We start from the raw sequence: 144179 nt of genomic DNA on the forward strand, positions 1-144179 counted from the left end.
GATACCACATGCTAGTCATCACACACACTTCATAGAACCCCTACTGTGCAGAGGCCACTGAGTCTGGACCAACTCTCGGACAGCGATCTTATCTAGGCACTATCCTGGGAACCTCATGTATTTGCCCCACTAATGCCCCTAACCTACACATCCTGGGACACTAAGGGGCAATTCACCTAACCTGCACATCTTTGGACTGTGGGGGGAAACTGGAGCACCTGGAGGAAATCCAAGTAGACACAGGGAAAACGTGCAAGTTCCACACAGTGATCCAAGGCTGAGAATTGAACGCGGTCCCTGGTGCTGTGAGGCAGCAGTGCTAACCACTGCGCCACCTTGCCACCCCAAACATTGTTATTTTTCCTGCTGTTCTTTCAGAGTGTCACTTCTGGCTTTAGCTGGGACTGTGGCAACATCTATAACTCCAATGGTCCATCAAACCCCAGTGGAAGGAAACCCCAACTAGTGTATTTTCCAGCCCTTGTCTTGGGGGGAACAAGCTGCATTCTGGCTCACAGAGAAGACATTTTCACATCAGCTCCTCCCACATTCTTCATCCGCTGCTCGACCAATTTACAATTTACTTAAGGGAGTTCCCCTTCTTCAGTTTAAATAACAGACTGCAGTAACTATTGGACTATCTGTACCGATCTGAATTGAAAATTAATCTGACTACATCGTGCACTGGCGAACTGCATTCGTTCAGTTTGAGACATCGGACCAGTTGTCTGGGCGGATCTTTACGTTGGGTTTAAACTGTGCTGGGAGTTAGGAGCCAGTTGAGTTTTTATTGGTAGCGGGAGAGGAGCTGATGTAGGGATGGGAACGTAACTTTAATCCGGATTCGCTCCGTCTCTCAACCGGGATTTTACAACTCGTCTCACAATTTAACCAGCTGCATTTATTTTGTCTATGAGACTTCATGTAGAAAAGCTACTTTATATTTTTTCGGAGCTTTTTGGGGGGGGGGGGTCATTTAATTTTAATGCTTTTGACCTCCCATATCTTCTATTTAAACTTCGGCCTGAGTTCTGCTTGCAGTTTAAACTCTCCCTCCTCCTCTCCATGGCGGAGCTGATTGAGCTCCGGGATCTGCGGGACGACAGGCGGCCGGACGGGGCTCTGAGCCCCGGCAGCAGTCGCTCGGTGTACCGCTCCTCGGGCTTGGAGAGGACCAACGCCATGAGGATCAGCCCCAGGACCCGGGCATCGAGCGGCCAGTGCAAGGCGGCCAGACACGAGAAGAAGAACCGCCTTTTGCTGCTCTTAGACCAGGAGCCGAGGTTGACTGAGAGACCGGGGGAAGGACATGACTTCCACCCCTGTACCCAGACCCAGCCCAGCTGGTGTGACCTGTGTGGGGATTTCATCTGGGGACTGTACAAGCAGAGTCTGCAGTGCGCAAGTAAGTCAGAAATAAAACACACACACCTTTCTCGATATTTTTTAAACATGCATTTTTACTGTCAGAGCCGAATTAATCTGAAATATTTTTTAAAATGTTTGTGAAATAGCATCATTGATAAGAGGGGACATGTTATCACAATGGTGTATGACTGTCACCAGCGAAGCTAGTTATGTGATCAGTTAGGAAGATATAGAAAATACATGGGAAAGTATGTTAAAGGGATTGTTTACAACATACAAGTATTATATATCAATTATATTAAACAAAATGCATGTGCTATATTATATGTTACTTCATGTATGTACTGTATTATCAAACTCTTGTGCCTGCATATACCATATTATCTTAATGCATCGTGTCAAACTTGATGCATTATAATCAAACACAATCTATTGTTGTATACTGTAACCCGTGTTTGATGTAAGACTATATATGGTCATAGGTTCACGTTGTGACGGTCTCCGTCTCTCAAATGTTCAGAGTAACAAAAAGAATTAGCTCTGAGATCAGGCAGGAAAACAACGGATCCACCCACTCCCCCAATAAGCTTTCCAGGTTAGACTGCAAAATGTGAGTAGGTGCAACACATGGTGAACACTGATGAAGTGTCAGTTTTGAAAACAACATTAAATCATGAGTTACTGTCGTCACGATTAGTCGCTTTGGAACTTTTTCTTTTTAAGAAGAGTTACTGAACTCTCAACGGATGATGCAAGAACACCACAAAAACACTTATGGCATCATAGAATCCCTACAGTGCAGAAGGAAGCCATTTGGCCCATTGATCCTGCACCTACAATAATCTGGCCCAGGCGCTATCCCTGTAACCCCAGTCCCCCTGACACTAAGGGGCAATTTAGCATGGCTAATCAACCTAACCCGTACATCTTTGGACTGTGGGAGGAAACTGGAACACCCAGAGAGAACCCACACAGACACGGGGAGAAGGTGCAAACTCCACACAGACAGTGACCTGAGGTCAGAATTGAACCTGGGTCCCTGGCGCTGTGAGGCAGTGCTAACCACTGTGCCATCATCCTGCCCCATAGTGTTGTAAGCATCTCACCACACCATTCATGTGTGATTACAAAAGGCTAGTATGTAGATACAGCAAGTAATTAGGAAAGCTAATAGAATGCTATCATTTATTAGGAGGGAAATTAAATACAAAAATAGGAAGGTTATGCTTCAGTTGTACAAGGCATGAGTGAGACTACATTTGCAATACTGTGTGTACAATAATGATCACCATATTTAAGGGAAATGTGGTGGAAGCAGTTCAGAGAAGATTTCCCAGTCGAATACCTGGAATGGGCGGTCATCTTATGAGGAAAGGTTGGATCGGCCAGGCTTGTACCCACTGGAATTTAGAAGAGTAAGAGGTAACTGGATTGAAATATATAAGATGCTGAGGAATCTTGACAGGGTGAATGTGGAGAGGATGTTTCTTGTGGGAGAATCTTGAACTAGGGGGTCACTGTTTAAAAATAAGGGGTCACCCATTTAAAATGGAGATGAGATTAATTTTATTCTGAGCGTTGTGTGTCTTTGGAACTCTCTTCCTGAAAAGATGGTGGAAGCCGAGCCTCTGAATATTTTTAAGGTAGAGTTGGATAGATTCTCAGCAAGCAAGGGGTGATAAATTATCGGGAGTAGGCGAATTGCAGATTTGAGATTACTATCAGATCAACCATTATCTTATTAAATGGTGAGCAGGCTCGAGGGGCTGAATCACCTACTCATTTGTATGTTTGTATCCTGGCCTAGCATGTTCTGGGTGGTGTTTACATTCAGTTGTTAATTTACTGATCTGTCCCTTCAGCTCCTGCGTTGTTCAGTTGGTAAACATGGTAGCACCTGTCTTGCCAGTGGGTACCATTGACCAGCCTTGCCCGCCGGATGTGCTCATCAGGGATCAGGACACACAATTCTCCATCCATTTAAAACGAACGGCTGGAAAATTGTGGGACCAGGCATCTGTGATGCCATGCATTGAGGCTGACAGGTGAGGCTATCCTCTGGGAAGCGCATGTTGAAGGAAGAAAGGACATGTATTTGTATCGTGTCTTTCACAACCTCGGGATGTTTCAAAATGCTTTGCAGCCAATGGATTACTTTGGCATATGATTACTGTTGTAATATTTTCAGCAAAGACTTGGCATGTGACCAAGGTACTTGGCTTGATTTTCCGTGTACCCTGTATTAGTTGGACTGAGCTCTGAATAATTAAAAACTTGACCAAAGGATTAATGTTCAAAACTTTATTTAACAGGATATAATGAGGCTTCATCTTCCAACGTGGCTGGGAATGTTTGCCAGCCCCCAATCAGCAGTTGAGAGGCTGCCAGAACTCTTTCAATTGGTGCCAGCAATCACTGACATCAGTAAAATGATAAATTAGCATTTCTCTTGACAATCATAGAATCCTACAGTGCAGAAAGAGGCCATTCGGCCCATCGAGTCTGCACCAACCACAATCCCACCCAGGCCCTATCCACATGTCCCTACATATTTACCCACTAACCCCTCTAACCTATGCATCCTGGGACACTAAGGGGCAATTTAGAATGGCCAATCAACCTAGCCCGCACATCTTTGGACAAGTAGGAGACGTTTCGTTAACACCAATAAATGAATTTGAGGTACAGATTAACCATGTTATGATTAAATCTTATGGAACAGGCTCAAGGGATTGAATGGCATAATCTTATTCTTGCGTTTAAACTAGTGATGTGAGACTTCACCTAAAAATTATTTCAAATGGAAAGTGCGTTCCAAGCAGTATTGTCACCTTAGTGGTTGATTTTATTTGGTTCTCTCGCACTGCTGAGCTGCGTAAATGTTCCCAGCCGCACCCAGTTTTACTGATTACATCTTTACAGATGATGGGCTGCTGTCAGACATCGACAGGCTCAGTACCTTCTGCCAGCAATACCGTACACCACTAACTGTACCTGCCAAACTCTTACTCGCAGCTGAGAATCATAGAATCTCTTTTTTTTAGACAGTACCTCCAAATCAAGGATGTCTTGCTCCAATCTAACCTGGTGGGTTCTGAAATGGCTGATTAAATCAAATGGAAAATCTGCAGACTCTCCACATGGGGGAGAGGTGATGCATAAACAGTTGGGTAAGTGGATTATTTGGAGGTTTGTGTGCACGCTGTGCACATTCGTAACAAAGTCTCGTGATGTGCTTGGTGCTTTGCCGAAAAAGCCTCAACCATTCTGCTCAGTCTTAAGCCAGGGACTTCCAGGAGTCAGCAGGGATGTTTGACCTCTTCAGGGACGCTTTCAGGAATTTACTAAAGTGTTTCTGCTGTCCTCCTGGGATTGAGTTCTGAGTTGAGCAGTTGCATCGGGAGTTCTGGTGCCATGCAAACAAACAACATGACCAGGTCCAACAGGGCTGGGTTGCAGTGGTTAGTGCCTCAGTGTTTGGCAAGTTGGCTTGAAAAAGGATGCTATTGTTGGACCCGCCATTCTTTCCACTGGATTTGGAAGATTTTGCAAAGGCTCTGCTGATGGTGTTTCTCGAGACCATTGAGGTGCCTACTTTAAGTTGACCAAGTCTCCACATCACATAGGAACATGAGGATCACTGCTGCCCAGTAAACCATGACCTTAAGCTCCAGTTTGATATCCTGGTCCTCAAATAATCTTAATTTCCCTTGGTCAAAGGCTGAGCTGGCACATTGAAGGTGGTGATGAATTTTGTTGAGAGGGAATTACATAAAAATCACAGTACAAGTAGAAGGCCATTTGCTCCACTGCACCTCGGCCAATGCTAGCTCGTCAACTGCAATTATCTACTCTCATCCCTTGCCTGTATTCTTATCCTTTTGAAATACTGATCTAATTCCATTTTAAGCAATATTATAGTTTCTGCCTCAATAGCCAAATCTGGTGTTCTGTATTGTAATAAACCTCCACTATTTAGGACCATGGTCCTAACTCCTTACCATTCTTCTGCTTGACATCTATTCCAATGAATGAAGCCTAGTTTTCCAACTCTGGATGTATTCCTGGAGGGTTAATCACATGGCTTCCTGCCTCCAAATTGTCCCACCTTTCACACTCCTATTACTTGTCACCTAACATGTTCAACCTTGTGATGCTAACCTTCCCATGCCACTTGGAAAGCAAACAGACTCTTAATTGCTCAGTTGGATGATTCCTGACTGGCTATTTCCCATGGCCAGCAAGTCTCGAATTATGGGTCATAGTCTCAGGTTAAGGATAAGGTCTCAACCATTCAGGACTGAGAGAGAAATTTCTTCGCTCAAAGGGTTATGAGCCTTTGGAACTCTCTGCCAGAGGCCTCTAGTTGCTCAAACGATAAATATATATGTGAATTAGATTATAGATTTTTGGGCACTAAGGAAATTGAGAGATGGGAAAGTGGAGTTGATGCACAAGTTCACCTATAATCTTACAGAATGGCAGACCAGATTTGAAGGGCCATTCGGCCTACTCCTGAACATACTACTTATGTTTTTATGCCGTCTCCAATGCTTTTTGAATTCATTAGATGAAAGTGTTTGAAGAAATTTTTGTACAAGTCATTTTTTTTAATGTCCCTTTGACTTTTCTCCCAACTTTGTTCTGGAGAATAGATCCTTATTTCCTGGATCCTCCAGGAAAATCCCGGAGGATCCAGTCCTAAATAATGACCAAAAAACAGGAGAAGTGCTGAGTTAAAAATGAGCACCATTCCTTTGTTGTTGAACAGCACAACATGCATAAAGAAAGTACAACAATATAAATTTCATGTGAATGAATGTCAGAGGCCTCGACACGCAAACTTCCTCTGTAGCACCCGGTGTATTTCAACATAAAACTGTTCTCAGAAAAACCTCATTTACTACTAAACTCTGCTATTCGTGGCTGGCATTGACAAGAAAGGTCTTCAAATTTGACCACAGATAAAAATTGATTAGCTGCTGGCCTCGCTACAGTGTGTTATCGGTACTGATCACCTTCCATTTTTATAAAGGGACAACAACATAATTGACAGCCACTGAAATCATTTGCCTCGACCTTTCCTGATGAATTGCTTCCCTACCACAGCGTATCAATGACTTTTCTAGCCGCTCCCCCAACTCCCAAATCCAATCTTACAGCTGCTCTCTACCAATGAAGATAAAGATATAAAAATACTACCCCATTGCTTCCAAAAGAGCCCCAAAATCCTTCTGGCTAATTTGTGAAACTTTATTTACATCGTTCCCTCCTTGAGAAATTCAGGCTGGTGCCTTTAAGGTCAACAAAGTACCCTGACAATTTATCATGATTGCAGCCAATACTCTAACCTCAAGACTGTCCATGTGGCACTTTCTTCATTTTAATTCAGCTGCAGAACAAGTTCAGTTGCTGAGCCCTCAATCCGGGCATAACACATTTCTGGTATGCTCTGTGTCCATTATTCCTGTTCAGGAAAAGGAATTATCCTAAGTCAAACTGCAGAGTTTAGCATTAAAATGTTGTGTTAGAATAACTGTATCTCTATTCTACAGCATTTGCACAGTTTGAGGCTCAGTTACCCCTCTAAGTCAGGATTTTATTTTCACTGACTGTGGCTCTATTGATAGTCTACATTCTATTACCCTACCATTGGCATTCATGCCTTCAACTGCTTAGGCCCAGTACTACGAAATTGCCATTCTAAACCTCTCATTTCACGACCTCTCTGTCAAGTTCCACATCTTTTGCACGCCTGTTAATATCTCTTTCTTTTGGTTGAATTTTTGTCTCAATACCCCTCTTTGGGACTAGTAGGCTTTATTTAGAAGATTGCATTGAGACTGTTTCTTGTTGGTTTAATTTCCTTCGAAAGGAGGCAATGCTTTTCCCCAGTTTATTTATTGGAGGAGGGGAAGGGGGAACAGTATGGAAGCCAGACTCGCAAGGCAAGTGCCATAGGAGTTCTTGGCCTTCCTGCGCACACACACGTGGGGTTTATAGATCCTGGAGTTTATTTGCTCATTTTATGTACAGACCAGTTAGGACGTTTCTGCATTCTGTGGATTGCATTCAGGTATTACTCAGCTGCTATCTAGGACACAGAGCCTAGTCGAGCATTTAAAAGGGAATTAGATTGTTTTTGGAGAGGAACAACGTGTAGAGCTACAGGGAGAAACAGGTGAATGGCATGAGGTGAATTGCTCCTTTGGGGAGCTGGTGCAGACATGATGGGTTGAATGGCCTCTTCTGCAATGTAATAATTCTGGTGCTGCAGAGGTTGTTGTTGAACTCCACAACCACTTGTCAGGTTCAGTGTAGTGCCTTGGTAGGGTCTCGATGCTCTGCAAGCATTTGCTTTTCATGTCAGTACTTCTGCAATCACCATACAAACATATGAATTAGGAGTAGGCCACTTGGCCCTTAGGAACAAAAGAGTTGTCAGGGAGAGTTAGGAACAAAAGAGTCGTCAGGGAGAAAATCGGACCTCTCGGGGACAAAGGAGGGGAATTATGCTTAGAACCCAAGGGAATAGGGGAGATCCTAAATGAATACTTTGCATCGGTATTCACGAAGGAGAGGGGCGTGTTAACCGGGAGTGTCTCGGAGGGAGGTGTTGACCCGTTAGAGAAAATCTCCATTACAAGAGAGGAAGTGTTAGGTTTTTTAGGGAACATTAAAACTGACAAAGCCCCAGGGCCTGATGGCATCTATCCTCGACTGCTCAGGGAGACGAGAGGTGAAATTGCTGGGCCTCTGACGGAAATCTTTGTCGCTTCTTTGGACACGGGTGAGGTCCCTGAGGATTGGAGGATAGCGAATGTAGTCCCGTTGTTTAAGAAGGGTAGCAGGGATAACCCAGGAAATTATAGGCCGGTGAGCTTGACGTCCGTGGTAGGGAAGTTGTTGGAGAGGATTCTTAGAGACAGGATGTATGTGCATTTAGAACGGAACAATCTCATTAGTGACAGACAGCATGGTTTTGTAAGAGGGAGGTCGTGCCTTACAAATTTGGTGGAGTTTTTTGAGGAAGTGACAAAAACGGTTGACGAAGGAAGGGCCGTGGATGTCGTCTATATGGATTTCAGTAAGGCATTTGACAAAGTCCCACATGGCAGGTTGGTTAAGAAGGTTAAGGCTCATGGGATACAAGGAGAAGTGGCTAGATGGGTGGAGAACTGGCTTGGCCATAGGAGACAGAGGGTAGTGGTCGAAGGGTCTTTTTCCGGCTGGAGGTCTGTGACCAGTGGTGTTCCGCAGGGCTCTGTACTGGGACCTCTGCTATTTGTAATATATATAAATGATTTGGAAGAAGGTGTAACTGGTGTAATCAGCAAGTTTGCGGATGACACGAAGATGGCTGGAATTGCGGATAGCGAAGAGCATTGTCGGGCAATACAGCAGGATATAGATAGGCTGGAAAATTGGGCGGAGAGGTGGCAGATGGAGTTTAATCCGGATAAATGCGAAGTGATGCATTTTGGAAGAAATAATGTAGGGAGGAGTTATACAATAAATGGCAGAGTCATCAGGAGTATAGAAACACAGAGGGACCTAGGTGTGCAAGTCCACAAATCCTTGAAGGTGGCAACACAGGTGGAGAAGGTGGTGAAGAAGGCATATGGTATGCTTGCCTTTATAGGACGGGGTATAGAGTATAAAAGCTGGAGTCTGATGATGCAGCTGTATAGAACGCTGGTTAGGCCACATTTGGAGTACTGCGTCCAGTTCTGGTCGCCGCACTACCAGAAGGACGTGGAGGCATTGGAGAGAGTGCAGAGAAGGTTTACCAGGATGTTGCCTGGATGGAGGGTCTTAGCTATGAGGAGAGATTGGGTAGACTGGGGTTGTTCTCCTTGGAAAGACGGAGAATGAGGGGAGATCGAATAGAGGTATACAAGATTATGAAGGGTATAGATAGGGTGAACAGTGGGAAGCTTTTTCCCAGGTCGGAGGTGACGATCACGAGGGGTCACGGGCTCAAGCTGAGAGGGGCGAGGTATAACTCAGACATCAGAGGGACGTTTTTTACACAGAGGGTGGTGGGGGCCTGGAATGCGCTGCCAAGTAGGGTGGTGGAGGCAGGCACGCTGACATCGTTTAAGACTTACCTGGATAGTCACATGAGCAGCCTGGGAATGGAGGGATACAAACGATTGGTCTAGTTGGACCAAGGAGCGGCACAGGCTTGGAGGGCCGAAGGGCCTGTTTCCTGTGCTGTACTGTTCTTTGTTCTTTGTTCAAGCTTGCTCTGCCCTATCAACTACATCATGGCTGATCTGACTGTACCCTTGACTCCACCCTCCTGCCTACCCCTGATAACCTTTCACCCACCTACTTATCAAAAATCTATCTACCTCCATCTATAGTATTAAAATGCTCTGCCTCCACCACTTTTTGAGGAAGAGAATTCCTATAGCGCTCAACGCTCTGAGAGAAAAACTTTCCATCTGAATGTTCATCATTTGGGACCTGACATCTCATGCCTCTGCTCAGGAACATATAGTGCTTAAAGCATCAGGGTATATACTAAGCACTGTTCAGTCAAGTACATCATTGGCACGGCCAGGCAAGGCATTGGCACTGCTATGCTAAGAACACCATTTTGTACTGCTGGGCCAGTTAGGGCACATTAGATAGATTATCCTGGAAAAATCCAGCAAATAAAGTGCCTCTACGAGCAATCTGAGAGATAAATCATAGGGATGCTTTTTTAAAAATTAGATTTTATTTTTTCATTTTTTTCAAACATTGTATCTAATGGGGCAGATATAGCAATGCCTGGTCATTTTTACCATTGGCTGTAGATGCATCATTGGCAGCTCGATAGTAAATCTCCCCCTCCAGGCAACAAATATAGTTTATCTGCTCTTTTGGAAAGACCATGACAAGATTTCTAAAGCTATTAAAAATAAGAGACTTCAGGTGGTGTGGAATAGGTTTAAAAGTTGGAGTAAAATTAGAAAACAGAGACACCCTGCAGTATGAACCCCTGGGAGGCGTGCAATGAGGTATCACAGCTCAGGAATCCCTGTTGTTTCTACATCAGTGAGTTGGGGTAAGGATCCTGTTGAAATATGCAAGAAATGGGTCGAGCAGTACGGAGAGAAGAGGATTGGATAATTTGCCGAGTTGGAAAGTTAAATGGTGATTGAAAATTGGTATGTGGAGAATAGAAATACCACAGGAAGACTATGGAGTGACGGTAGTGATATTTTCAACATTGAGCCACAGAGTTCAGTATTATTGCAGTGGCTGAACCTCTAGAGTGGGACATATGTGTGGGCTTTTCCCACTTACCCACCATCCCTTTGGCAGAACAGCCACAGAAACCTGGAGAAGACAATATATTCACATTGCATTTCTCGAGTTTTCACAGTTCTTCCATTTGAAGTTACAGCGAATGTGGCTCCATGGAAATCTTCCTGCCACCCTGCCAATGTTGAGGCAGATCTCGGTCACTGCACCTCAGGCACAGATGGAAAGAGTTGCACCCAGTGTGAAGTTGACCAGCCCTGAGGAGAAAATATCAAAGTTTAAAATATGCAGGATATCGCATCAAGCTAATTAGACCAGTAGTAACACAAGTGTATATTAGTGAGAAATAAACTTGAAAGCAGATGAAATTATCTACCAGATAAGATGGTAGCATCAGAGATCTTGAGGGGCAGTGTAGATTGGGTGAGTTAGTGTACAGGAGAGGCCAGCTTTAATGCAGCTGAACTTTCCAAGATTTATTGGACCAATAACATAGCCCCAAAAGCACTGTAATTGCACCAATGTAACATTCCCAAACCAGTTAGCCTGGGCGACTGCCACACTGGGGTATATTTGGTACTGTGTGCCTGTGCCCACTAGGTATAGGGACCCTGTGGTATAGGGGCTGCTGTAGGGATTAGCTAATTGCCCACTAGGTCCTAGATTGGCACTGTGGTATAGGGGCTGCTGTAGGGACCAGCTAATACTTCCAAACTGCTGAGTAAAATTCCATTGTCCATCTTGTTGTCCAGTACCATCCTGTCCCACGTTTGTAAGGGTTAACATATTGCAGAACCAACCCATTATACTCCCTGCATCCGCACCTATTGTACAACAGTCAAGATTGCAGTATATGGGCCCAGTGACTGGCCGTACTCAATGCATCATGACAGACCCAGCCAGTCCTATCACAGAAGCAACACTGTGCTTGGCTGTAATAAATAAAACTATTTCTTCTGGTTTAAGTGCCATCTTTCGTTCTGTTAATTGTTCCATTGAGTTGGCAAAGAGTTGTGCTTAAGAAGTTACAGCTGTTTGAATGAGTAATTTTCCCTATAGAATGTGGTCATTGTGGAGGAGAAATGAGTGCCTTTCAAAATGTGTGTTTTCAATAAGAAGGATTCCTTTAAAAACAATTCACCTTCACCCTTTTTCCAGTTGGACCTCAAATGTTAGTGTTTTTTCTGCCTTGTGACCATCTGTCATTTATGGGTTTTTTTAAAACTAATTTCAAAATGTATTTTTCCCTCCACTTTTCCAGTTCTCAACCTTTCCCTCTCCTAATGGTGGTGACTATAACCATGTCTGAAAACTGAGAGGCCAAGGCACTAAAGTAAATTTCACATATGAAGACTTTAGATGAGGCTTGGGAGTGAGTCATTTTCAAAGTTGAGACACGATTTACATTGATCCCTTGGCTGATCAGTAACAGCTGTTGACAAGAGTATTGGAAGACCACTCAACTGTAATGCTGGTCCAATTCTGGAATCCCTCCACACACCTTTCTCACAGGGGTATCCAGATTGAGGTTATCCTGCCATAAGATCACTCAAAAATGCTTCCAGTTACAAAGTTAGAATCATAGAAACTCTACAGTGCAGAAAGAGGCCATCTGGCCCATCAAGTCTGCACCAACCACAATCCCACCCAGGCCCTACCCCCATATCCCTACACATTTACCCACTAATCCTTCTAACCTACGCATCTCAGGACACTAAGGGGCAATTTTTTAGCATGACCAATCAACCTAACCTGCACATCTTTGGACTGTGGGAGGAAACCGGAGCACCCGGAAGAAACCCACGCAGACACGAGGAGAATGTGCAAACTCCACACAGACAGTGACCCAAGCCGGGAATCGAATCCAGGCCGCTGGAGCTGTGAAGCAGCAGTGCTTAACCACTGTGCTACCGTGCCGCCCCAGTTGAAAGGGCACTATGTGAATGAAGGCCACTGGGCAATTCCCGCTTCCAGGGACTCTATAGACATGTTGTCCATTTAAAATAACCAAGTTCTCTAGACATCCAGTGAGATTAGTTTGCATATGGATATAGGTCTTGCCTCATGGTTGGCAAGGGAACATAGTCATATTGCAGATCTGATTCTCTTATGGTTGTGTTCATTTTTTTATTGCTCCCATCAGTAACATACTCTAAAACTTTTCATTTGAGTGGCTAGTTGGATGAAGGTAGAAAATCAACACACGATGTGGCTGATATTTAGTACCTGTGAATAATTTCGTATTCAGATCCCTGCTCCTCAACATAATAGCCAGCTGTTCACTGAAAAAGATTTTTAAAGTTTATTTATTAGTGTCACAAGTAGACTTACATTAACACCGCAATGAAGTTACTGTGAAAATCCCCTAGTTGCTACACTCCGACGCCTGTGCGGGTATACTGAGGGTGAACTTAGCATAGCCAATGCACCTAACCAGCAGGTCTTTCAGACTGAGGAAGGAAACCGGAGCACCAAGGGGAAACCCATGCAGACACAGGGAGAACATGCAGATTCCGCACAGTGACCCAAGCCAGGAATTGAACCAGGGTCCCTGGCACTTTGAGGCAGCAGTGCTAACCACAGTGCCCCTGAGCCGTCCCTGTACATCTATTGCTGAAAGAAAACTGCTCCGTACTGGGGTTGATGTGTACCGTTGTGATATTTCAATAGGGCTGGTTTTATGACAGTTCCTCACAGGATGGTTGAATGATTTTTTTTTTGCCAAAGAGGTAACTTGATTCTAAGTGCAGTTACGGTGGGAAACAAAAGGCAGAGAGCAAACTTCACGTGGTCCTCCTGCTAAAGCAAGTTTTTCAAACTGAAAAGCTGTGAAGAAAGCAATCGAATCCCAGCCGCTGGGTTCCTGGTCCAAGCAGTAAAAACCCACTGGATAAAAAGAATTCTGTAAGAAGTTTAACAACACCAGGTTAAAGTCCAACAGGTTTATTTGGTAGCAAATGCCACTAGGAGCTACCAAATAAACCTGTTGGACTTTAACCTGGTGTTGTTAAACTTCTTACTGTGTTTACCCCAGTCCAACGCCGGCATCTCCACATCATAAAAATAATTCTGTCAGGGACAACAAAGCCAGGAAATAGGACCAGCAACAAGAATAACCCAACACCTTTCCTGGACAAAATGTGAGAGCTACTCACGAAAGAAATCTCTGGAGCGTAATCACCCTGCAAGAAACCTAACTTGCAGGTAACTCCAGAAATCAAACCCAATGCCTGGGTACCAACACATTGCAAGCTGGCATAACAAGCTTGTACCTGGCATCCTGTACCTGTACCTACGTACCTGGCATCACAACTGGAAATTTGAGCAACAGGTGAAACTAGTTGTTTCACGTTGCAACTATGAAGTAGCAACACACAGATATGTTCCACATCAGGATGCTCTGTCAAGCTATGAAAAAGCGTTCTGCCTACCACACAGACAAGTAATGTGGCAAACTCATGTGAATTTGCTGTGCTGGTGCGATGCCAGCTACATAGGCCATATATCCCGGTGGATGGTATCGAGCAGCATGCCCCTTCAACTGTTTGCAATAGGCTGAGTATTGATCGTACTCAACCAGCCTGGCTTTCCAAAACCCAGAACACAATTTCTGACTTTGGGTGTAATTCCGCAATTAGATGACACTTGCTCAACAATCCTGAGTGTGCTAAGAATTGCACCACGTTGCACAAAGATTATCAGTCAGGCTCACAATGTAACTCACCCTTGCTAAAAGCTCCATCATACACACAGACCTGTCCTAGGGAGGCAAAACGAACATTCCATACATTGTGTCTTTTTAATATTTTTCTTTTATTTAATGTTTTTGAAATTCCACCCACTGTTTGCCTGGGAATATATTGTAGCTAGAGATAGGAATCTTAGTTTTCAGAGAGGGTTTGGTTTCCTCTATTGTTTGATGATCTCCTGTTTGTGCTGTTCTGTAAGTAAGCATCCTGTTCCATTTTAACTGTGAGCATGCATCTCACCTGCTGCTCAGTCCCAACTAATGTAGGATTTAAGCACAGTGACAGGAGGAGTCTGTATCTGGGCTTTTTGCTCTGGTAGAAAACAACAAGGGAATTGAAACGCATGTGAGAAAAATCCAGCTAGTTAGGGGGAGGTGTGGACAATTCCTCCTCCTGGGTTTTCTCCTGAGAATCACTGCCTTTTTTTGTCAGTATAACCAAGTCTGGTTCATTTTTTTCTAGGAGCATAGGAACAGGAGCAAGCCATTCAGCCCTTCTGTCTGCTCTGTGTTAATTTACATCATGGATAGCTTGTGCCTCAACCCAATTTACCTGTCTTCAACCCTTCACATAATCTATCTTCTGGGGAATAAATTCAGGATTTTTGTGTGAAAAAGTGCCACTTGATTAAACTATTAAATTACCTTGTTCTAATTTCATTATGCCTGAACTATAAGACTGACTTCTGTACTTGCCTGTTGAACTCCACTAAGGAGTGGCAACTTCCTTAGTACCCTTGACAATAATGAAAACTCAGCGAAAACTACAGGCTGCAGTAAGAGATGGCTTTCACTGCCATGGTGAATATGGAGCTGTGCATCTGGTGGCAATTGTAATGATGCCAGCTGATACTGTTGGATAAGTCAAATCCCAGAATTGAAAATGGCTTGATAGATCCTAACTTTTATTTTTAGACACTTGGATAAACAGAGTCACAGGACGGCTGATGAACTTTTAACAAAATAATAAAACATTTATTAAATAAAAGATAAACTATAATATTTCTATAATGTTCCTTCACCCCAACCATACCTTTACAGATGTATAAGGATTTGGAAGGATAACACAAGTTACAAAATCTACCTAATACTCTGGTCTCAGTATGTATGCCGTCCATGTAAACCAATGGGCAGAATGTGGTCAGACACCCCACACAGATGTCACCAGATATAACTTCTGCAGATTTCTTATCAACTCCTCCCAGACGCTTGTCACTCCAAGAGCCACCTGGTCACACTGGAGCTCTGATTTTAATATGAGGGTTTTCAAACTCTGCTTCCAAAGAACATGCCTTGGACTCTTCTCCCAAACAATGCCTTCACTAAAGATTCACCTCTAGGATTACAACCTCTCCTTCTGGTTTTCCTTTGCTCTGGACCACCATGTTCATTCAAGCTTCGCCTTATAAAGACTCTCTCGGGTACCTGGCCATGCCTACAGAACACCGCTGCTTCACAGGCCAGCAATAATGTGTCACCGACCTTCTGACTAGCTCCAATGTTGGGCCTCTCGCAAGCTTACTTTAAATCAGGTTCCTGAAGCTATCTCTTTAATTCGGAGCTCTTTCTGGGACTTCCTTCTGTTCTTTTGGAAAATCTGCTCTCTGCAGTTCCCTGCCCCGTATCCAGCTTCTTCTGGCACTAGCTTACAACTAACTCTTGATGTCTCAGTGTGACCCCTGGTTTCCAAGCAACAGACTAGTTTTTCTTCTTTAAACCCTATTTGCTTTAATGTTGTAAAAGCCTCATCATAATGCAGACATCTGTTTTAAGTGATTAAACTGAAGTTATTAATCCTTTAACATAAAATTAAGCTTACTTAAATTTAAATCTTACTTCTAATACCCACAAGACAAATATAAATTACTTAAAGCTACTTGTATTTCCTGACACGTTTGCAAATGTTGGGGCAGTGAGGGAGATCCTATACCTAATGTTCCCATTGTCCACTGAAGCTGTATCATCCTGAAATGATAGAGAAGTAGTGTGGAATATGCACGTGTGAATGTGATGACAACAATACATCTGGACCTAATTACCTGTTGCTTTACTGGTTGAGACTAGTTAGCTGGTTAAGGTCCCCATATATTGGTCTTTATTGGCGTAGAGTCTCAACTGCCCACATTGGCTCCATCCTCATGGATTTGGAGGGGAGTCAGGGTCTGGGCATGTCTCCTGCTCAGATTTGATCTGCAACCTCCCCCCGCCCCCCATCTCTCACTGGAAGAAATAAACATAGGCATTGGCTGGGCTTTACTGCCCCATCCTCGGTCAGATAGCTTCCTCGCGATCATGCTCACTTCCACATGAAGAGTCTGCCAGCTGTGTGGGGGTGCTGGAGGGAAGCATACCCCAGTGAGGGCAGGAAAGGCCAAGATAGATTGCAACTAACCAGCCTCCCAATGTTATCTTTCAACATATTGCCTGGAATTTTATAGCCATTCAGGCTGATGAGATTTTCCCATCCCGCTGCAGTGAACGGCGATTTGGCTGGGCGCCAAATTCTCCGACCTCGCTGCAGTGGGAGCCTTGTCTGAGTTTCTGTATCAAGAACAGTGAGCCATTTGGAAATTGATTCTATTTTCGAGCATATGGGAACTTTCAAATTGAGCTTGAGGTCAGATCTGGTGTCTAAATATTTATAGCACATGAGCTTGTTTTGCAGGATTGTCCATCCCATTAGAACTTGCAAGTGGGGTACCTGAAGTAGCTGTGTGCATTTTCTATGGTGTGTCTGTACTGTTTAACAGTATGCTCAGACCAAACAAGAACTTAAAGGGAACACTGGGTCCTGTGATTTCCCCATCATCATCTCCGTGATGAGCAGAAAATTCTCTCTCTCTCTCACACACACACACACACATGCCAAAATGATGAGGAAGCAACATGTCCTTTTTAACTTTTATTTTTTGATGAATGGCTTTAGACAATTTGAAAATGTCACTACTCTGAATCTAAAGCCAAGGAAAGAATTACATTTGCATAGCACCTTCCACACCTCGACACCTTGCAGCCAATGATGCATTTTTGAAGTGTAGTCACTGTTATAATAAAGACAGCAGGCACTTTATCCACATCAAGGACCCACAAACCACAATGAGATAATGACCAAATAATCAGTTTTAGTGATGATGAATAACTGGCCAAGAAACAAGGATTCCCTCATTCTTCATTCAGATAGTGCCTTGGAACAATTTATGTCCATCCGAATGGGCAGATGGGGCCGTAATTTAACATCTCCCATGAAAGATGGCACCAGCCCTTCCAACAGTGCAGCAGTCCCTCAGTACTGCACTGGGGTTTCAGCTAAGATTACATGCTCATGTCACTGGGGTGGGGTTGAAACCCACAATCTCCTCAAGTGCTACCATTGAGCCATGGCTGACAGACTCTCGGGGCCCGATTTTACCACAACTTCACCGGGCGTGAATTCGCAGTAAATTCGGGCGTCGGGCCTTTAACGCGATCTGCACCCGAATCCGAGCAGATCGCAGCTTTACCGACACCCGATTTGGGCGCCCTGATGATTTTAATGCATTAGCATGCATTTAAATCGATTTAATGAACTGCCCGCCCAACTCTACTGCAAAATCCCACTTTACCACCACGCGGCCCAATCCTGATCTGCGCTTTTAGCGACCTGCTAAACAAAAGTCGGAAGCCGGCGCTTCCTCGGTGAGCGTTGGCGAGGAGGCAGATGCATGCCGTCCGAAAGCTCTCCGGTACTTACGGGTGTCTTGTAGTCGCATTCCGCTGTCCTGGGTGGCGGCTCTGCGAGTGTGTGGGGGGGAGGGGGGGCTGTTGCTGTGCTCGATCTCCGATGTCTGTCTGGCAGCACGGACCTCGGGTCCTGCAGTGCAGCTCACTTCAGATTGAAGGATGTGCACAAAGTGCAGATAGCACTGCTGCAGCCTCCCAATGTTACCAGGAGCTGTGACTGTGTGCAGCATGTGGTTGGGGGGCATGGGGGGGCTGTGACTGCGTGGGGCACGTGGCTGGGGGGATTGGGGGGCATGGGGGGCTGCGATTGTCAATGTGCTAGGGGCAAGCAGCGTTGCATGACTCCAACATTCGTTCATCCCCGCCTCCCCCCGCCTTTTGGAGTGACGAGATGGCTTTCGCGATGCAACCAATCGATCTTGCTGTTCTTCTGGTTGCTGCTGGAGCTGAGGAGGAGGAAATGGAGGAAGAACTGCAGGCCCAGGAGGCCCAGGCCGTATCACCTGCAGGACAGGAGGGAGACGACCATCAGAGGCAGGAGGTGGCCGCCATTCACCCAGAGCGGGGGCTTCGGAGAAGGGGGGAGCAGAGACCCCAGCAGTTCCGTGCACGAGTGTCCTTCGAGGAGATGGCGGACACCGTATGCTGCCGACGTCTCCGACTCCGAAAGGATACCGTGTGACACCTGTTGCAGGACCTGGCGCCGAGGGGCGGGCGGGGGGGGCACCCACTCTCAGTGGCTGTCAGATTGTCGGCTGCTCTGAACTTTTACGTGACTGGCTCCTTCCAGAGCCCGAGCGGAGATGTCTGTGGCATCTCCCAGTCTGCAGTCCATACGTGTGTCAAGCAGGTCACCGAGGCCCTGTATGCCCGGGCTGGGCAGTACATCAAATTCAACCTGGACCAGGCCCATCAGGAAGCCTGGGCTGCAGGGTTCGTTGCAATTGCGGGGATGCCGAATGTGCAGGGGGCTGGTCGACTGCACCCATGTCGCCCTCAGGGCCCCCCTACAGAATCCATGATGATTTGTCAATAGGAAGGGGTTCCACTCCCTCAATGTACAAATCATGTGTGACCACAATATGACCATCATGCACGTCTGCGCCAGACATCCAGGCAGCGTGCATGACAGCTTCATTATAAGGAGCTCAGACATCCCGCAAACATTTGAGGAGGAGTCCAGGCTGCAGGGGTGGCTCCTGGGTGATATGGGTTACCCGCTTCAGACATGGCTGATGACACCTGTGACTGAGGTGGAGACCCGCTATAACGAGGCCCATGTAGCGACAGTAGAGAGGTGCATTGGGCTCCTCAAGATGCGGTTCTGGTGCCTGGACCCATCCGGAGGGGCCCTCCAGTACAGCCCCCTGGTTCTCCTCCCACATAGTGGTGGTGTGCTGTGCCCTGCACAATCTGGCTCTGCAGCGAAGCGACCTCTTGGAGGAGGAAGAGGAGGCTGAGGGCGTCGTGGAACACGTGCAGGGTTGGCAGCGTAGCTGAGGCATGCGAGGGCGGCTAGGGAGGCTCTGATAACCAGGCAGTTCAGTCGCTAGGGGATGGTGATTGTGGGTTCCATTCCCCCCAACCCCCCAAAAAGTGCCTTCCAGTTATCCTGCACATTGTCACACCAGAGTGGTGGGCCTGGGTACTCTTTGCTCGCGATATATTTTCCAGGCAGGAGGGTGATGACTACTCGCTGAGCACTATTCGGATGATGCCCTGGTGCAAACCAGTCTGACTCCTGCCTGAGATCCACATGCACGCTAGCACCAGGGCATCATCCGAATAGTGGGTAAGGGATCTGAAACCCCCATACAGGACCCTGGGGCGGGTTGGTTGGGGGACGGGAGGCCATCGCCCGTGGGGTATGAGAGACCAATGGCTTCCTTTTCTCAGTGACACCGCATTGAGGGGCCACCCCAACTGATATCACCATGAGGCATCCATCAGGTGATCGTCAATGGGGCAGGAATCCTATTCGACACAACCTATTCGCAGGTGGTTGTGGAGACAAAACATTTATTTACAATAAAGATAAGCTGGTGAAACACAGAAACTCGTGACAAGAAAACATTAAGGTGCTTACTGTCCTTTCTAACTAGTGCAGCCCGTCACCCGTGCCATCTCAGTGCAACTACAACCTCCTAACCTTACGCTGCCTCGCACTACACCTCAGTGACTCCCCAGAATGTACATTGGAGGTGGAGGGGGTCAGCTGCCAACCTCGCCCCATGGCCTGTGATGTGCGTGGTGGGCATCCTCTGGAGGCCCTGGACCTTGAGGGCCCTGGCCTGCTTCCAGGTGTCTGGGATGTTTCCATGACACCCTCTTCATCCCGCTGCCCCTGAGATGCCCCAGTGTCAGGAAGGGGGGAGTCGGGAGGTGTCGCCATAGCCACAGTCTCCTGGCTGGAAGGCCCCGGCGTGGGCTCGTGCCCTTCCTCCTCTCTTGGCCCCTGGGTCACTCCATGGGACACTGGTGCTTCTGCAGTGAGCTCCAGAAGCTCTGGTGTCACCTGGCACTGCCAGTCCTGGAGGACCACCTGCGTCCTACCCATGGAGGCAGGCCCCCCCTCGGCAGAGCACACCCCCAACCTACCTCGATCACTGGTCTCCCTCCACCATCCTTCTCGACCATCTTCAGTCCTTCGAGAGACTGCAGCACCTTCCTGGCCACAGACTTGGAGCCACGGCTGAAGTGACCGGGCTTCACACCGTTCCGCTGGTGTCTGCCGGAGGAGGGGTGCGGGCTCAGATGGATCTCTGCGGGGAGGAGGGGGGGGGGATGGATCTCTGGCTGGGGGGGGGGGGGGGGGAGAGATGGATCTCTGGTTGGTTGGGGGAGGACGTAAACCATTCCAGGCACTTAAACCATTCATTATCTTTACTGTTAAAGGATAGGAATTGAAACATTTGAATGTTTTAATTCCTATCCTTTAACAGTAAAAAGCATCTCTTTTCAAAATATTGTTACACTTTAGAAAGTTAATAAACTAATTTTTCTGCATAAACTACCATTACATTCATTTGATCTAAAATATTAAACTTCTGACTCTGTTTAAGTATATCCTAGATGTTCCTGGGACTAGAAATTTCTTCTAAAGAACTGTTGCTTCAGGATACGTGCTACAAGTACTGGGTTTGTTATATATTTATTTTACAGTATGTTGATGGGGAGACGTCTCTGTGACAACAGGAATGTAAGAAGTCTCACAACACCAGGTTAAAGTCCAACAGGTTTATTTGGTAGCAAATACCATAAGCTTTCGGAGCACAGCTCCTTCGTCAGATGGAGTGGATATCTGTTCTCCAACAGTGCACCCACATTGTCTGTACCTTTAAGACCTGGCTGGCTGTAGAGATTTGCATTCTAATTAGTATTCTGTAACGTGATTTTTGTGTCTGTGCACTGTTGGAGAACAGGTATCCACTCCATCTGACGAAGGAGCTGTGCTCCGAAAGTTTATGGTATTTGCTACCAAATAAACCTGTTGGACTTTAACCTGGTGTTGTGAGACTTCTTACTGTGCTTACCCCAGTCCAACACCGGCATCTCCACATCATGACAACAGGAATGAACAGACATTCAAAATAATGTGGATGTACTTTGTTCTGTGTGGTCGAAGATTCTCAGAAATGCAAATTTTATTTTTCACTTGAGCCCTGCAAGTAGACACAATCAGCCCAAAATAGCCCAAGCAGCTCACATTCATTACTGAGACAAAAGTAGACAGTTGAAATAGATGCAAGTGTAATCTTTCAAGTTTAATAGCGTTATCAGATTGTTAGAACAATATTTTCTCCAACAAGAGCAGGCATAATTATTGCCAACTTTTCCATGTGTCAGAGAGCCGCTCTCTCTGCTTTATTTTTCTTTCCCGTCCAGGCGCGCTGCTTCGGATTTTTTTTCGAACTGCGCATGTGCAGTTCAGAGCTCCGATCATTCTGGCAGCGCTAAGCCCCGCCCACAGCGCGGATCGGACTGGAGACGGCTGAAAGCGTATGGGCGCACTGGAAAGCGGATTTCGAGGTCGGATCTGTACTACGCCCAGATTCGGCACTTAGAATCAAAATGGTAAAATCGGGCCCTCAGTCTCCAAGCTGCAGCACTTTCTATGTGAGCCAGCAACTTGTGCTGACCAAAGCAAAACAGTGTGCCCCAGATAATAGTTATTGTGCCAGCCACCCTATCTCCTGTGACTCCCTTGTTAAGCAGATCCCACGGTGAAAGTCAGTGATGTGGCCTGAGTCCAATGTGAAGCAGAACAACTAGTGTCTCGAGATGCAGGGTCCTTGCTCAAAATAATCCCATTATTCAAACAATCTTGAATGTTTTGAACTGTGTATCACAGCCTGATGTTTCCTGTTCCTGATGGTCAGATTTGGCATCCTTCATTCAGAACAGATGTTGTGAGAGTGCACATTGGGGAGATGCTGTTGAAAGTGTCAACATTTCTCATCTTTCTTTTGGTTCCTTGATCAATTATTTTAAATCTATCTCCTCTGATTACCATATTTCCTGTTGTAGAAACATTTCTTATTTACTGTTATCAAGATCCCTCTTCATACTGAACACTCCTTTTTCTTGGTGCTTTTCTAGTTTCTGCATTTAACTGAAATTCCTCCTTCCCTGATACCATTCTATTACAGCTTGTGTCCCTTTCTAAGGCTTTGACATTCTTCAAAATGCTGTCCAGAATTGGACACAGTACTTTAGCTGAGGTTTAACCAGTGATATAAAGATCTAGCATAACTTCCTTAAAGGCAGAAACTATGCAAAAGCTTCAACAACTTGCATCTTTAGAGTGTTCTTAATATTGAAGAATGTGTCAAAATACTTCACAGAAGCTTAATCAGACAAATGTATGGTCCGCGTCAAAGGAGGAGTTATTAAAATGGTGATTAAAACCTGAGTAAGAGTTGAGTTTTCAGGTGGATCTTAAAGGAGGGGAGAGAGAGAGATGGCAAGGTATATGGCAGGAATTGAAGCACTTTTACCTGGACATCCACCAATAGTAGGTCAAAGGGATTTTGAGCTCGGAGAAGGTTACACACACTGACAATCAGACCATGAAGAGATTTGAACATGAATGTGAAAATTTTAAATCTGAGACACTGGGGCCTGAGGAGCCACTGAGTCAGATAATTCGGGGATAGATTTTGGGCAATGGTGTTTCAGATGAGCTGGAGAAAGGAAATTGTGGACCAAAAGATCTGGTATATTTAACACAGTGCTGAATTTTTATAGTTCCACTGAAGTGTATCAGGCCATGCTCTTCTAACTTCAGCTACAAAGAACAGTACAGCACAGGAACAGGCCCTTCAGCCCACCAAGTCAGTGCCTCTCTAATCTAATATTTTCTTGTCTCTACGTGGTTCTTTTTTCTCTCCCTCCTATTCATGTATCTACCATGTTATAGAATCTGCTTCCACCGCCTCCTCCAGCAGCGCGTTCCAGACATTCGTACTCGGGTTATAAGATTTATTTTTTTGTGAGTTCCACAGACAATTTTGATTTTGGGCACTTGATTCCAGATGGCAGTTCAATAAATTACTTGCTTACGCTCACTTCTGCTGACTCATGAATGTGGTCACCTTAATTCTGTTGACGTGTTGGAAATGTTTCCAGCTCACTAAGTGTGGCTTAATTAGTAGCTAAGTACTGTCACCTCCTACGTTGGAAGGTTGTGTGTTCAAGTCCCATTCCAGAAGCTTGAGAATAAAAAATCTAGGGCACTGTCCTTGATACCCCAAAATCTCAAGGCACTAATTAGAAGAGCCAATATTTATCCCTTGATTGACATTGTTGTCATATGGGTTCTTTAGATATCTCAATGCTTAGATATTGAGACTTGTAGGTTTAAACATTAACCACTATTGTTAGTCTTAAAGTATTTACAGAATCCAGATTACTGACATGCATGGTGATGCTGCCATGCAGGTAGGCTGCTGCCAGAGTGTTCTGAGTTTATTACCATGTGAATCTATACATAATGTGGACAGTGCTATTCTTCAGTTCCATGTTAACCCTATATTACAATAGCATGGCAGGCACATAACAGACGTTACTTTAAAAAACAACAGAGTATCTTATCAGTATCGCATTGCCGTTTGTGGGAGCTTCTTTGTGCAAAATTGCTGCAGTGGTTCCCATATTACAACAGTGAATATACTTCAAAGTACTTCAATGGCTGGAAAGCACTTTGGGATTACCCATTCTGATGGACACAAATCGAAATCTTCCCAAAGATCCCTGAGATGCTGGAAACAGTGGAGGACATTCATGTGGGGAGATACCTCTCATTAAAAAGTTTGTAGGATCAATTGTATTAAAATATAGCCAAAATGGCTCAGGAGGGAAATCTCATGCAGTGGAGGAGCTTTGAATCCTGGTGATTTCTAACCAAGTAGACACGGGGTCCAAAGTATTAACTGTTAGCTTAGAATGTTGATGATATGTTAATGTTGGGTTATTCAACGTGGAATGTGAGCCTAGAGCCAGAGGACATCAACTCAAGTGAACAGGCAACATGGCAGATTTCAAACCTCTGAACTGGTGATGTTTCTGTTGAGCAAACAGCAAAAAACTTCAGTGTAATTCATCATATGTGAAGCACTTTTCAGATGTTTACGAGAGATGTGGTAGGACCCTATTTAAATGCAAGTCCGTTTTTTTTGTAAAGCATACACTAGGCAAAAATAGCGTAAAGAGAGTCAATTAGCCTATTGAAAGGGGATTGATGGGCTTGGGTATAAACTGAGATACTGTTCAATGCACAGTGGAGTGATTTTAAATTTTAATGTCAGGCAAGTGACAGTGAATTGTACACCTATGTTATGTTGCACATGGTTTTTATTGACTTGGTTTTTATCCTTTGCTATAAGTTAAAATTTCCCCTCTTTGTTCCTGCACTGCTCGTATCCAGGAAGAGTCCTGAATTGTGCAGCTTAGGTGGATTGGCCATGCTAAATTGCCCCTTAATGTCCAAGGATGTGTAGGTTAGATGAATTAGCCATGGTAAATGCGCAGGGTTACGGAGATGGGGTGGGCCTGGGTAAGATGCTCTTTCGGAGAGTTAGTACAGACTCGATGGGCCAAATGGCGGCCTCCTTCACTGTAGGGTTTCTATGGTTCTAAGGCAGAATGTTGTCTGGAGACAGTAGGCTGGGGCGGATGCTGAGAATAGGCATATATTTTGTTTGATTAATTTTGACGGACCAGGGAGTATTGATGCCAAACGTTTTACTTGGAGATAAAATAGATCAATGCAAGATTCCTTTACAGTGAGCTTATGCAGCACTCCCAGGTCAAGCGCACCATTGAAGAAAGGGAGAAATAGTCTAACATCAACAGTAAGCAAAATGCCCAAATTGCTCTTATTAGAGATATGATAACTGGGCATTTAGAAAATCAAAATATAATTAAACTGAATTAACATGGATTTTTGAAAGGAAAATTATTTTTGTTGAGGATGTAACTAGTGGGATGGATAAAGCGGTTGCATTGTTTTGACTTTCAACAAGCTTTCAAATAGGAGCCACACGAGGTTATTTGGAGTAATAAAGTTTTTAAAAGTTTATTTATCAGTCACGAATAAGGCTTACATTAACACTGCAATGAAGTTACAGTGAAATTCCCCCAGTCACCACACTCCAGCACCTATTTGGGTCAATGCACCTAACCAGCAGATCCTTAAGACTGTGGGAGGAAACCGGAGCACCTGGAAGAAACGTACGCAGACACAGGGAGAACGTGCAGACTCCACCCAAGCCAGGATTCGAACCCAGTCCCTGGTGCTGTGAGCAGTAGTGCTAACCACCGTGCCACCGTGTTAATATATTAACATGGTTTGAGGAGTTGTTAATGGTTAGAAAACAGCGAGTAAAAATAAATGGGTTAAAAGCGAAATATTATGAATGCTGGAGATCTGAAATTAAAACAGCAACTGCTGGAAAACCTCAGTAGGTCTGGCAACATCTGTAGAGAGAGAAACCGAGTTAACGTCAAGTCTAATATGACTCTTCAGAACTGAAGGAAGATCGAAACATGATGTGTTTTATGCTGCTGAAACAGGAACAAGGAGGAAGAACAAGGTCTGGGATAGGGTAGAATAAATAGACATTTCTGGGTAGGCAAGTTGAAACTTGTGGCATACCACAAGGATCAGTACAATCTATATTAATAACTTAGATGAAGCGACTGTGTGTAATGTAACCACATTTGCTAATGACACAGTTACGTGAGTAGGATGCAAAGGGACATAGACAGATAAGGTAAATGGGGAAGAACAAGGTAAATGGACACCCTGAAGAACCTTGACCCCTACCATCGAGAAGGACAAGGGCAGCAGATACCTAGGAACATCACCAACTGAAAGTTCCACTCACCATCCTGACTTAGAAATATATTGCCATTCCTTCACTGTTGCTGGGTCAAAATCCTGGAACCTCCTCCCTAACAGCACAGTGGGCGTACCTGCGCCATATAGACTGCAGTGGTGCAGGAAGGCAGCTCACCACCACCTTCGCGAAGGTAATTAAGTATGGGTAATGAATGCTAGCCTAGCCAGTGAAGACCACATCTCTTCAATAAATAAAAAAATACAATGTAGTGAAGTTATTCTCTTGGTGGAAAAAAATAAAAAAGCAGAATATTTTGTAAATGGTGAGAAATTGTGAAATATTTACATTCAAGAGAGACGCAAGTATCTGTCCTTGTACATGAATCACAGAAGGTTAACAATGATATTCAGCAAGCAATTAGGAAGGCAAATAGTGTGTTGGCTTTTGTTATAAAGAAATTGGAGCATAAGAGTGAAGACTCCCTAGTCTAATTATACAGACCCTAGGGTGGCACAGCGGTTAGCACTGCTGCCTCACAGCACCAGGGACCCAAGCTTGATTCCCAGCTTGGGTCAGTGTATGTGTGGAGTTAGTACGTTCTCCCTGTGTCTGCGTGGGTTTCCTCCGGGTGCTCCGGTTTCCCCCCGTCAGTCCAAGAGATGTGCAGGTGAGGTGAATTGGCCATGCTAAATTCTCCCTCCGTGTACCCGAACAGGCACCAGAATGTGGCGACTAGGGGATTTTCACAGTAACTTCATTGCAGTGTGAACGTAAGCCTACTTGTAACAAATAAATACACTTAGTGAGGCTGCACGCAATTTGTGTAATTTTGGTCGTCTTATCTAAGGAGAGAGCAACAAAGGTTCACTAAACTGTTTGCTGTATTTGAAGAGCAATTAAGCAGACTATGTCTGTATTCATGTCGTTAGAAGAATAAGAAATTATCTCGTCAAACATAAAATTCTTCAGAGCCTTGGCAGGGCAGATCTTTAAAAAATGTTTCCCTAGCTGGGGAATCTGGAACATGGATTTACAGTTTCAAAATAAAAGGTCAGCCATTCAGGACCGATAAGTGGAGAAATTTCTTCACTCAAGGTGTTGTGAATCTTTGGAATTCTCTATCGCAGAGAATGTTCAGTTGGTAAGTGTATTCAATTCAGAGATTGATAGAATTTTAGGTAATAGAATGAGAGGATAGTGGAGGGAGGTGGGATTCAGTTGGAAGATCAGTTGATCGGCAGAGCAAGCGAGCTCAAAGGGCCAAATGGCACCAATTCCTCCTTGTAGCTTACCGCAGAACAAAATTCTCCCAGACTGCCAATTGATAACAGCACCTACAACCACATTGGTTCCTATGACAGATGTTCTTCTGCTCCTTCTGCGATCAGTAATCAGTCTGAACTTTGATCACAATATCAGCTATGGCTCAGTTAGTAGTCTACACACCTCAAAAGGTTGGGGCTCAGATTCCACCCCAGATCACGAGGACATAATCTCAGTGCGGTACTGAGGGAATGTGCACTGTAATGTATTTGAAATAAGATGTTAAACTGAAACTCCGCCTGCTCTCAGGTGAATATAAAACATCTCACAACACTATTCAATAAAAAGCAGTGGAGGGTGGGTGTGGAAAGGATGTTTCCTCTTGTGGGAGAATCTAAAACCAAGGGTCACTGTTTAAAAATAAAGATCATGATGTAGACGAACACCTTGCCAAGGCCATCCCCACACCCCCACTTCTTGCCTTCAAACAACCACGCAACCTCAAACAGACCATTGTCCGCAGCAAACTACCCAGCCTTCAGGAGAACAGTGACCATGACACCACACAACCCTGCCACAGCAACCTCTGCAAGACGTGCCGGATCATCAACACGGATGCCATCATCTCACGTGAGAACACCATCTACCAGGTACACGGTACATACTCTTGCAACTCGGCCAACGTTGTCTACCTGATACGCTGCAGGAAAGGATGTCCCGAGGCATGGTACATTGGGGAAACCATGCAGACGCTACGACAACGGATGAATGAACACCGCTCGACAATCACCAGGCAAGACTGTTCTCTTCCTGTGGGGGAGCACTTCAGCAGTCACGGGCATTCAGCCTTGGATCTTCAGGTAAGCATTCTCCAAGGCGGCCTTCACGACACACGACAGCGCAGAGTCGCTGAGCAGAAACTGATAGCCAAGTTCCGCACACATGAGGACGGCCTAAACCGGGATGTTGGATTTATGTCACATTATCAGTAACCCCCACAGCTTGCCTCCTGATCTTGCAGAATCTTACTAGCTGTTCTGTCTGGAGACAATACACATCTCTTTAACCTGTGTTTAATGTTCCTTCCACCCACTTTATCTTTAAGACCTGGCTGGCTGTAGAGATTGGCATTCTAATTAGTATTCTGTAACTTGATGTTGTGTCTCTGTGCACTGTTGGAGAACAGATTTTCACTCCATCTGACGAAGGGGCAGCGCTCCGAAAGCTTATGGTATTTGCTACCAAATAAACCTGTTGGACTTTAACCTGGTGTTGTGAGACTTCTTACTAAAAATAAAGGGTCAACTGTTTAAGAGAGAGGAGGAGAGAATTTTTCTCAGAGGGCCGTGAGTCAGTCTTCTCAAAAGGAGGTGGAAGCAGACTCTGTTTCTTATCAAGAATCTATCCACCGCTACCTTAAAAGTAATCAGTGAAATCTTATTGGGAGATTCTTGATAAGAGAGAGAGTGAAACCTTATTGGGAGTTGGCGGGAATGTAAAGTTGTTGTTACAATCGGATCAGCCACGATTTCATTGAATGGCGTAGCAGGCCCAGAAGCTGAGTGGCCTACCCCTGCTTCTAATTCAAATGTTTGTTTAGGATGTGAGCATTGCTGGCTAAGCCAGCATTTATTGCCATCGGTAATTGTCTTTGAGAAGGTGCAGGATTTTGATCCCTCAACAATAAAGGAGCTGTGATATAGTTCCAAGTCAGGATGGTGTGGTTTGGAGGGGAACTTGCAGGTGTTGGTGTTCACATGCACCTGCTGCCATGTCCTTCTAGCTGGTAAAGGTTTCAGGTTTGGAAGGTGCCTTTTGAAGGAGCCTTCGTGAGTTGGTGTGATGCATTTTGTATGTCGTATACACAATGGTGGAGTGAGTTGATGTTTAAAGTGGGAGATGGGGTGCTAATCAAGTGTGCTCCTTCATCCTGGACGGCGTTGAGTTTCTTGAGTATTGTTGGAGCTGCACTCATCCAGGCAAGTGGAGAGTATTTCATCACATTCTTGACTTGTGCCTTGTAGATGGTGGACAGACTTTGAAGAATCAGGAGGTGAGTTACTCGCTGCAGAATTGCCAGCCTGACACCTGCTCTTGTAGACACAGTATTTGTATGGCTGGTTCAGTTCAGTTTCTTATCAGTGGTAACCACCAGAATGTTGTGAAAACCGCTTTATAGATGCAGATTTTTTTCTTCCTTAAAAACTCAGCAAGCACTGCCCAAGCTAACTTCAGGAAAGCCTATACAGGGAACAGAGACCAGGGGTGTGATCTTCTTATTCTTCACACCAGTGGGACCTTCTGGTCCTGCCGATGGCGCACCACCACTGCGTGTTTCCCAGTGGAGTGGGGTGGAATCAGTGAGAAATCCCGTTGACAGTAGCAGGACCAGAAGATCCGGCTGCTGGCTAATGGCGTGCTGTCTCCCACTGCTGAGAAAAATGCCACGAGGAGGCCAGAGAATCCAGGTGAAGATTTTGCTCCCATTGGCATAGGTTGGAGTGCAGAAGAGGAAGGAACAGCAGGCTAATCGTGGTGTGGCCCAGGAACCCTTACTGTCAGGTTGTAAAATGACTGCATGTTTCCAAGTGTCCTCAGGGGGTGATTTGGTTCCAGCACTCCCAACAGAAAGCACAACAGGCAGGGAATGATTCTTGAGTAATCCAGTTTCCCCGGATGTTGTTCCTTTGAAAGTATGATTGTGAGATTAGCTTGTAGTTTTGAGTTATTGAATGTTGTGCTTCATGTATCTGACAGTACAGTAATAATTCTCTGTAGCAATAAACAACTCCAAAGCATTTTGAAATTCTTCTGGAGACAGATCCAGAAAGCACATTTCTTTGGTCTGTCTAAACACTGAAAGTGGTCAACTTTCACCAGGTCACCTGGGTCCTTTGGAGAAGAAGCAGGCTGCTAGAGTTGGTTCTTCACATGTCTAACTGGTGCAAGTGTTCCTCTTCCATTACTATGGTTCAGTGGATAGACCTCTTGCTCCTGAGTCGCAAGGTTCTGGGTTCAAGTTCCACTCTGGGGTTTAAGCACACAACTCAAGGATGACACCAGTGCAATACTGAAGAAGCACTGGACTGTCAGAGGTGCCACCTTTAGGATGAGACGGTCAACTGAGGCCCTATCTGCCTGCTTGAGTGAATGTAAATATCCCTTGGGATCTATTTCAAAGAAGACCAGAGCAGTTATCCCTCATAACCTGGCTATCATTTATCCTTCAATCGATATGACAAAAACAGATTATTTCTAGTAATCATCACATTGCTGTTTTTGGGACCTCGCTGTGTGCAAACTGGTTGTCATCTTTCTTACAAAACAACACTGACTACAGTGTATAAAACCTTATTTCGTTGGTTGTAAAGTGCTTTGAAGATGTCTAATGGTCATGAAAATGCTGACTAAATGTATGTTGTTTTTGGTTGGCAGAATGGTTCTGGGTTAGATTAATGCTGTAGCCTACAGGGCCTGTGTTCAGTGACAGCAACCTCTTAAAATAAAATCCACGTAACTATTGGATCAGTTTAATTCATGCATTGCATATTGTGGCATGATATTATTAATGCTGTGTATGTATCCAGCCTATTTCTTACATTTACTACATGTCTCTTAATGAATATGCTTGGGGTGGGGAGCCATTGGGGGGGGGGTGGCTTCCAATGTTCCAGATCCCCAGCGACCTCGCCAGCCACGTGACCCACCTTTCTGTGTCAGCCTCAACAAAGAATGATGGCTGATCATGAGGTGCGCACAGTGAGGTCCTCACCTGATCCGTGCAGTTTGAAAGCATGAGGCAGGAGGAGTGGAGTGTGTGGGCTGGGGATGGGAGATGCTGGAATTTGGGTTTACTGGTTAGTAGCCTTAAGCTTTGACAAAGGTGTGACTACTAAGTTTGTATCACACACTTGTGTCAGAGAAGTAGCTCCTCATTGCACCAGGCTCTGACTTGACTTGAGCTAAGAGGATGGCTGCTGAAACTATAGTTTAGTGTGGTGGCAGAGACCAGGTGGTGGTTGGGTGGGCTTTTGCCCTCCCCAGAATCTCTGTGCTGCAGAAATACCATCTTCGAACCTGCAGCAAAACAATCTAATGGCACAGAGAGTGAGAGAACACACAATTATCCTATTATTCTGGGCTCTGTGTTTCTTGGGTACTGTGCAAAAATGGATACATTTGCATTTTGTAAAACAGGATGCCCTGATCAGATCTCACCTGTGTTATACTGTTGTTAAGGCAATGACTGTGGTTCAGTGGCTTTAATGCTCTCTGATATTATCAGATCAACTGAAGACATTTAGAATTATGGTGAAGATGGCAATGTTAGAGTGAGCCACATATTCAGGGAGGGCTCAAATAACAGTTTTCAGACATTGAAATGATAGAGGGAGTAAGAATTGTTTTTATTACGTGTTTTAGAGCTGTACACTGATGTGAGATGTATTACCCAGGTAATGAATGTGGCTTTGGTAGAGCTGTATGCTTTGTTTAGGCTGAAAATATTGTGCAGACGTGAAGTCGCACATCATCCCAACTTGGACATACAGCAACGATAAAGGAACAGTGATATATCAATACCCAGGAATTCCCTCGCTAACACCATCATAGAAGCAGCAATGGCCCAATGAGAAAATCTCACCTTCACTTTCTTGGCATATCTAGGGATGGGCAATAAATGTGGTCTTGTGGGTGTAGCCCACAGCTTTGGATTCATATCTAGCACAAGTGAAGATTGTTATGATTGTTGAGAGCAAATCATCTTCGCCCCAGAACATCACTGCAGGTATGCTTCAGGGTATTGTCCTAGCTGCAACCATTTTCAGCTGCTGCTGCAATGATCTTCCCTCCTTCACAAGATCAGAAGTGGGGATGTTCGCTGATGACTGCACAATGTTCTGCACCATTCATGACGCCTCAGATACTGAAGGAGTCCATGTCCGTAGGCAACTAGATCTTGACAACATTCAGGCTTAGACTGATAAGTGGCAAGTAACATTTGCACCGCACAAGTGCCAGGCAGTGACCAACTCCAACAAGAGAGAATGGCTTAGTTGGCAGCATTCTTGTCTTTGAGTCACATGGAGGTGAATTTTACAATTGTATAAATGACTTTGTCGCAGCAATATTACATCATAACAAGCTCAATGTGGAACTTCACCCACTCAGTGGAAGGAAGTCCATCCCCTAGAGCTGCTGGCCAATCTGATTGGCTTGCAGCCCTGACAGTCCCAGCAGCACCAAAACTCAGCAGTGGACGGTGCTGGGTTTGCAAGCAGTCCGATAAAGCAGAAAGCATAGGCACCGGACTTGCATATTATATCTCTGGGATCTTTATGTGAGGCGGCATCAGGCACCCTACTGAGGAGGGGATGGGATGGTTGGATTTTGGAGGTAAGAGGACTAGGCGCAAAGGATGGGTACCCATCTTGGGGGGGGGGGTTGCTTCCTGATGTGCACAGGGCATCCCCCAAAGAAGGTACTCCTTTTCCTGCTTTTTCACCAGATTTGTTGAAAAGTCAGCCTGTCTACTCTTGCCCGCCTCCCACCATCCATTGTATTATGATGATGGGGGCAGAATTGGGCCCTTAATTGGCAGTTAAGGGCCTGAATCAACATAAGAGTGGGCAGGCTAATAGGTGCCTTATCCACCCACTGTATTGTGAAGAATGGATTTGGGTGGACAGGAAGGTGATGGGCTAACCACCCTTGTGTCCCCACCCTGCCAATGTTTATGGTGTAGGCTTACACTCAGCAGCAGCTCTGAGGACTAGGTTGAATGCAGCTACAATCCATCCTTGGAATTGAATAACCTCCCTGCACTTGCAAAGCTTGCTGAGAGACATTGGCCAATCGTGCTCTTGGCTGCTGAGTGGAAAATCACACTGGAGCTAGTGACTTGCTACGTGACTTCCTGACTCTGAGATAGGAGTGCTACCCTCTGAGCCACAGCTGACACTAAAAGATTGATCCATAGAACCCTAAAACCCCTGACATGTTACAGAACCACTTCTGCTTAAAGCAGCTCTGCATTATAGACGTAGAATGATGCAGGGATGTGATCAACATGACAGCCTCCGGTCCACTTTATATATACAGCTGGAATTTACAGCACAGAAACAGACCATTTGGCCCAAATGGTCTCTGTGTTTATGCTCCTCCTGAAACATGTCTGTCTTGCTTTGTTAACATGCCCTCCTGGATCGAAACACCATAGAATACAAGGCTATGGACCCAAATATTGGAAAATGTGATCAGGATAGGTACTTGATGGCCAGTGCAGACCCGATGGGCCAAAGGTCCTCTTTCTGTCCTGTAAAACACTGATTTTTATGATCTTTCACATGTATGTATCCAGCTTTCTCATAAATGCGTCACAGAAAGGAAGACGTTTCATTTACATTGTGCCTTTGAGAATTTTGGAGTTATAAAAGTGCTTCACAGCCACATACTCAATGGTAAAGTTTTGGGAAGCACAGCAGACACTTACTTTTCAGCTTTGGGCTTCTTCCAGATTGACAACTATTTTTTTGGATTCTGTGTGCAGTCACCGTGATTTCCTTTGCATTGACCTTCGATCAGACATGAAGGGCGGAATTTTATGGCCCCGCTCGAGCAAGACCGGAAATTCCCGCCCAAGGTCAACGGACATTTCCGTTGTCTGCCCCTTGCCCACTCCGATTCCCTGGTGGGCGGGGCGGTAGAATTCCGTCAGCGAAGTCCACCTTCCCAGTTTTGCCGAAGGCGAATGAATTGCAGTCTGTCTAACAGCTACTACTGCCTGTGAATGATGGCGAGACTGCCACACACTTTGGTTCACAAGCATACTATCCATTAATGAAGCTAAATCCCAGAATAGCAATACTAGTGATTACCACACAGTTATAAACCTCTTGTTGTGGATACTTTCAGTTCCCACACAGCTGGATACTAATTTTGACAGGAGTGATTAAAGGGAGCTTATATTACAAGGCAGAATTTAAAGTGTATTTGTAATATAGAGCAGATTCAATTCTCTGGCCAATATTTATCCCTCAACCAATGCCAGAAATACAATGATCTGGTGTTTCCCATTGTTGTTTGTGGGGTTTTGCTATGTTCAAATTGACTGCCATCTCCCCTTTGTTTCAACATGAGTACTCTTTGAAAACTGCACAATTGACTGAGAGAAACTTTGGGATGTTCCGGGATTGTGATAGACACTTTATAAAGACATTTTTTTCTTTCCCTCAAGGTGGGAATGGGTTAATGTGCATCGAGCCAACAATTATCCTGTCACTGTGGCAATTTGCACTGTTGGTATTATAGGATACTCATTGGAGTCTCCTTTCCGCTTTTAAACAAACGTAATATTAGGGCTGCACGGTGACACAGTGGTTAGCACTGCTGCCTCACAGTGCCAGGGACCGGGTTCAATTCCCATGTGTCCACGTCTACGTGGGTTTCCTCACACAGTCCAGAGATGTGTGCTCTTGGAGAGTCCATGCACACGCTGGGCCAAATGGTTTCCTTCTGCACTGTAGGGATTCTATGATATATTGTAAATATTGGTGTTCAGGCTAAGAATAATGGTTCTACCTCCGTGTAAGAGAAATGATTACATGCAAAAAAAACTCTCTCAATTTTAATTTTACTTCAATTGCTCCAGGAGTCGTAGAATCCAAAGGTTTGGTGATGTGTACCAAAATCGTTTGCATCTTTGAATAATGTTCGGTGCCAAAGCTTTGTCCCCTTCTCACCACCTCAGCCTGAAAACAGACAGTCAAATGGGTATCTAAAGTCCCATGGGGAAGCCCCAAACCTGTTGGTAGGTTTGCTTTGAAGATCAGAATGTTCTCTGTCAGTAGTTAGACAATTATGAAATGAATCATTTCAATTAAATAAGATATGAACAACACACGTCCGCCATGAATGGTATGAAACCTTTTGATGATTCAGTGCTGAAATACAACAAGTTTTGTTTTTTCCCTCAGTAACTTTACATTCATTAACATTTCCATGGCACAAAGTCATTTCTGATTTAATTAACTTAGAAATGCCAGTGGGGAACCAGCTATGCTTCATACCCCATCAACGGAAAACACATATGTCTCAGATCACACTTGCATGTTTGAGTGAACATTAAATCACACTGGGGAAGAACTTACATGGACCATCTACTGATCTCCCACCATGATTTTGATGGACGATTTAGCAGCGTGAATGCCCAATTGTGCCATATTCCTGAGAGGAGACAGGTACAGGGAAAGTGCTCTGTGCAAGAGATCAGGAGAACCCATAAAGAATGTTTGCTGCATTTGTCTTATGGTACAAAAAAGGGCAGGTTTAGATGGAGCCTCATTAAAAGCTGAGATCCTCTCTAATTGAGTGCACAATCAGTTTAGTGTTCTTTGCACTGCCACCTCAGCTTGTCTATGTGCTTGTAGAAGTTTCGCTGTTTGCAGAATTTGGTCTGCAATATCATTGGTGCGTTGCTGTTCAAGCTTGTTTTTTTTTAACTTATCGAAGTTTGTGCTTCAAGCTCTTTCTAACCATGTTGCTCCAACTGTTATTGTGGGAAGCAAAGAGAACAAGGTGGGAACACCTTTCCGGATCCCAACTGATTTGGAGAATGATGAGCAATTCTTGAAAGGAGAGGGAAGAAAGATGTGGCTGTGGTGGAATGACCCACACAATGTGACAATCTTCTGACCTAGCCAATAAAGTGGCTAGGCCTATATGGTGAGAGGGTGGGTTTTAGGAGTTTGTGCAACCCGTGTAATAAAAGTTGGAGGGATAGGAGGTGGTGGGGAGAGAAGGCACCCATACTCAGTGGTTACCCCACCAGATGTCAACTCAGAATTCTGAGCCGGAGTTAGAACTGCCGAGAGCAGGGTTTGAACCCTGTACCATTCAGCTAGGTGTCTGACATGCACAGAAATCTCTCAGCATGCTTCAAAACCTTCAGTCCCAGCTACTGCAGAACCCATACAGGTAGAGTTTCTGTAGTCCAATATGTCTCCCCCTGTACAAGTAGACCGCACTCTATAAATAATAGAATTTAACTGCTCAGGAGAAGGCCATTGGGCCCATTGTGTCTGTGCTGGTCTTTGAAAGAGCTGTCCAGTTAGTCCCACCTCTTTGCTCAAAGCTCTGCAAATATTTTCTTTTCAAATATGTGTCCAATTTCTTCTTGAATGTTACATTGAATCTGATTCCACCAGCCTTTCAGGCACCGCATTCTAGATAATCATAACTCCTAGTGTTAAAGAATTGCCTCCTGATCTCACTTAGAACCATAGAAAATTACAGCTCAGGAACAGGCCTTTTGGCCCTTCTTGTCTGTGCCGAACCATTTTTTGCCTAGTCCCACTGACCTGCACTTGGACCATATCCCTCCACACCCCTCTCATCCATGAACCCGCCCAAGTTTTTCTTAAATGTTAAAAGTGACCCCGCATTTACCACTTTATCCGGCAGCTCATTCCACACTCCCACCACTCTCTGCGTAAAGAAGCCCCCCCTAATATTCCCTTTAAACTTTTCTCCTTTCACCCTTAACCCATGCCCTCTGGTTTTTTTCTCCCCTAGCCTCAGCGGAAAAAGCCTGCTTGCATTCACTCTATCTATACCCATCAAAATCTTATACACCTCTATCAAATCTCCCCTCAATCTTCTACGCTCCAGGGAATAAAGTCCCAACCTATTCAATCTCTCTCTGTAACTCAGCTTCTCAAGTCCCGGCAACATCCTTGTGAACCTTCTCTGCACTCTTTCAACCTTATTTACATCCTTCCTGTAACTAGGTGACCAAAACTGTACACAATACTCCAAATTCGGCCTCACCAATGCCTTATATAACCTTACCATAACACTCCAACTTTTATACTCGATACTCCGATTTATAAAGGCCAATGTACCAAAGGCACTCTTTACGACCCTATCCACCTGTGACGTCACTTTTAGGGAATTCTATACCTGTATTCCCAGATCCCTCTGTTCAACTGCACTCTTCAGAGTCCTACCATTTACCCTGTACGTTCTACTTTGGTTTGTCCTTCCAAAGTGCAATATCTCACACTTGTCTGCGTTAAATTCCATTTGCCATTTTTCAGCCCATTTTTCTAGTTGGTCCAAATCCCTCTGCAAGCTTTGAAAACCTTCCTTACTGTCCACTACACCTCCAATCTTTGTATCATCAGCAAACTTGCTGATCCAATTTACCACATTATCATCCAGATCATTGATATAGATGACAAACAACAATGGACCCAACACCGACCCCTGCGGCACACCACTAGTCACAGGCCTCCACTCAGAGAAGCAATTCTCCACAACCACTCTCTGGTTTCTTCCATTGAGCCAGTGTCTAATCCAATTTACTACCTCCCCATGTATACCTAGCGAATGAACCTTCCTAACTAACCTCCCATGAGGGACCTTGTCAAAGGCCTTGCTGAAATCCAGGTAGACAACATCCACCGCCTTCTCATCATCCACTTTCCTGGTAACCTCCTCGAAAAACTCTAATAGATTGGTCAAACATGACCTACCACGCACAAAGCCATGTTGACTCTCCCTAATAAATCCCTGTCTATCCAAATATTTGTAGATCCTATCCCTTATCACACCTTCCAATAACTTGCCCACCACCGACGTCAAACTTACTGGCCTATAATTTCCCGGATTTCTTTTGGAACCTTTTTTAAACAACGGAACAACATGAGCCACCCTCCAATCATCCGGCACCTCCCCCGTGAATACTGACATTTTAAATATGTCTGCCAGGGCCCCTGCAAGTTCAACACTAGCTTCCCTCAAGGTTCTGGTTCTTTTGCCAGATATTTTATTCACAGGTTGGCAAGAATTAAGTCAGCAATCTGTGGTAGACTCCTGTAATCTATGACTGAGGTTGTGGCTCACTTCGGATCCCGGACAGAGAAATCTGTCTTTGAGGCAGGCTGCGATTCTTCTCATTTGGTTTCGAGTAATCTAGCAAATGAGTAGAAGAAGGTTCCAGTTGAAAAAGCATCAGGAAACTTAGTGATGTGTTATGGTGCACTGCACAGTTTAGCTGCTTTAATTCAAGCTTGCATTTGTTGTCCTTGAGTCATGAGTTTTGGAAGTCATTTGATTTGGATTCTTGATGTGTCCGCAGCCTTCTGTCTCTCGAAATAGGACAACTTCGTCCTTATTTTTTTACGTGTAGAATCATAGAATTAACAGTGCAGAAGGAGGCCATTTAGCCCATCAAGCCTGTACCGACAACAATCGCACCCAGGTCCTATCCCCGTAACCCCACATATTTACCTTCCTAATCCCCTGATACTAAGAGGCAATTTAGCATGGCCAATCAACCTAACCCACACATCTTTGGACTGTGGGAGGAAACCCATGCAGACACGGGGAGAATGTGCAAACTCCACACAGACAGTCATCCGAGGCCAGAATTGAACCTGGGTCCCAGGCACTGAGGCAGAAATGCTAGGCACTGTGCCACCAAGTGTACCTTTTGGGGATAGTGAGGAGGTGGTGGAAGGATTCCCTGACAGATTATCGGCCCATTTGAACCATACACACTCATACTCCATATGAACCATATCATACTCACTCCTTTCATGGCCAGCAAGCCCTGCTATGGGACTTGAACCCAGATGTTCTGGTCCAGAGGTAGGGGCATTGCCACTGCACCACAGGACTTCCCATTTAGGCCGCACAATGGAAATCTCACAACATCCATTGACTTCCTCCATTTTATGGAAGTGAGTGATCATTAATCATCAACCTTGTGACGAAACAAAAAAAAGGTAGCAATTTGCACCCAGCTGATGACTGTATGGGCAGCGTTTACTCACTGCTAATTTTTGTGTCCACTGAGGAGGGGTCCCTGTGTTTTCAATTGCTTTAGGTTAAACACCCACTTTCTCGCGCTCTCTCTCTCTCTCCCTCTCCCTCTCTCTCCCTCTCCTCCATTAGCTCTCCTTCACAACCTACCCCATCTTTCCAACAGCCTAGCAATGGCAGTGCTGGAACGTGGGCCTGAGCCAGCCATTGTAAAGCTGCTTGTCTTTTTTTAATTATGGGTTTACATTGCATCATGAGTAACAGTGAAGTGGAAAGCTAACCTTTTTTTTCAGTGCAATATGATATTAATATTAAGAACTATAACATCTAACAAGTGCCAATGGGTAACAAAGGGGCTGATTGCTGCAACCTGATTAGCAAAAAGAGCCCCTCCTCTTTCACTCCCCCTCCTGTTATTTTTGTTCTCTCTTTTCTGTTGTCTTTCCAGCTGAATACTTGTTGGGCCATAATGATTTGAAATGTTTTCTGTCTCCCGTGCGTTTGCGACTGTCTCATTCACTGTACCGTATGTAGGCCACAGCTGTATCTTAAAGTGATTATTGTACACATGCCACTTGCTGTGTGGGAAGCAGGCCTGCGTTCTATTAGAGGAAGGAAGTTTGCAGGGTCTGCCGCACTGTTAAAGGAAGTACCTCGACATAAGATTCTGCATGGTTTGAGTTCAGAAGTCACCATCCTACAGGAAACTTAGAGAGTATACACAGCTCTGAAGTATGATAATTGTTTCCTCTTTACTAAACTCTACTGGCTGCAGATATCAAGTTACTTGATGAAGAAACCTTGGGGAAATTTCTGTGCGCTATTTGTTTAGCGTGTCATAGAAATCATAGAAACCCTACAGTGCAGAAGGAGGCCATTCGGCCCATCGAGTCTGCACCGACCACAATTCCACCCAGGCCCCACCCCCACATATTTAACCGCTAATCCCTCTAACCTACGCATCTCAGGACTCTAAGGGGCAATTTTTAACCTGGCCAATCAACCTAACCCGCACATCTTTGGACTGTGGGAGGAAACCGGAGCAGCCGGAGGAAACCCACGCAGACACGGGGAGAATGTGCAAACTCCACACAGACAGTGACCCGAGCCGGGAATCGAACCCAGGACCCTGGAGCTGTGAAGCAGCAGTGCTAACCACTGTGCTACCGTGCCGCCCCTGTCAGGGTGGAATTCCTCCTCCTCTTGCTGTTGGTTAATCTGTGCGGAGTTCACTGGGAGATTTCTAGCCCACGTCTTGTAATTCCCACCACAGTTTCCAGCTCCAGGGACAGTTACGTTGTCCGTGCAAGAAAGAAAAATGTGCATTTTTACACCCAAGATTGCTTTAAAGCCGATAAGGTATTGTTGAAGTTTAGTCACTGTTGTAATGTGGGAAATGCAGCAAGATCCCACAAAAAGCAATGAGATAACGACCAGACAATCTGCATTTGTGATGTTGGCTGGGACACGGGAGAAGTCCCCTGCTCTTCAAATAGTGCCACAGACCATTTTACGTTCCCTTTAGAGGACAGACGTGACCTCAGTATAGTGCCTCGTCTCTGCTCCTATAGCTGAACACTCTGGAATTCCCTCCTGAGGCCCGTCCCCCTTTCCACCTTTAGGACCCTCATGAGAACTCTCATCTTTGATTAAACATTTGGCTATCCCTCCTGTTCTCCTCTCCTTTTATTCAATTCAGTCTGCATGAAAGAATTTGGCAATACATTAAAAGCATTACATGAAGGTGAATTGTATGAGTCGCAAATAGAGGAAATAATGGTTAAGATCAGTCCTTCTCAAGAGCCCTAGGAAAATGAGTCATATGGTTTAGTTCTGAGCCATGCAAAATAGGCAAGTCTCAGTTTTAGTGTTTGTTCTCTGCTGACTGAGTTGATCTCAGTGTTACAGTAAGTGTACATTTTTAAAAGTCCCTGGATTAGGGAGGTCAGTCAAGGCTTCTCCAACTGGCTGCTCTCAAGTATTGGAAAGTGTGGTGAGTGACCTGGAAGGAAATCTGCCATCCTTGCTTGGTCTGGCCTACACATGACTCCAGACCCACAGCAGTGTGCTTGACTCTTAAAATTGCTTTGCAAGCAACTTTTGTTCAAGAGCACTTGGAGTTGGGCAAGAAAAGCTGGCCTTGCCAGTGATGCCCACATCCCCTGAAAGGAATGAGAAAAGAGACGCCACATGAGAATAGAATGAGGTTTGGCTAGAAAGTGCCATATAATCCAATATCTGGTCACCATTCACTATCTATAACAACATAGTTAAAAGCCCCAAGGTGCTTGTCCATATAAGTAAAAAGGAGAGGTGACCAAAAGCTTGCTTAACGAGATAGGTTTTAAGGAGAGAGGTGGCAAAGTTTAGGGAGTGAATTCAAGAGCTTAAATCTAGACAGCTATAGGCAGGATTATGTTGAATCCTAGCCAGTGACAAGAGACTTCTTGCGTTCCTTTTAATTGGGGCTGGATACAAACCCAAATCAGAGAGGTGAAGGGACAATTTGAAAACTCCACTTGCATCTTACTTCATTGGAAAATATGAAACACGTTTGGAACCACACAACTGAAAGAAAATCTCAGGTGCCAAAGTTCTGTTGGGCAAGGTTTGTACCCTTGAATGTAGGAATATTTTAATAAAGCAGTGTCCTTGAAGGATCAGCAACTGTAAGAGGCAAAGCAAAGAGTTGCAAACCTTTGTTCAGAAGTGAACGTCCACCTTTTGTGCCAATTATCAAATCTCAGATTTTCACCACCCACTCCATCATTGTCACTATTCCACCATCAAATCTTCCATGGTTACCTCTTCCCCACCCATTGCTTTTCCCCATCTACTGCACTGTCATTTCTCCTTGACATTGGACTGTATGAAAATAAAATGCCTCCAATTTTCTATTTAAATATAATATTTGCAACTTATTACAATCAGCTCATGCATGCTAATACCAGAATGCAGTGACCTTCAGCTCTTCTCCTAATGAAGTGCATGAAGTTGTCCATCTTCTGCTGATGATATTAATTTACCTGCCAACTCACTGGGGCCTCATTCAACCTATAGCTCCGCAGACCAGAATGCACTGTGCTTTAAATCTGGAGGGCTAACCTTTTCATCAAATTGTATCTAATTTCAAGTGCTGTTCTACCTGCCATCCCACCTGTTCCAGTTCAATCAACTTTCCCTCTGGACCATGCCAATCTTTGTCTGGAAGAACATGTAAGGTAATTTTTCCCTTACCCATTCTGCACCTAGCTCCTAGTCATGTCGAATTCACATGTAGCTGCTCGTGCCTCCTCTAGCCTATGTTCCTTCTCCCCCTAAAAGGGAGATTTGACCACTGCTTTATTGGAAAGTTTTTCAACATTGCCTTGGAGGTCTTTGAGTTGGGTCTCCCTCTTAAAGTGTCTGACATAGTGCGACAAGTTGGACAATTTCTCCAAGACTTCCTCTCTCCTTTATGATACCAAAGTTACTCTAGAATATTTTTAGCATAACTTGTTACCAACCATCCTTTGTTCGGTGACCTAGATTGGCATCCAGTCTGGCAACACCTTGATTTTAAAATTCTCATGCTTGTGAATAAATCCCTCCATGTTCTCATCATGCCTCCCGGTCTCTGTAATCTCCTGCAGCACTTAAACCCTCCAAGATCCCTGTGCTCCTCTGATGCATCCCCAATTTCTTTCCCTCCACCATGAGCAACCAAAGATTAAGCCATTTAAGTCCTAGGCTCTGGAGTTCCAGACGTAAACTTTGCCATCTCAATACCTCTCTCCTTAAAATCAACCTCTTTGATAAAGGTTTTGATCACCTGTCCTAATATCTTGACTTGGGGCCAAATTTTGTTTGATAACACTTTTGTAAAATGGGATGTTCGTTAAAGGAACTATATACACTCAAATTATTGACGTTATTGAAATACAAGGATAAGAGAGTAGGGGCTCTTCCTTACATCCAGAAAACTCTCAGCCCATTCAGAGAAAAATAAGAAGTTCTGCAAGATGATGTGTATGAGTGACACTTACTGCCTGACAGAAAGCAGGGCCTTACCCGAGTCCAGTCTGGCCCTTGAACTAACTTGCATTTATATAGAGTCTTTGATGCAATAAAATGTCCCAAGGGTGTTTCTCAAATGTTGTCAAACAAAATTGACACTAAAGGATCTGTTAGGACAGGAGGCAAAAAGATTGGTAATGGAGGGAGGTTTGAAAGAGTATCTTAAAAAAGCAGCAAGAGATGGAAATATGTAAGGCAGGAGTTCCAGAGCTTTGGACTTAGACAGCTGAAAGCCTGGCTGCCAGTGGTGGGGCAACGGGATTGCGGGATGCACAAGAGTGCAGAGTCGGGGGGACGTGGGTTCTCCAGCTGAGAAGTCCAGGGAGGGAGCCTAGGCTTGTGACTGTCAGACGCTGCAAGGGGATGTGGTTTTTTTGCCTTGCAGCATGTGGCAGGATGCACCAGCACACATGACCTGCTCGGATGGTGTATGAGAGATGAGGTTGTAAGAAGTGGCCGGAGTATTTCCGGAACACTGACACAATCGTTCCTGAGGCGGTGGCGTGCACTTGGTTTCAGTGTGAGGAGGGTGAGATATCAAGTAGTAAGCACATTGAGGTTGAGTGTTAACCCTCACTGTCCCACGCTGTACGTTGTGTCGGCAGAGCTATAGTAACCAATGAAACAGACTGAAAACAGAATCATGTATTGCTGCAGGAGAGTGGTACTGAACAGACCCCATGTCCTCTGAGCATAAGTTCTCTCTATATTAATACCCCTCCATCCCATTAGAAACTAAGCACTGGGACTTTCTGCTGCTCTTTACTTCTGTTAGGACTCAAGAGAATGCCAGACCACATTGAGCATCAAGTTAATGTGGTGAGCGGTGCTGATTACTTGCTTCCATTCAGAAAACTAACTGGTAGAATAAAAAAACTTGCATTTATATAGCACCTTTCATGACATCTGAAAAATGCAGCCAATCAAGTTCCTTTTCAAGTATAATCACTGTTACAATATTGGAAACTGCAGCAATGAGTTAAATGACCAGATAATCGGATTTGAGTTGTTGCTGTGGGTTAAGTTGTGGCCAGACCACTGGGAAAACTCCCCTGTTCCTGGAATAGTTCTGTCCACCTGAGAGTGCAGAATAACATATGGATGATATTGGAATAGTGTAGGGTAGATGGGCTTTAGACTGGTTTCACTGGTCGACGCAACATCGAGGGCCGAAAGGCCTGTGCTGTGCTGTAATGTTCTATGTTCTAAGGGGGCCAGTTTAATGTCTCGTCTGAAAGACCGCATTTCCAACAGTGTCGTTCCCCTAGAATTAGAAAGGGATATTGGCCTAGATTATGTGTTCAAAGGCTTAATGTTTAGGCCCCATTGGGGACAAGTGCAGAGGTGGATGAGCGGGTAACTCACGCCGTCAGCTGACATGCCAGTTCTCAACACCATTTTACCCTCGATAGACAATTTCTTTAGTTATTGGCCTATTAAGGCCTTTGGTCAGGGGCCCAACTGGGATTTTCCACTCAGTACTCAAGTACCCACAGGAGAGTTCAACTGCTTGAAGCCAGCCTCTTGGTGGCACTCTCTGTGGGCTAAGAGACCCTCCTCAACTACCTGGCTTCAGTCACATCCCACTCAGCGGAGAGCCACTCCCTCTACAATGCTAACCAGGCCACTAAAGGCTTTTTTGTTAAGTTTAACTGCAAAAGAGTTGGAGTGATAGAATCCTTGCAGTGCAGAAAGAGGCCATTTGGCCCATTGAGCTTGCACTCACAACAATACCATCCAGGGCGTAGCCCCGTAATCCCATGTATTTACCCTGCTAATTCCCCAACACTAAGGGGCAATTTAGCATGGCCAATCAACCTAACCCGCACATCTTTGGAGCATGGGAGGAAACCGAAACATCCGGGGGAAACCCACTCAGACACGGGGAGAATGTGCAAACTCCACACCACACAGACAGTCACCCAGGGGCAGAATTGAACTTGGATCCCTGGTACTGGGAGGCAACAGCGCTAATTGCTGCACCACCATGCCTGCCCATCTGGGTGTCTCCATCACACACTCTCATCTGTGACGGCATCCTGCTGTATCTTCAGTGCTGCAGGGTTTTCAGTTGGCCTTTCAGTTACAACAGCCCATCTGCCAATCTTAACCGGATGGAGAGCTCGAAGTCTGGCTATAAGTTGGCCAATTCGGGAAAGATCACGACTGGTTGACTGTTTCCCACACTGTAAGCATCTGACCCTCGTTTGACTCTGACAGCAGGGTCCCGAAGCCTGTGGCAGGACAGGGGATGGATGTAAAATCCATTCCAAAGTCTCTGGAGTGGAGCTTGACCACCTCCAATCTTCTGACTTGGAGGTGAGAGTGCTACCAACTGAGCAAGAACTGTCAATATAAAACCCAAACAACCCTGGCTTGTAACAATCACATTAACTTAAAAACTGCTCTGCACCGTGGAGCGAGCAACAGACACAATAGTTCAGCCTTCCCCAGTCACATTCAGACCTCAGCTTTGGAATCAGAGGACTCTGTACCACTGAACCATTGAAACGTGTTTAGACCCTCATGTTATTGACACACATTTTACCTCTGGTACTCCTAGAATGCAGTAAGAAGTCTCACAACACTAGGTTAAAGTCCAACAGGTTTATTTGGTAGCAAATACCATAAGCTTTCGGAGCTTTCGAAGTTCCATCCCACCATCAGACTCACCATGGACTACTCTCCAGAATCGGTTGCATTCTTGGACACATGCATCTCCATTAAGGACGGTCACCTCAGCACCTCACTGTACCGCAAGCCCACGGATAACCTCATGATGCTCCACTTCTCCAGCTTCCACCCTAAACACGTTAAAGAAGCCATCCCCTACGGACAAGCCCTCCGAATACACAGGATCTGCTCAGATGAGGAGGATCGCAACAGACCCCTCCAGACGCTGAAAGAGGCCCTCATAAGAACAGGATTTGGTGCTCGACTCATCGATCGACAGTTCCGACGCGCCACAGCGAAAAACCGTACCGACCTCCTCAGAAGACAAACACGGGACACGATGGACAGAGTATCCTTCATCGTCCAGTACTTCCCAGGAGCGGAGAAGCTACGGCATCTCCTCTGGAGCCTTCAACATGTCATTGATGAAGAAGAACATCTCGCCAAGGCCATCCCCACACCTCCACTTCTTGCCTTCAAACAACCACGCAACCTCAAACAGACCATTGTCTGCAGCAAACTACCCAGCCTTCAGGAGAACAGTGACCACGACACCACACAACCCTGCCACAGCAACCTCTGCAAGACGTGCTGGATCATCGACACAGATGTCATCATCTCACGTGAGAACACCATCCACCAGGTACACGTTACCTACTCTTGCAACTCGGCCAACATTGTCTACCTGATACGCTGCAGGAAAGGATGTCCCGAGGCATGGTACATTGGGGAAACCATGCAGACGCTACGACAACGGATGAATGAACACCGCTCGACAATCACCAGGTAAGACTGTTCTCTTCCTGTGGGGGAGCACTTCAGCAGTCACGGGCATTCAGCCTCTGATCTTCAGGTAAGCGTTCTCCAAGGCGGCCTTCACGACACACGACAGCGCAGAGTTGCTGAACAGAAATTGATATCCAAGTTCCACACACATGAGGACGGCCTAAACCGGGATGTTGGATTTATGTCACATTATCAGTAACCCTCACAGCTTGCCTCCTGGACTTGCAGAATCTCACTAGCTGTTCTGTCTGGAGACAATACACATCTCTTTAACCTGTGTTTAATGCTCCCTCCACCCACATTGTCTGTATCTTTAAGACCTGGCTGGTTGTAGGGATTCGCATTCTAATCAGTATTCTGTAACTTGATTTTGTGTCTCTGCACTGTTTGAGAGCACATTTCCACTCCATCTGACGAAGGAGCAGCGCTCCGAAAGCTTATGGTATTTGCTACCAAATAAACCTGTTGGACTTTAACCTGGTGTTGTGAGACTTCTTACTGTGTTCACCCCAGTCCAACGCCGGCATCTCCACATCATGACTCCTAGAATGTGCAGCTCATTATAGCTGGGAGCCACGCATCAAGATATCAGGTGCCAGTGGCTGCTGACTGCCTCAACATTGATGCCAGTTTTGTTTCTTTGGCTCCTGGGAGCTGCAGGTTATTGGAAAGAATAAAAAGTGGACACAGAACAATTGGGTCTGTCTGCCCTGTTACTTGCCCTCTAGCAGGTTCCAACTGGGCATTTGACCCTGTAGCCTTCAGTTGCCATGTATTAGGCTATGAGTAGAGACTTGTAGTTTGAGGAAGGTAGCACTGAATGGCACTGAAGTCTCAGATAATCAAGACATAAGTACGTTTACCAAATCCCTTATTCTGTGTTTTAATTAAATAGTCCTGAAAAGGATCAGCTATTTTCTCCAAGGTATACAATGGTCATGAGTCAGCCTGTACCATCTCAATGACATCATCACCTTCCTTTGACAGCCATTTCCAAATTCACAATCTCTACCGCCTAGAATGACAAGGGCAACAGATATAAGAATATCACCTCCTGCAAGTTTCCTGCCAAGCCACACACCATCCTGACTTCGAACTATATCGCGGTTCTCTCAGTGTCGCTCAGTCAAAATCCTGGAACATCCTCCCTAACAGCACGGTAGCACAGTGGTTAGCACTGCTGCTTCACAGCTCCAGGGATCTGGGTTCGATTCCCGGCTTGGGTCACTGTCTGTGTGGAGTTTGCACATTCTCCTCGTGTCTGCGTGGGTTTCCTCCGGGTGCTCCGGTTTCCTCCCACAGTCCAAAGATGTGCGGGTTAGGTTGATTGGCCAGGTTAAAAATTGCCCCTTAGAGTCCTGAGATGCGTAGGTTAGAGGGATTAGCAGGTAAATATGTGGGGGTAGGGCCTGGGTGGGATTGTGGTTGGTGCAGACTCGATGGGCCGAATGGCCTCCTTCTGCACTGTAGGGTTTCTATGATTTCTATGGTAGCACTGTGGGTGTTCCTACACCACATGGACTGCAGGGATTCAGGAAGGCAGCTCACCACCACCAACTTGAGGGAAATTAGGGATGGGCAACAAAAATGCTGGCCCAAGCCAGCAATGCCCCATGTCCCGTGAAAAAAAAACAATTCCCAAATGATCTTGGAGATCCAAAGGGCATTGAAGAAGTTCAATCTTGCCAAACAAAAAGAGGGTCACCCAAATCACCTTCCTTCTTCCACCCACATCCTTGAAAATGATTTATAAGCAGTTACATCCTCTTCTTTCTTTCTGAAGACTGACTCTATTCTTCGGGGCTCGGAATCCCCCTCCTCATGTTTCAGACTGCCGCACAAGGACAAGCTGTGTGGACCAGGCTATCAGTCCTGACCTGTGCCACCGGTGTGTCTTTATTCAGTCAACACTAGATTGGAGAAAACAGGATCCTGAATAATGGGCAGTTAGCTGACTCCCTCTGTTTCTATTTGACCTACTCAGTCTCAGGTTTCCCTCCAAGTCACACACATCCTGACATAGAACAAAGATGCCATTCCTTCATCATTACTGGGTCAAAATCCTGGAATTCCCTACATAACAGCATTGAGGGAGTAACTTCACTAGATGGACTTCACTAATGCAAGAAAGTGGCTCACGTCACTTGCTGGAGTGAAGTTTGGGGATGAGAAATGAAAATCTGTTTTGCCAGTAACACCCACATCCCATGAATTGATTAAAATGAAAAGTTTCCCTCTGCGTTAATGTTTTAATTTTCAGTGGTTAACTAGCATCACCACAAGAGGGCAGTGTTTACATTCACATGTTGGAGGTTTAATTCTGGCAACTGGGCCAATAGAGTTTGGGGTCATTTTCTCCTGGCTAATGGGGAGGGACGAGGTTGGTGAGGGGAAATTTCTTTCTGTAAAACATGGGTGGGGTGTTGTAATAGGAGTTCCGCCAGTTTCCTGGCATAACTCCATTAGATTGAACATAGAACATAGAACATTACAGCGCAGTACAGGCCCTTTGGCCCTCAATGTTGCGCCGACCAGTGAAACCAATCTAAAGCCCATCTAACCTACATTATTCCAATATCATCCATACGTTTATCCAATGACCATTTAAATGCCCTTAATGTTGGCGAGTCCACTACTGTTGCAGGCAGGGCATTCCACGCGCTTACTACTCCGAGTAAAGAACCTACCTCTGACATCTGTCCTATATCTATCTCCCCTCGTGCTAGCCATCACCATCCGAGGAAAAAGGCGGCTTCTTTTCACACCTGAGAGATGGTGTGAGTAGTTTGCGGTGTTAAGAGTATAGTTGTGTCCAATGAGGCTTAATGCTCTGGTCAGTGTGTGGATGGAGGATTTGTTGCCTTGCTTGTGGTTCCTGTGTCAGTAGATGAGTCTGCATGGTCGGGTGTTCTGGGTTGCTGTCAGGCTGTGGTTTGGCTTCACTGGTCAGTGGATATCCAGACCACGCTCCAGGCGTGGACGGCTCGAAAGGAAAAGAAACCGTTCTCTCTTCCCCTCCACCCCCCCCATTCTCTGGCAGGGAGGGACAAGAACAAGTGGGCATCAGTAATGATGAGGACACCCCGGATTTCATCCCTTTGCCATCCGGGCTTTTCTGGTGCCCAGTGTTCAGCATAATGGTTGGGGGGGTGTGCAGTAAATTAACTTTTAAAAAGCACACAAAACTCGAATCAATCGTGTACAAGTGATCAGCTAGATAGTCAATATCTTTTCCCAAAGGTAGGGGAGTCTAAAACTAGAGGGCATAGGTGAGAGGGGAGAAATGCAAAAGTGTCCAGAGGGACAATTTTTTCAGAGGGTGGTTAGTGTCTGGACCAAGCTGCCAGAGGTGGTAGTAGAGGCGGGTACAATTTTGTATTTTAAAAAGCATGTAGACAGTACATGGGTATGATGGGTATGGAGGGATATGGGCCAAATGCGGGCAATTGGGATTAGCTTAGGGTTTTTTTTTAAAAAGGGCAGCATAGACAAATTGGGCCAAAGGGCCTGTTACCTCTATGACTCTCTGTCCTTTATGTTTTTGACTTCTATAAATTTTACACACCTTCCCAATGTTGTTGGCATGCACCAGAGCCTGGCTATAGGCGATTTTAGTCCCGATTCCCTGGGTGGACTTCTTGTTGATGGGGGTAAAGGGCAATAATACCAGGAACAAAGGGGAAAGGTCCAAATGACACTTGCTCTGTGAAATCAGGTGGGACTGGAGGTAAACCTAAGAAGTGGGCAGAACTCGTGCCCTGCTGAAAAGGTACTGTGATTAATCCACACACCCCATTGTCCAGTGGTTATGATACTGGACCAACAACCACTCAAGAAATCAAATCCCACTGTTTTGTGTTGTAAAATTGCTTTAAATCAATGTAGTTTTTAGTTAGTCAAAACAGTCAGTTGTGGCTCTATAACAAAGTAGGCTAAATCAAACAAGACAGATGAACTCCTGACCTGAGCATTAGGTAGCCCAGTTTCGGGCACATTCTGACTTTGTGGCCTTCCGTTCTCAAATTAAAGAGATGCTTTAAAAAAAGAATAAGCGGGGTTTTCCAGTGCTCCCAAAGGTCCCGCTGAAGATGATGCCCCGAGGGGGGGTTCCCTGGCAGTGGGTTGGTTGAGCCACGCAAAACGCAGTAGACATCTGCGAGATTGGAAGATCCCAATGCTGGCCAATGGTAAGCCGTCTCCACCCCCCGGAAAACACACTGCAGAGAGCCAGAAAATCCCACCCAATGTCTTGCACTTGTATAGCGCCTTTCTCAATCACATGACGTTCCAGAGCCCTCTTCAGCCTCTGAAATACTTTTGAAGTGAAGTCACTGTTGTAATGTAGGAAACTCTGAAGCTAATTTACACATAGCAAACTCCCAGAGATAGCAATGTGAGAATGACCAAATAATCTGTTTCTTGCAATGGAATTGAGTGATAAATATTTGCCAGGGCACCAGAGAAAGTTCGACTACACTTCTTCAAAGTGGTGTAATGGGATATTTTACATTCATCAATGAGGGTAAACAGGACCTTAAGATTTAAGTCAGACAGCACTTCCAACAACTCGGCACTTGCTCAGTACTGCACTAGAGCATCACAGTTTTTTGTGCTTGCGTCCTGGAGCAGGTCTTGAACCTACAATCTTGTGTCTCAGATACCAACATGCTGCCCACTGAACCAAGTGGCCCCATCAATACCAAACACCCAGCATCAGTGAGCAGGCTATTACTGTATAAGTGCCGCTTGATGGCACTTGTCAGCAACATCTTCCATCACTTAGCGGGTGATCAAGAGTAGACTGATAGGGCAGTAATTGGCTGAATTTGATTTGTCCTGCTTTTTGTGGGCGGGTGTTATGGACAGGAGGGAGATGATTTAGATTATTTACAGCACAGAAAGAGATCCTTCAGCCCATCATTAAACAGCTCCAATTTCTCCTGAGTTGTGGATTCAAATCCCATTCCAGGGATCTAGGTTGACACTCCTGTACGATATTGAAGGAGTGGTATACTTTCAGAGGTACCATGTTTTGAATTAAATCTTGTCTACCCTCTCAGCTTTATTTTATTAGTGTAACAAGTAGGCTTATATTAACACTGCAATGAAGTTATTGTGAAAATCTCCTAGTCGCCACACTCCGGTGCCTGTTCGGGTACACTGAGGGAGAATTTAGCATGGCCAATCCACCTAACCAGCACGTCTTTTGGACTATGGGACGAGACACTAAGAGAAAATGCAGACTCCGCACAGACAGTGACCCAAGCCGGGAATCAAACCCGGGTCCTTGGCACTATGAGGCAGCAGTGCTAACCACTGTGCCACCATGCCACCCCGTATAAGATCAAATGGCACCACTTTGAAGAAGAGCAGGGGAGTTCTCCTGGTATCCTGGCCAATATTTAATCACTCTACCTGAAGAAAACCGATCACTGCTCAATTATCCCATTTGTTTTTTGTGGCACCTGCTGTGCGCAAGTTGGTTGCTGCAATTCCCAACAAGAATATCTTCACTTCAGAGGTACCTCATCGACTGTAAAGAACTTTGGGAGTTGATGTGAAAAGCGATATATAAATGCAAGTTCTTTCTTTCAAACCACAGCTCACAAAAAAGACAATAGCCGGCTATCTGAACAAACCCTGTTAATGACAAGATCACTCAAAAGCGGGAATACATTGGGGAAGTCACTCTGACATGAGATTTCCCAAGTATGGTCCCCATGCCACCTCCAAACCTGCCTGCACAGGAAGGGGAAGATTCCACCCCAAGTGAGCCAAAAGCACCTTGTGGTGGAGCATACACATGACTCCTTTATACCTCTGCCTACAGCCCTTGTGTTATTCAGGCAGCGTAAAAACTCAAGTGATTATGATGGATGAGATAAGTTTAATCAGTTTCATGCAGGCGACTGGATCTGAGACTATCTGTCACTATTTATATCGACAACATGAACCCCACAATTTGCAGCCTACCTGGAGCTCCCTGTTCCCAATATAAACCATCTGAAGATTTGATATTCTATCCCTGAAATCATGGTGAATTGAATTCTGAATTAAAATAGCAAAAGCTAAAGAAATTATGCTGTATAAAATCCTGAATTAGGGTGTTAGTTAACTCAGTGCCCGGCAGTGAATGACGTGGCAGGAGTCCAGTGTCTCACAGTGGGTAGCTGGCATTGCCCAGTGACAGTGGATGACTAACAGTAACTCGGGCCGGGATCTTCCAGCCCTCCCTGCTGCTGGGATCTTCCGGTCCACTGAAAGTCAATGGACTTTTAGCTGGCCCACAGCATCCCCCATGGTGGGTCCCGCCATGATGAGACCAGAAAATCCCAGCCCAGTTTCTGGCAGTAGTTAGCTGGCAGGATCCCGGTGACTGATAAACATACTTCTGGCAGTTGATAACACACCTGAAACCCTTTACTGGATTCACACTCTGTTTTCAGCATGTTAGCATAGCAGTTAGCACTGCTGCCTCACAGTTCCAGGGACCCAGGTTCAATCCTGACCTTGGGTGACTGTTTGTGTGGTCTCCCTATAACTGCATGGGTTTCCTCCCACAGTCCAAAAATGTTAGGTGAATTGGCCATGCTAAATTGCCCCTAGTGTCCCAAGATGTGTATGTTAGGTGGGTTAGCCATGATAAATGTATGGAGTTACGGGGATGGGGTAGGGGATAGGGCCTGGATAAGATACACTGTCAGAGAGCTGGTGCAGACTTGATGGGCCGAATGGTCTCTTCTGCACTGTAGAGATTCTTGACTCACATGATGGGTTAAATTGCCTCCTCCTTGTACTATTTTATGACCTTCCATTCAATTATGCTCTACCTATTTACTGCTCAGCATGCCTCCTGCTCCCTATAGTTTAACTGCATTGTATAATGTCGAAACCTTGGGCTACCATGGATTTGAACTCTGTCATGTAGCAGGGGGTGTCTCCAGCAACACGGCATCTGGTCAACTGGTGGACAAGCTGCAGCAACCAAAGGTGAGAAGTAATGGGCAAAGCCATCCAAAATAGGAGCAACAAATGGCCATTCAACGCATTGAGCCTGTTCCACCATTCAATTAGATCATAGCGGACCATCTATCTCAACACTACTTTCTCATCACTACTTTCTGCACATACCTTGTTGTCCCAAAAATCTGATTTCTGTCTTGAAATTGCCCAATGAGAGGATCCAAAGATTCACCACCCTCTGTGTGAGGAAATTTCTCCTCCTCTCGGTCTTGAATGGCTTGCCTCTTATTCTGAGACTGTATCCCCTGGTTCTAGACTCAGGATATATCCTTTGCCTCCTATCTACACCCACCCTGTCTCTCTCACCCTGTAAGAATTTTGAAAGTTTAAATGAAATCACTTCTTATTCTTCAAAACTCTAGAGAATACAGGCCCAGTTTCCTCAATCTCTCCTCATGAGACAATCCCATGGATTAGACTGGTGAACCTCCCTTGCACTCTCAATGGCAAATGCATTCTTCCTTAGATAAGACCAAAACTGTACACACATACGCCAGGTGCAGTCGCATCAAGGTTCTATTAAATTGTAATGAGATATCTTTAGTCCTGTACTTAAATCTCCTTTTGCCTTTCTAATTGTTTGCTATATCTAAATGCCTGCTTTTAGTGACTCATGAACAAGGACAACAGCCATGTCCGTTTGCACATCAACACTTCCTAATCTCTCAACATTTGAGAAATAACTCTTTCTTTCAGTTTCTTTTTGTTGAAGTGGATAACTTCAACTTATTCTCTTTATATTCCATCTGCCATGTTCCTGCTTGATCATTTAGCCTGTCCAAGTTCCCTTGAAGCCTGCTTTCATCCTCCTCACAACTTACATTCCCACCTAGTTTTGTGCCATCAGCAAATTTAGAAATATTATACTTGATCCCCACATCCAAATCATTTGAATAGATTGTGAACAGCTGTGACCCAAGCACTGATCCTTGTGGTACACCAATAGCCTGGCATCTTGAGAATGATCCGTTTATTCCTACTGTTTTCTGTTTGTTAACCAATTCTCAATCCAAGACAGACACAAAATGACTGTTTCGTTTCTCTGCCATTTCTTTATTGTCCATTCTCCTCGTCCTGTCTCCCCCTGTAATGGAACCACATTTGTCCTTTTTTAATGGTTTTTTTCTTTACTCATACCTAAAGAAGCTTGTAGAGGCCATCTTTATGTTTCTCACTAGTTAGTATTCATATTCTTTTCCATTTCTTTGTCAGTTTCTTTCCTCCTTTGCTGGATTCTAAATTCTGTCAATTCTCAAGCTCACCCTTTTTTTCTGGCATCCTTTTAAACCACTTCCTTTGACCCAATGCAATCTTTAACCATAGTTGATTCATCTTTCCTCTTGCGTTTTTATTTTTTAGAGGAATGTATATTTGTTGTAGGCCATGTAATAGTTCTTTAAATACTAACCTTTGCCTGTCTACTGTCAATTCTTTTGTTATTTTCCCAATCTACCAATGCCAACTCACCCGTCAGACCTTCATAGTTTCCTTTCTTCAGATTTAAGACCCTAGTTTCAGACTGAACCTGTGGGAGGATTGCTGCATGGGAGCATGGAGGCTGCAGGATTGTGGTAAATGTACAGTCAAAGCTTAACAGGTAGGGTGAATGGGAGATGTATAATGTAAACCTGTTGGGTAGAGGAGGCGTTTAACAGGATGGAATGCAGTCAGCCAGAGTCACTTTGCTCAGTGATGGAGTGAGTGACTACAAATGGATGGAAACATTGTGCTGTGAGGCATTCAGCGTGAATATAGCAGGTCACTGTGGCGCACGATTAGGATGAGGTTTACCATGAGCGAGTGAGCAAGTGTGCTCTACATGGCCAGTAATATAGGTGGGCAAGCCATGTCAGTGTATTTAGATTGTTGGTCACGCTGCATGCTATTCTTCCTTCCTGTCTTGCATGTTTTATTTTGGTGTGTGCTATTTTCAGCAGATTGTTTCAGCAGTCTTCAATTAAAGACAGTCAAAATCCGAACTTACTTTGGCAGTTAGTCAGAAAGGAACAGACAGAACTTGCATTTGTAATGCTCCCTTTGTGACTTTGGCTGCAGAGCACTTTGGGAGCTCCCAATGAAGTCTTTCTGGTCACTGTTGTACTGTAGGAAATGTGCACAGAACAAGCTCCCACAAACAACAATGAGATGAGCAAGTAATCTGCTTTATTGATATTAGTTGAGGGACAAATATTGATCAGGACATCAGAGACTGTTTTTGTTCAAAATAGTGCCATGTGATCTTTTAATTCCAGTGAGAGAGCCTTCTGGGGAGGAGGTGGGGGAATTGGGGGTCAAGAATCAACCTGCTGCAAAGAACAATGGTTGGTAGGTGCAGCTATGCCCTTGCTGAAGTACTTTAAATGATCTACAGTGAGTCAGCAGGGCTGGCGGGAGAGGGGGAGTATACAGGAGGGGATTGTATGGCTGACATTGTATCTTGATGATGTCATTTTCCCCGCTCGCTGTGTAAATGAGAAGTTACATTCCGAGTGCTGGAACTGGCTCTGATCCCAACCTCATGATGTGAAACATCTTCCAATGAAGCCTTTGTCTGTGAAGGGAAATATTTGTGTGTGTCAGATAACGTTACAGTCTGTGGTGAAATTATAAATGCTTCCGTGTGCAGCAGGCATTTCTCGCTGTGCGTAGTCATCCTTTTCTTAAAGGTTGTCAGCCAAATCCAGCAATCTCTTTGCAGGCGTTCAGCTGTGCTAAATTATTTTTGCAGACAGCCAGCATAGGCTCTATGGGCCGAATGGCCTCCTTCTGTGCTGTAACTATGGAGGCAATCTTACCAGCTCATCCCACCGGTCTGGTGTGGCGAGCTGGTAAGGTGGGATGGAGGGGAAAAATCCAGTTGCAACCGGTTTTTCGCCTCATGATGTTACCGGCCTGGTTTTGCCGGCGAAAAAGTGCGCGAGGCTGATTTCAATAATAATTACCTTATTTAAATATCATTGGTGAGTCCCAGACAGTATCATCTGGCCTCACTTGCCCTTATCTGCTCGCGGTCAAGAGCCTCACTGGCAGAATCATGTATTGTCCTCACCAACATAGACCAGATGTGATGGCCTCGCTGGTGGAACTGCAGGCCATTGAAGCCCTCCTGGGTGGTCAGGGGCAGGGCCGGGCAGTGCAGGCATCCTGGAAGTGCCCACCAGGCAGTGAGGGCAGAACCATGATGGAGGAAGTGGGGGGGATGGGGAAACTCTGTCGGGGGAGGGAATGGGGGAGCTCTGCGATCGGAGAGGGTTGTGGGGATTGGCCGGGGCGACAATCATTGGCGGGAGGTGGGGGGGGACCGGCACAGTGAGCAATTGGCTGCGGATCCCCATGTCTGTGGGAGAGGAATATGACAGGACATCTCCCAGAGCCCAGCAGCATGCTTCACCAGCGAGAATAGGTTCCGCTCCTCCCTCTCCTGGTGAGAATTACATCCTGACTTTTTTTTTCTTTTCTAAGTGCCATACGATTGTGACTGGGAACTCTCCCAAAAAATCGGCGTGATTCTCTCCCATTTTCACGCTCGTTCGACATTTGGAATTTCTTTCATAACATCGCCCCCTATATGTTTCAGAATTCACCTCTGGCGTCAAACCATGTAGTGCGGCCTTCCCTGCTTGGATCTTTCCCTCCCTAGTGAAATAAGACTGCTGCCATCTGCCTACAGAAAAGCAGGGGTACACACTTGCTGGGTGACCATATTTTCCAAACCAATTCTGGGGACACTCAGATGAAAAATTTAAGTTGCACAATGTAGTAAAAGGTATAAATGTTTAGCTGCCTAAAATAATATTTGTGCACATACACCAGGAATGCAAAGTAAATGTGTATATAATTACCATGGATGTGACCTCATACTATTGACATGACCTTTTTTTTAAAAAAACAATAACATCACCTTCTCTTACCCACTGTCTGTATGGGGGCTACTGACTGGCATTCTGAACTTCAGGCCGGTATTTCTCCTCCAGATTGTTGCAAATATGTAAAATCCTTTTGAAGCCGGCCATTAAAGCAGCAATTACACTTTTTATCTTTGGCAACGCCGATTTCGAATATGTTCCTTGTAATATGTCATTCAGTCGTCATCTTAGTTATGGCAACTGCAATACGGTTGTGCCATCTACATTATAGCTCCCTTGATTCTTTCATGGGATGTGGGTTTTGGGCCAGCATTTGTTGTCCATTCTAATTGCCCTTGAACCAAGTGTCTTGCTAAAACATCTCGGGGACAGTTAAGAGTTAGCCACATTGCTGTAGGTCTGGAGTCACATGTAGGCCAAACCATTAAGAACAGCAGATTTCCTTCTCTAAAGGGGAACAAAATGCATTTTTACAATTGGTGGTTGCCATGTTCACCATCATAGAATTAAAAGCTAATTTCAATGGTGAGATTTGAACCGAGGACCCCAGAGCATTGGATTATTAATCCAATGATATTACCACTACAGCACCATCTCTCCTTAAATAGTAGTAAGTAGCTAATAGCAATGATATCGTTGATAAAGTTCTGGCTTTTACTAATTTTTTTATTATCATTGTTAATTTGACACTGAACAGACACCATTATACAAGGCAACTTGCATTACATACTCTGTGCTTTACTTTGCTTATCACAAAAAATGAAAAGTTAGCGTTTTGGAGGATGAGTTTCATGAACCAGATTCTCTCCTGGAAACAGTGTTTGCTAGGGACACAAACTTCATCTGAGGACTTTCCCTGGAAAACAGGAACATATGGTCACTCTAATTGAATAATTCTGCAAACGCAAGCCTGAAGTTCAAAGCCACAAGAATTATTTTTAATCCTGTAGATGAAATCTAGACTTTTTATTGTCGTGTTTTTCATTTTCAAAGTTACCCGGTTGCCTGCCCCAGGAAATTGTACTGTCTGCATCTATATCGGATAGTAGCCCTTGCCAATCTCATCACAACCCTCACCACCACCACCACCACCACCATACGTCACCCCTCCCCACTTCACTGTCACTCCAGCCTGATCTCGCAGTAGCCAATTTTCATTCTCATCTCCACAGAGGGGGATGATAAACTAAACATGTCTGATAACCCACATCGATCCATTGTGGAAGCAGTTCACAGGTAAACCTGGGGGTAGGTTCTACTGCTGCACTTGGTCCATGAGCCTGAATCCAACAGTCCTCAGCTCCCTTTAGCTGCAGGGATTCCTGAAACTAAATGGAAAAGATTGTGAGCAGTGCAACCTTATTAACATATTAAATAAGACACCCCCCCTCCCCCTGCCAGAGAGTTGGTTCTAGCCACCATTAAAATCGGAAGTGATGCCAATTGTGTTTTAACATCTCACCTGACCCGTTTATGAAGGTTAAAATGTTTCTCCCTCATTCCATGGCATGCGTAGGAGCAACAGGTGCCTTTGGACCTATGAGTCCCAAAGCTCTGTACCATTGGGGTTTTCCTTGCTTTGTGCCTGGGTTTGTTGTAGACTAATTGATAGAGATTGATTGTTATGATGAGTCAACGGCTGTCTATGTTAATTGTCTTGGGCTGAAATGCTTTTTTTTTTGTAATTTGAAAAATCTTTTGATATTTTGTTTGCACTTCAGCCCCATGCTCCTGATCAAGGACACCTGGTGTGGAGGGGGGTGGAGGAGGAGGAGGACCTCCTCATGAACCTGTTCCTGGGCTTGGCCAATCTTATTATAAACGGGTCCAGGCAGCGGATGACTTGAGAGGGTCATCCGACCTGACTATCTGCCCCTCTACCCAAACTACATTCATGGCCGGGTGTCCCTGGAGAGAGAGAGTGCAGCGACCATGGGCACCATTGATGCCTTCCGCACATGTTGGCACTGCAGGGACTGGAGTGTGTTATTGATCCTTGTAATGTGGTAACTTTTTGTTTCACTGGAATGGAATATTGCTCCGTTTTAAATGTTTAAAGTATATAAATTGCTTTGTTACAATAAAACTAAAGGTGTACACATGAAAACAAAAAAAACTAACAATGAGAAAAAATGTTGATCGTAAGGGCAATCTTAAAGGAGATTAGAGAGGTGCAGAGGTTTATTGAGGGAATTCCAGAGTTTAAGGCTTAAGGAACAGAAGGCAAGATCACCAATTGTGGATAAAGGGAGTAGGGGATCCACAGAAAGCCAGAATTGGAGGAGCACACAGAATTTTGGGAGGCTTGTAGGACTGAAGGAGATTATAAAGATAGAAAGGCCATTGGAGCAATTTATAGTTAAATTGAAAGATAATTTTAAATTTGAGAAGCTGAGGGGCTAGGAGCTAATATGGGTCGGGAAGCAGAATGGTGATGGGTGAGCAGCATTTCCATGGAGCTGATTGTTCACATCCACATGGCCTTGTACCACAACTCCATATTGATATCACATTGCATCAGAGTTTCAGCAGGCTCCACCTTATTTTCTGTGGAAAAAGCAGAGTTAATGCTTCGGGTCAATGACCCAGTTCTGATGATAGTTCGTCGACCTGAAAAATTAACTCTGCTTTTCTCTTTCCACAGAAGCTGCCAGATTGAGAGTATTTCCAGTATTCTCTGTTTTTACTTCAAATGTTGAGCGTGTGCGGGTTTTCTTTTTCATTCTAATTTTCTGTTTGGTTTTGAGACTTGACTATAAATATATTTAAATTAAACATTTAGCAGGAAATCAGTGAGTCTCGTTTTCCACTTGTGTCTCTCCATAATATGGCAATCATTTTAACCACAGCTTCAAATTTCCTCTCAGACGTGGCTACAAGTGGGACTCCGTCCAGTTGCTAAGGGTGAAGATTTTGTCTCAGACCAAATGTTTAACCTCAGACTTGTTTACAGTAAGCCACGAGGCTACCAGGAATGGAAGCAGAGAGATTTTAGTTGTGGTGAGGACTAAGAGATCCAGAACACAGTCTCACCGAGTCCAATTAAATTTGCAGTTTCTTCGAAATGTTTTGGTTGGATAAGGGATTCAATCGACTGCTGGCGGTTGGCAAATCTTTGCACCAATATTATCTAATAAGAGAATAGATATTCAGTCTAAGCTAAAACAGAAGATAAATGTCAGGGCTCACAGAATAATCTGGATGGCCTCCCACATCTTTAGTTATCTTTGTGAAAATGAATATTGTTCTAGGTGATGCGCGATATAACACACGAGAGGCTGGATGTACTCGGGGAAATAAAGGCTTTTATTGCCAACAATAACAGAGCTACCATATACAGTACACGATCCCAGACTAAAGGGTCACCAGGCAGAGCAGTGACCTTTATACCTCTCCCAGGAGGCGGAGCCGACTGGGGTGTACCATAACGACTATATTAACAGGTAGAACAGCCCAACCCTAACCCCAACAGTAACATATCTACAGACTCATAGTACTGGCCAGATCATGGCTCAGCACTACCTGGTGGGAACCAACAATGGTTCACCACACTAGGTATTAGTGATATTTGGTCATTCACTGAACTGGGACTGGAAAATACTTTAGATCTGGATTTTATAATTAAATGTTGCAATGGGAGCAAATGAGCTGGGGTTTAATCTATTGTGAAGCTATTTAATGGTAATGAAAGCGAAAGGGTTTGATGCATGGAGATTTTGTGTAATCGGAAGGATTGAGAAATACAGTGAATGTAAAGGTATTTGATTTGAAGTCTATGTAATGGTGAATGTGAAGGGAAAATGGTCTTGAGTTGTAGAGTAGCAATGATCTAATGGAATGGCAGAGCAAACTCAGGGGTCTAACTGACTTCCTCCAAGGTTTTGTGACCTGCCACAAAAAAGGAGACTGAGCTTCTTGAAGGTAGTTTCAAGCAATGCAAGAGTTTGACAGTAGTGATGCCAAGAACGTTACTAAATGAAGAAGAACCAAGGATGCAGCAAAACGAAGTGGCAGCTGACTGCATTAGATAAGGGAGATCATTTATTTGAAGAAACAAAATGGAAACCTAGAGTCGATAGGAATTTAGGCAGAAAATAGACCAATTATAGTGCAGTGAAAATGATTTGAGAGGAAACCAGCAAAGAGCCTATATTAGGCGCAGGGCATCCCAAAATACTCTACAGTACTGTAAGTCCTTGTTTTAGGTTCTGGTTGCATTACAGGAAATCGCAGCTTTAAGTGAAATAACTGTGATTCCTATGGGAAACCATGATTCAATGTATAAAATTCTGACAGGGCTAGACAGACAGGTTGCTGGGATGATGTTTCCCCTGGTTGGAGGCTCTAGACAAGGGGTTCTAGTCTCAGGATGCTGAGTAAACCATTTAGGACTGAGATGAGGAGAGATTTCTTCACTTTGAGGGTGGTGAACCTGTCTGGGTCTCTACCACAAGACTGTGGAGGATAAGCCACTGAATATATTTAAGAAAGAAATGGATAGATTTCTAGACGCTAAAGGTGTCCAGGGGTATGGGGAAAAAGCTGGAATATGGTGATGAGATTGAGGATCAGGCACAATCACGTTGCTCCTGTTCCTATTTTCTATATGTCTCCGTTTCTAAGACAATAGATAAAGGAGTTCTGCAACACAGAGGATTGTGGGTATTGAAACTGCCGTTATTGACTGACTGACATATTGGCAGCCAATGGCAGGATTATCAGGTCAGGGCAGTTGCAAGCAGGTGATCATGTGATGAAATGTCCAAGAATACAGTCCAACAAGAGTTGTTAAGTCCAATGGCCATGAACATCTATAGGAGACAGAGGGCTGATCCTATGAAAGATGTAAGATATTCAAGATCATGATAACTAATTGGGTTAAACAATCAGCCCCTCAATTGGATTTGTGTCTAGGCAAGAAATTAATACCGAGTCTCTTTCTCTTTGCTCCTGTTTCAGACTGTCGATTCCGGTGTCACTACCGCTGCCGATCCCTGATTGAGTTAGACTGTAACCGGCCAAAGACCAAGACTTCGAACCTTGTGGACGTCACTGATAATACACTTGAGCAAGACACAAATGTGGTAAGGGACTGTGAATTTGCCTGGTAACCCATAGATTGGAGCATGGAGAAAGGTCGGAGAGGGGGAGGAGAGAGTGAGTGCAAGGAGAAAGTTGGAAGTCTAGCCTAAATCATTGCTCTAGTAAGACAGCTGGCACTTGGCAAATTACATGTTGCTTGAGGCACAAAGACAGTAAAGTTACGATTTAATATGTTAATTGCAACATGGCTGTGCAGCAGCTGATCGTAGTTCATTTAATACTTTGAAACAATGACCCATGGAATGAAAAGGGTCAGTCAGTCCATCACATTCACTCTGCTTAATAGCTAGGACAGCTCTCAGCCCCTATCCATTACCAGCTCAACAGCAACCGTTTCTCAAGGGTCCCAATTTCAAACAATGAGACCGTCAGCACAGGATAATCACTCATGTTCCATTCAACACCCTCAGGACTGTGCACTTTACTAAGATCCCAAAATCCATTACAATTAATAGGGCACCAATTGTAAGTGAAGCTTTTAACCGGCAACCCTTACCCTGTTGAATAAACATGAGCTCTGCACAGTTAAAGAATAACCCGTCCCCTGCACAATAAACATATAGTCGCAGGTTCGGAATGAGGTCATCAGATCCCAACCTTTGAATCTGAATGAGACCCTTGCTAGAGCAAGGACTCACACACTGCCCAAAACATGCCTGCTAGAATGGTGCTGGGCATGAATCCAGTGAGTGCCAGGCCGTGGTTATTTTAACTTCTCACTTACCCTCCTCGTTGGGGAATTGTTAATATTTGGGTTTCTGTTTTGGCTGCATTTGCAGATGCCACAAAGGAACAGTTGTGCTTGCCCACTCTGTCCACCAGCAAATGCAAAGTTTCTTCCACTACTGATGTCATTGTGTGCCTGTTGCCACTCACCACCCCTCCCAAGCCCTTGTATTCCTGCTTAGTCTTTGCCACCAAACTTCCCAAGCATTCACCACCCCTCTCGCCATCTCTCTTTTCTGCGACTGAGGTGGTATGGTGGGGTTGAGGGTTCAGGAGAAAGGTGGTAAAGGTTTGCGATGGGGTTATGAGGGCTTGAGAGGGGGGAGAAGACTTGAGATAAGGACGGCAAGGACTGGGGATGCAGCAAGGATTAGGGAGAGGGGCAGCAGCAGCGATAGACAATGGGCAAACAATGTGTCACAGGTAGGACAATCCACAGGTAGAAGAAGTGGGTGCGGAGTGGGCATACTCGATTATTCCTGTGTTGCAACAGGAGTTCTAGTGAACTGCTTTCTGTTCCACACATTTTTCTTTTGGTTGAAGTACTAAGCATCTCATACTGAGGCTTCCATCAGACTGTTGTAAGACAATGAAGAGAAAGGAAATGAAGAACTATTATTATTTTTAGATATACATGGATTGGTTTTTGACTTCCGACCACATAATTTACAGAGCTAGAATCTAACAGATGACTGGGTTTTGTTATTTTTGCAATCCTCTTCTGACTAAGCTATTGGCTATCTTAGGAAATGAGCATTGGTTAAACAGCGCAGTCAGACTGATATTACACAGCCTGGGTGCGCTTGTTACCCTGAGCTCAGCACGTTGTTTGAGCCCCATAGGGTTACTATCCTTGACTGAACTGGTTTCAGGGGCTGATTTCTTACTTGTCCCAGGAGATTACTCCAAGTGGGGTAGCGAGTGTGTGCATTACAATGCATGACACATTGCGACTGTATGGACAAGTAGGGCTTTTCATACCCATATTGTTCCAATGTTTGTGGTGAGTGGACTTATCCTATGTCACTATTGGCACTGGACCAAATACTTGGCTGCAGTGAAATGCTGCCCTTGGAAGCTGCCACTCATTAAGTGACTATTTCTGAACGGTTGGGTCGGGGCTGCAGGACTCATCCCCATTGAGAAGCTGGTCCTTTAGCAAGCCCCTTTCACGTCGGATGAAGGATTAATGTTTAGTCCAACCCAGTCCCCTTTCTGTGCCATAATCATAAAATGCAAATATTTGCAATATTATATCTAACTTTTGTCATTTCTATAGTTAGCACTACAAAACTTGACAATACCAACAACAGCAACTTGTCTTTATATTAAGACAAATACATACAATGCTATCAAGGCAAATTTGATACCAAGCTATACCAGGAGATATTAAAAAAGAATGATTTGCATTTGTATAGAGTTTTTCACAACTGGATGTCTCAAGGTGCTTAACAGCTAATGAAGATCTTTTGAAGTAAGGTCACAATTGTAATGTGGGAAACACGAGAATTTGATATTCCCATTTCTCACAAGTAGTCCAACTAGTGCCTTCCTGGCAAAGGAGCAACATTCCTTTGTATAAATAACCTGGATCCTCTTGGCATCTGAGGCACCAGTTGGATTTTCCACCCAGTGGTTCTGATGAGAACAGGGCTTGATGGAAAAGAATTACGTGGTGGGATTGGCTCACTGTTCTTCCCTCTGTAACTGTGCTTGCTGCACTGCAGTCCATGTGGACATTAGTGATGGTTCACAGGCAGACTGGGTCATGCAGGCAACTGCACAATAAGGAAGGTCACGGTTCATCTTTCTTGCTGAATTCACTTGACATAAACAAGGCGGGTATACCCCCACAATTGAAAGAGGTGTCTCTTGCTGAACTAAATTTAATATTCAATGCATAGAAAGCTCGAGACTGCCAAATTGAGCTGTTTTATGCTATGACTCCATGTGACAGAAAATAGTTTGAGATTGCCCGATGTCAAATTCAAAGACAAAAATATCATCCTATCCCCATCAGGCCTAATAGAAGACTTGTAAAATTAGAAAAGAGTTTGGAAGGGATGATGTTTCCACTTGCAGGCGAAGGCACAGTATGTTAGTCATTAATAAACCAATAAGTAATTCAAGAGAAATTCTTTACCGGAATGTGTAACATGTGGAGTAATTGAGGCAAATATCATAGAGTCCCTACAGTGCAGAAGGAGGCCATTTGGCCCATCGAGCCTGCACCAACAACAATCCCACCCAGGTCCTATCCCGTAACCCCACGTATTTACCCTGCTAATCCCCCTGACACTAAGGGGCAATTTAGCCTGGTTAATCCACCTAACCTGCACATCTTTGGAGTATGGGAGGAAACCGGAGGAAACCCATGCAGACACAGGGAGAATGTGCAAACTCCACACAGTCAGTAACCTAAGGTGGGAATTGAAGCCGAGTCCCTGGTGCTGAGAGGCAGCAGTGCTAACCACTGAGCCACCATGCCGCCCAAATGTCATAGGTCTACTTAAAATTTAAGTTTATTTATTAGTGTCACAAGTATGCTTGCTTTAACAATGCAATGAAGTTACTGTGAAAATCCCCTAGTCACCACACTTTGGCACCTGTTCGGGTACACAGAGAATTTAGCATGGCCAATGCACCTATCCAGCACGTCTTTCAGATTGTGGGAAGAAACTGGAGCACCTGGAGGAAACCCACGCAGACACGGGGAGAACATGCAGACACTGCACAAACCAGGAATCAAACCCGGGTCCCTGGCGCTATGAGGAATCAATGCTAGTCACTGTGCTGCCCACATAAGGGAGAAAGGAGGATATACTGATAGGGTGAGATAAAGAAAGTGGGAGGAGGCTCATGATGGGGCTTTAAACTAAATAGTGGGTGGGAGGGTTCAGTTATATGGAGAATTAGAAAATCAAAGTTAAAGGAGGGGGTAGAAGTGCAGGTTAATGGAGCTGAGGGCTCAGGAGAGGTTAGTAAAGTTTCCAGACCACGAAAGTGAACAGAGAGTATAAAACGTTGCAGGAATCTAACCTCAGGCAGAGCAAAGAAGGTGACAAGTATGAGAAGGGAGGTGGTCAATGCAGAACTGAGGGTGTTGTACCTAAATGCGCACAGTATACGAAACAAGGTAAATGAGCTTGTTGCGCACATTGAAATTGGCCGGTACGATGTTGTGGACATCACAGAGATGTGGCTGCAAGGGGATCAGGGCTGGGATCTAAATATCCAAGGATATGTGTCCTATGGGAAGGACAGGCAGATGGGCAAAGGGGACGGGGTTGCATTGCTAGAAAGGAATGAAGTTAAATTGATAGCAAGAAGTGATATAGGATCAGAAGACAAAGAATTTCTGTGGATAGAGTTGAGGAATCGCGAAGGTAAAAAGACCCTGATGGAAATTACGTACAGGCCCCCTAGCAGTAGTCAAGATGTGGAGCAGAAAATAAATCGGGAGATAGAAACGGCAATATTACAATAATCATGGGGGACTTCAAAAAGCAGGTGGACTGGAAAAGGTAGGTAGCGGATCCCAAGAAAAGGAATTTGTGGAATGTCTAAGAGATGGTTTTTTTGGAGCAGCTTGTGACAGAGCCTGCTAGGGAACAAGCAATTCTGGATTTGGTGATGTGTAATGAGGCAGACTTGATCTGGGAGCTTAAGGTAAAGGAACTCTTAGGGAGCAGTGACCACAATATGATAGAATTTACCCTGCAGTTTGAGAGGGAAAAGCTGGAGTCAGATGTAATGGTATTACAATTAAATAAAGGTAACTACAAAGACATGAGGGAGGAGCCGGCTAGAGTTGATTGGAAAAGGAGCCTAGCAGGGAAGACAGTGGAACAGCAATGGCAGGAGTTTTTGAGTTATTTGGGAGGCACAACAGAAATTCATCCCAAGGAGGGGGAAACATGCTAAGGGGAGGACGAGGCAGCCATGGCTGATGAGGGAAGCCAAGGACAGCATAAAAGCAAAAGAAAAAGCATACAAAGTGCCAAGGATTAGTGGGAAGCCAGAGGGAAGCCTTTAAAAGCGAGCAAAGGACAACTAAAAAGCAATAAGGGGGAGAAGATGAAATATGAGTGTAAGCTAGCTAGTAATATAAAAGAAGATGGGAAGAATGTTTTTCAATATATAAAAGGTAAGAGAGAGACAAAAAAAGCCATTGGACCACTGGAAAATGAGGCTGGAGAAGTAATAATAGGAAACAAAGCAATGGCAGAGGAACTGAATAGTTACTTTGCATCAGTCTTCATGGTGGAAGACACCAGTGGGATGCCAGAGCTCCAGGAGAGTCAGGGGGCACAGGTGAGTGTAGTGGTCATCACTGAGGAGAACGTTCTGGGGAAACTGAAAGGTCTGAAGGTGGATAAATCACCTGGACTGGATGGATTATACCCCAGGGTTCTAAAAGAGATAGCTGAGGAAATTGTGGAGGCATTGGTAGTGATCTTTCAGGAATCACTGGAGGCAGGGAGGGTAGCAGAGGACTGGAAAGTAGCGAATGTAACACAGCTGTTGCAGAAGGGAGGGAGGCAGCGAGGCAGGCAGCAGATGGGAAATTATAGGCCGGTTAGCCTGACTTCGGTCATTAGCAAGATTTTAGAGTCCATTATTAAAGATGAGATCGCAGAGTACTTGGAAGTGCATGATAAAATAGGACTGGGTCAGCACGGCTTTGTCAAGGAGAGGTCATGTCTGACAAATCTGTTAATCGAGTTCTTTGAGGAGCTAACAAGGAAGTTAGATAAAGGAGAGCCAGTGGACGTGATTTATTTAGATTTCCACAAGGCCTTTGACGAGGTGCTGCATAGGAGACTGTTAAATAAGTTAAGTGCCCATGGTGTTAAGGGTAAGATCCTGGCATGGATTGAGGATTGGCTAACTGGCAGAAGGCAGAGAGTGGGGATAAAGGGGTCTTTCTCAAGATGGCAGCCAGTGACTAGTGGTGTGCCTCAGGGACCACAACTTTTCACAATATACATTAACGATTTGGAGGAAGGAACTGAAGGCACTGTTGCTAAGTTTGCAGATGATACGAAGATATATTGAGGGACAGGTAGTATTGAGAAAGCAGGAGGGGCTGCAGAAGGACTTGGACAGGTTAGAAAAGTGGGCAAAGAAGTGGGAGATGGAATACAGTGTGGAAAAGTGTGAGGTTATGCACTTTGGAAAGAGGAATGGAAGTGTAGACTATTTTCTAAATGGGAAATGCTTAGGAAATCAGAAACACAAAGGGACTTGGGAGTCATTGTTCAAGATTCTCTTTAAGTTAACGTGCAGGTTCGGTCGGCAGTTAGGAAGGCAAATGCAATGTTAGCATTCATAGAATACAAGAACAGGGATGTACTTCTGAGGTTGTATAAGGCTCTGGTCAGACCCCATTTGGAGAATTGTGAGCAGTTTTGGGCCCTGTATCTAAGGAAGGATGTGCTGGCCTTGGAAAGGGTTCAGAAGAGGTTCACAAGACTGATCCCTGGAATGAAGAGCTTGTCGTATGAGGAACGGTTGAGAACTCTGGGTCTGTACTCAGAGTTTAGAAGGGTGAGGGGGGGATCTTATTGAAACTTACAGGATACTGTGAGGCCTGGATAGAGTGGACGTGGAGAGGATGTTTCCAGTAATAGGAAAACCTAGAACCAGAGGGCACAATCTCAGGCTAAAGCGATGATCCTTTAAAACTGAGATGAGGAGGAATTTCTTCAGCCAGAGAGTGGTGAATCTGTGGAACTCTTTGCCGCAGAAGGCTGCGGAGGCCAGGTCATTGAGTGTCTTTAAGACAGAGATAGATAGGTTCTTAATTAATAAGGGGATCAGGGGTTATGGGGAAAAGGCAGGAGAATGGGGATGAGAAAAAAAATCAGCCATGATTGAATGGCGGAGCAGACTCGATGGGCCGAGTGGCCAGTTCTGCTTCTATGTCTTATGAGGAGCATTAACACTGATATGGACTTGTTGGATTAATGTCTGTTTCCATACTATAAATATTTTGAGACTTTGTAATCTGGACTAGATCCAGGCTAAGGATCCAAACGTGTGTTAACCTGTGCATCATTCAGTCCCCTTGTTTTAAATTTGTTGTTTAATATTAAACTTGGGCTTAGTCAGGTAACACACATCCAGGCATTGGCCAATAAGCAGTTCCCTGCTTAGTTTTCTGACCCATTCTTCACAGCAGTAACAGGAATTACCACTGTCATGTTGGGTGTCCCGTGCAGTCCCTTGTCAATTAATTAACAGCATCATTTATATGAGTTTTTAATGTGTAAAAACATCCCGAGACACTTCGCAAGAGTGTTAAGGTATCATTACAATGCAAAATTCTGCAATGCTGGAGATCTGACATAAAAAAACAGAAATTGCTGAAAATACTCAGCAGGTTTGACAGCATCTGTGTAGAAACAGAGCTAACATCAACTCCTTTCTTTGTCCACAGATGCTGTCAAACCTGTTTGAGGTTTCCCAGTGCTTTTTGTTGTCATTATGATACCATGTTCACGTGAGCTGGTATGTCAAGCATCCACACCTTATTGAGACGGTTACAGCTGTAGCCAGAATACCTGACACTCGCTTACTAAAGCAAACCTTCTAAGGAGAGCTTGAGACTGTGGTGCCACAAGGGCACTCTGATAGCTTCGCTTTGGAGTTTTGATATCGACCCCGAGTCCTGGGAGAAGTATGCCCAGGAAGAAAAGGTGTTACAGGCTAATAGGCTGGAGGAAATAGATGTTTGGAGGGAGGATGTCCTGGCAGTTTTGAATAAACTGAAGGTCGATAAGTCCCCTGGGCCTGATGAAATATATCCCAGGATTCTTTGGGAGGCAAGGGATGAGATTGCAGAGCCTTTGGCTTTGATCTTTGGGTCCTCGCCGTCCACGGGGATGGTGCCAGAGGACTGGAGAATGGCGAATATTGTTCCTCTGTTTAAGAAAGGGAATAGAAATGACCCTGGTAATTATAGACCGGTTAGTCTTACTTCGGTGGTTGGTAAATTGATGGAAAAGGTCCTTAGGGATGGGATTTACGACCATTTAGAAAGATGCGGATTAATCCGGGATAGTCAGCACGGATTCATGAAGGGCAAGTCGTGCCTCACAAATTTGATTGAATTTTTTGAGGAAGTAACTAAGTGTGTTGATGAAGGTAGGGCAGTTGATGTCATATACATGGATTTTAGTAAGGCGTTTGATAAGGTCCCCCATGGTCAGCTTATGATGAAAGTGAGGAGGTGTGGGATAGAGGGAAAGTTGGCCGATTGGATAGGTAACTGGCCGTCTGATCGAAGACAGAGGGTGGTGGTGGATGGAAAATTTTTGGATTGGAGGCAGGTTGCTAGCAGAGTGCCACAGGGATCAGTGCTTGGTCCTCTGCTCTTTGTGATTTTTATTAATGACTTAGAGGAGGGGGCTGAAGGGTGGATCAGTAAATTTGCTGATGACACCAAGATTGGTGGAGTAGTGGATGAGGTGGAGGGCTGTTGTAGGCTGCAAAGAGACATAGATAGGATGCAAAGCTGGGCTGAAAAATGGCAAATAGAGTTTAACCCTGATAAATGTGAGGTGATTCATTTTGGTAGGACTAATTTAAATGTGGATTACAGGGTCAAAGGTAGGGTTCTGAAGACTGTGGAGGAACAGAGAGATCTTGCGGTCCATATCCACAGATCTCTAAAGGTTGCCACTCAAGTGGATAGAGCTGTGAAGAAGGCCTATAGTGTGTTAGCTTTTATTAACAAGGGGTTGGAGTTTAAGAGCCGTGGGGTTATGCTGCAACTGTACAGGACCTTGGTGAGACCACATTTGGAATATTGTGTTCAGTTCTGGTCATCTCACTATAAGAAGGATGTGGAAGGGCTGGAAAGAGTGCAGAGGAGATTTACCAGGATGCTGCCTGGTTTGGAGGGTAGGTCTTATGAGGAAAGGTTGAGGGAGCTAGGAATGTTCTCTCTGGAGCGGAGGAGGCTGAGGGGAGACTTAATAGAGGTTTATAAAATGATGAAGGGGATAGATAGAGTGAACGTTCAAAGACTATTTCCTCGGGTGGATGGAGCTATTACAAGGGGGCATAACTATAGGGTTCGTGGTGGGAGATATAGGAAGGATATCAGAGGTAGGTTCTTTACGCAGAGAGTGGTTGGGGTGTGGAATGGACTGCCTGCAGTGATAGTGGAGTCAGACACTTTAGGAACATTTAAGCGGTTATTGGATACGCACATGGAGCACACCAGGATGATGGGGAGTGGGATAGCTTGATCTTGGTTTCAGATAAAGTTCGGCACAACATCGTGGGCTGAAGGGCCTGTTCTGTGCTGTACTGTTCTATGTTCTATGAGCACTGAAAGATGGCGCAGCCAAATAAAAACAGTGCAGACTCCTTCGAAAGCAAGCACATATCAGAGGCAGAGAGAGGAAATCTCCAGCCAGCAATCCAGTCAGCTGTGGTACCATGTCCTACTTACAGCAGAACCATCTGGGTGCAAATCAGCTTTAGTAATCACCTCGGCACCCACCAGAATCCTAGAAAATACTCCAGACAGTGAACGTGGTCATCTTCACCTTGAAGGATAAAGAAAATAAAAGAGTCACCTGAAGAGTATTAGAAGTAAATTCTAAGGATCAATTTAAAGGAGAGAAGAGGGAGCAGTTTTAATAAAGGGCTTCCAGAGCTGAGGGGCCTCAACAGGTGAAGACATGGCTGCTGGTAGTGGAACATCTGGGGATGCTTTAGATGCCTGAATTGGAGGCTCCCAGAGATCTTTGAGGGTTTATAAGGCTGGTGTAATTTACAATAATAAAGAAAGGCAGGGCCATGGAGGGATTAAAACACAGATGAGAAATTTGAAATCGTTACTGGGTAGGGGACCAATCTGTGTCAGTGAGCACAGGGGTGTTGGGTGAACAACATTCGGTGCAAGTTAGAACATTGGCAGAAATATTTTGGATGAAATCACCAAGATCTTTGAGCCCAGGTTACCTGTCTTAAAATAGTGCTTTAAAATACTGATGGGAAAAGTTAGTGGATCAGTCTGTCTCATGGTTTAGAGGGACTATCACTTTAAATAAACCGTAGCAGCAAGAAGGCCAAGAGGCAGGGCCTGCCTGGGGTAGGAGTAAAGGGAAGCAACGGCTGGCGTACAGCTGGGACTTAAATTAGTTGGCATCCCTCCTGGGGACGGGGGGAGTAGCGAGCTACCTACCATCTGTACAATGGTGCTGTTACATTAGCTCCTCAGTCGGCTCGAGGCACATGCAGCCCTTAATGAATACGGCGTCTGGGACTCTCACATTGCAGAGTGCTCTCAGGGACGTGGCACTGCGGGGGAGGGGCAGTTTAATGGTCTGTTAGGGATGCCAGCAACTCTCCACAGAGAACCCAGGACTTAGTGAGGAAGGCAAGTGCCTTAACTGAATCAACATTCCCTCTTTGCTTACTTTTGTGGTCTGACTCCTCAGGAATTCGGTGGGGTGGGCAGTTACAAGAGAGTTGCCTTGAAGGAAGGGTATCGTTCCTCCCTCCTGTTTTTTCCATGTTTGTGAATTGATTGAAAACAGCTGCAACCAACAGGAGTCACATTCTTCATTTAAATATCCAGTTAACTCCCCTCAGGGCTGGGGCCTTGAACTGACCAAAGTCTGCTTCCTTGTTGTTTTTTTACAGCTCCTGAGTTTCTGTAAAAATGGGCCTCAAAAAAAAAAAATTGCTCACCAACTGCAGCTTCCAGTTTAATTCTTGATGTGCAGATTTAATCTGCTAGGAATTTCGATTCATTTTCACCGTGGGTGCAAGCACTGAGGCGGTTGGAGCAGAAGTTCACCTAATGTCCTGAAGCCCCACCCTGCCCCATTTTCCTGGAGACCGAATCGCCCAACACCCCTGTGCTCACTGACACAGATTGGTCCCCTGCCCAGTAATGATTTCAAATTTCTCATCTGTGTTTTAATCCCTCCATGGCCTTGCCTTTCTTTATTACTGTAGATTACACCAGCTTTTATAAACCCTCCGAGATCTCTGTGAGCCTCCAATTCTGGCATCTAAAGCATCATGTGGAGATGCCGGCGTTGGACTGGGGTAAACACAGTAAGAAGTTTAACAACACCAGGTTAAAGTCCAACAGGTTTATTTGGTAGCAAAAGCCACAAGCCTTCGGAGCCTTAAGCCCCTTCTTCAGGTGAGTGGGAATTCTGTTCACAAACAGGGCATATAAAGACACAAACTCAATTTACAGAATAATAGTTGAATTGCGAATACTTACAGCTAATCAAGTCTTTAAGATACAAACAATGTGAGTGGAGAGAGCATTAAGACAGGTTAAAGAGATGTGTATTGTCTCCAGACAGGACAGCCAGTGAGACTCTGCAGGTCCAGGCAAGCTGTGGGGATTACAGATAGTGTGACATGAACCCAATATCCCGGTTGAGGCCGTCCTCATGTGTGCGGAACATGGCTATCAGTTTCTGCTCAGCGACTCTGCGTTGTCGTGTGTCGTGAAGGCCGCCTTGGAGAACGCTTACCCGAATATCAGAGGCCGAATGCCCGTGACCGCTGAAGTGCTCCCCCACAGGAAGAGAACAGTCTTGCCTGGTGGTTGTTGAGCGGTGTTCATTCATCCGTTGTCGCAGTATCTGCATGGTTTCCCCAATGTACCATGCCTCGGGACATCCTTTCCTGCAGCGTATCAGGTAGACATTGACATTTTCTTCCTTTGGACTCATGGTGAACAATCACTGAAACAACTATATGATGACATCAACAAGTTCCATCCCACCATCAGACTCACCATGGACTACTCTCCGGAATCGGTTGCATTTTTGGACACACGCATCTCCATTAAGGACGGTCACCTCAGCACCTCACTGTACCGCAAGCCCACGGATAACCTCACGATGCTCCACTTCTCCAGCTTCCACCCTAAACACGTTAAAGAAGACATCCCCTACGGACAAGCCCTCCGTATACACAGGATCTGCTCGGATGAGGAGGATCGCAACAGACACCTCCAGACGTTGAAAGATGCCCTCATAAGAACAGGATATGGCGCTCAACTCATCGATCGACAGTTCCGACGCGCCACAGCGAAAAACCACACCGACCTCCTCAGAAGACAAACACGGGACACGGTGGACAGAGTACCCTTCGTCGTCCAGTACTTCCCCGGAGCAGAGAAACTACGGTATCTCCTCCAGAGCCTTCAACATGTCATTGATGAAGACGAACATCTCGCCAAGGCCAACCCCACACCCCCACTTCTTGCCTTCAAACAACCGCACAACCTCAAACAGGCCATTGTCCGCAGCAAAGTACCCAGCCTTCAGGAGAACAGTGACCACAACACCACACAACCCTGCCACAGCAACCTCTGCAAGACGTGCCGGATCATCGTCACAGATGCCATCATCTCACGTGAGAACACCATCCACCAGGTACACGGTGCAAACTCTTGCAACTCGGCCAACGTTGTCTACCTGATACACTGCAGGAAAGGATGTCCCGAGGCATGGTACATTGGGGAAACCATGCAGACGCTGTGACAACGGATGAATGAACACCGCTCGACAATCACCAGGCAAGACTGTTCTCTGATATTCGGCCTCTGATATTCGGGTAAGCGTTCTCCAAGGCGGCCTTCACGACACACGACGGCGCAGAGTCGCTGAGCAGAAACTGATAGCCAAGTTCCGCACACATGAGGACGGCCTCAACCGGGATATTGGGTTCATGTCACACTATCTCTAATCCCCACAGCTTGCCTGGACCTGCAGAGTCTCACTGGTTGTCCTGTCTGGAGACAATACACATCTCTTTAACCTGTCTTAATGCTCTCTCCACTCACATTGTTTGTATCTTAAAGACTTGATTAGCTGTAAGTATTCGCATTCCAACCATTATTCTGTAAATTGAGTTTGTGTCTTTATATGCCCTGTTTGTGAACAGAATTCCCACTCGCCTGAAGAAGGGGCTTAAGGCTCCGAAAGCTTGTGGCTTTTGCTACCAAATAAGCCTGTTGGACTTTAACCTGGTGTTGTTAAACTTCTTACTATCTAAAGCATCCCCAGATGTTCCACCACCGGCAAACATGTCTTCGCTAGTTGAGTCCCCTCAGCTCTGGAAGCCCTTTATTAAAATTGCTTCCTCTTCTCTCTCTTTTAAATTGATCCTTAGAATCTACCTCTGTGACCAGACGATTGGTCACCTGCCATAATACTCTTTACGTGACTCAGTGTCAGTGGTGGGGGCCAAATACTGGCCGTTAACAGCCTATTGAGGCCTAAGGTAAAAGACCAGTTAGTTTCCAGACCCTTTCAAGGTGTCATCCAGGGACTTACTTTTAATTTTTACTCCATTCTTGTTACAAAGTCAATGCACAGGAAAGCCCAAATCCAACTTCTTGTTTGCTCCAAAAACCAAATTCAAATTGAATCCAATTCATTGTCCCCAGGAGAGACAAATAAGAACCAAGCTGACAAGAAAAGGCATTGCACCCCATCTTGGGCTTGATGTGATGCTTTATCTTGGCCAAAAGGCCGAGAAGCAAGGTGTCATCCAGAAACTAGGCCAACTGCCTGCGGACACCTCCCTGGCAGACAACCGTGCCAGCACTCTAGATCCCTACCATCCTGTTCAGCCACATCTGGAGCCACAGGCTACCAGTGGAGGGGGTTCCCCTTCAAATTCATTGCCTGGCTACTGAAGAACGATTCCAATTCAAAATTTCAAAAAGTTGGAGAGAGGGCCCCTCAAAATGGAGACATCCTCTCTCTCTCGCCTGACCTACAGGCTGCTGCTGCTTCAGTGCAGGAGGGCCTCCTATTGGCTCTCCAGTTTCAAGAGCCCACCTTAAGGTGCCTGCCCAGCTTCTTTAACTGTTTGGCAAACATTTTCTGAGCACTAATTGACGAATTCTGGGAAAAGCACTGCCAGGTGACTGTTTCCCACACATTGTGGGCTGGTGGCCCTCAATTGTGGAGTCCCAACCCATAGAACAAAAATCCTGCTCCAGAATGCAACCCATCATCTGGCTCCCACTTTCCAATCTAGTTCTGGAAATAGCAATGGGAGATGCTCTTAACTCCTTATCCAGCCCCCAATGCCACTCAGTTCCACTTTGTCTGTGGAAGGGGGAGGCCAATGATTCTCTGCATTAGGCACCTACATATTGTTCAAGACACTGGCCTTGGAAACTGAAATGTGTTAAAATCATTTTTAAAGTAGCAGAATGGAACCTGGTAAATGAACATGTTACATAGAATCTGCTGAGTTGGAGTGAGGGTGTTCTCCAGAATGATTTGAGCAGTTCCCTGCTCTGGGAGACCGCCTCGGGAAGAGGAGGAGGCCAGAGTCAGGATTATGCAGAAATGCACCTTGCTAACTCTGAAGATGGAGGGTTGGGGTGGTGGTGGACTCTCTGCCGAAGCAGCTTGGACCAGCAAGGTAGGCAGCGGGCATGGCTTTGCGACAACAGCTGGAATCTTCTGCCCCTGCAGGAGATGAGAAAGGAGGCCTGAGAATTTGGTGGGTTAGCATGGGGTCCAATATCCAATGCCTTCCTGCCTCCACTGGAGAAGGCCCATGGTCCACCTATCTGTCCCACCTCCACTTGAGTCACTTAAGTGTCCAATTAACGGCGTCTTCCCAATGTGCAGCCTGCAGGCCTGGTAAAACTGTGCAGATACAACAGGCCTTCCTCCTCAGAGTCAGTGTGGCTGTCTCACTGCTGCTTCAGATAGTGGGCAAGACACCCACTGAGAGCGGAAGATTCTTTCCAACATTATAATTGATTTATAATTACTGTGTTCATCGAGAGCTTTCCAATCCTTCAGCTCGACTGAATGTGTCCTCCTCTGGTACCTGTTCGTGTTCAACAAAGAACAACAAATTGTCTACAGACTGACAGCGGCGTGCCAAATTGTGTGAGTCACGATGAGACTTCACTCAACAAGGGGGTGCAGTTTGGGGAAATCAGGGTGTGGGAGGTCAGTAGGATAGAGGTTCACAGCACTGTCAACTTGCCCTGATACACCCCCACTCTTCACAGCGATTGCAGACAAAACCATGTATAAATAATCTGAGTCAACGTCAGTTCACTTTACAGCAGGGCTGAGCATCTTGACTTGTGTAGGCTCTGATGGAGAAGGCCCAGCTTTCTGTATTAATAATCTTCAAGGGTGTGTTTGCTTCTGGAAGATGTGTATGAGGATAAAAGAAAGAATTGCACTTAATTAGTGTTATTCACAACCTCTTGACACCACTAGGCACTTCACAGCCAATGAAGCACATCTAGTCACGATTTTGGTTGTAGAAAATGCAGAAGCTGATTTGTGCGAACTCCCACAGTCTCATCCTGACCAGATCATCTGATGTGGTGAGGCTGACCTGAGTGACACCCGGACACCGAGCCTTTCAAAAGGCAACGAACAGCAAGAAAGCAATAACTGCGACTCCTGATTCTGTGCACCTACTTCTTCTCACATTCTCCCAACTTGTGTACCTACCCTGAAAGAAAAATAAATTAAAGACCAGTTGTCAGGATGAAAATGTCCTTTCTTCCTCTCTGGTGGTTTAATCCCTCAATTTGAGGATATAGGTAAGGTTGAAAAGTCAGAGCAGTGTGGATGTCATTTTGTATTATGGGTGCCCTACCTTCCCTCGCCCCCCCCCCCCCCCCCTTCTGACTCCCTTACTCCCCTTCTGACACCCTCACTCCCTCCCCTCTTTTGCCCCTGCCCCCCTTCACCCTGCTCCCCTCCCTCTCTCCCCTCCCTCTCTCCCCTCCCTCTCTCCCCTCCCTCTCTCCCCTCCCTCTCTCCCCTCCCTCTCTCCCCTCCCTCTCTCCCCTCCCTCTCTCCCCTCCCTCTCTCCCCTCCCTCTCTCCCCTCCCTCTCTCCCCTCCCTCTCTCCCCTCCCTCTCTCCCCTCCCTCTCTCCCCTCCCTCTCTCCCCTCCCTCTCTCCCCTCCCACCCCCTTCTGCCCTTCCCTCCCCCTTGCCTCCCTTTTGATATATCTTGCACTATTCAAATCCCCCTCCCCCGCCCTTTCACCCTCTCTCCCCCCCTTTCGTCCACTCCCTCCCTTCCTCCACTCGCCCCCCTCACGCCCCCTCCCCCCTCCCATTGTCTCCCTTTTTGATTTATTTGCAATGTTCAAAACCCTTATCAAAAGGCCTGTTACAAGTTTGCGTTGTGCCTTTTCAAGCAATCTGGCATGGTAGGGGTTAAAGCAGCTATATTTGGCAGTTGGAATAGTTGGACGATGAAATCAGTAGGATTGCACGTAAAAGGCAGGAAGGGGGCGGAACCAGATTAGATCACACATTCCCAGCCCTTTCCCACCAGCAAATCAGCTCTGGAGATCAGCAGTGTGTGTACTTTCCAATTTCAACGGCTGGCAGAGTGAGAGAGAGAGAAATCCCCAGCACTGGGCTGAAACAATACAGGAGCGACCCAGAGAGAGACAGTAACGGTGTGAGCTTCCTTATCCACATAGAGGCCAGCCTTTGTGTGCAAAAGCTTTAACAGGCAGTTAAGGCCAGTTTTCCACCACTTTCAGGGGGTTATCGCTATTTTCTTTTCCAATTTTTGTCCTTCCCTTCCTCCTCTCCTCGTTGTTCCAGATGACGTGGACCAGCACTAGCAGCAGTGGTTACTGCAGTCAGGAGGAAGATTCAGAGTTTGAACAGTTCTTCACTGCCAGGACCTCCTTCATCAAGAAACCCAGGAAGTTCAAGGTGAGATACTGTCAGCTGAGGGTTGCGGGTAAGGAAGAGAGAGGGATAAGGGGTGTGGAGGGAGAGTTGGGGAGGCGTGAGGAGGAATGAGGGTCGGGATGAGGCAGTGAGTTGGGGATAGGTTATGAAAAAAGGGATAAAGGGCATGGAGGGGGGGAGAGTTGTGGAGCGGTATAGAAGGGAGGTATTGAAGAGAGTTGGGGAGTGGGGCTTTGGGTTGGGATTGAGAGTGGGTTGGGGAGTAAGGGTGGGTTGGGAAGCGGGGACATTTTGGGCAGATTAGGAAGTGGGGGTGCTGGGTTGAGGTGAGAGGGTGAGTTTGGGCAGTGGGAAGTATAGTGGTCGAGTTGGGGAGTGGGAGGCTTTGGGGGTAGGGTTGGGGAGTGGGACGCGTCGGGGGTCGGGTTGGGGAGTGGAGGGGTGTCGGGGGTCGAGTTAGAGAGTGGGGGGGGGCATTGGGGGTCAAGTGGGGAGCATCGGGGGTCGTGTTGGGGCATTGGGAGAGTGGAAGTGCTGGGGATGAGTTGGAGGTGTATGCGGAAGGGAATAGTGAGAATTCGGGGAGGAGAACAAAGGGGTGTGTGGAGGGGAGGGTGACATGAGGAGATAGAGGTTAGAGGGATGAAGATAGTTGGCGAGTGAAGAGGAGGGTTGGGAAAGGGAGTGAGTGGAGGACAATTGGAAAGTTGAAGAGGGGGAGGGGAGAAAATGGAGAGATTGGGTGGAGCAGAGGATGGAAGGGGGATATGGCAGTGAGGGGACCCTGGAACAGGTTATCGGGGGGTGGGCGGGGGTGGGAGAGGAGCATATGGGAGGAAGTCCTGAGAGTGTTACAATGCATAGCTTGTCTTGTCACTGAGCAACTCAGACGTGTAGAAGCCTTGCCTAGGGAAAGGTTATGGGGGAGGGTGGGGATGCACTGACCTTTTGACTCCTGACCTCCCTAGTGCTTTGATGATTGTCCAAAAAAAATTGCTTGTTCCTGTAGCTTTAGGTGAATTTCTTGACCGCAATCTTAAGATCCCTTGTCAGATTCGAGAATATATAGAATGGATTGTCTCTGTGTTTAATGTTTCTTTAAATGTGACAAAACATCAACCCAACTAGATTTTCTGAAGCCTCAAATGATATTCTCGTGTCTGGCTCACTTGAGATTTAGATAGTAAGTTACTAAGCAACTTGTCTGACTCAAGACGTAATGTCCTCACAGACGGTGCTAATTAAGGTTTTTGTTTCAAGATGAATTGTGGTCAGGTTATGGAACAATACAGGGAGAGTTAAGGCTGTATTACAGTGAGGTTTTGTTGCACAACACTGGCTCCAGTTCTTCCTTTAATCTTTGGCTGTTTCAATCATGTTGGACAATATTCCCCTGGGTAACTGTACTGTTCCATTCCCTTGTCCAAGTAGTGTATTCTTAATGAAGCAGGGTTAAAAACATTAAGGGGTGAGCGGGCCGTCAACTCCACAGTGTATCACAGCCAAGAAGAATACTATCCTCAACCCATACCAATAACTTGCATATGTATAGCATCCTTAACATCATAAAGTGTCCAAAGATGGTTCATATTAGGGGAAGACAGAGGATTTGAGGCAGAAAGAGAGGGTTTAAGAAAGAAACACAATGAAGAACAGCAGATCTGGGAAACAAACGGAGCCAATGGTAGAAAGCTTTAAAGAATGAAAAAAGGCAAAGATTTGGGTGATTTGGTGGGTAAATTAATGTGGAGTGGCTTTGTCACACGGCTGTGCTTGGTCATGTTTACGCCTGGTGCTCATACTCGCACTTTCCTGTGGAAATAACTCAAGGGTGGAATTCTTTCACGGCCCCTTCAGTGGCAGGTGGGGGGGGTGGGGGGGGTGGGGGGGGGGGTGGGGATAGGTGGGATTCGACAGGACTCCAAAAATTGGTTTCATGCTGGCATGAATTTCCTGTAGGATCTTCCACTGGTGCTTGTCATGGTGGATGAGGAAACCCACTGGAGGCTAAGGTGAAACTGATTTGCATCCCGCTAATGGGAGGCTGCTAGTAAACCTTTTAGTGGACCTTTTGAATATGGCCTTTTCAATATGGCACCCAGATTTGAGGGCAACATCATGCCCATCCCTCCACGGAATATGACTCTCAACCCCCAGCTCATAAATAATGAGGTCGGGGCCGGAAGATATGACATGGTGTCCTGTTGGCCTCCGCAATTGGAAACGCACCACATTCCTGCCCTTGCCACGGGACTTAGCCCCCAAATAGAAGAATTCCACCCCAAAGCAGGAAGCCTTGCTGATTTCTTTTGCTTTCCCTCTTGGAAATTCAAAGCCACCAAGGTTGTGGAACCTGAACCTGTGAGATGAGCTGGTTCAGCACAGGGCTAAGATTAAACCTGGGATATTCTCATCCTCATGGTTCAGTAACACACAGGTACTGGAGGACCTATAGAATGTTATAGCGCTGAGCTCATTAGATCAGACCACATAATGGGGAAAACCAATTGGTGGTTACAATCTCTGTGGCAATGTGGTGTCACCAAGGAGAGAGGAAGAGTAGATAGAGATGTATGATACAGATTGTCATTTATCTGGTGTGTCTGTGACACTTGGACCACATGGTCAGGGGAAAAAAAGCTTGTGCTAAGCCAAATCGTGAAGGGAAGGACAGAGTGTGCAGGACTACAGCAAATGGTGGCTCCTTCCACACTCATGCACGCTCTCTGTCAGATAGTAATATTATTTTCATTTGGGGAATCCATTGTAAAATCCTGTTGTGTTAGATATTTTTTCTTGTGTTGTTAGCCCTTCACTAACGCTCAGCACTGCTCCTTTAATAATTGACCAGGGAACCGTCATCGGGATGGTAGGTAGGTGGCCTGGATCCATCAGAAAGCTTCAGGCTTAGTCGGATCGAATTATTATTTTTCCCAGTTTCTAAAGATTCTTCTATCATGACCACAGCCCAATTCAAGTCCAATTCAATATGAGAAGCAGGGCTAACAGGATTATCAGGGTTGTTGCACAATTTGTAGAGTAAAGGGTGCCAGGCAACAGGAAGGTGTTCCACGTGGACTACCCAACCCTGCTGCCCCGCCTCAGAATGTGATGATCTAATGCTTAGTTTCATGATTGAAGCCGGAAGTGTGGTCTGTGAGCTGGCCGAGCACAGGCAGTCAGCGTGGGAAGCTTCCTGGCTGATTACAGTGTGAGAGATTGATGGCACTCTTTACATAGCCAATCCTTATCAGAAAACTCTTGGCTTCCTTCCTTTATCCTCCCAGTGTGCTCGGAAAGTTTAGAGAAAATTTCACTTTGAACATTTTTCTCACCCTAGACGTTTAATGAAACTTGCTGTAAAAAAAAAAAATAGCCTAATTTATATAAAGAGTTGTTCCTTTCTCTTGAGCATGCGACTCTTTCTCCACCTCTTTCCCCTACCTATATTTCTTCTCGCCTGCCTGTTCTTCTGGGCCGCTCCTCAGCTCTTCAAGGTTACAGTATAGCTCTGGATGATAGTGAATTGGATGGCCCTTTCACACCAGTGACTCTGATCTGTTCTATTCTCCTTTTGACCTTTTTTGATGGAGACAATTACATTTTGAAAGTTAAAGCATTGATTGCCATTTTGGTGAATTAGGGATGATAGTAAATGACTTGTTTCAAATGGATTAAATCTGTGTCACTCTCAAGAAGATGGCACCAGATTAGTGCATTGGGATCAAACCTCACCTGCACAGGCACCACTGATCAGACCCAGATCTGTAGTACTGGATCTCTCAAGTGTGTAGTGTTGAAAAGATCTAGATGTTTCACGTGTAATGTTAATTGAATCTGGAAATCTCATGCATGTAGCATAGGATCTGGCTTTCTCTCACATGTAGCTCTGATGGATTTGGATTTCTCACATGCCTGTGGCATTGATGGGATCTGCATATCATGTACATGTAACTTTAATGAGATCTGGATCTCTTGCATAGGTGTTGTGTTGATAGACTGTGAATCTTTGTCATGTGCAGCATTTATAGGACCTAGATCTCTCATGTAATGTTAATGAATGTGGATTTTTGCAATATTGACTGCCGCTGTGAAACATTTAATGGTGTTTTGACCTCTTTTCAACTGTAGCAAAAACTGTGCACCTCTGCTCTTGTTGATTGTAAATCTGATATAGCTCCAGCCTCAGTGGCCTTCTGGTGTTGAATCCAAGTGGCCCTTCTTCATGTCAGTTAGACCGAAGGCCAGCAAGCAATTCCACCATAAAGGATTTCACTGTGTGCCTGATCATGTCTTGCTGAATGTCCATACAAAGGGGAAGACAAAATTACCCACTTTGTGTGGAATTACTTTCCAGTCAGTCTCAAAACAGAAAATGCTGAAAATACTCAGATCACTTGGAGTCTAAAGAGGACAGTCAGGTTGGCATTTCAGGACTAACTAACCATTCATTACATTCCTCCAAAAACATTAAGTTGCCCTTTGCACAGACTAGACCATTCACCAAATTAGGAATAATTCATCATGTGAAAATGGGCAAAGTACTGAGCAGCAAAATACTTATAGAAATGAACTGGAACAGTTACTCTTTCCAGAATGTCGCCTTCAATTTCTCCTACAGTTTCTTGGAAAGAATGAAGCAGCTGAGTTTTTTGTTTCCTTGGTGCGCTGTCAAGTTGCCCTCCTTTGGGAGATGATGTGGATGTATGGCATTTTTTTGAAGAGTAGGGAGATCTGATGTCCTGGCTGAGTCTCATCCCCTGACAAATATTACCAGAAAGAACATTAACCCATCATTCAAATCATTGCTGCTTGTAAGAGCTTTGCTGTGGGAGATGACTTTGCTACAAAATGCTTCAGGAAATGCTTTGGTAGATTGAACCAGGACAGGACTTACTCAGGTAAGGCTTTGGGGAGAGTTACAGAACAAAGAGATCTAGGAGTACAGGTTCATAGCTCCTTGGACAGGTGGACAGAGTGGTGAAGAAGGCATTCAGCATGCTTGGTTTCATTGGTCAGAACATTGAATACAGGAGGTTGGGACGTCTTGTTGAAGTTGTACAAGACATTGGTAAGGCCACACTTGGAATATTCTGTACAGTTCTGGTCACCCTATTATAGAAAGGATATTATTAAACTAGAAAGAGTGCAGAATAGATTTGCTAGGATGCTACCGGGACTTGATGGTTTGAGTTATAAAGGGAGGTTGGATAGACTGGGACTTTTTTCTCTGGAGCGTAGAAGGCTAAGGGGTGGTCTTATAGAGGTCTATAAAATAATGAGGGGCATAGATCAGCTAGATAGTCAATATCTTTCCCCAAAGGTAGGTGAGTCTAAAACTAGAGGGCATAGGTTTAAGGCGAGAGGGGAGAGATGCAAAAGGGTCCAGAGGGGCAATTTTTTCACAAAGGGTGGTGAGTGTCTGGAACAAGCTGCCAGAGGTGGTAGTAGAGGCGAGTACAATTTTGTCTTTTAAAAAGCATTTAGACAGTTATATGGGTATAGAGGGAAATGCACCAAATGCAGGCAATTAGGACTAGCTTAGGGTTTTAAAAAAAAAGGGCAACATGGACAAGTTGGGCCGAAGGGCCTGTTTCCATGCTGTAAATCTCTATGACTTTATGACAATCTGAAGATATAAAAGATGCTTTGGAGAAATTCAAGCCTTCCAGCCTGTTCAATTCCATTCACCGCATTACAGGAAGGATACACAGACAATTGAAGTTGTCAAAACTGAGGTTGATGGATTTTTGTTAGAGTATTATGGGGCATTTGGCTCAGGTGCGTGAATGGAGAATAGTACAGATTAGCTGTGATTTAAATGAATGGCAGTACAGACTCGAAGAGCTGAATGGCCTTCATCTGTTCTAATGTTCTGCCATTCCATTAGATCATGGCTAGATCTGCACCTCAGCTGCATTTATTATCATTCTAATGCTTTGACATAGAACATAGAACAGTACAGCACAGAACGGGCCCTTCGGCCCACGATGTTGTGCCGAGCTTTATCTGAAACCAAGATCAAGCTATCCCACTCCCTATCATCCTGGTGTGCTCCATGTGCCTATCCAATAACCGCTTAAATGTTCCTAAAGTGTCTGACTCCACTATCACTGCAGGCAGTCCATTCCACACCCCAACCACTCTCTGCGTAAAGAATCTACCTCTGATATCCTTCCTGTATCTCCCACCACGAACCCTATAGTTATGCCCCCTTGTAATAGCTCCATCCACCCGAGGAAATAGTCTTTGAACGTTCACTCTATCTATCCCCTTCATCATTTTATAAACCTCTATTAAGTCTCCCCTCAGCCTCCTCCGCTCCAGAGAGAACAGCCCTAGCTCCCTCAACCTTTCCTCATAAGACCTACCCTCCAAACCAGGCAGCGTCCTGGTAAATCTCCTCTGCACTCTTTCCAGCGCTTCCACATCCTTCTTATAGTGAGGTGACCAGAACTGCACACAATATTCCAAATGTGGTCTCACCAAGGTCCTGTACAGTTGCAGCATAACCCCACGGCTCTTAAACTCCAACCCCCTGTTAATAAAAGCTAACACACTATAGGCCTTCTTCACAGCTCTATCCACTTGAGTGGCAACCTTTAGAGATCTGTGGATATGAACCCCAAGATCTCTCTGTTCCTCCACAGTCTTCAGAATCCTACCTTTGACCCTGTAATCCACATTTAAATTAGTCCTACCAAAATGAATCACCTCATATTTATCAGGGTTAAACTCTATTTGCCATTTTTCAGCCCAGCTTTGCATCCTATCTATGTCTCTTTGCAGCCTACAACAGCCCTCCACCTCATCCACTACTCCACCAATCTTGGTGTCATCAGCAAATTTACTGATCCACCCTTCAGCCCCCTCCTCTAAGTCATTAATAAAAATCACAAAGAGCAGAGGACCAAGCACTGATCCCTGTGGCACTCCGCTAGCAACCTGCCTCCAATCCAAAAATTTTCCATCCACCACCACCCTCTGTCTTCGATCAGACAGCCAGTTACCTATCCAATCGGCCAACTTTCCCTCTATCCCACACCTCCTCACTTTCATCATAAGCCGACCATGGGGGACCTTATCAAACACCTTACTAAAATCCATGTATATGACATCAACTGCCCTACCTTCATCAACACACTTAGTTACCTCCTCAAAAAATTCAATCAAATTTGTGAGGCACGACGTGCCCTTCACGAATCCGTGCTGACTATCCCGGATTAATCTGCATCTTTCTAAATGGTCGTAAATCCCATCTCTAAGGACCTTTTCCATCAATTTACCAACCACCGAAGTAAGAGTAACAGGTCTATAATTACCAGGGTCATTTCTATTCCCTTTCTTAAACAGAGGAACAACATTCGCCATTCTCCAGCTTGACAATATCAAGCAAATACCAACGGCCTTCACAAGATGCGTTAACAAATAGAAATAGTGGACAGGGTTTTCTGGCACTTCTCAGCAGGGGGATCTTCCAGTCCTGCTGAAGGCGAGCCCCTCCCTAGCAGTGGGAATGGTGAGCTATGCAAAACATCATAGACATTGGCAGGACCAAAAAATCCTGCCAGCAGCCAGTGACAAGCTACCTCCACTGTTGGGAAACACACCCCAGGGGGCCCAGAAAATCCTATCCAGCATACTTCATACTCTGAATTTTAACCAGACGGTACATAACAGCAATATAAAATTGCAAATTGATCTGACAGATGCTGCATACATGAAGATCAGGTTCTCTCCCATGCACCCCTACCCCTCACACTCCTGCTTTCCAAGTCCTGGTCCACCATTTTGTACCTGATGAAGCAGCAGCTCTATATAAACATTGATTTCCTTCACGATATTCAGCACATTAGCAGTGTATAATGGTGCAGGCGATTTCTTTAGGCAGGAAAATCGGGTGGCAGCTGCTCTATTTCTGCCATCAACGTGCTTCTCCCAAGTTCCTGAAATCTGCATGTCGAGCTCCGACTGACCTGATTCACACTCGTTAAGGTGGGAGCAAATCTTCAGTAGCACGAACTTAACTTGTGGAAATTCACCCCCTAACTATTTAACTCAAACTAAAACAAAGGATAAAAATTCCTATGCCTGGAGCACTGAATCATTTAAGCATGACTTTTTCCAGCTTGTACTGTACCTTATAATACAAACTGAACAAAGAACAATACAACACAGGAACAGGCCCTTCGGCCCTCCAAGTCTGCGCCGCTCATGTGCCCACTAGACCATTCTTTTGTATCCCTCTATTCCCAGTCTGTTCATGTGGCTATCTAGATAAGTCTTAAACGATCCCAGAGTGTCCGCCTCAATCACCTTGCTTGGCAGTGCATTCCAGGCCCCCACCACCCTCTGTGTAAAATACGTCCCCCTGACATCTGTGTTGAACCTTGAACCCGTGACCACTTGTGTTCGTCACCTCCGACCTGGGAAAAAGCTTCCCACTGTTCACCCTATCTATGCCCTTCATAATTTTATACACCTCTATTAGGTCGCCCCTCATCCTCCGTCTTTCCAGGGAGAACAACCCCAGTTTACCCAATCTCTCCTCATAGCTAAGACCCTCCATACCAGGCAACATTCTGTACTCTCTCCAAAGCCTCCACGTCCTTCTAGTAGTGTGGCAACCAGAACTGGACGCAGTATTCCAAATGTGGCCTAACCATCGATCTATACAGCTGCAACATCATATGCCAACTTTTATATTCTATGCCCCGTCCAATAAAGGCAAGCATGCCATATGCCTTCTTCACCACCCTCTCCACCTGTGCTGCAACCTTTAAGGATCTGTGGACTTGTACACCCAGGTCCCTCTGTGTGTCTATACTCCTGATGGTTCTGCCATTTATTGTATAGCTCCCCCTTACATTAGATCTACCGAAATGCATCACTTCGCATTTATCTGGATTAAATTCCATCTGCCATTTCTCCGCCCAATGTTCCAGCCTATCTATATCCTGCTGTATTCTCTGACAATGTTCATCACTATCCACAACTCCAGCAATCTTCGTGTCATCCGCAAACTTACTGATCACACCAGTTACATCTTCCTCCAAATCATTTATATATATATCACAAACAGCAGAGGTCCCAGTACAGAGCCCTGCAGAACACCATTAGTCACAGACCTCCAACCGGAAAAAGACCCCTCCACCGCTACCCTCTGTCTTCTATGGCTAACACAGTAAGAGTTTTAACAACACCAGGTTAAAGTCCAACAGGTTTATTTGGTAGCAAACACCATTAGCTTTCAGAGCGCTGCTCCTTCGTTAGATGGAGTGGAAATGTGCTCTCAAACAGGGCACAGAGACACAGAAATCAAGTTACAGAATACTGATTAGAATGCGAATCCCTACAAGAAGCGCTGCTCCTTCATCAGATGGAGTGGAAATGTGTCACACATTTCCACTCCATCTGACGAAGGAGCAGCGCTCCGAAAGCTAATGGTATTTGCTACCAAATAAACCTGTTGGACTTTAACCTGGTGTTGTTAAAACTCTTACTGTGTTCACCCCAGTCCAACGCCGGCATCTCCACATCATGAGGGACCTTGTCAACTGGTGTTGGTATTGAGGGGATTCCATGATGGAATAGTCAGAGCTGGGCTATAAGTGGGGCGGAGCTGAGGAGCAGCAAGGCCTTCTCTTATTCTGTGGCTTTCTGATGTTCTGCTAACCTTTGTTTTGCATAATTCATTCTGCAGCAACATTGTATGGGGGTAAATATTTTAAAAAAGCCAAGGATGAAAAAAGATCAATTGGCCTGTTGCAGTTCAGGAATTGGGTTCCTGATGCATAGTGGATGTTGTGAAGAGAGTGAAAATGAGGCAGAATCTATAACATGGTACCTAAAGAAGTGCATTGTACAAAATTCAACCTATAATAAGATGTGGTAGCTCCGTACTGGAACTTCAGTTCCCTCAGTGTTCTACATTTAAGAATTGACCTCTTGAACACCTCTGATTTTTATTGCTCTACTGTTATTGACCATGTCCTCAGCTACCTCGGCTCCAAGGTCTGGAACATGCTCCCTAATCCTCTCCACCTCTTTCTTCTCCCTCCTTTCAGGGCTCCTTAAAACCTATCTCTCCTGTCCTGCTGTCTGTTTGTAACAGTGTCAAGCTTTGTTTAAGAACCCTCCTGTGAAGTATTTTTAAGTATGTGAAAGGCACTATATAAATGCAAGTTGTTGGTGCTTAAAGAAAGCCTGGGAAAATATATTTATCATGGAACTAGCTCGTGCTGTGACATTATTGCTTTCAGTCACAATCAATCACTTTTAAGCTTCTGTCTGAACAGCTCTTCCAGGGAATGTCTGACAGGGAGAGGTGGAAAAATGGCTCCCTACAGGTGTTCAGAAAACCCAAGCTTCATGTGCTCCCAGCATGATCTCTGGAGTAAGATGTGCCTTCCCGCTTCCAGTGCAACAGAACAAATGTACATACAGTAACCCTGATTTGTAAGGGTAATGGGAGTTGAGCTAAGAAATCTCATGATGGCTGTATTAAATGAAGAGGACGTAGCTTTTCCTGTCAGTGATGGTCCCTTTGAGAGTTGAGAGTTTGACGCATCCTGAAGATGTTGACAGAAACTGCCAAGCACCCTTTTTCCTTCCTGAATCCTTCAGCAGCTGTTGAGTTAGTTTGAGCATGAGGATTGATGGTATAAATCAGGCCTTCCTGCAGTGCAAGCAAAGCTAATGGACAGCACCTTTTGCTTCTTTTTGATCAAATGTTTTATGTTGTTAATCCACCAGCTCTGTGGAGGATCCAATGACTCAGCCTCCACTTTCTTTTCTGATTCTTTCATGGGATATGGACATCCCTGGCAAGACCAGCATCCCTAATTGCCCTTGTACTGAGTGACTTGCTAGACCATTTCAGAGGGCAGTTAACAATCAGCCACATTGCTATGGGTCTGGAACCACATGCAGGCCAGATTTCCTTCCCGAAAGGGCACTAGTGAATCAGATGGGTTTCTACGATAATCAGCAATGGTTTAATGGTCACCATTACCGAGACTAGCTTTTCAATTCCAGATTATTAATTGAATTTAAATTCCATTCGCTGCTGTTGATGGGATTTATATCTGTTCCTCCAAATCATTAGCCTGGGACTCTGTATTAATAATCCAGTGACTTTACTGCTATGCCACTGTATCCCCACTATGAATGTGTGTTCTTTAGGTAACGGTCAGACTGGTTAATGGATTCTTCATGAAAGGCCCCCACCCTGCTCAGCTCCAATGAATCTACTATACAGAAAAATTGAAAATATGGAGAGGCCTCTGCGCAAGTCAGTCCACGAGAGAAGCTAAGAAGCTCTAGAATTTGTAGCCCAAACTTCTGACTTTCCATCCCTCTTTTCTCCATTAAGACTTGGCTATTTGACCAAGATTCTGGTCACATATCCTAAGGTTTTTTTCTTTGGCTCAGTATCAGTTTTTGTCTGATAATACAGTGAAGCATCTGGGGATGTTTTATTGTATTAATGATGTTATGTAACTGCAAGTTAATCGATGGAAAAGTGGAGCACAAATGCTTCAGTAAATATTGAACATGAATTGATAGAGGCCAACCAATGTGCTGATCCTCTCCTGGATTTTTATATTTGGGGAATTAACTACTTGAGCAATGCGTAGACTTTCAGCCAACAGAACCAAGTAGGCATGGGAGAAAATTGGAATTGGGAAGTGAAATAAAGAAATATCTGTCTCCCGTTGCCCAGTATCTGTCTCCAACCCCTTGCCATTCCCAACACATGCTAATAGGAACCCTGTGGGTTGTTGAAATGAGTACTTATAAGTTTTTGTTGCTTTGCAGGATGAGTACATTGATTGGAAGAAGCAAGATCTTTCACGAGATGAAATCGAACCCAAGATTCAAGAGTACAACTCACAGATCAACAGTGATCTGGTAATGACACTGGTGAGTAATAAACCCAAATGCTGATGTAGTGGAGGGTTAGGGCAATCAACCCTGACATTAACACCTTACCACTTTGTTAAAAATTTCTTGTATGCCTCTTCTGACTTTGCAATCTTTTTGCTGGTGTAAATATAGTTTAAAATGACTGCTGATGCCAACTATCACTTGACCCATTCCCCCTATCTCCACAGAACAGTGACGGAACATACACCGGATTCATTAAAGTTCAGCTGAAGTTAGTGAGGCCCATCTCCGTATCTGCTAACATGAAGCCTCAATCGATTTACGACAGCAAGAAAGCGACAGGATCGTCACGCCCACATCCAATAAAGCGCCGCACGTCCTTCTACCTCCCGAAGGACACTGTGAAGCATTTGCACATCAGCAGCCACACGAAGGCCAGTGAGGTGATCAAAGCACTCCTCAACAAATTCATGGTGGTGGATAATCCCCGCAAATTCGCCCTGTTTGAACGGGTCGAGAAAGATGATCAAGGTACATTCAATTGAAAAATACAGCTGCTCTTGGATCACAAAGAAACAACTTGTATTTATATAGCTTCTATACCTTTCATGATTCAGGACATCACAAAGCACTTTACAGCCAATAAGGTACTATTTGAAGCATAGTCACAGTTGCAGTGTAGGAAATGCGGCAGTCAATATGCACACAGCAAACTGCCACAAACAGCAACATGATAACAAACAAAAAATCTGTTTTAGATGTTGGCTGAGGAATAAATATTGACCAAGATTTGAGGAAAACTCCCGTGCTCCTCTTCAAATAGTGACATGGGATCTTTTGTATCTACCAGAATGCAGATGAGACCATAATTTGGCATCTCATCCAAAAGACACCTCCAACAGTGCAGCACTTCCTTGGTACTGAACGAGAGTGCTTGCCAAGTTCATGTGCTCAAGGTTCAGAAATGTTACTTAAACCCACAGTCTTCAAACTCAAAGGAAAATGTGCTATTCTTTGAGCCATAGTCCAACAATTGGAACGAGGTTTGAATGGCCAAGACCTGAGATCCAAGCAAATTATATACCATAGACAAATGTCAACGTTAAAGTAGCACAGGCAAATTAAGAGAGCTAAAGGCCCAAAATAGCAAATGGCTAGTTCCTGACATAGAATCCCATTAGCTGGGTGAGCCATTCAAAGAACTGTGTACAGAGGTTAAAATGCATGAATCTCATCCATTGACCAGAAATTCAGGTGTTTTAACCTCGATGCCAGATTCTCTGACTCATTTTCCTGTGGCCAAGGAATCTGCATAAAGGAACTGAGGACTGCTGAGAATTTGGGGGCTTTAACGTAAGTGACTATGTGGCACATATTAAGCGAACTTTTAAAAAAAATAGAACTTGCACAATAAGTTAGCTGGGAAGGACAGCTGGAGGCAATTAGATGAAAAGGGACAGGCCTGTTTGGAGGCCCAAAGGCCTTTTCCTGTTCCTAAAAATGCTTGTGTTCTATAATATGGAGATTGATAGACCACATCCCGTTTGCCAATCTGATGAGGCCCTCATAGACACTTCCATTGTGAGGAAATCCTGAGATAAACAGATCCACTTTACCAACTCGCTGCCAATTCCCTAATGCGAGGATGTGAATTTTTGGCCCATCTGTTGCCTCTCTCGGGACTTTAGCTGGGTTGTGTTTCCTGTCCCCTCCCTTGCAAGTGGTGTATGTTAAAAGGAGCACAGTCAGACTCAGGAAGTTTGAGCCCTGTACTTTCCCAGCAGGTTGACATCTATCTCTGTCAAATCAGTCAGTTCATTCTGTTACAGGAAGAATTTGTAGAGCTTTTTTCATTAAACCAATAAAAAATGTGCTAGACAAGTAGTTTTATTTATGGCTCATTTATGCAAACAATGCTGTAGCAATTTTTTAAAACTCTTTTAAGTTAGCCTGGCCTTCACATACTGACATTTGCCAATGCCCCTTGTAAACAACTGTGTCCTGAGCTACAATCAAAGCCTGATTCCTCTGTTCAATTTAACTCGTTACTGCTGAGAGACATCACAACTTCAGTGTAGTGTCTCAGTATGTGCCTCACAATTCGATGACATTGAACTGAATGGCAATCAAACCTCCCAATTCAAGGACTCTGAATCCTGAAGAATAAAACCTCCATGTCCCAAGTTGTGGTGACACCAAGATGAGTGGGGATCACATCACACCTGCGTCTCCTGTTCCATTAAAACCCCAACCGTGGAGATGAAATTTACATCTCCCAAGCTGTGAAGATTGAAACTATGTTCCTCAAATCTGGCTACCCTGAGCAGTAGAAATTGAACTTTTGTCTCCCAACTCGCTGATATTGAGAATTAAGTAATGGTCACTGATGAGCAGAGAAATATTTGAGCATGTGAGGGTGTCCATAGCCTCCAAATAGGTGACTGGGGTGTTGGGGGGAATGATGTGGCTAAAATATGACCATCTGTAATTTGGCAGAATGTTTACTGCTGGTAATGTTCTGAAAAATCTGTCATACTTAATCTAATTAAAACACAGTAACCAGGAACTGCTTCAGAGCACTGACTCCCTAATCAGGCGGTTATGGGTTCAAATTTTAGTGCTTCTCACCATTGAGGAGAGGGTTCATCACGAGTTTATTGGTGCATTTCAGGCTTGCGCCCCAGTGCCTAATCCTAGAAATAGAAAACTGAATTTAAAATAATGAAATTCAAGCTTTTTATTTCCTTTGCAGTTTACACTCGGAAGCTTTCTGATGACGAGCACCCCTTATACTTACGGTTGCTGGCTGGGCCAGATGAGAAGATGTTGAGCCTTGTCCTCAAAGAGAATGAGACGGGAGAAGTGAATGTAAGTGGGAATATTATTGAGTGGCTGCCTGCTGATTTGGGTGTAAAGTGCCAGATGGAGAACAAAGCTCCCTCTTAGTAAAATGGGGCAGGCTGTAACATAGTTGTTTGACTCAAACTTGTCCTGTTCCCACTGGGTAGTCATTCAGGGGTGCAGTGTTTATGTAGGAAATTGAATTCAATGTTAATAATCTAGCAGTGAAAAGCTGGGAACAGTAAAAGTGACCATGAAGGTACTAGATTTTCTTAAACTGAACTAGTTCATTCATCGTTGGCAGCTGAGGATGAATCACGGTCAAAGGATTCTTCGATGGGTCTTCATGTGACTGAACAGGCCGATTCCTAACCCGCAGATCTTTGGGTGCATGTAACAGTATGGTGGGATCCAGAATGCAGAATTAGCTTCTTTATATTCTTTTCTCTGCTGCCAACCTGCTTCGTCATTAAGATGTTGTTATGTTTCAAAGTGTGATGCAGCTTGATAGTCAATTTGTCACCATTTTGAATAATTGGCAAACTCCTCCCAGTCACTAATGTCAATGCTGCCGCACTCCCAGGAGAGCTTCAGAGTACCCCTGAAGCATTTTCTTTGTCCTTCACTGGAATGATGGCCATTTGAGAGTTGAGGAAACAGGACATGGAGGGGGAGATGGTTTTCAGCTATGTGTACGGAGTGTCTAGTCAGTGTCCAGTGTATTGCTGATGGAATTTCTCTAGTGTTCTTATGGACTGATGCACACTGCAGTACAGGAGTGTGGTGATGACAACTAGGACTTTTGTTGACTTGCAGAGATCTTTATTGTCAAAAACCTGCTGCCATGGTTGGTAGAATGCCGAGATGGTGCAGCTGATCCGATGTTGGATCTCCTCGTCAGTGGTGGCGCTTTTGCGAGCTGGCTACCAGGTATGGGAAATGCTCAATATATTCCAGAGTATCTCAGCATATATAGGAGGTGGAATATTTGGCTGACCAGTTGTGAGTTGATACGGGTTCTGTTTTGACAACATTCCAAGTTTCTTGTATGCAGAATTGAAGAAATTGAGAGTGGCTTGCAAATCTGCTGCAGAATGGACAATGAAACGGAAGTCATCTGCAGCTGGTAGACCATGTATGTCTATGGTGGTCAGTTTAGTTTTGGCACAGAAGTGACTGAGGTTAGAGTTTGCCATCTCTCTTTGAGGTGAATATCCATTGTCAGGTAGATTGTAAACAGTATGGGGGCTATCACACAGCCTTGCTTGACATCGGTCTGGATTTTGAAGGCACCCGTTTCAGATCTCCTACTCAAGACAGTTGTGGTCATATCATGAAGCAAATGCAAGATTATGATGACATTTCTTGGGCTTCCAAACCTTTGGGGCACAATCCACAGAGCCTCACAATTTACTAAGTCAAATGCTTTATTCAGCTTGCTGAATGCGATAGAGTTCTGAGTGTTGTACTCAAAATTGTTTTTGGATTTGTTTGGCAACTAAGACCACTTGGGAGCTTCCTCTGGAAGATCTAAGGCCACACTTGTCTCTGGGATGATTTACTAAGCCACAGGAAGTAGATTCCGGAGAATTCATATCCGGATTTTCCCTGCTATGGATAAGAGAGAAACACCCACAGTGCTGAGGCTTGGCCTGGATGGTTGCACTGCCACTGTGGATTCACACTTGAGAAGTTGTTCAAAGTGTAGAAGTTCTTCCTAGTATTGACGGATGGCATTACTATCCTTGATAAGAAATTAGGAAACCTGCCAACTCTACCCAGTCAGATATAGAAATGTAACCCCAGACCACAGCAACATGTTAACTTTAACTGCCCTTAAACGGCCTAGCAAGATAAGGCAATGAGGAATCAGCAATACATGTAAATGATGCCCTCATCTTCAGAACAAATCAACCTCATGACTTTTATTTCTGAAATGCAAAATTTGATTCTGTTGGTATGGGTAAGAGTCAGATTCCTCTCCCTCCTGCTGGTAGAGTAATGACTTTGATATGAGTAATGCTCGCTAATAGAGCAAAGTTTGATGAGCTCATCTTAAGGATGCGGTTTACAGTTTTTGAAGTTTTCGTATCACTGTCTCTATTGTTTCATATTGATGACTCTTCCTGTGTCATGGGGTTCAGGTAATCAAAAGACATGTCAGCCTTGGTTCAGTGATAACATTCTTGCCTGTGAGTCGGAGAGTTATGGGTTCAAACCCCATTCCATAGATTTGAGCACTTAATCTATGCTGACTGTCTGGATAGTCAGAAGCTTTTTCCCAGGGTGGAAGAGTCAATTACTAGGGGACATAGGTTTAAGGTACGAGGGACAAGGTTTAAAGGAGATGTACGAGGCACATTTTTTACAGAGGGTGGTGGGTGGCTGGAACTCGCTGCCGGTGGAGGTAGTGGGAGCAGATACGATAGTGAGTTTTAAGGGGCGTCTGGACAAATACATGAATAGGATGGGAAAAGAGGGATATGGTCCCCGGAAGGGTAGGGGGTTTTAGTTCAGTCGGGCAGCATGGTCGGTGCAGGCTTGGAGGGCCGAAGGGCCTGTTCCAGTGCCGTGTTCTCTTTGTTCTTTGACATTCCAGTGCAGGACCAAGGCCGTGCTACACTTTTTTGTGAAGGTGCATCTTTTGCATGAAACTTTAAATTAAGGTCCTGTTTGGTTTCTCAGGTAGGACTAAAATATCCCATGGCACTAATTCGAGTGAAAACAGGAGAATTCTCTCTAATGTCCTGACTGATATTTATCCCACAACCAATTTCATCAGAATAGATTAGCCGGTGTTTAGTTCATTACTGTTTGTGGGATTTCGTAACATATAAACTGGCTGCCACTTAGCCAATGTTACGACCGTTACTACATTTCAAAAATACTTCATTGATTATGAAGCACTTTGAGGTGTCCAAAGGTCAGGAAAGACACCAGAAAGCAGGCTTGTCCAACCTTTTCATGCAACAGGGCCACATTTGCATATTTTTCTTACTCAAGGGGTCAATGAGTAAATTTTTTTTTAAAGTTGAGGTTTTAAAGAAAGGAACAATCGCTGAACAAAGATAAAGCAATGTTGTAGCAATAAACTGTTGAGTTAAAAAAGAGTAAGCAATAATAATTACCAGAATGGGCACAGTGTTTAGCACTGCTGTCTCACAGTGCCAGGGACCCGGGTGTGGTTCCCAGGTTTGGGTCACTGTCTGTGCGGAGTTTGCACGTTCTCCCCGCGTCTGTATGGGTTTCCTCCGGGTGCTCCAGTTTCCTCCCACAGTCCAAAAGATGTTCTGGTTAGGTGCATTGGCCATGCTAAGTTCTCCTTAAGTGTACTGAACAGACGCCTGAGAGTGACGACTAGGGGATTTTCACAGTAACTTCATTACAGTACTAATGTAAGCCTACTTCTGGCACTAATAAATAAACTTTTAAACTTTAAAAACTGAAGCAGTGTGGGTGCACATGTGTGTGTATCTGGGACTATCAGCAGCAAACACGGGAGCGAATCAGCCTGTGATCGGAGGAGCAGCTTCAAGCAGAATCTCAGTTGTTTAACAGAAACTGCCCACTGCTTTGTGGGACACATTGACCTATGAACCATACTTGGGACAAGCCAGCTGTAAAGTATTTATTTCTCTAAGGTAATCCCACAATGTACTACATTCTGGTAGCAGGGAACTTGTGTTCTTAATTGTGGGTGATTTCACCTGAGAACATGGGCAGCTACACATTTACCACCAGATCCTGGGATATTAAAGTCTATCAGTATTGCAAGTGTCTCTGAAATGAACTAACATGAACTGGGGAGAATAGGAGAATTAAATGGGATTGTTGGATTGAATCTTGGACAACTTAGTCCCTGAGCTTTTCTGTTAATTTTCCACTAAACCTATCTTTCTTCCAGTGGGATGCCTTCACTGTGCCAGAGCTGCAGAACTTCCTGCGAATCCTTCAACGCGAGGAAGAGGAGCATGTCAGACAGATGTTTGGGAAGTATGCCCGCTGCAGACAGAAGATGCAAGAGGAGCTTGCCAACCGCTCCCCAGGCTGACCCGGATCCATCGTCACCCGTGATGCGAGAGAAAGGGGGGGAAATAAAATACACGCGCGCGCGCACATGTATGAACGGTGAAAAGGTCTAAAAACCAATATTATCTGGCCTGGCCGGGACAAAAGTATGAACTGTGGAGAATACAAGTTACGAGTGGTGTTACTGTGAGTGGAGTGAGATATTGGGGAGCGTACAGCCTCTTCCAAACATTGAGTGTGATTGAGAGACTTTTACTGAAGCTGAATGGAACCATTGGGGGCAACAGCTGGGGAGTTCCAACCTACAGGGGGATGTCCCTTTGTCACTTTGATCCGAGTTTAGACAGGAGACACCAACAGGGAGAATGCAGCCAGTTCGATGTTTTTGTTTTCTTGAAGTATCTGGACGGTTCATTCACTGCTTCTACACAATGTGTGTTGGTGGGGTGGTTGTTGTAACAACCTTTTCAGGTGTGTACATTGCAATCTCACCTAACTATTTGGGAGTTTATGAAACTTCGATACAAGTGTGAGTGGGTGGAGGGGAATTCAATTTTAAAGATACTTCATTTTGGAATTTGTGGGATTCCCCAAGCAGAGAATTCCCATCTGAGCCTGACTGCTGGGGCAAGGGGCAGTTACTGAACAAAGGTCCAAGTGCTAACAGCATGATGAGAGATGCTGATTTCCCCTGCCCTTTATACCCATTCCCTCTCCCCACCTGCACACAACACTGACTGAAGGCATCGGCAGCAACAGAATCCTGCCAGTGTTATGAGATTAGTAATCAGGAGGCCAAAGTAAATGCTCTGGAGACGTATTCAAATCCCACCTTGGAACTGGGGAAAATTTAAATTAATTTAACAAATCTGGAATAAAAAGTTACTCTAATAACGACCATGATACTAATACCGTTCAGGGAAGGAAATCTGTTGTCCTTACCTGTTCTGGCATACGCATGACTCTAGACCCAAGCAATGTGGTTGACTCTTAACTGCCCTCTTAAATGGCTGAGTAAACTACTGGGTTTCAAGGGCGGTTAAGGATAGGCAATAAATACTTGTCACTGATGCTCACACCTAGGAACAAATTTTTTTAAAAATCCTGGAATCACAGTCACTCATTCTTCTTGCCAGTCAGTATGGAATCTGAGGAGGAAGAGATAAAGATTTTTTAAAATGGCAAGAATATAGAATTTAAAAATTGAATTGTACTTAGTATGTTGTGTGCGCAGGGTGGGCCCAGCTTGATGTGCATGCATGCTTGGTGTGGGTGCACTATAACTAGATTGACTGTTCTGACGGTTGAGCAGATGCATGTTGTGCTGTTTGTGCCTGATTATTCAGAGGTAAGGCATGAATTTGAAGGTTTGGATCATTTCAGGAAATGTCTCATGGAACGGATGAACTTTCTCAATAGCTGATGATTAAGACATTGAAAGCTCAGCCCTGTAAATTGTAAGTTCAGGTGTTGCTATAACACCTCACTCTTTCACATTGGTCTAGAATGTTGAGATTGTCTTCAGCATTCAGGTAGCTGAATGTTGAGCAGAGGCCCTGCTCCTGATTGCAGGCTCATGGGGTTTTTTTTTTTGCTGGAAAGTGAGCCTCCCTAAATATCAGAAGAAAAAGGTCAGATGCCCCTCAGAGTCGAATAGGCTGCTGGCGCTGGCTGTCTGGGCTCAAGTAGAAAATGGGTACAGGGCAAAGGGGTGCCTGGCCCCTGTGGCATTGTCTCCCAGAAGAAATGGCATAATGCTATGAGCGGTGGCAATGCAGAGCTGCTTGTCTTTATCCATTCACTTCTCTCCCTCCCCCATTCCTGTATGAATGCAATGGAATCGTGGAAAGTGGCAATATGAAGAATGTGGACTGGCAGTGGAAATGAGCCTGAGCTTATCCTACTTCCTGAGCTGAGCTTGCATTCTGACCAAATGAGTTTATAATTTATGTTTGTGTTTTAAGTTTTATTCAATAAAATGCTTTTCGTGATTTTGTGTTATGAGTGATCTAATTTGCCATGTGACTGTAATATGTAAATTCACCAGTCTGGGAATTCTGAGGTAAGGTTTCAGTTCAGTTTTCCTTCGTAATATCTCTATAAATTTACGAATGTCATGCACCACCCAGGGAGACAGAAACTATATTAGTGAGAAAGCAATCATAGGCCAACCATTCCCCTCACTGTAAACCCCAATTCCTGTTCTGATGATTTTGGAATTACGTTTCGCTGCCAACATTTACCATTGTAAATGGCCATGTCAGCTCTCTCCATTTTGTCATCTGTCAAGATGGAGTTTCAGGTTCTGACCACTAAATATGCTCTGCCAGTTGTATTTCTGAACTACCATCTTTTGATATTAAGAGGGGGAAAGCATCAAGTTACCAGGGCTAAATGTACTAATGACTAACTGTATTCCTTTGTAATGTCATATAGGTCCAGTCCTAATAACTAATGTTCTGATGGTATTGCATGATATTCTCATTTGCTTCAGAGATGGCACGGAAACCTGTCTGAGTTAGTCACGGCCAAAAGATAAACCATTATATCTGACTAATCACGAGTATTGACCTGGGAAGTACAAAATCATTCTCTGTTGGTTTGAAGAGTGATCACACTTTTGGCCAAAGGTTCTCTTTTTGTGTTTAGAGTTCCTTGTACAGCAAAGAATGTCACAGTGACAAGCGAACGGGGAAGGGCATGGAATAGGGTTTTAAGCCAGTGATGACATTTGAGGTATTTTAAATAGGATAAATAATAAGATTATTTGCCAACTTTCTATCCTTCAGGTCTGAGTGAAGGAACATGAAACACCTTAAGCAGTCAAATGGGAATTGGATCAGTGCAGAGGCTGGGCTAAAACATTTAAAAACCAAAGGTGTGGGCTTATAATTTTTCTCATCTTACATTTAGGACATAATTCAGATGCTCTTTAAAGTGAATTTGTTTTCAATGAATCTCTAGTATTTGGTTGTAGAGCAGCGTTACAAATGTTTTTTTTTACAAAAGCATGCAACAAGAAAGGCCATTCAGCTCCACTGAGCCTGTGTCACCTGTTAGGGTGGCATGATGGTACAGTGGTTAGCACTGTTGTCTCACAGCACCAGGGTCCCAGATTCAATTCCGACCTTGGGTCACTGTCTTGTGGAGTTTGCACATTCTCCCCGTGTCTGTGTGGGCTTCCTCTGGGTGCTCTGGTTTCCTCCCACAGCCCAAAGATGTGCGGGTTAGGTTGATTGGCCATGCTAAATTGACCCTAGGGTCGGGGATTCATAGGGTAAATGTGTGCAATTGTGGGAATAGGGCCTGAGTGGGATTGTGGTTGGTACAGACCCGATGGGCCAAATGGCCTCCTGGACTGTAGGGACTCTATGATAATCCATTCTCCATGCACAACACACTCCTATCATAAATCCCAGCCAACTTAATATCCTGAGGAAAGGTTCTCTCTAGTAAACCAAAAGAGTAAACCAACTAAAACTCTACAACATCTCTCTAACCTTCCAGCCTCTATTCATCTCCTTGGTTACTTGTCTTCCTGCACACCAGCTTTCTATGGCCCCAGTAGTCCAGAAGGCATCAACACCCTCATCCTCATATCCCAGGTCTGGTTATACTTGTATACTTGGACTTGTTGCCTCTACTAGGATGATGGCATTCCTGTTCATTTTTTTCATAACTTGTCCAATTATCTTTTCCTTGGTCTCCCACTTACATCAACATGGATGTACATATTGCCTTCTTCATAGTAGAATGCCCAAGTCACTTTGATTTCTCCTTCCCCTCTGAACACATTTCCAAAATGTTAGATTCTACTTTTTCTAATCTCCATTCTTAGTTTCTCAAGTATCCAGCCCATACCTTACTCCCTTATGGGTCCCTGTTCCCTTGAGAATTTATTTTCATGCACACCTCAAAAGCTCACAACATTTCACTGACTTTTTAAAATAAGTTTTTCTGAAGTCTAAAATATTTTCAAATCTCGGTAAGTTTTTTAAATTTTTATTCCCACAGCAGCCAGTTTACCATTGAGAACAGTGTGTTGAATTTTAATAGAAGAGCACATGGGTTTAGGCAGAGGGTTAAAATCAGGGAAATTGACAATGGGTTGGGGAGGCATTTCCAACATGACTTCCACATTTCACTGCGTTGCTGAGCTATGTGTCACACGATCCTCTTGGGAAACGTGGGTTGTCTAATTCTAGAATGCAAATTGCTCAGCTAGAAAAGCTTTGACGCACTGCTTTGCGTTTCACATCCGGGACCATTGTTTTTCTGGACTTCCTGAAGGTTGACAGTGAAACCAAGGCAAGTACAAAGCAATGTTATGACAGGTTAAACCCCTTTACCTCACATGGTAATCTGCTACAATTATTTGGGATGGTGTTATCTGTTCTTAATTAACAGAGGTTCATTAATATAAAGGCCTGATGCTTGCCTTAAGTGAATAATTAACAAGGTATTTTATTTAAATAACCAGGAACTTTAATTAAACAATATATTAACTAAGGTATGTTTTGACTGAAATGCTGTTCGAATAATACAAGAAACATTTATTACCAAAACAGTAATAACGGAAGTTTAATTACACTCAAAAATGTATATATATCCAGGTCTGATAGCATTTAGAAGTTTTGGAGTTATTTGGTAGTTGTCCACTATCTGTTAGATCTTTCTGACTTGGTATCCTTCTGTTAGATAGTTGGATAATTCTCTTGAGATATTTAAACTGGCAGGGGTGGAGAGCTGCTCGAGAGATGAATGCTGGCTTTTTTGCCTGGCTTCGCTGGCTTCTGGAGATGTTCTTCCAAGATGTTCTCTCTTGAAATGGCTGTTGCTTTGGCCTTTATATCTGCCATAACCTCACAATTTTCTTACACCACGATTGGTTTAAGGCTGTCAAATTCAATCTGATAGGTTCTCAATAGCTGAGTGTTTTCTTTAAACTCTCAGGCTAACAAAAATGCAAAAACCTGCATGCACTCTGCATTTTAGCACAGAACTCAACAGCTTTTAAAGGGACCACTGTTCTCTTTCCCGCTAACATTTTTTACAACATCTTTATAAACATTCTTTATATCTTTACAAACTCAACTTCACAACAACAGCAAACTATGGGGTTCAATTAAACCCGGTTGGGGGGGGTGGAAGCCAAGGTCAATAAATACTCCATACTCAATTATTTTCTTAGCTGTTGGTGAGAAAGGGGGATATTCAGTACTTTTGCTGAAAAGTTACCTTGTATAGTGTAGAGGTTACTTGCACTTTGAAAGTTTGGAGGTTCAAGATACCACATCAGTTGATGCGGCCTCCTAACTTTAGTGATAAAGAAGCTTCAAGAAACTATAATTTAGGACAAAATTAATAATCACTTGGGAAAATGCGAGTTAATTAAGGAAAGCTAGCACTAATTTGCTAAATCCAAATAGTGTTTTAACAAATGTGCTGGAGTTTTTTTGATGGGCTAAACAACCTTCTTCTGTACTGTAACCATTCTATGATTATAAGACCTGCTACCAACTGGACCTGATGGCCAAACTGTTCCAATAACTTTCAAAGTCCACACCACCTTCAAATTATTTTGCCTTCAGATCCTTCCAGGACTCTGCTGCCGATGTATGCAGGATCTCCCAGCTAGCTGTCCTGTCTGCTGAAGATGATGGGCATGCAGTAAATCCACTCTGTGGGGAACGGGGTAGCTTCAAATGGTGATCTATGTTGATGGCTGAAAAGAACAATCCATGAGAGGCAGGATGAGCCACAGGTTCTGCATATGAAATCATTATCAAATGTTGTTGTGGGTTGTTGTTTCCGGTGTTGGGGGCCGTTGCCGAGCAATTGATCAGCATGGTGGCATATGTCAACCCACAGATGGTGTCACCATTTCGCTCTGTCATTGGCTAGTATCTGCCAAATGCAAAAATCGCTGTGCATGTCACACTTGCAAGAATCCTTGAAGCTGAATTTTTCATGTCCTAATGATCTTCTGGCTCAGACTACCTCCCCATGCAGACAATCCTCGGGAATACAAATGTCTTCCACCCTGTGAAGTGCTCAAATAAGTGAAGTCACTTCTGCTTGAGTGCCAACACATTGGGAGATTTGCCTTTGAGAGGACTGCACATTTCTGATTTTATCTTTGTGAAATGCCTAGAATCTGCCTCAAACAGCAAAGATGAATATTGTTGGATTCCTAGTTCTATAGAAATATGTAAGACAAGTGACAGCTGCTTGCCAGGATTGGCAATTATGTTAACTTTTCCTCTACTTTCTCAGAAGACTACAACTCTCACCAACTTTTACAGATGCACCATAGAAAGCATTCTTTCTGCTTGTATCACAGTTTGGTATGGCTCCTGCTCTGCCCAAGACTGCAAGGAACTACAAATGGTTGTTAATGTAGCCCAATCTATCATGCAAACCAGCCTCCCATCCATTGACTCTGTCTACACTTTCCGCTGCCTCAGCATAGCAGCCAGAATAATTAAGGACTCCACGCACCCCAGGCATTTTCTCTTCCACCTTCTTCCTTCGGGGAAAAAGTTACGGAAGTCTGAGGTCACATACCAACCGACTCAAGAACAGCTCTTCCCGCTGCTGTCAGACTTTTGAATGGACTTGCCTTGCATTACGTTGATCTTTCTCTACACCCTAGCTATGACTGTAACACTACATTCTGCACTCTCTCATTTCCTTCTCTATGAACAGTATGTTTTGTCTGTATAGCGTGCAGGAAACAATACTTTATTTTAATGTTAATACATGTGACAATAATAAATCAAATCAAAAAAACCATTGATGCCAAATTGCCAAAATGTTCTTGGTTGACGTCCTCTGGGTTCTGGAGCCTTTGAGGGCCCCACCAAATAGTGCTCCATCTGTACTTATATAGAAACAGCAGTGGGAGGCGAGGCAGCATGTGGGCTACTGATTGAGAGGTAGGTTGTGAATGATGAAAGCATTTTGATGCGAGTCCCCACTTTGACCCCTTCACCGCTATCACTGTGATGAGTAACACTTCAGCGCAGATTGGTGTGGCTGTGTAAAGCCAATGCTAAGTTAAATATCCTCTATAAGGTGGCAGATGTGTTGACTTTCAGTATCTGCACGGTGGTGTTGAATGCGTTCAATGACTCCTTTGATTTCAGCTTGTGACTGTCCATGGTATTCTCCACTCTATCTCTCTTGAAGATGTTATCTCGGTGGTCTACTGTGAAGTTCTGCACCCTCTTTGCAACCATGATGATCCCATTTTGAAGGCTTGTCAGTACATTGCATATTGACGGCTCCTGTTCAATGATCCTCCTCTTCATTGACAGCCTCCAAGATACTACATCTGTGTCCAGTTGAACAGTGCTTGGAGAGGTCTGCACTCCCAATACAGTCTGCCAGATGACCAGGAGTACTGAAATTATACTGATTTCCTGTGCATGTTCCTCTGTGCTTCTCAGTTGCGTTGCTTGGAGTTCCCCTCCAGATTTCTCCCTCTTCATGATGTTCTATGCTCTCTCCTCCTGTCATAAAGGAAAGGGACCTTTGGGTGAGTGTGTTCACCTGATGGAGTGCATTTGGTGAGAATGGCTATGAGGAAATGCCTAGACAGAGAGGGAAAGGTGCATCCACAAACTAAGTGGGTGTGAGAATTGATGTGTTAGATTAGGCTTGAGAAGACAGTGTTATAGAGTGGTGCCAGACCTGCTGAGATTTTCCAGCATTTTCCCTTTTGGTTTCAGATTCCAGCATTCGCAGTAATTTGCTTTTATTTTATGTTAGAGAGTGAGGGAACACGAACACCATGATATCAGTGACGATGCCACTTCTCTCGCCTTACCTGCCCTAATTAGGTAATTCAATTGCTTCCTGCAGTGAATCCAGTAATGTGACAGCACTCTCCTGCTGCTGACTGCCTCAACTATTTCCAACCATGTCATATTTGACTCCGATGCAAGCTTCTTCTTCCTGTTGCTAAAGAAGAGCATATCCCTTCAACTCCTCAAAGTCATCAGCAATAAACACAGGGAGCCGCCACTGAATGGAGTACCTTTGCCCATCTGGAATTAATTCTATCACTGGATTCTCCCCACCCAACTCCAAATTCCTGTTTTGAACGCCCCTTTAAATACTGAAGTTGATTGTATCATGCAGATCCACATATGTTTGCTGCCACTGATTGGTCAGAAAACCCAGATATAAAATAGTAAAGGGATGGCTGAGTTAAAAAGCCACTGCCATTACTTCCAGGCTTCCCACATACAGTTGTACCCTACACCCAGCTGTCAAGGCCCACAGAATTAAAGTCAGAGCTATATCAAGACCCTAAAGAGCACATTCTGCTAATTTATTCCAAACATCCTTTCATTTATTTGTATCTGTACTCTGGTTAATCTCTCATTACATTTCATCATTTAACTTGGTTTTCTGGGAGTTCACAATTGAGTCTGTAACAGCTGCTCATGGTAGTCTGTACACTAGCTTGTGTGGTTCTCCTAATTTCAGCTTCAGGTACATGTCATACAACAATAGTAACAAATTGCACTTAACCTTTAACAAACTGAAACATCCAACATATATAAGGCAACATTAGGACAGTTGACCAAAAGTTTAGTAAAACAAAGTTTAATAACAAGGAGTTTAATAAATGACTTAAATATATATATCCAGTGTTGTTACACTGCCTTTTTCTGACTTCTGTGTTTCTATTGGGTGGCACAGTGGTTAGCACTGCTGCCTCACAGCGTCAAGGACCCTGGTTTGGGTCACTGTTTGTGTGGAGTTTGCATATTCTCCCTATGTCTGCGTGGGTTTCCTCCGGGTGCTCCAGTTTCCTCCCACAGTGCAAAGATGTGCAGGGTTAGATGGATTGGCCATGCTAAATTGCCCCTAAGGGTCAGGGGGACAGGCTAGGGTAAATGCATGGGATTATGAAGATAGGGCCTAGGTGGGATTATGGTCGGTGCAGACTTGATGGGCCGAATGGCCTCCCTCTGCACTGTAGGTTTCTATGATTGCTACCTATACTTTTTATAATTCAGTTTTTTGCCTAACTAGGTAGTCTTCTAACTCTGACTAAAATGTGCTCTAAATAAGTCCATGTCTCTAAGAAAGCAAAGTGAATTAACTTCTCAGAAGCCAGTGTCCCTTCATCAGATTCCTTTTATTTACAAACTCTATCCCACCCCTGGCTTGCTTCTGTTGCATAGTGAGATTTGCATTCTAATTAGTATTCTGTAACTTGATTTCTGTGTCTCTGTGCACTGTTGGAGAACAGATTTCCACTCCATCTGATGAAGGGGCAGCGCTCCGAAAGCTTATGGTATTTGCTACCAAATAAACCTGTTGGACTTTAACCTGGTGTTGTGAGACTTCTTACTGTGCATAGTGAGAATACAGAGTGTCAGAAGACCTGATACTCCCAGTTTTATATACAGTGAGGCTCCCTGATTGGACAGGCAATTATGACCTCAATCAGGGACTTCATACTCCAAGAGACCAACCTCATGTCCCTCATTGAAGTCAGTGCGTGAAGTCTTTCTCATTTCAAGCTTTTATTGCGATGTGTTCTTTTTATACACTAATTCTCTGCTCCCACACAAAGGTTGTTGGTCATGTGATTCTTCACATTCCAATCTGTAATTATCTTGCAATTGTGTCTTTGCCTATATATGCTGTGTTTGTGAACTAACCTCCACTCACCTGATGAAGGAGCAGTGCTCCGAAAGCTCGTGATTCCAAATAAACCTTTTGGACTTTAACCTGGTCTTGTGAGACTTCTTATGGTGCCCACCCCAGTCCAACACCGGCATCTCCACCTCATGGCTACCACTCACAAGAAGTTAAACAACCTAGTCACACCTACTTTACGCATTCGCTCCAGCATTATAAAAATTTAAATCAGCTCCCCTCTCAACCTTTCTTCCAGTGAAAATAAGCTCAGTTGAGTCTCTCCTTATAATCAAAAGTTGCTGCACTCTCAACCTTTTCCAGTGCACCATTTGTGGAGGTTTGCCTGGCAGTGGAAATTCTGTCCCCACCTATCAATGAAACAATCAAAAAGAGGTAAGAGGCACACTTCAAAATGCCCAAGCTTGACACTTGACCTATACTGAATAACTGTCCTCTGCTGAGGGAGCAATTGGGACGGTGATCTTGGATTTGGGAACGGAAGCCCAGGGGGTTTGCTGCTTCAGAGTATTATCCAGTGAGCCCTGATATGAAGTGCCTTATGTAGAAACCAGCTGATATAGAAGCATAGAAAACTACAGCACAAAACAGGCCCTTCGGCCCCACAAGTTGTGCCGAACATATCCCTACCTTTTAGGCCTACCTATAACCCTCCATCCTATTAAGTCCCATGTACTCATCCAGGAGTCTCTTAAAAGACCCTATTGAGCTTGCCTCCACCACCACTGACGGCAGCCGATTCCACTCGCCCACCACCCTCTGTGTGAAAAACTTCCCCTTAGCATCTCCCCTGTACCTACCCCCTAGCAGCTTAAACCTGTGTCCTCTCGTAGCAGCCATTTCCACCCTGGGAAAAAGCCTCTGAGAGTCCACCCAATCTTTGCCTCTCAACATCTTATATACCTCTATTAGGATCCTAACTGCACGGAAAAACAGGGTGAGAAAGACCATCAATGCTAACGTTATCCCTTGGACAATTGTTGCCCAATACTTCAGTCATGTGGCTAATTTTCCATCCAGATGGGACTATAATTGCATTTCTGATTAGGAATTAGCAGAATGAGTCTTAGACAAGGTTGTTGGTCATGTGATTTCCATGCTTGCTCACATGAAACCTCCCACAGTCCAAAGATGTGCGGGTTAGGTTGATTGGCCAGGTTAAAAATTGCCCCTTAGAGTCCTGGGATGCGTAGGTTAGAGGGATTAGCGGGTAAATATGTGGGGATAGGGCCTGGGTGGGATTGTGGTCGGTGCAGACTCGATGGGCCGAATGGCCTCCTTCTGCACTGTAGGGTTTCTATGATTTCTATGATTTCTATGAAACGCGTGTATTTTAACCCTTGCACATTTGCAAAACAAAAAGGTGATTTTTGTTCATTGTGGGTGATTTTGTGTTTACTGAATGGTGGTAGATGCTAGGTAATGTGTGCGAGTGCTGTGAACCGTTAAGGTCTTTTGGCTGTTCTAAAAAATATCAAGTTAATTTTGAGCTCTGGAGGTTCTAAGGGGATTTTAACACTTTTGAGACTTGAGATGGATTTGAAATTCCCTCAGTTCAAGTGGGTTTGTAGTCTGATTCCCTCAGATTTAGAGGATATTTTAAAAAATTTGATTTCAACCAGAGAAGGTTAAATGAAGCAAACAAATGAAGCAAAAAAATTGATGAAAAGAGGTCTTCCTAGAAGCTCACATTAGCAAATCCAGTGAGATTATTTCTGGATTCCTTCTGACTACATGGGACCTGTATCTGGGGAACCTGATGACTTCCACCCCAATAAACAAGACAAGAGGAATGCTAGAAATTGTATCTCCTATATATCACAGTGTTGCTGCTATTGGTAGTGGTTATGATGTAAAATACAGGTTATCTGAAACCAAAGTCTGATTTATCAAATACAGTACTGCACACACAGGATAAAAATTATATAGGGGCCTTATCCATGCTCCTTGGCAGCTGTATGTTTGCATACTGTCACTTATTTTTTTAAAAATTCATGTGCGAATTATGTTTACCTGTATTGTGTGTGTGGTGTTTTTAAACTTAAATTAGTGCAAGTTGATCTTTCTCTACACCCTATGACTTCAACACATTCTGCACCCTCTCCTTTCCTTCTCCCCTAAGTACTCTATGAATTGTATGCTTTGTCTGTATAGCGCGCAAGAAACAATACTTTTCACTCTATACTAATACATGTGACAATAATAAATCAAATTAAAAAGTAGCTAAAACGGTATTGTAGCCACACCCGTGGCTGGGCATTGTTCCCTGGCAGTGCTGGGGGCCCATGGGAAGCTCCATTGCGGGGGTGTGGTGAACCATCGTTGGTTCCCACTGGATAGTGCTGAGCCAGGGGCTGGCCAGGACTACAAGGACGTACATATGTTACTGTTGGATTGTGCTATTGTTGCTGTTGGGTTAGGGTGGGGTTGTTACACCTTTGTATGATAGTGTTGTGGCACATCCCAGTCGGGCTCCGCCTCCTGGGAGAGGTATAAGAGTCCCTGCTCTGGCCGGGACCCCTTCAGTCTGGGATAGTGTACATAAGTTCTGGTAGCTTCATTAATAGTAAATAAAAGCCTTCATTTACTGAGCTTCGAGCCTCGTGTCTAAATTGATGTGCATCAGGGGGTTCACCTTATCCATGGGGGTGGGGGGGTTGTCCTTCTTCACGTAGGGTCTTGATATCTGCGAAGGGGTTAAAAGCTCCCTATGACCATGTAGGGGTCTCAATGTCTTGGGGTGGGAAGAAAAAAAAGGTGTGGCACAATGGTTAACACTGCTATCTCACAGTTCCAGGGGCCTGGGTTCAATTCCGATCTCAGGTGATTGTGTGGAGTTTGCACGTTCTCCTTGTGTCTGCATGGCTTTACTCTGGGTGATCCGGTTTCTTCCCACAGTCCAAAGATGTGCAGGTTTGGTTGATTGGCTGTGGTAAATTGCCCCCAGGTGTCAAGGGGATTAGCAAGGTAAATATGTGGGGTTATGGGGATAGGCCCTGGGTGGGATTGTTGTCGGTGCAGGCTTGATGAGCTGAATCGCCTCTTTCTGCACTGTAGGGATTCTATGATTCTAGTTGAACAACACTGGGTAAGACAATGGAGTCTCATTCACCAGTCTCCTGGGGGCAGCATGGTGGCACAGTGGTTAGCACTGCTGCCTCGCAACGCCAGGAACCCGGGTTCAATTCCAGGCTTGGGTCACTGTGCGGAGTCTGCACGTTCTCCAGTGTCTGTGTGGATTTCCTCCGGGTGCCCCAGTTTCCTCCCATAGGTTTTCTCTCACTAACCAGTCCAAAAGACATGCTAGTTAGGTGCATTGGCCATGCTAAATTTTCCCTCCATGTACCCGAACAGGCGGCAGACTGTGGTGACTAGGGGTTTTTCACAGTAGCTTCATTGCAGTGTTAATATAAGCCTACTTGTGACACTATAAAACTTTAATTCCTTAAATTGGATTGGGATCAGTTATGCTGATGATCAGAAAAAACCGTTTCACTTATGCTCAGAATTCCAAAAAAACAACTATGTAACAAGAATTCTCTTTGGCAATGGAGTGCTGTAGTGGAACTCTCTCACTGGAACAACATCAATGGCTAAAAATATCTAATTCTCCCATTCTCCAGAGCTTCCTCTTGACACTATGACCTGAGAGCAGGAGTCCAACCCCCTCCCTCCCCCAAGGAAATTACTTCCTTGTTAATAGGGAAAAGACAGTAAGAAGTCTAACATCACCAGGTTAAAGTCCAACAGGTTTATTTGGTAGCAAAAGCCACCAGCTTTCGGACAGGCTGTTCCTTCGTCAGGTGGGTGGGAGTTTTGATCACAAACAGGGCACAAAGACACAAACTCAACTTACATGAATAATGATTGGAATGTGAGTCTTTACAGCTAATCAAGTCTTAAAGGTACAGACAATGTGAGTGGAGGGAGCCTTAAGCGCAGGTTAAAGAGATGTGTATTGTCTCCAGACAGGACAGCTAGTGAGATTTTGCACATCCAGGCAGGTTGTGGGGGTTACAGATAGTGTGACATGAACCCAATATCCCAGTTGAGGCCGTCCTCATGTGTGCAGAACCTGGCTATCAATCTCTGCTCAGCGACTCTGCGCTGTCGTCTGTTGTGAAGGCTGCCTTGGAGAACGCTTACCCGGAGATCAGAGGCTGAATGCACCAGACAAAGGAACAGCCTGTTCCGAAAGCTAGTGGCTTTTGCGACCAAATAAACCTGTTGGACTTTAACCTGGTGTTGTTAGACTTCTTACTGTATTTACCCCAGTCCAACGCCAGCATCTCCACATCATGAATAGGGAAAAGAGCCAGGAGGAACGATTAGAAATGGGGAAGCCCTACCATCCAAGGAGAGGAGGGTCCAGGAAGAGTCTCATTGAAGAGCAGAGAATATCAAATAGTGCAGTCAAACTGAAGCCAGAAAACAAACTTCAAAATAGGTCAAGCCTTTAGAACCAAAATGTAGTGAAAAATACATTTAAAACCAATATTGGGAAATACTTCTTTACTCGAAGAGAAAAGTATGAGTCAGTTGACTGAAGGCACTTTACAGGGTTTGATGTGGATGGGGCATTGATTGCTGTCAATGCTTACAAGGAAAATACTAAGCAATCAACAATGTGATTTGTTGAGCCTTTTTTATGTTTTATTATACTATGCGGTACAAATAAACCTTTTGCTATAGTTGCAGCATGCAGGAAGTGGGAGGAAAAGTACATCCAACACTTTGCCTGGAATGTGTTGGTTGGTGCAGTTTCTTGTAAAAGAAATTTAACTTCTCAGCAATGTGTAAATTGACCTAGTTATTATCTGATAAGATAAGGTCAGGTAAGGCAGAGTGCTGCTGCTCTGGAGTTCAGAGAACACAAAGCTTTCAGGGAATAGACATCATTAACGCTTCGGTTCAGAGAAAGCATAGCACTGAATTCAGAAAGTGCACGACGCTAATACTACTGACTCCAGATAAGGTGCATTGCTTACACTAGCCAGTACAATACAGACAATGAATAGCAAACACTCTGGAATTCAGAGATTTTACAGCATTAACACTACAATTTCAGAGAATTCACAGAGGTAACACTTCAGAGTTCAAACAACAGCACAGCATTAACTCTGGAGTACAAAAAGCACTACCGCTAATACTTCGGAATTTGGAGAACGCTCGAGTTCAGAGAATGCACAGCGATAACACTCAGGCAAAACACCTCATTTACATTGGAGAGAGGATAGAGGCAATGTTTCGAGTCTGGATGACCTCTCATCAATCCTGATGAAGGGTCAACCAGATTTGAACATAGAACATAGAACAGTACAGCACAGAACAGGCCCTTCAGCCCACGATGTTGTGCCGAGCTTTATCTGAAACCAAGATCAAGCTATCTCACTCCCTATCATCCTGGTGTGCTCCATGTGCCTATCCAATAACCGCCTAAATGTTCCTAATGTGTCTGACTCCACTATCACTGCAGGCAGTCCATTCCACACCCCAACCACTCTCTGCGTAAAGAACCTACCTCTGATATCCTTCCTATATCTCCCACCATGAACACTATAGTTATGCCCCCTTGTAATAGCTCCATCCACCCGAGGAAATAGTCTTTGAACGTTCACTCTATCTATCCCCTTCATCATTTTATAAACCTCTATTAAGTCTCCCCTCAGCCTCCTCCGCTCCAGAGAGAACAGCTCTAGCTCCCTCAACCTTTCCTCATAAGACCTACCCTCCAAACCAGGCAGCATCCTGATAAATCTCCTCTGCACTCTTTCCAGCGCTTCCACATCCTTCTTACAGTGAGGTGACCAGAACTGCACACAATATTCCAAATGTGGTCTCACCAAGGTCCTGTACAGTTGCAGCATAACCCCACGGCTCTTAAACTCCAACCCCCTGTTAATAAAAGCTAACACACTATAGGCCTTCTTCACAGCTCTATCCACTTGAGTGGCAACCTTTAGAGATCTGTGGATATGGACTCCAAGATCTCTCTGTTCCTCCACAGTCTTCAGAACCCTACCTTTGACCCTGTAATCCACATTTAAATTAGTCCTACCAAAATGAATCACCTCACAATTATCAGGGTTAAACTCCATTTGCCATTTTTCAGCCCAGCTTTGCATCCTATCTATGTCTCTTTGCAGCCTACAACAGCCCTCCACCTCATCCACTACTCCACCAATCTTGGTGTCATCAGCAAATTTACTGATCCACCCTTCAGCTCCCTCCTCTAAGTCATTAATAAAAATCACAAAGAGCAGAGGACCAAGCACTGATCCCTGTGGCAGTCCGCTAGCAACCTGCCTCCAGTCCGAAAATTTTCCATCCACCACCACCCTCTGTCTTCGATCAGACAGCCAGTTACCTATCCAATCTGCCAACTTTCCCTCTATCCCATATGAAACGTTGGCTCTATTCTCTCTCCACAGATGCTGTCAGACCTGCTGAGATTTTCTGTTTTTGTTTTAGATTCCAACATGTGCAGCATTTTGCTTTTACCCCATTTACATTACTGAGTTCAGACAATGCACAGTGCTATTACTGTCCACATGTTTAATGTTGACATTAATAACATGCAGTGCTAACTCACAGATGGCCATTAAAAACATGTGCATTGTCTGCTGACCGCAACAATGGAAGAATGACTTCCTATTTTTCTTTATAAGGAATATATCTTGAAATGCGTTAAATGTCACCAACTGTCACAGTTCATTATGGTCACACTCCTGGATCCAAGACAGAATTTAGAATAAGGTGAACAGAACAGCTTGCATTGATATCGTACCTTTAACATTAGGAGACCAAGGAGTGAAATGCCCATTGAGTCAATTGAGGAGGTATTGGGATCGGTGACTAAAGGTTAGTTAGAGAGATTTTAAGCAGAGTCTTCAGAGTCCTATCATTCTTGTGCTCTTTGACCTACTGATCTGGCAGCAACTTGATCTTAAAATTTTAATTTTCATGTTCATTGGCATCCATGGCCTCCATTGGCCTCACCCCTCTCTCTGTCACACCCCTGCAATCATTTAACAATGCTGCATTGTGCCAACTCTGGCTTCTTGTGTTTTCCCCCATCCCCTTCACCCTATCACTGGTGGTTTAGGGAGGGAATTGCTGAATGTAGGCCCCAGGTAGCACATGGTGATGGGGTGAAGGGAGTGGAGCTTCCACAGAAGCTAGAGTTGGCAGAATGTAGCCTAGCTGAATGGTTGTTAGGGGGCAGGGAATGACGCTGTGAATGGCAATGAATATGAAAATGAGAATGTTAAGGTCAAGGTGTTGCTTGATCAGTAACTCAGAGAGCACAAAAGTGATGGGTGAACAGCAAAGGTGAATGTGAATATGAAAGGATGAAGTCATACGGAGTTCCTTTCGCAATGAAAGGGCAAGCGGAACAGGAGTTTGATCATCTCCAAAAGCGGGTGTCATGACACCAGTCCCACAAAGTGTGTGGAGTTCAGGCATGGCCAAGGTCTCAAAATAGGATAGTGCAGTGGCCAAATTACCCTCCAACTCGATTTTCAAATTTGTAGATGACATCACTGTAGTGGGTCGAATCTCAAATAATGATGAGACAGAACACAGGAAAGAAATAGAGGATCTGGTGAACTGGTGTGATGACAATAATCATCGACAATAGTCATCAACTTCAGGAAGCATAGTGCAGGACATGCCCCTTTCTACATCAATGACGATGAAGTGGAAATGGTCGAGAGCTTCAAGTTTCTGGTTGTCCAGATCACCAACAACCGGTCCTGGTCCCTCCATGCCAAGGCTATAGTTAAGAAAGCCCACCAATGCCTCTACTTTCTCAGTAGGTTAAGAAAATTCAGCACGTCCACTATGACTCTGACCAACTTTTACAGATGCACCATAGGAAGCAGCCTTTCTGGTTGTATCACAGCTTGGTATGGCTCCTGCTCTGTCCAAGACCGCAAGAAACTGCAAAGGATCATGAACTAAGCCCAGTCCATCACGTAAACCAGCCTTCCATCCATTAACTCTGTCTACACTTCCCGCTACTTCGGAAAAGCAGCCAGCATTATCAAGGATCCCACGCACCCTAGACATACTCTCTTCCACCTTCTTCCATCGGGAAAAAGATACAAAAGTCTGAGGTCATGTACCTACCGATTCAAGAACAGCTTCTTCCCTGCTGCCATCAGACTTTTGAATGGGTCTTCCTCATATTAAGTTGATCGTTCTCTATCCCCTAACTATGGCTGTAACACTACCTTCTGCATCCTCTCCTTTCCTTCTCTACGAACAATATGTTTTGTCTGTAAATCACGCAAGGAACAGTACTTTTCACTGTACAATACATATTATTGTATTAATATGTGATACAATACATATTATTGTATGTGACAATAATAAATCAAATCAATTACAGGATTACCATTAACCAGATATTCAGCCCAGTGGCAGCCCCGAACCTAAAGGTTGAAGACATTGGTTGGAATTTTACAAGATTTTTTTCTAAGTGTCCAGCTTGTCTGAAAATTGGAGAGTATCAGATCCATTTTTTGGGTGGGTTTTCACGCCCAATCTTATGCCCTCTGTCTCTGAAATTTTGGACTAGTCTGTTTCTGGCCGGAGAGGCTGTGGGCGGGGCTTAACTTACCATGTAAGTTAAGAGGGAGGTATTGTGCATGTGCGGACCTCTGATGCTGCACATGTGCATTAACAATAGCAGGGGTCTGAAAGACAGAGAGGCTCACCAGGATTAATTTATTGTCGTCACACCAGGCTCCTGTCAGGCTCCTCTTGCTACTGCAGGCAGCCTCAAGCAGCACCGCTCCCTCCCGCCCCCCTCCCCCCCCCCCCCCCCGCCCCGACACCCTCGCGCCGCAGAGACCAATTACAGCCCAGAATGATTGAGGCCCTGCCCCCATTGGCCCCTCCACCCACAGGCCCACCCATTAGCCCCGCCCCTAGCACTGCCCCCACAGGCTCCATCCCCCACAGGCCCTACCCCCATTGGTCCTTATCCTGGCACTGCCTCCCACAGACCCTGCCCCCATTGGCCCTGCCCCTGGCACTGTCTGGTGGGCATTGCCAGGTGCCAGAGTGGCACTGCCAGTCTGGCACTGCCCAAGGGGCACACCCATTTTGCACTCGGCCTCCCGAGGGAGCCTCAATGGCCTTTGTTTCCACCAGCGAGGCCAACATGACTGTTTCCCGTTCATGGGGAGCAGGTGTTTTCCTCACCGGAGAGAACCTCTCCCAGCATAGCCATAAAGGCAAGAGAGCCCGGACGATTTAGCGCCGGGCTTGCTAAGCACACGTAGATTGCCATTTCCATAAAGGTAAATAAATTAATCAGCCTCTCGCCCATTTTCGACAAGAGGTTGACCGCGCCGGAATCCAGGTGTCATAAAATCGTGCCGTTCGCAAAAACCACCGCCACTCGCGCTAGCCATTTTATGCCCGATTTAACAGCATATTCCCGCTGCAAAACTGGCGTAAAGCGGCAGTAAAATTCCGCCCATACTGTCAAGTTTGAATGGAGGAGTAGTATTTTCCAAGTTGGGCCTAGTGCATGCCAACAATTAGCTGGACCTAGAGGAAGAGACAAAGAATTACTTGATCCTTTCTACTCATAATGTGTCTGCTCCAAAAGAATAGATCGGCATATCACATTATTGGTGTATCAGCTATATGGCAGAATGCAGAATGCAGGTTCTTCAAGGACTGTCTGGGATATAGGAATACTTAGATAATATTTTGGTTACGGGTTGGTGACAAGAGCAACACATAACAAACCTATTCAATGTGCCAGGACGCTGAGAGAAACAGGGCCTGAAGCTTAAGAAAGAGCTGTAAACTTATGCGCCACTCAGTCGAGTTCACGGCAGAGGATAGGTGCGCAAGGGGTACACAAGTCAGAAGAGAAGGTGCAACAAATTGAAAGCATGCTTAGACCTACATATGCGTCTCAGTTGAAGTAATTTTGGGGTGTGGAATGGACTGCCTGCTGTGATAGTGGAGTCGGACACTTTATGAACTTTCAAGCGGTTATTGGATAGGCACATGGAGCACACTAGAATGATAGGGAGTGGGATAGCTTGATCTTGGTTTCAGAAAAGGTTCGGCACAACATCGTGGGCCGAAGGGCCTGTACTGTGCTGTACTGTTCTATGTTCTATGTTCATACCAGTGGATGTTTAATTACTATTTGAAGTAGGTGTGGTGAACCATCGTTGGTTCCCACTAGATAGTACTGAGCCAGGGTCTGGCCAGTACTACAAGTATGTATATATGTTGCTGTTGGGGTTAGGGATGGGTTGTTCTACTTGTTGCTGTTGGGGTTAGGGTTGGGCTGTTACACCTTGTATTATAGTTATTATGGTACATCCCAGTCGGGCTCCGCCTCCTGGGAGAGGTATAAAGGTCACTGCTCTGTCTGGGACCCCTCAGTCTGGGATCGTGTATATACTTAGTAGCTTCGTTGTAACAGCAAATAAAAGCCTTTATTTCCTGAGCATCTCAAGCCTCGTGAGTGTGATAACGCGCATCAATTTTATTTGCTGTTAAGTAAACTCTCGTCGTAAAAAAAAACGATACAGAGAGTATGGAGCAGATGTTGAAACCTGAACGTCTTACACTGGATCCACGTGCGGCGGGCGCCTCTAACACCTTCGACCACTGGTTGAAATGTTTTGAGGACTACCTGGCAGCCTCCGCAGCGGTCACCACAGACGATGACAGACTCCGGGTCCTCCATGCGAGGGTAAGCGACACCGTATACCTCGCGATCCGTGCAGCCACCGACTACACAAAGGCCCTCGAGCTTCTTAAGAAGCGTTACATTAAACCGCCAAACGAAATGCATGCTCGATACCTCTTAGCCACTCGACGACGGCAGCCCGGCGAAACGACAGAAGAATACACGAACGAGCTCCTACAGCTAGCCAGGGGCTGTAACTGCAAAGCAGTGTCGGCAGACCAGAACATGAACGACCTCGCTCGAGATGCGTTTGTGGTGGGAATCGGATCATCTTATATCCGACTTAGACTACTGGAGCAAGGTAATCTTGACCTCACGAAGTCGATAGAACTAGCGGATATGTTGGAGACGGCCTCCAAAAGCCTAGTATTGTATCCTGAAGACCATGTGGAGACAACGTGGCAGGAGCAGTCGCTGAGCCCTCCTCGTCCCTCGGGTTTGAAAAGCTGCGTGATGGCGTGCCCACACTCGGGCCTGACGACGGCAGCAGCTCCGGGCGGCCCACGGTGTTACTTCTGTGGGGGAGCGAAGCACGCTCGGCAGCGATGTCCCGCTAAAGCTGTGTTGTGCTCTGCCTGCGGTAAGAAGGGGCACTATTCGAAAGTATGCCTATCTAAACCTACTTCTAGGAACAGCAGTGTGGCCTGCGACTCCCCGGAGCCCGGTTCTTCGTCGTCGGCATCGTCGAGGGTTTCGTCCACGTGCGAGGCCAGGACGACGCCATTACAGTCGACGGAGTCGGAGATGCGTGACCACCAGGGGTCGCTGATTTTGGCGCCATCACCCACGTGCGACCTATGGGAGCGGCCATGTTGGTCGGCACCGACCGCGAACGACCAGCAGGGGTCATCTTCGTCAATCTCAGCTGCCTGCAGTGGCGCTCACGAACCTACGGTGGCGTCGATCATCCTGGACCAGGCCAAGCCTCATAGACTCGACAAGTCTATGATGGACATTCAGGTAAACAAACACTTGATTTATTGTCTGTTTGACAGCGGGAGCACTGAGAGTTTTATTCACCCAGACGCTGTGAAGCGGTGTGGTCTCCAGATCCAACCTGTCAAACAGACAATTTCTATGGCATCAAGGTCCCGGTCTGTCACCATGCTAGGGAGTTGCGTGGTAACTTTAACGGTGCAAGGCACGGTTTACGAGCGCTTCAAGCTCCTGGTGTTGCCACACCTTTGTGCGCCAATACTCCTCGGACTAAATTTCATGGTCCACTTGAAGAGTGTAACCCTACAGTACGGTGGGCCACTCCCTCCGCTTTCAGTGGGAGAACAGCAGCTTCCAAATTGCCTGTAGCCTCTCGACGCTGAAGATTACCACATCCTCCCTGTTCCAGAATCCTGTGCCAGGCTGCAAGCCCATTGCGATTAAGAGTAGGCGTTACAGCGCTGAGGATCGGATCTTCATTCGATCTGAAGTTCAGCGGCTCCTCAAGGAAAGGATCATACAACCTAGCGCTAGTCCATGGAGAGCACAGGTCGTGGTGGTCAAGAGTGGGAACAAACCCCAGATGGTCATTGACTATAGTCAGACCATTAATAGATACACGCAGCTGGATGCGTATCCCCTCCCGCACATATCTGACATGGTCAATCAGATTGTGCAGTACCGGGTGTTCTCCACCATAGACCTCAAGTCTGCCTACCACCAACTCCCCATTCGCCCAGAGGACCGACAATACACGGCTTTTGAGGCGGATGGTCGCTTGTATCACTTTCTCAGGGTTCCCTTTGGTGTCACCAATGGGGTCTCGGTCTTCCAGCATGCTATGGACTGAATGGTGGACCAGAATGGGCTGCGGGCTACCTTCCCGTACCTAGATAACGTCACCATCTGCGGCCATGACCAGCAGGACCACGACACAAATCTCCTGAAGTTCCTACGCACTGCATCTCGCCTGAATCTGACCTACAACAGGGAGAAGTGTGTATTTCGTACGCGCCGTTTAGCCATCCTCGGATACGTGGTGGAAAACGGGGTCCTTGGCCCTGATCCAGACCGTATGCATCCCCTCTTTGAACTTCCCCTGCCCACTAGTGCAAAAGCACTGAGAAGATGCTTAGGCTTCTTCTCTTATTATGCACAGTGGGTTCCCAATTACGCGGACAAAGCCCGTCCGCTCATCAAGTCCACTTCTTTTCCCCTAACACCAGAGGCTCGATTGGCCTTTGATAAACTAAAAGCCGACATCGCGAAAGCTATGATGCACGCTGTTGATGAGTCCATCCCCTTTCAGGTGGAGAGCGATGCATCTGATTTCGCCGTGGCCGCCACACTTAACCAGGTGGGCAGGCCCATCGCCTTTTTTTCCCGCACCCTCCAAGGCCCCGAAATTTGACATTCAGCGGTGGAAAAGGAGGCCCAGGCCATTGTGGAGGCCGTCAGGCATTGGCACCATTACTTGGCGGGAAAACGGTTCACCCTGATCACGGACCAGCGGTCCGTGGCGTTCATGTTCAATAACACGCTGAGGGGCAAGATCAAGAACGACAAGATATTGAGGTGGAGAATTGAACTCTCCACCTATAATTACAACATCATGTATCGTCCAGGGAAACTCAATGAGCCCTCGGATGCCCTGTCGCGTGGAACATGCGCCAGTATACAGGAGGACCGTTTGCAGGCTCTCCATAATGACCTATGCCATCCTGGGGTCACTCGGCTCTACCACTTTGTAAAAGCCCGCAATCTGCCCTACTCGGTGGAGGATGTCAGGTCCATAACGAGAAGCTGTCGGGTATGCGCGGAATGCAAACCGCACTTTTACCGACCTGACCGGGCACAATTAGTCAAGGCCACTCGTCCCTTCGAAAGACTGAGTGTTGACTTTAAGGGCCCCCTTCCCTCAACAGATCGGAATGTGTACTTCCTCAACATCATTGATGAGTACTCTAGATTCCCTTTTGTTGTTCCCTGCTCTGATACATCCGCTGCCACGGTTATCAAGGCATTCCGTGATCTTTTCACCCTGTTCGGGTACCCCAGCTACATTCACAGCGACAGGGGCTCGTCGTTCATGAGCGATGACTTGAGGCAATACCTGCTCTCATACGGGATTGCCTCTAGTAGAACCACGAGCTACAACCCTAGGGGTAACGGACAGGTGGAACGTGAGAATGCTACAGTCTGGAAGGCTGTCTTACCGGCTTTGAAGTCAAAAAGCCTTCCAGTCTCCCGTTGGCAAGGGGTGCTCCCTGATGCGCTCCATTCTATTCGCTCACTCCTGTGTACGGCAACCAACGCTACTCCCCATGAGAGACTGTTTTCATTCCCTCGGAAGTCTTCCTCTGGGACCTCATTACCGTCTTGGTTGACGTACTCAGGACCTGTCCTCCTGCGGCAACATGTAAGGGCCCGCAAGTCCGACCCGTTGGTCGAACAGGTCCATCTCCTACACGCCAACCCTCAGTATGCCTATGTGGCATACCCTGACGGGCGAGAGGACACGGTCTCGATCCGAGACCTGGCGCCAGCAGGGGACGTAGAAACCCCTGTCGCTCCCATACCCCCTGTTAGAGACCCCCCAACTATTGTTTCCCCTCCGGACGCGGCGTGGGCAGCATCGGGACCATTACTTAACCCTTTTACTCCCGTGTACAACTTGCCTGAGTCCAGAGGATGGTCGCCACTTCAGGGCGTGTCGGAACTCAACGGATTATCATCACCTCGGGGTCAACCGGCCCGTGAGACTGTGGAGGAACCGTTGGACATCGCCTTGGGGAGAACGCCACCGCGAGTGCCTACTCCGGTGTCATCGCCGGTGTTGAGGAGGTCACAACGACAGTGCGGTCCCCCTGACCGTCTGAACTTATAGACTGATGACAAATTATTCTGGGTTTTTTTGTACCCCGCCGGCCTTTGTCTTCAAAGGAGGGGTGAATGTGGTGAACCATCGTTGGTTCCCACTAGATAGTACTGAGCCAGGGTCTGGCCAGTACTACAAGTATGTATATATGTTGCTGTTGGGGTTAGGGATGGGTTGTTCTACTTGTTGCTGTTGGGGTTAGGGTTGGGCTGTTACACCTTGTATTATAGTTATTATGGTACATCCCAGTTGGGCTCCGCCTCCTGGGAGAGGTATAAAGGTCACTGCTCTGTCTGGGACCCCTCAGTCTGGGATCGTGTATATACTTAGTAGCTTCATTGTAACAGCAAATAAAAGCCTTTATTTCCTGAGCATCTCAAGCCTCGTGTGTGATAACGCGCATCAGTAGGTACCGAATCTCGCACACAAAATTGCACTATTGACTCCACCACCAGAAAAAATTCAGAGACAGGTCACAAAAAGCAGAGCATGTATTCGTGCTATTGAAGCAGTTACTTAGAAAGTTGGGATTTTGACACATTTTGAGCCAGGACTGTCGATAACAACTACTATTGAGGAAAGGACTGTTGGAGTAGGAGTGGCTTTTTTCACATGTCTTTCCGAATAGGGTGAAAGGCCAGTACAGTTTGCGTCAAGAGCGTTATCAAAGACTGAACAGAAATATCCTGAGATAGAATCTGAAACTTTGATCATGATGTTTGTGTAGAAACATTTTTACATGCTTATATAGGGAGACACACGTTCACGCTTATTATGGATAGTAAACCAATACTTCTCCTAACATGTTTCTCCTGGAGTCTACTGATCACCATTTTAAATGTTTCTAACTGCTGTTCTAGTTCATTATTTGTCAGTAAATTTTCCTGTTCATTCTCCCTAGTTGAGTTCCATTCTCATTCCATAAAAATCAGCTGTTTTCCAATTTATTCCTTAGGCCTTTGTCATCCTTGTCTTGCTGAACTATTTCCACATGGAAAGCTGAATTCCGACACAGATTGGTCAAATGCCGTGTTTCTGTGTCAGAACATCTGTGTAGATATATGACTTTATAGATATATGACTGTATCACTGAATAAACACATACATGCACATTTAGTAAATATAGTCCCACTTTGTGGGCAATGCTGATGTTTTCTCTGCGGGGAAATGCTCAAATAAAATTCCACAGTTCAGGTGGAAGATGTGTCATTTGGCAGTTTGGATTGAAAACTGAAGATGACGGAAATATTCATAAGCATCAAAATGGAAAAAAATACAAATTAACTTCTCAGGTCAAACCAATTTTATCATAAGTGTTTTCATGTTAATCTTTAGATGTTTAACATGCTTGCTGTGTATTGCTGCCAATTTTTGCTTTTATTTCAAATCTATAGGTTTTAATTTAACTTTATTTCCCAGAAAGGATGCTGGCTAAATTTTATTTGAGTATGGACCGTCAACCATTATAAAATCCAGGGCTGTTCACATTGCAGCCACCAATCTAGACCCAACCCAAGAACCTGGAGGTTGCCTTTTAACCATTTTGAGTGTTGGAGATATGAATTCTTAAATGCAGCCCAGATGAATTTTAAAAAGCATGACTTTTTGCTTGTTGTGCATCTGCCAAATGAGAGAACAGTTTTCATTATTTTTAAATCCTTCTTAGCCTGAATATCGAAAACAATGGATCTGAGATGGAGGGGAGGGATTTGTGGCAGCAACGTTATCTCCTGTATCAGTAATGATGGCAACAATATTGGCTGCAACAGCAAGATGGACTAGCAGCAGCACAGCACAGCAGGGCAGGACCAAGGACAAGGAGTTGGAGCAGTGGCAGTAAAGACTTGCATTTATATAACACTGTACCATTCCAGATCTCAGGACATCCTAAAGAACCTTACATCTAATCATGTAACTTTTGAAGCATAATCACTGTTTTAATTTAAACGCAGCAGCCAATTTGTACACAGAAAGATCCCACATTAATCTGCTTTTGGCAACAGTAGTATTTCTGGTCAGAATGGGGATAATTGGGTAATGCTTTATGCTTCTACAAATCATTGCCTGGAATGGTTGGGATTGATTTTTCTGGGTTTGTTCTGGGCTTTTTTTGCATTCATTGAGACTTTTTTAGAATGTGTTGCTTGCTTACTCTTTGCTGAAACAAGCTCTATCTAGCTGTCAGTTCCACCCTGCTTCTAATGTATTGACTGATACAGTGGTGACAATCAACACCATGGATGGGACTTTACGGTCTCTCTCGAACGAGACCGAAATTCCCGCCCAAGGTCGATGGACATTTCCGTTGTCCGCCCCTTGCCCGCTCTGATTCCATGGCGGGCGGGGTGGTAGAATTCCAGCGTCTGTCACAATGTGCTAAAATTGCCCCTTAGTGTCCTGAGATGTGTAGGTTAGAGGGATTAGCGGGTAAATATGTAGGGATATGGGGGTAGGGCCTGGGTGGGATTGTGGTCGGTGCAGACTCGATGGGCCGAATGGCCTCCTTCTGCACTGTAGGGTTTCTATGATTCTATGATTCTATGTGCTAATGGCCAGTTAACCTGTTGGTTTGTGATGTTGGCTCAGGGATGAACATTGGCTAGAACATCAGCAGGAACCCCCCCTGGCTCATCTTCAAATTGAGCTAGGGGATCTTTTACATTCATCGGAGAGAGCAGACAAGGCCTTAGTTAACGTCTCATCTGAGAGATGTTGCTACTCCCTGGGTACAGCACTGGAGTGTCAGCCTTGATTTTATTCTCAAGTCTTGGGAGTGGGATATGAACCCATAACTTGCTAATTCAAGGGCGTGCATATTTCCACTGAATCACAACTGACACAAGAGTAAAACCACTTCAGATTTTTTTTCACATTGGACTTCAATTCCACCCCCTTCCTAGTGCATTTTATTGGTCATTTCTAACTTTATTGACAATGTGCAGAGATTGGTTGAAACAGAGAACCAGATCCACGTTCCATATTATGTTGACTGAAACTTTGACTTTATAATAAAGTAAATGATGAAGTGTTGTTGTCCTCAGTGCTGTGCAGTATTACTTTACTTGAATTAGGTAGTTGTCTCTTGTTTGGTACACTTCCCTGGGCTCCATGATAAAATACTAGAAGAAAAAATGTTTGGACAACCAGGTCCAATCCAGCAGCCACATAGACAATTGGGTTTATAAAGATGCTGACGAAGAGTCATCCAGACTCTCCATTCTCTCCACAGCTGCTGTCAGACCTGCTGAGATTTTCCAGCATTTTCTGCTTTTTTTAATATAAAGACTACGTTTGCCATCTGCAGGTTGCAATCAGTACTGCAGGAGTACAATCCATAATTCTGCAATTTTGTAAAATCATGACATCCAGTGGCAGAAATCCAATGATACAGGAAGATAGACAATTGAGCTGTTGGATGCCGAGGGATGCAAAGTTCACCTTCGTTTTGCTGAGGTGCAATGCACCACCAACAACTCTTGGCGATCCGCACGGCACTTCAAAATAAAAAGGGCCCACTTGTGTAACTCCCAAACATACGTTGGAAAGTACTAAGATGGCACTATCCTGATGTGATACCAGAACACAAGAAATAGGACTAGACCATACTGCTTCCCATTCAACATGATCACGGGTGATTTTGGGCTTCAACTCCACGTTCCTGCCCACTCCCCATATCCCTTGATTTACTGAGAGATGAAAAATCCCAGCCTCAAATGTAGTCAACAATGGAGCATCCACAACTCTGGGGTAGAGAACTCTCATGATTCACAGACCTTTGAGTGGAGAAATTTCTCCTAATCTCAGTCCTAAATGATAACCCTTATCCAGAGATTGTGTCCCCCATCCCTTGCCCCCAGGTTTCCCAGCCAGGAGCAACAGCCCCTGTCAAGTCCCTTCAGAATGTTGTAAGTTTCAATGAGATCACCCCTCATGCTTCTGGACTCCAAAGGGTGTAGACACAATTTACTTAGCCTCTCATCATAGGACAACCTTCTCAAGCCAGAGACCAATCTAGTGAACCTTTGCTGTTCTATCTCCAATGCAAGTAGATCCTTCCTTAAATATGGAGACAAAATCTAGTATTCCACAGTATTCCAGATGTGATCTCACCAAAGCCCTATATGTTGTAGCAAGACTTATTTATTCATGTACTTCAATCCACTTGCAATTAAGGCCAACATTCCATGTGCCTTCCTAACTGCTTGCTGAACCTGCATGCTTTCTAAGATCCTTGTCCAAGCACACCCAAGTCTCTGAACATCAAGACATACAAGTTTTGCCAGTTTTAAAAAATATTCTGCTTTTCTGTTCTTATGACTAAGTTGAATACCTCACACTTCCCTACATTATACTCAATCTACAATCTTGTTGCCCACTCAGTTAACTTGTCTATATCACATTACACCCGTATCCTCTTCTCAGCTTACATTTCCATTTCACTTTATATCTTCAGCAAACTTAGACACATTAATCTCTGCCTCTGTCTATATCATTAATATAGGTTCTAAACAGCTCAGGCCATAGCTGCTCACTTCTCTGCTGCTTCCCTCCTTGCAACCCTCCTCACTGCTATTCCCCTTTACTGACCACCTGCACTTAATTCCATAGTGGCTTTTAGCTACTGTCATCTTGCTCCTTGCGATCCAATTTAATGCAGTCAGGGCACCATCCAATCTGAGTTGTACCTTAAAATATAGAAATTAGCCTCTCAACATATGCACCCTTAACAAACCCTTTCTCAGTGGAAAGAAAGAAAGCGTCTGATTGAAATTGTTCCATCTACAGAGATGATGGGAATGCAGCCTCAGAACTTTGGTGAGGTCAGTTGAGATCATTTGCTGCACTTCTTTTGATAGTTGAACAAGCTGATTCTGGAAAGGAAACATTTTCCGCAGATGCCACAGATAGTTGTACTTTGCCAACAGTGCAGTTTGCCATGTGTTTTGGAGCTGCAGAAAAGATGACACTGAGATGGCAAAATCCTGCCCACAGATGGTGTCGCAATTTGCATTAGTCATGAGCTCGAGTTTCCTGCTTGTCGGGCGGGATTTTACATGCCCCACTTGATGTGTTTACAGTGGGGGGAGGGGAACACATAAAATAGGGCAAGTGCCAACCCCACCACCTCCCCGCCCACCAACGAGCTCACCCCCATAATGCGCCAAAATCAGCAACTCACCTGCCATATTTAATTAAATAATCAAGGGTCAAGTGAGCTTTTTAACAAGTCAATTTACCCTGATAATATGTTGCCAATGTCATAAGATGGTTGACGTGGGTAACCAGGCGGAAATGGGCAGGCAAACTTTAAAAAAAATTTAAAAGGCAGAAGGGAGGGGCTTGCTATCCCTTCTGCACATTGCACATTGAGGAGCCAGCACCACCTATGATAGCACTACCCTTTCTTCCTGCCTATCTGCTCTATATAATATACCACCTCCCCAACAACTCCCCCCCCCCCTCCCCCCAACCCTCCCTCCCTAAACTGGCAAAACCCTACCTGCCCGAGATTGTGGATTTGTTAATTCTGGATCCATGGGCTTCTTCTTGAGCATGCTTGCAGTCCCGGCACATCCACTAATATACTCTCGGCTTTGCCAAGACTGCCGAAACTGTCAGCTAATCTGATTAGCCGGCTGCTTCAAAGGGTGGGAGTTTCTCCCAGTGAGGGGTGGAAGTCCCACAGATCTCCCAATTTAGCCTGTTGCAGCGTGTTATGGATGCAGTGCAGGCTGCCGTCCAGTATGTCAGCTCCAGTCCAACTTTGCTTCAGGGTGGGACAAGCCATCCACCCCCGCCACCCCCACCCCCATAATGTGCCGACTCATGTTAAGGCCTTTATGTCTCTTTTGACAGCATCCTTGTATCAGGGCTTTAACAGCCCTGCTGATCGCGTGGCATGGGCACCTCCACATATAACATATGCTTGCAATCTGGCCATCTTCCATCCTTAGCCCTTGCCCAAGTCAGTAAAGAAGGCAGCTTTGAGCACTGATTATTTAGTGAATTATTTCCCTGACTTTTGATGAGCACTATGAACTGCTGTCCTCTTCTCAGCATGTGTTTGACAATAAGTTTCAGGAAGCCCATGAAACCCTGGGTTTAAATTCCGGTTAAAATATAACTGCAATTCAGTGATTTAAATATTCAAATTGCCAATCTGCCTCTCAGAGAGAGTTACACACATGCAGCAGAACATATCAAAGTTAAACCTAAAAGTTGGCATCTTGGAGCTGGCTTTCAGACATGCTGGCATTTTTGACAATTTTAACTCTCCACCATACACTCCCCCTTTCTGTTTCTGGAGAGAGGAGGTTTTGAGAGGTATGGTAAGAAATTGGGTTATGTTGGTTTGATTTATTGTACGTTGCCCTCAAGGTGAATGTGGTGGGGAAGAGACAGTTGTCCACCTCTTTCTGGAATGTGCTTTTCCAAAGAAGGTCTGAAGAGAGATGAGGTTGTTTTTGATGAAGTTCACCCCGAACAGCTCCATGATGCTGGACTCCATGTTCTGCGGGTTGTTATAATGTGGAGATACCGGCGTTGGACTGGGGTAAACACGACAACGGATGAACGAACACTGCTCGACAATCACCAGGCAAGACTGTTCTCTTCCTGTGGGGGAGCACTTCAGCGGTCACAGGCATTCAGCCTCTGATCTTCGGGTAAGCGTTCTCCAAGGCGGCCTTCACGACACACGACAGCGCAGAGTCGCTGAGCAGAAACTGATAGCCAAGTTCCACACACATGAGGACGGCCTAAACCGGGATGTTGGGTTTATGTCACACTATCAGTAACCCCCACAGCTTGCCTCCTGGACTTGCAGAATCTCACTGGCTGTCCTGTCTGGAGACAATACACATCTCTTTAACCTGTGCTTAATGCTCCCTCCACTCACATTGTCTGTATCTTTAAGACCTGGTTGGCTGTAGAGATTCGCATTCTAATCAGTATTCTGTAACTTGATTTTGTGTCTCTGTGCCCTGTTTGAGAGCAGATTTCCACTCCATCTGATGATGGAGCAGCGCTCCGAAAGCTAATGGCATTTGCTACCAAATAAACCTGTTGGACTTTAACCTGATGTTGTTAAAACTCTTACTACGAGCTGTTCCCAGGGACGCACTCCAAGATAAATATCAGATGTTGCTGGAAGATCATCAACTCGGTGAAAGATGCTCTTTGCCCAAAACTTGTTGCTCTTCCAGTACAAGGAATTATCTCCGAATGAGTGTTGCAGACTGGCACATTCCAAAGCACAGGACTACATGATGAGGAAGTATTAAAGCTTGGGACAGCTGCTGCAGAGGGGCAATGGGGAAGGTCTAAGACCTTTCAACCACAGAGAACCAAGAGGAGCAGAACCTCCTTGGGCCGAGTGACTCACTGAATGTATACAATGAATATTACAACCTTGGAGTGCAACTTTTTCTATGCGGACAACCTTTTGCAACATTTGTAAGACCATTGTAAAATGTCTGAAACTTTTCCGTTACTGTAATAAAGCATCTCAGAATGTTATTTAATATATGTAAAGAACCTGAATATTATTGCTTTTTGTGCGATGGCTGTTTTGGAATGTTTGTAATGTTCTCACAGATTTATGAATAAAGTATATTTTTAGAAAAAAAATACAATTGAAACTGTTTTTATTGTGGAGTAAATAACAAGACTAAATTATTTGGGTAAAGAAGAGGATTGAAGAGCTGAATGGGCTTTCTTGGTTTGATGCTTTCTCACTGTTTAAGTAACCTTGTTCAAATCTATGTAACCATGTAATTAATCAATTGCCCCTTTTCCACTGCATTCTTTGGAATGGCTGCAATGACTTTGCCTAATGATTAAGAAATGTAACATAGAACATAGAACATAGAACATTACAGCACAGTATAGGCTCTTTGGCCCTCGATGTTGCGCCGACCAGTGAAACCAATCTAAAGCCCCTCTAATCTACACTATTCCGATATCATCCATATGTTTATCCAATAACCATTTGAATGCTCTTAATGTTGACGAGTCCACTACTGCTGCAGGCAGGGCATTCCACGCCCTTACTACTCTCTGAGTAAAGAAGCTACCTCTAACATCTGTCCTATATCTCTCACCCCTCAATTTAAAGCTATGTCCCCTCGTGTTAGCCATCACCATCCGAGGAAAAAGGCTCTCACTATCCACCCTATCTAATCCTCTGATCATCTTGTATGCCTCTATTAAGTCACCTCTTAACCTTCTTCTCTCTAACGAAAACAACCTCAAGTCCCTCAGCCTTTCTTCATACGACTTTCCCACCATACCAGGCAACATCCTGGTAAATCTCCTCTGCATCCTTTCCAACACTTCCACATCTTTCCTATAATGCGGCGACCAGAACTGTACGCAATACTCCAAGTGCAGCCGCACCAGAGTTTTGTACAGTTGCAGCATGACCTCAATCCCTCTACCAATAAAAGCTAACACACCGTACGCCTTCTTAACAACCCTATCAACCTGGGTGCCAACTTTCAGGGATCTATGCACATGGACACCCAGATCCCTCTGTTCATCCACACTACCAAGTATCTTACTATTAGCCCTGTATTCTGTATTCCTGTTACTCCTTCCAAAGCGTATCACCTCACACTTTTCCGCATTAAACTCCATTTGCCACCTCTCAGCCCAGCTCTGCAGCTTATCTATGTCCCTCTGCAACCTGCCACTTCCCTCCACACTGTCTACAACTCCACCGACTTTAGTGTCATCCGCAAATTTACTAATCCATCCTCCATCAAGGTCATTAATAAAAATGACAAACAGCAGTGGCCCCAAAACAGATCCTTGCGGTACACCACTAGTAACTGAACTCCAGGATGAATATTTCCCATCAACCACCACAATCCAATTCCTGATCCAAACCACTAAATCACCCTTAATCCCATGTGTCCGTATTTTCTGCAAAAGCTTACCATGGGGAACCTTATCAAACGCTTTGCTGACATCCATATACACCACATCAACCGCTTTACCCCTATCCACCTCTTCGGTCACCTTCTCAAAGAACTCAATAAGGTTTGTGAGGCACGACCTACCCTTCACAAAACCGTGCTGACTATCCCTAATCAAATTATTCCTTTCTAGGTGATTATAAATCCTATCTCTTATGATCCTTTCCAAAACTTTGCCCACAACAGAAGTAAGGTTCACCGGTCTATAATTACCAGGGTTGTCCCTACTCCCCTTCTTGAACAAGGGAACAACATTTGCTATCCTCCAGTCTTCTGGCACTGTTCCTGTAGACAATGACGACACAAAGATCAAAGCCAAAGGCTCTGCAATCTCCTCTCTAGCCTCCCAGAGAATCCTAGGATAAATCCCATCCGGCCCAGGGGACTTATCTATTTTTACCCTTTCCAGAATTGCTAACACCTCCTCCTTATGAACCTCAATCCCGTCCAGTCCAACAGCCTGCATCTCAGTACTCTCCTCGACAACACTGTCCCTCTCCTGTGTGAATACCGATGAAAAATATTCATTTAGTGCCTCTCCTATCTCTTCAGACTCCACGCACAACCTCCCACTACTGTCCTTGACTGGCCCTAATCTTACCTTAGTCATTCTTTTACTCCTGACATACCTATAGAAAGCTTTAGGGTTTTCCTTGATCCTACCTGCCAAAGACTTCTCATGTCCCCTCCTGGCTCTTCTTAACTCTTTCTTTAGGTCCTTCCTGGCTAACTTGTAACTCTCAAGTGCCCTAACTGAGCCTTCACGTCTCACTGCACACATTCAAATACAACACCCTCATTCCTGCATTGACCCCCCCCATACATAGTTGTCACCTTATCTGCTGTGCCTGAAGTTGATTCGTAACCCTTTCCAAACACACTGTCCTATTATTTGTTCTGGAGACTTAAATAACGTCTCCTAGGGTTCTCCTGGTCTTCTCTTTCTACTTCGCCAGCCTCTACATTCAAAGGAACATCCTCCATTATTCTGCCACCTCCAGCATGATACTACAAACACATTCTCGGGAGCATTTCAAAGGGACTGTGCCCTTTGCCACACCCTGGCCCATTCATTAATCACTCAACACCTCTACTACTTCTTCCCATGGCACCTTCTCATCTAATTGCAGGTGGCATGACACTTGCCCTTTTAACCTCCTCTCTTCTTGCTGCCCAAGGCTCTATTCAAAATACCTTCACTTCAGTGTACCACATTCGCTGCTGATAATATAGGTCAGGTGACTGCAGCACAGACGCACACACAAGAGATTTTGCAACATCTACCCCTTTGCACTCAATAAATGGGGAATAATGAAAGAGGGTTCAAAGCACAACCACAATAAAATACAAGTTTGGGTTTTCTATGTGCCAGAGTCCAAAATCAGAAGTCAACTGGAAGGTTCCTGCCAACGGGAGGTTGACTTGATTGTAGAGTAACGAGGATTACTTTTTGTGCAAAGTGTTCCAAATGTTGGAGAGGGATGACTATATGGTCCATTTGAGCTATTTGATTATACTTTGCTCACAAATTCCTACAGATCATTTTATTACTATAAACACAAGTAAACTGATCAACATCTCCAAGACCATCAAGACATCTTCGGTGAGTGAATTTCAAACCTTCCACCAGCTCCTCATCTTTGCCTTAGACCTACATGCACAATGCATCCTGCGCTCAGCAGAAAGCTGTCTTAACTCATTGTGAGCTGATCTGAATCTAGGTATGCAGAGTCCATCAGAAGAGTCCTAGATGTAGGTGAGAGTGAATGTTCAAGAGGAGAAAAAATAGAGCTGTGATGGGAAAAAATTACTTCCAAGGCTGAAATGTTGGATATATCTGGGCTGAAAGTGCTGGAAACACTCAACAAGTCTGGCAGTATCTGTGGAGAGAGAAGCAGAGTTAACATTTCGAGTCCAATATGACTCTTCTTTGGAACAGATACTGCCAGACCTGCTGAGTTTTACCAGCACTTTCTGTTTATATTTCAGATCTCCTTCATCTGCAGTATTTTGCTTTTATGGTATATTACAATAATCCTGTTTGTAGACTTTGGGGAGGAGGTGGAAGCAAGCTGTGCAAGTTTGGGAACTGTGAGGCTTAGGCATGTCAGCTCTTGTGAATTTATTGTGAGAGAAGTAATTTTGAAATAGAATTAAGCCTCAGTTTCAATCTTGGAAGAGGGCATGAAATTGTGGGATTTTTGAGACAAATTACTTGCAAGTCATTTCAGTTACCCTGAGGCCACACCCATTTTGGGACTACGCACTCAATGGTCACCCCTACAAATGCACCTGGACTATGATAGACTAAATATAGGGCCTGCCAGACCACACTGCTTTTCCACGCTGAGAGTCTGGTGATTGAACCTGCCTTGCTGCCTAGGTGGCAGATACAAGCTGTGCCTCATCCCTCAGTCCCTATACATGGGCTCCAGCTGAGATGCTCCAGTGGCTTGGTGTTAGTGATGGGACTGTCTGGCAGTGGTCTGGTTCTCATTTGATTTATATTGTTACAATTATATTGTTTGATGATATCAATCAGACTTCTATGTGTTAACGTTGTCACAAGAATTTGCTTTATTGGCTCACAGGGCTTAGGCAGAAAGGGCGAGCAGGGGTGAGTTTAATTCATTTTTGCTGTTTCTACCTGGTACTGGCAAGGTATCTGGAGGGGATGGGTGTGCAGGCAGTGCTATGTTCCTCTTGCACTATGTTTGAGGTGAGGGATGACGACAGTGTCCCTGCTGATTACACCTGTGGGAAGTGCACCCATCTGCAGCTCCTCCAAAACCGTGTTAGGGAACTGGAGCTGGAGTTGGATGAACTTAGGATCATTAGGGACGCAGAGGTGGCCATAGACAGAAGCTTTAGGAATACAGTTACTCCGAGGAATGAAAACAGATGGGTGACGGTGAGAGGGGCTGGGAGGAAGCAGTCCGTGCAGGGATCCCCGGTGGTCGTTCCCCTTAGCAACAAGTATTCCGCTTTGGATACGGTTGAGGGGGATGACATACCAGTGGTGAGCCTCAGTGAGAGGATCTCCAGCACTGTGTCCGTCTCTGTGGCTCGGGAGGGTAAGGGGCAGAGCGGGAGGGCAATAGTTATTGGGGACTCGTTAGTTAGAGGGATAGATAGGAGGTTCTGTGGCAGCAAAAGAGACTCACGGATGGTATGTTGCCTACCGGATGCCAAGGTCCGTGATGTCTCAGACCGTGTTTTCCGGATTCTGAAGGGGGAGGGGAAACAGTCACAAGTCGTGGTACACATTGGTACCAATGACATAGGTAAGAGAAGGGACGGAGATTTAAAGCAGGAATTTCTGGAGCTGGGCTGGAAGCTGAGAGCCAAGACGAAACATCTCTGGTACGTTGCCGGTGCCACGTGATAGCGAGTTGAGGAACAGGGAGAGAGTGCAGTTAAACATGTGGTTGCAGGGATGGTGTAGGAGGGAGGGCTTCAGATACGTGGATAATTGGAACACATTCTGCGGAAGGTGGGACCTGTACAAACAGGACGGGGTGCACCTGAACCAGAGGGGCACCAATATCCTAGGAGGGAAATTTGTTACGGCTCTTCAGGGGGGTTTAAACTAATTTGTCAGGGGAGTGGGAAAAGGAGTTGTAGTCCAGAAGTCAGTGAGGGTGGTGAGGTATTGGGGAAGGTCTCAGGGTCAAGGGTGGGTACCGGTAGACAGGAAGGTGGGTTGAAGTGTGTCTACTTCAATGCAAGGAGCATCCGGAACAAGGTAGATGAACTTGGGGCGTGGATTGGTACTTGGGACTACGAAGTTGTGGCCATTACGGAGACGTGGGTAGAACAAGGACAGGAATGGTTGTTGGACGATCCAGGGTATAGATGTTTCACTAAGTGTAGGGAAGCTGGTAAAAGAGGTGGAGGAGTGGCATTGTTAATCAAGGATAGTTTAACGGTTGCGGAAAGGCACTTCGAGAGGGATCTGCACACTGAGGTAATATGGGCTGAGATTAGAAATAGGACAGGAGCGGTCACGTTGTTAGGAGTTTACTATAGGCCCCCAAATAGTAATAGAGATGTGGAGGAAGAAATTGCTAAGCAGATTATGGATATGTGTGGGGGTCACAGGGTAGTTGTCATGGGGGACTTTAACTTTCCAAATATTGATTGGAACCTTTGTAGGTCAAATAGTTCGGATGGGGCAGTTTTTGTGCAGTGTGTGCAGGAGGGTTTCTTGACACAATATGTGGATAGGCCGACAAGAGGTGAGGTCACATTGGATTTGGTACTGGGAAATGAACCGGGCCAAGTGTTAGATTTGGTTGTGGGAGAGCACTTTGGATTTAGTGACCACAATTCGGTGTCTTTTGTTATTGCAATGGAGGGGGATAGGGCCGTACGGCAGGGCAAGGTTTACAATTGGGGGAGAGGTAATTATGATGCGATTAGGCAAGAATTAGGTGGCATAAGTTGGGAACAGAAACTGTCAGAGAAAGGAACTGATGAAAAGTGGAACATTTTCAAGGAACAAATACTGGATGTCCTTGATAGGTATGTTCCTGTCAGGCAGTGAGGAAATGGCCGAGTGAGGGAACCATGGTTCACGAAAGAGGTGGAATGTCTTGTGAAAAGGAAGAGGGAAGCTTATGTAGGGATGAGGAAACAAGGTTCAGATGGCTCGATTGAGGGTTACAAGTTAGCAAGGAATGAGCTGAAAAAGGGGCTTAGGAGAGCTAGGAGGGGACACGAGAAGTCCTTGGCGGGTCGGATCAAGGAAAACCCCAAGGCTTTTTACTCTTATGTGAGGAATAAAAGAATGACCAGGGTGAGGTTAGGGCCGGTCAAGGACAGTAGTGGGAACTTGTGTATGGAGTCAGTAGAGATAGGCGAGGTGATGAATGAATACTTTTCTTCAGTGTTCACCAAGGAGAGGGGCCATGTTTTTGAGGAAGAGAAGGTGTTACAGGCTAATAGGCTGGAGGAAATAGATGTTCGGAGGGAGGATGTCCTGGCAGTTTTGAATAAACTGAAGGTCGATAAGTCCCCTGGGCCTGATGAAATGTATCCTAGGATTCTTTGGGAGGCAAGGGATGAGATTGCAGAGCCTTTGGCTTTGATCTTTGGGTCCTCGCTGTCCACGGGGATGGTGCCAGAGGACTGGAGAATGGCGAATGTTGTTCCTCTGTTTAAGAAAGGGAATAGAAATGACCCCGATAATTATAGACCGGTTAGTCTTACTTCGGTGGTTGGTAAATTGATGGAAAAGGTCCTTAGAGATGGGATTTACGACCATTTAGAAAGATGCGGATTAATCCGGGATAGTCAGCACGGATTCGTGAAGGGCACGTCGTGCCTCACAAATTTGATAGAATTTTTTGAGGAGGTAACTAAGTGTGTTGATGAAGGTAGGGCAGTTGATGTCATATACATGGATTTTAGTAAGGCGTTTGATAAGGTCCCCCATGGTCGGCTTATGATGAAAGTGAGGAGGTGTGGGATAGAGGGAAAGTTGGCCGATTGGATAGGTAACTGGCTGTCTGATCGAAGACAGAGGGTGGTGGTGGATGGAAAATTTTCGGATTGGAGGCAGGTTGCTAGCGGAGTGCCACAGGGATCAGTGCTTGGTCCTCTGCTCTTTGTGATTTTTATTAATGACTTAGAGGAGGGGGCTGAAGGGTGGATCAGTAAATTTGCTGATGACACCAAGATTGGTGGAGTAGTGGATGAGGTGGAGGGCTGTTGTAGGCTGCAAAGAGACATAGATAGGATGCAAGGCTGGGCTGAAAAATGGCAAATGGAGTTTAACCCTGATAAATGTGAGGTGATTCATTTTGGTAGGACTAATTTAAATGTGGATTACAGGGTCAAAGGTAGGGTTCTGAAGACTGTGGAGGAACAGAGAGATCTTGGGGTTCATATCCACAGATCTCTAAAGGTTGCCACTCAAGTGGATAGAGCTGTGAAGAAGGCCTATAGAGTGTTAGCTTTTATGAACAGGGGGTTGGAGTTTAAGAGCCGTGGGGTTATGCTGCAACTGTACAGGACCTTGGTGAGACCACATTTGGAATATTGTGTGCAGTTCTGGTCACCTCACTATAAGAAGGATGTGGAAGCGCTGGAAAGAGTGCAGAGGAGATTTACCAGGATGCTGCCTGGTTTGGAGGGTAGGTCTTATGAGGAAAGGTTGAGGGAGCTAGGGCTGTTCTCTCTGGAGCGGAGGAGGCTGAGGGGAGACTTAATAGAGGTTTATAAAATGATGAACGGGATAGATAGAGTGAACGTTCAAAGACTATTTCCTCGGGTGGATGGAGCTATTACAAGGGGGCATAACTATAGGGTTCGTGGTGGGAGATACAGGAAGGATATCAGAGGTAGGTTCTTTACGCAGAGAGTGGTTGGGGTGTGGAATGGACTGCCTGCAGTGATAGTGGAGTCAGACACTTTAGGAACATTTAAGCGGTTATTGGATAGGCACATGGAGCACACCAGGATGATAGGGAGTGGGATAGCTTGATCTTGGTTTCAGATAAAGCTCGGCACAACATCGTGGGCCGAAGGGCCTGTTCTGTGCTGTACTGTTCTATGTTCTATATCAAATAACAATTTCTGAATCCATTCTGAATCCCTAATTGAATATTTGTTTTAAAAAAGACTAAAAATCACACGGGTGATTCTCCCGTCCACTCTCTAGCAGTGCAGCGGACCAGGAGACATCAGCGGGGGCCGTTTAGCAAGCTCCCCGCTGGGCGCCATGACCTCCGCACGTATCCGGGGCCCAGATTTCCGGTGCCGTCAGCTCCACGCCGGAAATCGGCGCAGAGCTGATTGAAATATTTAAATGAGTATTTTAAACTCAATAGCGGGCCCTGGACTAAAGTCTCCGGACCTACTAGCCTCTCCACCAACCACCCCACCCCTCCATCCCCCTCACCTCCCACCCCCACCAGGAGTGGTTCACTCTAGCGGGGTTTACAACAGCTCCCCACTGACTGGCAGCTGGTGGCCCGACCCGGCTGGAGTGAAGGGAGGCCACGGAGGCCCCCAGGAGGTCGGGGGTAAGGGAGGGTGCCCCCTTGGCATTGCCAACCTGGCAGTGCCAGTCTGGCCTCCTGGCACTGCTCAAGGGGCAAAATGGCAGTGCCCAAAGGCACCTTGGCACTGCCCACCGGGCATCAGGCAGTGCCAAGGGGCAGGGATAGAGGGGCGGGGCCTACTGGGGGGCCTGTAGGGGGAGATCAGTGGGGGTGGGAGTTCCCGCTGCCACTCTGCACAGGGATTCGTGGCAGAGAGAGGGAAGGGGCTGATAGGGGCTGGCCGTCGGGATTGGAGGGCTGCTGGGGTGGCGGGGGGGTCAGGACTGTGGGTGGGGGAGATCGAGGTGGGCTAGGGTGGAATCGAGACGGGTTGGGGGGTGGGAGGTGGGAGGGAGTTGGGGTGGTCCCGGAGATGTCCGGAAAGCCAGTGATCGGTGCGGTGGGGGGGGGGGGGGGGGGGGGGGGGGCGGGGGCGCGCACACGGCCAGCGATCGGAGTTGCTGTGCTGGCCAGTGATTGAGCTGACGGCCTCTCCAGCGGCAATAGACCCCGCCCACTGAATTTCAATGTTAATCTTGCTAGGGCACTCTGCAGTGCTCAGAGTGCGGGAGATTCATTTTGAAAATCCATTAAAAAATCAGCGGGATTTACTCCCATTTTTACATGAATTTGGCACTTAGAATTTTTTTGGGAGAATCCTGGCCCACATTCCTTTGACTTGAGGTCATAGCCAAAGATGGCTATACAATTTGCATCACTGCACCCTCCATTTTCCAACCCCATTGAGATGGAAACCAGATAGAAGATTAGAACTAGGGGACAATTTGAGAATAACAAGTCTCCCTTTTAAGACAGAGAGGAGGCAAACCTTTTTTCTCTCAGTGGGTCGCCAGTATGTGGAATTCTCTTCCCCAGAAGGGATTGGAAGCTGGGTCATTGAATTTATTCAAGGCGGAGTTAGACATACTTTTGATAGACAAGGGAGTCAGGGGTTATGAGAGACAGACAGGAAAGTAGAGTTGAGACCACAACCAGATCAGCCGCAATCTTATTGAATGGTGCAGCAGTCTCAAACGGCTGAATTGTCTACTCCTGCTCGTAAATCCTATGTTCCTATGTTTGCAAAAGCTCATTAAATACAATGATCTCAGGGAAATATTAGTGAACCACATGTCCTGTTCCATTAGAAAAGCATGAAGACAATCCTGGTGTACTCAACTGGGTGGAGAGGAACCATTAAACCTAATTTCTTGGATAATGGGACCCTGGCCAAGACAGGAATTCCAAGACACAATCTATTCATGTTATAATTGAAATACACTAGCCATGGCCATGTTTGAATCCCGGGGTGCAGTTGGAGAGAGAGGTCATGTGACAAACCCACCCTTTGTGAGTTTAAGCATCTGCTTTCTCTGCAGTACAGGACAAGCAATTTAGATGCTGAGGGAACATGAATGGGTTCCTTCCTGATCTCTCTCCACTCAACTTGCAAACGTTTGAACTCTATTTTCTGACTGTAACTATCCGGGTGCTGCAGACAAACATTTCTTTACATAAGTCAACCCAGCACTGCTGTCCCCAGAACAACAGACAAATTAACCATCTACGTCTTTAAATCTTCATAATGCCAGAAGCATCAGGGCCACTAAATTCAGCCTGAACTGAGGCCAGCCAAGTCATCAAGCTCTACAAGCTGTATACCCCTTTTATTTTTTTATTGGAATCTATCTTGCTCAGCCTATGCTTCCCTATTCTGTGGTCTATTTGTGTGTGTGAACTTTGATTGTGTATGTTGTGCAAAAGTTGGAGTGTATTTTATTGTTTTACTTAAATCAGGTTAAGTACAATAAAAGCTATCCTCTTTTCTTTATTAAAACTCAAGAAAGCCTTTCTGTGACTTTTATAATCCTAGTGTGTAAACAGTTGAACACTCACTGAATTGGTAAGTATATTGCAGTCAAACAAAGAGTGGGAAAAGAGTAGGAGGCCATCCTACCCTTCCTCATCTAATCGTAAAAAGGATTGTGGTTGAGATTGAAAGGAAGGTTTTGGGGGGGTGGGGAGCAAATACTTAGTCAGTGATGTGGGGTGATTGCGGCAGTGGCAACCCCGTGCTTCATGTCTTTGGAGCAATGAGATTATCAAGTTGTGCACTCTTGCTGGATAATTTATCCCTCTGATAGATGTTGAGTATTGAATAATCTGCCTTAAGCCTGGAAGCCCCTCAGTTGAAACGTTACCCCTCAATCTTCCTTTGAGCAGAATGCTGAGATACTGAGAGACATGGGTGTCCTTATATATGAATCACAAAATGTAAGCAGATACAGTAGGTAATTGAGAAGGTAAATGGAACGTTGGCCTTTATTGCAAGAGGGATAGAGTATAAAAGTAGGGAAGTTTTGCGAAAAACGTACACGGCATTGGTGAGACCACACCAATAGTCGTGTGCACAGTTTTGGTCTCCTTATTTAAGAAGGGGCTTACTTGCATTGGAGGCAGCTCAGAGAAGATTCACGAGGCCTAGCCCTGGGAGGTGAGTGCTGAAAATTTGAACAGATTGGGACTGTACTCCTCGAGTTCAGAAGAATGAGAGGTGATCTAATTGAAATATATATGATACTAAAGGGGCTTGACAGAGTAGATGTTGTGAGGATGTTTCCTCTCATGGGGGAATTTAGAACTAGTGGATACGGTTTCAATACAAGGGGACTTCCATTTGAGATGGTAAGCAATGGAGACTGGGTCATTGAATATATTCAAGGCTGAGCTAGGCAGATTTTTGATTGACAAGAGCATTGAGAATTAGGGGAAGCAGGCAGGAAAATGGATTTAAGGCTACATTAGATCAACCATGATCTTACTAACTGGTGGAGCAGGCTCGAAGGTCCGAATGGCCTACTCCTGCTCCTATTAGTTATGTTCAAAGTTCCTTCCCAATTTGCCTGTAGCCTTTGACACAGTTGACCGCACCATCTTCCTCCAATGTTTCTCCACTGTCATTCAGCCGGGAGGCACTTCTCTCAACTGGTTCTATTCTTTCTATCTGAACATAGTCAGAGAATCACTTGCATTGGCTTCTCTTCCTAATCCAGCACTGTTACCTTTGGTGTCCCCCAAGGATTAATCCTTGGCCCCCTCCTATTTTTGATCTTCATGCTGCCCCTTAGTTATATCATCCAAAGGCACGGCGCTAGTTTACACATTAATGCTGATGACATTCAGCTCTAACTCACCACCACCACTCTCGACACCTTTACTGTTGCTGAATTATAAGACTGCCGATCCGACATCCAATATTGGATGAACAGCTCTATAAGTTCCCTAGCTACTGACTTCATCCTTTTCTCTGTCAACTGCTTGAAATTAAGTCAATCTGTTCGCAACATTGGTGTCACATTTGACCATGGGACGAGCTTCCAATCTCAAATCGTGCCATCACTAAGACCATAACATCATGTGACTTCTCACCTGTCTCGGGTCATCTGCCGCTGAAATCCTCATTCATGCCTTTGGTGCCTCGAGATTTGACTATAACAATCTACTCCTGGCTGCTCTCCCATATTCTACTCTCCGTAAACTTAAGGTCACCCAAAACTCTGCCATCCATATCGTAAGTCACAGCAAGACTGTTCCCCCAACACCCCCGTGCTCACTGACCTACATTGGCTCCTGGTCAAGCAATGCTTTGATTTTAAAATGTTTCCTTCCTTATTTTCAAATTTCTCCAAGGCCTTACCCCTCCCCAGCTCTGTAATTTCCTCCAACCCCACAATCCTCCAAGTTATCTGCCCTCCCCTAATTCTGGCCTCTTGTGCATTCCCAATTATAATTGCTCCACCAATGGTCACCATGCCTTCCATTGTCTGGGCCTCACCTCTGGAATTCTTTCCCTACACCTCTCCACTTCTCAATCTCACTTTCCTCCTTTAAGATACTTCTTAATACTAACTTCTTTGTCTTCTGACTTAGTATCTCCTTATGTGTTTTGGTGTCATACTTTGTTTTATAATGCTCCTATGAAGCACCTGGAGACATTTTATTATGTTAAAGGTGCTATATGAATATATGTTATTGTTGTTTAAGAGTAAAATAAGTCCTGCAGCAATTACAAAGAGTCTTGGCGGGATCAAACCTGGAAACTATGTCATTTTGGTTTCTTTCGTAAGGAAGAGTATACAAGCTTTGAAGGGAGTGCAATGAAGGTTTACTAGACTGATTCCTGGAATTACAAGATTGTCCTATGAGGAGAAGTTGACTGGACTAGTCCTATATTCCCTAGAATTTAGAGGAATGAGAGATGGTTTGCTTGAAATACATAAAATTTTTAAGAGGCAAGGTAGAATAGATCTGAGAAGGTGTTTCTCCTAGCTGGGGAGTCCAGAAATAGATGTCACATAGATGTCAGAATAAAGAGTCAGCCATTTAGGACTGATATGAAGAGAAATTTCTTCACTTCAGGGTTGTGAATCTTTGGAATTCTTTATGCTAGAGAGATTTGAATGCTCAATCGTTCAGCATATTCAAGACAGAGGTCAAAGAGATTTGTATACTAAAGAATTAAAGGAGAAGGAATAATTCCAGAATTGGAGTTGAGGTATATGCTCATTCTTGATCTTGTTTAATGATGAAACATGCCCAACGGGCCAAATTGCCAGCTCATTCTCTTATTTTGTATGTTGCTATGTTTTTATTCATCTGCTGTGTGGCCCAGGTTCTGCAGCCAGTGTCTTTTATGCAGGCTCATTGCCTCAAAGAACAAATGTGTCATTGGTTCCTTCCCCCTCAGGATCATGCTCAGGAACCAGAGGTTGCTTTGTCACATTCTCTGTACAACATTTTCAGATGTGGAGATGCCGACGTTGGACTGGGGTGAACACAGTAAGAAGTCTCACAACACCAGGTTAAAGTCCAACAGGTTTATTTGGTAGCAACATAATAAAATGTCTCCAGGTGCTTCATAGGAGCATTATAAAACAAAGTATGACACCAAAACACATAAGGAGATACTAAGTCAGAAGACAACATTTTCAGATGCAGTAATACAGCCTTCGTAAAGAGCTCTAAGCTGTTCCACTCGTGAAATCTATAAACCAATTATCAATCAATATTAGTCCACATTTGTGACGAGACAGAAATTCTTTTTTGGTTTGGTTTGATTTGGTTGACGAGGCAGTGAAGAGAGATTGCAGGTCGTGGACTAAAGACCTCCAGAGATGAGGTTGGTGACAAGATTTTCACAGTAACTTTGTTGCAATGTTAATGTAAGCCTACTTGCGACTAATAAATAAATTTTAAGATTGGGGAACAGATAGCTTGATGTTTAGTGGTGGTGTGGGACTGAGTGTGGTCCAGGGGAGGTTGGAGGAGGTGTCAAGGGTTTGGTGTTCGCCTTCCCCAAGGTAAAGGGATTTGTTCAACAGAGAACAGTGGCCTCTTGGCAGAAGGCTTAATAACAATGTTGGGGTTGGACCTGAAATGTTTTGGGTTTGCAAATTATTCACACATGTATTTCTAGGTATTATTTACGCTACTTTCTCTATAAAATGATGAGAGTTTAATCTGTAAACCAAAGGGTTTTTTTGAACAACTGTCATACATCATCTGACCTGACAACCTAACGTCATATCCGTTCGCTCGCCCACGCGGGCGGAAGTGGTTCCAGTCAGGCAGTAGGACGGACAGACTCCGGCTGCAGGGGTTTTCGCTGCAGCTTCTAACGGTTGAGGCGGCGCGAGCGCGGGTACGCG

The 144179-nt window shown here is 45.1% G+C and overlaps 2 protein-coding genes and 1 long non-coding RNA gene across 7 annotated transcripts in view; 2 read left to right on the forward strand and 1 right to left on the reverse strand.

Annotated features, from left to right (window-relative positions):
* Positions 1 to 599: 599 nt before the first annotated feature.
* rassf1 (Ras association domain family member 1) lies at positions 600 to 99299 on the forward strand. 4 transcript variants are annotated; one of them, XM_078209424.1, is made up of 7 exons: positions 781 to 1405; positions 62886 to 63010; positions 79369 to 79482; positions 91282 to 91386; positions 91578 to 91881; positions 94103 to 94218; positions 98096 to 99299. In XM_078209424.1, the coding sequence occupies exons 1-7, from the start codon at positions 913 to 915 to the stop codon at positions 98240 to 98242; spliced, it is 1404 nt and encodes a 467-aa protein (XP_078065550.1). In that variant the 5' UTR covers positions 781 to 912; the 3' UTR covers positions 98243 to 99299. The 4 variants fall into 4 exon arrangements, with proteins under 4 accessions (XP_078065552.1, XP_078065550.1, XP_078065551.1 ...); XM_078209425.1 differs by having other exon boundaries at positions 62886 to 63007; XM_078209427.1 differs by lacking the exon at positions 781 to 1405 and adding an exon at positions 3251 to 3413.
* On the reverse strand, positions 58576 to 73667 carry LOC144491517 (uncharacterized). Of its 2 annotated transcripts, none has more exons than XR_013497461.1 (3): positions 73193 to 73667; positions 72220 to 72316; positions 58576 to 59254 (listed from the first exon to the last, which is right to left on the reverse strand). It is a non-coding gene; the product is annotated as an uncharacterized LOC144491517 (long non-coding RNA). The 2 variants fall into 2 exon arrangements; XR_013497460.1 differs by lacking the exon at positions 73193 to 73667 and adding an exon at positions 72958 to 73145.
* A 44771-nt stretch (positions 99300 to 144070) lies between the features above and the next one.
* The window catches only part of LOC144491516 (tumor suppressor candidate 2-like), a 14981-nt gene continuing 14872 nt past the window's right edge, over positions 144071 to 144179 (forward strand). Inside the window, exon 1 of the mRNA XM_078209428.1 lies at positions 144071 to 144179. This exon is cut by the window's right edge and continues 292 nt beyond it. The gene's annotated coding sequence lies outside the window, so the exon portion shown is untranslated.

The sequence above is a fragment of the Mustelus asterias genome, chromosome 3 (genome assembly GCF_964213995.1).
Source record: "Mustelus asterias chromosome 3, sMusAst1.hap1.1, whole genome shotgun sequence".
Lineage (NCBI taxonomy): Eukaryota > Metazoa > Chordata > Chondrichthyes > Carcharhiniformes > Triakidae > Mustelus > Mustelus asterias.

Bases quoted from the DNA above. Each gene is read 5' to 3' on its own strand.
- rassf1 (XM_078209424.1), top strand. From the start codon at position 913: ATGAGACTTCATGTAGAAAAGCTACTTTATATTTTTTCGGAGCTTTTT. The intron at 1,406-62,885 runs GTAAGTCAGAAA...CTCCTGTTTCAG, and splicing joins GCAGAGTCTGCAGTGCGCAA to ACTGTCGATTCCGGTGTCAC. The intron at 91,882-94,102 runs GTACATTCAATT...TTTCCTTTGCAG, and splicing joins GGTCGAGAAAGATGATCAAG to TTTACACTCGGAAGCTTTCT.